General features: G+C 45.2%; 1 protein-coding gene across 1 annotated transcript; it reads left to right on the forward strand.

Annotated features, from left to right (window-relative positions):
* The first annotated feature begins 52,253 nt into the window (after positions 1-52,253).
* On the forward strand, positions 52,254-116,805 carry PPP1R26 (protein phosphatase 1 regulatory subunit 26). The gene is made up of 4 exons (XM_073599603.1): positions 52,254-52,396; positions 57,627-61,065; positions 86,170-86,278; positions 116,704-116,805. Exons 2-4 carry the CDS (start codon positions 57,683-57,685, stop codon positions 116,767-116,769), a joined length of 3,558 nt encoding a protein of 1,185 aa, XP_073455704.1. The 5' UTR covers positions 52,254-52,396; positions 57,627-57,682; the 3' UTR covers positions 116,770-116,805.
* The last annotated feature ends 5,171 nt before the right edge of the window (positions 116,806-121,976 follow it).

A 121,976-nucleotide genomic window follows, 5' to 3' on the forward strand; every position in this document is an offset into this window, starting at 1 on the left:
TAGATCCGTTCCTGTTATCTTCTTACTGACAGGCAGGTTTGTCTTGTTACAGTATTTACAGCTACCTGAAGAAAATTGCTGGTGTTCTTTTGATCCTATTAGTACCACAGTCAGGCAGATTAGACTATTTACAGTTAGTGCAGTGCTTCCTGTTCACAGTGTTCAGCTAAAACTACAAGTTAGTGGGGTACGTCCACCTCACAGTGTTCAGCTAAACCTAGAAGTTAGTGCGGTGCGTCCTGCTCACAGTGTTCAGCTAAAACTACAAGTTAGTGCTGTGCGTCCTGCTCACAGTGTTCAGCTAAACCTACAAGTTAGTGTAGTGAGACCTCTGCACAGTGTTCATCTAAAGCTACAAGTTAGTGCAGTGCGTCCTGCTCACAGTGTTCAGCTAGATCCGTTCCTGTTATCTTCTTACTGACAGGCAGGCTTGTCTTGTTACAGTATTTACAGCTACCTGAAGAAAATTGCTGGTGTTCTTTTGATCCTATTAGTACCACAGTCAGGCAGCTAGACTATTTACAGTTAGTGCAGTGTGTCCTGCTCACAGTGTTCAGCTAAAACTACAAGTTAGTGGTGTACGTCCACCTCACAGTGTTCAGCTAAACCTACAAGTTAGTGGGGTGCATCCTGCTCACAGTGTTCAGCTAGATCCGTTCCTGTTATCTTCTTACTGACAGGCAGGCTTGTCTTGTTACAGTATTTACAGCTACCTGAAGAAAATTGCTGGTGTTCTTTTGATCCTATTAGTACCACAGTCAGGCAGCTAGACTATTTACAGTTAGTGCAGTGCGTCCTGCTCACAGTGTTCAGCTAAAACGACAAGTTAGTGGGGTACGTCCACCTCACAGTGTTCAGCTAAACCTACAAGTTAGTGGGGTGCGTCCTGCTCACAGTGTTCAGCTAGATCCGTTCCTGTTATCTTCTTACTGACAGGCAGGCTTGTCTTGTTACAGTATTTACAGCTACCTGAAGAAAATTGCTGGTGTTCTTTTGATCCTATTAGTACCACAGTCAGGCAGCTAGACTATTTACAGTTAGTGCAGTGCGTCCTGCTCACAGTGTTCAGCTAAAACTACAAGTTAGTGGGGTACGTCCACCTCACAGTGTTCAGCTAAACCTAGAAGTTAGTGCGGTGCGTCCTGCTCACAGTGTTCAGCTAAAACTACAAGTTAGTGCTGTGCGTCCTGCTCACAGTGTTCAGCTAAACTTACAAGTTAGTGTAGTGAGACCTCTGCACAGTGTTCATCTAAAGCTACAAGTTAGTGCAGTCCATCCTGCTCACAGTGTTCAGCTAGATCCGTTCCTGTTATCTTCTTACTGACAGGCAGGCTTGTCTTGTTACAGTATTTACAGCTACCTGAAGAAAATTGCTGGTGTTCTTTTGATCCTATTAGTACCACAGTCAGGCAGCTAGACTATTTACAGTTAGTGCAGTGCGTCCTGCTCACAGTGTTCAGCTAAAACTACAAGTTAGTGGGGTACGTCCACCTCACAGTGTTCAGCTAAACCTAGAAGTTAGTGCGGTGCGTCCTGCTCACAGTGTTCAGCTAAAACTACAAGTTAGTGCTGTGCGTCCTGCTCACAGTGTTCAGCTAAACTTACAAGTTAGTGTAGTGAGACCTCTGCACAGTGTTCATCTAAAGCTACAAGTTAGTGCAGTGCATCCTGCTCACAGTGTTCAGCTAGATCCGTTCCTGTTATCTTCTTACTGACAGGCAGGCTTGTCTTGTTACAGTATTTACAGCTACCTGAAGAAAATTGCTGGTGTTCTTTTGATCCTATTAGTACCACAGTCAGGCAGCTAGACTATTTACAGTTAGTGCAGTGCGTCCTGCTCACAGTGTTCAGCTAAAACGACAAGTTAGTGGGGTACGTCCACCTCACAGTGTTCAGCTAAACCTACAAGTTAGTGGGGTGCGTCCTGCTCACAGTGTTCAGCTAGATCCGTTCCTGTTATCTTCTTACTGACAGGCAGGCTTGACTTGTTACAGTATTTACAGCTACCTGAAGAAAATTGCTGGTGTTCTTTTGATCCTATTAGTACCACAGTCAGGCAGCTAGACTATTTACAGTTAGTGCAGTGTGTCCTGCTCACAGTGTTCAGCTAAAACTACAAGTTAGTGGGGTACGTCCACCTCACAGTGTTCAGCTAAACCTAGAAGTTAGTGCGGTGCGTCCTGCTCACAGTGTTCAGCTAAAACTACAAGTTAGTGCTGTGCGTCCTGCTCACAGTGTTCAGCTAAACTTACAAGTTAGTGTAGTGAGACCTCTGCACAGTGTTCATCTAAAGCTACAAGTTAGTGCAGTCCATCCTGCTCACAGTGTTCAGCTAGATCCCTTCCTGTTATCTTCTTACTGACAGGCAGGCTTGTCTTGTTACAGTATTTACAGCTACCTGAAGAAAATTGCTGGTGTTCTTTTGATCCTATTAGTACCACAGTCAGGCAGCTAGACTATTTACAGTTAGTGCAGTGCGTCCTGCTCACAGTGTTCAGCTAAAACTACAAGTTAGTGGGGTACGTCCACCTCACAGTGTTCAGCTAAACCTAGAAGTTAGTGCGGTGCGTCCTGCTCACAGTGTTCAGCTAAAACGACAAGTTAGTGGGGTACGTCCACCTCACAGTGTTCAGCTAAACCTACAAGTTAGTGGGGTGCGTCCTGCTCACAGTGTTCAGCTAGATCCGTTCCTGTTATCTTCTTACTGACAGGCAGGCTTGTCTTGTTACAGTATTTACAGCTACCTGAAGAAAATTGCTGGTGTTCTTTTGATCCTATTAGTACCACAGTCAGGCAGCTAGACTATTTACAGTTAGTGCAGTGCGTCCTGCTCACAGTGTTCAGCTAAAACTACAAGTTAGTGGGGTACGTCCACCTCACAGTGTTCAGCTAAACCTAGAAGTTAGTGCGGTGCGTCCTGCTCACAGTGTTCAGCTAAAACTACAAGTTAGTGCTGTGCGTCCTGCTCACAGTGTTCAGCTAAACTTACAAGTTAGTGTAGTGAGACCTCTGCACAGTGTTCATCTAAAGCTACAAGTTAGTGCAGTGCATCCTGCTCACAGTGTTCAGCTAGATCCGTTCCTGTTATCTTCTTACTGACAGGCAGGCTTGTCTTGTTACAGTATTTACAGCTAGACTATTTACAGTTAGTGCAGTGCGTCCTGTTCACAGTGTTCAGCTAAACCTACAAGTTAGTGTGGTGCGTCCACCTCACAGTGTTCAGCTAAACCTACAAGTTAGTGGGGTGCGTCCTGCTCACAGTGTACAGCTAAACCTACAAGTTAGTGCTGTGCGTCCTGCTCACAGTGTTCAGCTAAAACTACAAGTTAGTGTGGTGTGTCCACCTCACAGTGTTCAGCTAAAACTACAAGTTAGTGCAGTGCGTCCACCTCACAGTGTTCAGCTAAACCTACAAGTTAGTGCTGTGCGTCCTGCTCACAGTGTTCAGCTAAAACTACAAGTTAGTGTGGTGCGTCCTCCTCACAGTGTCCAGCTAAACCTACAAGTTATTTTTTTGTGAGCTCTGCACAGTGTTCAGCTAAAGCTACCTGTAGAAGGTTGGTGGTGTTTTCCTGATCCTATCACTACCGCAGGCAGCTAAAAAAGCTACAAGTTAGTTTTTTGCGAGCTCTGCACAGTGTTCAGCTAAAGCTACCTGTAGAAGGTTGGTGGTGTTCTCATACTACAGGCAGGCAGTTGATTTTGCTAGCTGCAGTATCAGTACATATATATATATATATATATATATATATATATATATATATATATATATATCCCAGCTTAGTGCAGCTACAGGCCATTAGTATGTCTGGAAGGCCAAGAAGGAGAGGCAGACAGTCACAAGCCAATAAGAGAGGGCAAGCAGGCTCTGTGTCTAGTGCTGGTCGTGGAGACGGTGCATCCTCATCAGCACGTGGCCGTGGGACACGCTTGGCCTTTTTTTTGGCAGCTGGCCGTGTTGAGCCGCAACATGCGGAAGACTTGGTCGAGTGGATGACCAAGCCGTCATCATCCTCCTCATCCTCTCTCACCCATGCCCAGGGTACTTTGTCTGGCAAAGCAGCGGCCTCTTCCCTTGGCTCAATGTCATCAGTGACTCCTTCCCTAGCCCCACCATGTCCTCCTGAGGAGTCCCTCGAACTGTTTGACCACAGTGTTGGGTACATGCTCCAGGAGGATGCCCAGCGTTTGGAAGGCTCTGATGATGATACTGAGCTCGATGAAGGCAGTAACGTGAGCACGGACAGAGGGGGTGCCCAAGAAGGACAGCAATCTGGCAGTCATGCTCCCCCTGCTGCAGCATACTGCCAGGTTTGCTCCAGTGATGAGGAGGGAGGGGATGATGAGGTCACTGACTCAACGTGGGTGCCTGATAGGAGAGAGGAGGAGGAGGAGGCGGCACATCACCAACGAGGCAGGATGCCCTCCAGGGGGCAGCCTAAGGGCAGCACCTTGACTGCATCACACCCCAAAGCTCCACATGTGCAGGGCGCTGCAGTCTCTGCGCGTTATTCAAAAAGTTCTTTGGTGTGGGCCTTTTTTGAGACGAGTGCATCAGATCGCACCGCTGCTATTTGCAACATATGTCTCAAGCGTATCTCGCGTGGCCAAAACATCTCCCGCTTGGGTACCACATGCTTGACCAGACATATGTTGACCTGCCATGCAGTTCGTTGGCAAGCGTATCTAAAAGACCCACACCAAAGAACAAAGAGGACCTCTCCTTGCTCCTCATCAGCTGAGATCTCCAACCCCACTATACCTTCAGTCCTCTCTGAGACCTGCACTGAGAGGAATGAAGGTGTAGAATTAGGTGTGTCACAGCCAAGTACTTTTGGGCAATCTGCTTTTGGTACACCGACGTCAGATTGTACCAGGCAAATTTCCCTGCCCCAGCTGCTGCACCGCCGAAAGAAGTTTGCTCCCAGCCATCCACATGCCCAGCGGTTGAATGCTAGCTTGGCAAAATTGCTAGCACTTCAACTGCTGCCTTTTCAGTTGGTAGACTCTGCCCCCTTCCGTGAGTTTGTGGAATGTGCGGTTCCTCAGTGGCAGGTACCCAAACGCCACTTTTTCTCACGGAAGGCGATTCCGGCTCTCTACCGGCATGTGGAAGGCAATGTCCATGCCTCGCTGGACAGGGTGGTCAGCGGTAAGGTGCATATTACCGCTGACTCATGGTCCAGCAGGCATGGACAGGGACGTTACCTAAGTTTCACGGCGCATTGGGTGACTCTGCTGGCAGCTGGGAAGGATGCAGGACAAGGTGCAGTAGTGTTGGAGGTTGTTCCGCCACCACGCCTCCAAAAAGCTAATGATTGTGACACACCTCTCTCCTCCACCCCTCCTCTTCTTCTTCCTCCATGGCCTCTTCCTGTGCTTTGCCCTCGGAACCAGCGGTGCTCCGTAGCCGTTCAAGGGGCTACGCAAGTACGCAGGCCAAAAGATGCCATGCGGTGCTTGAGCTGGTGTGCTTGGGGGACAGGAGCCACACTGGGGCAGAGGTTCTGTCAGCTCTGCAGGGGCAGGTTCAGAGGTGGTTGACGCCACGCCAACTTAAGGCAGGAATGGTGGTTTGTGACAATGGCACCAACCTCCTCTCTGCCCTCCGACAGGGACAAATGACCCATGTGCCCTGTTTGGCTCACGTCCTTAACTTGGTGGTGCAGCGGTTCTTGAGCAGGTACCCGGGCTTACAGGATGTCCTGAGGCAGGCCAGGAAAGTCTGTGTGCATTTCCGCCGGTCATATAATGCCAGTACTCGGCTGACGGACCTCCAAAAGGAGTTTAACCTGCCCAAGAACCGCCTAATCTGTGACATGCCCACCAGGTGGAACTCAACGTTGGCCATGCTGCAGCAGCTGCACACGCAGCAGAGGGCCATCAATGAGTACCTGTGCGACTATGGCACCAGGACAGGGTCAGGGGAGCTTGTTTTTTTTACCCCACGCCAGTGGGCCATGATCAGGGATGCATGCACTGTCCTGTCACCATTTGAGGAGGCCACGAGGATGGTGAGCAGTGACAGTGCATACATCAGTGACACTGTCCACCTTGTCCACCTGTTGGAGCACACGCTGCGTGGAATAATGGACAGGGCACTTGAGGCAGAACAGAGGCGGGAAGAGGAGGACTTCCTTAGCTCTCAAGGCCCCCTTTATCCAGACAGTGTCCCTGCGTGCCCGCCGATCACACAGGAAGAGGAGGAGGAGGAGGAGGAGGAAGATTGTGTCAGTATGGAGGTGTAGCCTGGCACTCAGCATCAGCAGCAGTCTTTAAGGGATCAGTCCCAAGAAACACATGGACTTGTACGTGGCTGGGAGGAGGTGGCTGCGGACCATGTCGTCCTTAGTGACCCAGAGGACTCCGGACCGAATGCCTCAGCAAAGCTATGCTGCATGGCCTCCCTGATCCTGCAAAGCCTGCGTAAGGATCCTCGTATTCGTGGTATCAAGGAGAAGGACCAATACTGGCTGGCAACCCTCCTTGATCCACGTTACAAGGGTAAGGTTGCGGACCTTATCTTGCCATCGCAGAGGGAGCAGAGGATGAAACATCTTCGGGAGGCCTTGCAGAAAGGTCTGTGCAACGCGATCCCAGAGACTGGGAGGTTACAAACTCCTGTTTCTGGACAACGTGTTGCTAAGGCTTCGGTCAGTCAAGGTGGCCGTCTGACCGATGCGTTCAGACAATTTTTTGGTCCACAGCCCCAAGGTATGATCGGTTCCAGCAACCATTGCCAGCGTCTGTTTTACATGGTGCAGGAATACCTAGGGGCAAGATCTGACTTGGACACCTTTCCCACCCAAAATCCTCTTTGTTACTGGGCCTTGAGGATGGATCACTGGTCAGAGCTTGCACAGTATGCAATTGAGCTACTGGCCTGTCCTGCATCCAGCGTTCTTTCGGAACGCACATTCAGTGCTGCTGGAGGCTTTGTAACCGATCACAGGGTGCGTCTGTCCACTGACTCAGTCGATCGACTGACCTTCATAAAAATAAATCAGTCTTGGATCACCACCAGCTACCAACCACCTGATGCTGATGTAACCGAATAATTTTTTTTGAAATCTCAGATCCCTTCAAAGACTGCCTATGCTGATGCTGAGTGACTATCCCTGAGTAATTATCCTCTTCCTCCTCAATCATCACGCTAATAGCTTGTAAGAACATTTTTGGTTCTGGGCGCCACCACCAGTGCCTAAGGCCCAATTTTTCAGCCCCTGTTTAACAGGGGCGTGTAATTACAATTTTTGATGCAATACTTTGCAGCAGGGCTCATTTCTGCGTTCCAACTAGAGTATCTGTGAGAGGTTGCAGTGTTGTGGCACCAGCACCAGTGCCTTAGGCCCAATTTTTCTGCGCCTGTTTAACAGGGGCATGTAATTACAATTTTTGATGCAATACTTTGCAGCAGGGCTCATTTCTGCGTTCCAACTAGAGTATCTGTGAGGGGTTGCAGTGTTGTGGCACCAGCACCAGTACCTAAGGCCTAATTTTTCAGCCCCTGTTCAACAGGGGCATGTAATTACAATTCTTGATCTAATATTTCACAGCAGGGCCCATTTCTGCACCCACCAAGAGCGAGTGAGGACTTACAGTGTTGTGGCACCACCACCACCAAAGGCCCAATTTTTCTGCCCTTGTTCAACAGGGGCATGTAATTACAATTCTTGATCTAATATTTCACAGCAGGGCCCTGTGAGGGCTTACAGTCTTGTGGCCACAACAACACCTAAGGCCCAAATTTCTGCTGAGTATATAGGGCAGCCCCCTACTTTCAAACATCTAACTTACAAACGACTCCTACTTGCAAACGGAAGGAGACAACAGGAAGTGAGATGAAATCTACCCCTAGGAAGGGAAATTCTCTCCTGTAAGAGTTAATATGGGAAAAACATTTCTCCTTTTCACTGATGCTTTCTAATCCTTGTTCCACAAAAAACCCCAAATTTTCAAAAAGCATTTGTCACTGGGACAAAAAGTGAGGTGAAATCTTCTGAAGAGGAGGAAAGACAGCAAAACAAATGTCACAGGGGTGATAACCCTTCCCTATGTTTTCCAAAAAGCTTAAAAAAGATTTTTTGGCTGGAGCTAAACACATTAAAAATGTACCCGTTCAAAATTACAAACAGATTCTACTTAACAACAAACCTACAGTCCCTGTCTTGTTTGCACCGCCTGTATACTGCTGTTCAGAGTATATAGGGCCTGGTGGCCCCACACCTTTGCTTATTTTAATTTGGGTGCGGGGTTCCCCTTAATATCCATACAAGACCCAAAGGGCCTGGTAATGGTCTGGGGGATACCCATGCCGTTTGTCTCACTGATTTTCATCCATATTGCCAGGACCAGACATTACATTAAACCCGCAAGCAGTTTTAAATGAGATTTTTTCCTTTAAAAATGACATTTTGTGCAGGGACTGTTCTAAACACGGGAAACACGCGCCACTTTACAGGCATACTATAGACACAACCCAGGTACGATATTTAAAGGAATATTTCACTTTTTTTTTTTTTACTTTAAGCATCATTAAAATCACTGCTCTAGAAAAAACGGCCGTTTTTAAAAGTTGTTTTTGCATCGATACATGTCCCCTGGGGTAGGACCCGGGTCCCCAAACCCTTTTTAGGACAATACCATGCAAATTAGCCTTTAAAATGAGCACTTTTGATTTTGAACGTTCGAGTCCCATAGACGTCAATGGGGTTCTAACGTTCGTGCAAATTTTCGGTCCGTTCGCAGGTTCTGGTGCGAACCGAACCGGGGGGTGTTCAGCTCATCCCTAATCTCCACATACTCACCCTTCCAGATCTTCTCCTGGACCTCCATCTTCAGGTGAGCCCTAGCAGACCCTCAAAACACACATACAGTATCTCACAAAAGTGAGTACACCCCTCACATTTTTGTAAATATTTTTTTCTATATTTTCATGTGACAACACTGAAGAATTTACACTTTGCTATAATGTAAATTAGTGAGTGTACAGCTTGTGTAACAGTGTAAATTTGCTGTCCCCTCAAAAAATCAACACACGGCCATTAATGTCTAAACCGCTGGCCGCCCCGGAACAGCCAGGATGGCGACCCGCTGAGCACCGTCTATGAAGGGGATTCCTCCCGGGACCCCCACCCACGAGCAAGGCTGAACGCTTTGCAGGGGGGCCCGAAGGGGCCCAAGGGGGACTCCCTGGCTGATGCTGGGCTCTAGGGGAGGGGTCGGGTGAGAAGCGCTCTGGGGGCCGAGACCTCCGAGCTTGTGCGGACACCCTCACCCCTGTACCTGCCTCCACGGACTGACTAGCCAGCATTGGCCCCAGCGTCTCCTGCAGCCAACCCGGGCCCCATGTCGCCGCCTCCGCCCGCAGCTGGGCCAGATTTTTCTCCACCTCAGACATGGCTCTGTCTCCCTGAACTTTCCCTCACGCTGTAGTGACCTGGGGGACAGCACCTTTTCTTACTTTCTCCCCCTCCCACTAAACTTCTCTCCCAATCCTAATCCTTCTACCATCCTGTACCCTGTTTCCCCAGTCATGTCAGCCCTCCACTCATTTCTTTTCTCTCATTTTTGCTCTCTCATTTTTGCTCCGGGCTTTTTGTATAGGGGGGTGGCTGGAGAGAGGAGGTGGCGCCCGCCCCTTAATGGACGCACCGCCACTGACTACTTGCCCTCCAGAAGGTTTTACCTCCTTCATGATTAGGCCATTTGTTTTTCCTATTCAGCACTGCACTACTTTAACTGACTATTGCGCGGTCATGCAACGCTGTACTCAAATGAAATTTATAGAATTTTTTTCACACAAATAGAGCTTTCTTTTGGTGGTATTTAATCACCACTGTTTTTTTTTTTTTTTAAAGCTATAAATGAAAAAACAACGAAAATTTTGAAAAAAATTTTTTTTCTACTTTCTGCGATAAAACATATCCAATTAAAAAAAATTAAAATTGAAGTTCTTCATTAATTTAGGCCAAAATGTATTCTGCTACATGCCTTTGGTAAAAAAAAAATAATCTCAATAAGTGTATATTGTTTGGTTTGTATGAAAGCTACAAAGCGTCCACAAATGAATTTTTCTTTTTTATACTAGTAATAGCAGCAATCAGCAACTCATAGTGGGACTGCGATAGGGTAGCTGGCAATTTGACACTAACTGACACTGGGTAAGGGGTACACTAAGACCCCTTTCACACTGAGGCGTTTTTCATGCGCTTTTGGGCTCAAAATAGCGCCAGTAAAGCGCCTGAAAAACGTCTCCCCTGCAGTCTCAGTGTGAAAGCCCGAGTGCTTTCACACGGAGGCGATGCGCTGGCAGGATTTTAAAAAAAACTCCTGCAAGCAGCATCTTTGGAGCGTTGTATACACCGCTCCTTCACTGCACCTGCCCATTAAATGAATGGGCAGCACCACCGAACCGCCGGCAAAGTGATTTGCTGGTCGTTTTAACCCTTTTTTGGCCGCTAGCACGGGTTAAAAGATCTCCGCTAGTGGCCGAAAACCTCAGAAAAAACTAAGGTAAAGCGCCACTCCCATCAATGCCCGCCTGCTCCAGTGTGAAAGCCGTATGACTGACAATGACATCAATAGTGACTCTAACACAATGATCAGTGCTAATACTATACACTGTCACTGTACTAATGACACATGGCTGGGAAGGGATTAACATCTAGGGGCAATCAAGGGGTTTACTGTGTGCCTAACCATGTGTGTAATATGTGCTGCTTATACTAAGCGATCTTGTTATTTTCTCCCTACTTAGCAGGGAATAAAAAATCAGTAAAATCACTTGTCAGTGTAGAGAGCTCTGTATTGTTTAACAACACAGAGCTCTCTTCTGTGAATCACTGAGCCAATTAGCGGGTCTTGGCGATCAATCATTGGTCGGGACCCGTTGATCACAGCACAGCCAGGGCGGCAGGCGCGCACCCTTCCAGAAGCACTGATCAGGTAACAGATACTGTACGTGATCTAGCGCAGAGTGGCCACCCTGCAGCAGTATATCTGCGTGGGGTGGTCAGGAAGCGGTAAACTGTACACAGTCTACAGTCTTGCACCCACAATATACTACATAATTATTGTACTAGGGGGCAGGCAATGCTAGGTGGTGGTGGGAGGTGAGGTGGGGGAGTAGAGCTGGTGATGGCAGAGTGAATGATCGGGGGAAACAATCTAAGGTTTTCCATGATCACAAAGGTAGGGGCAGGACAATGTGGCCCTCCAGGGCCCCTGGGGGACTTTTACAACCATGTCCTCCAGGATCTAAAGTGCAGTCAAGTCCCTGTATGGACCCCTCAGAGCTGAGGACCGACCCCCCCCCCCCCCCCAACTAGTGAAGGACTACAAATCCCAGCATGAACCCCTGAGATCCAAGGGGTCACATCCCTAGATCTCAGAGGTTCATGCTGGGACTTGTCGTCCTTTACATTTGGGGATCACATCCTTTGATCTCAGGAGTTCATGTTTGGACTTACTTACTTACTAGTTGAGGAGGGGGGGTGTCATGTCCTCAGCTCTTAGGGGTTCATGCTGGGACTTGCAGTCTTTCACTTTAGTGAATCACACTTTAAAATCTCAGAGACTCATGTTGGGACTTGTAGTCCTCCACTAGTTGGGGGAGGGGTTACACATCCTCAGCTCAGAGGGGTTCATGCTGGGACTTGCAGTACTTCACTTTTGGGAGGGTCACATACCCAGCATGAACCCCTTAGATCTAAGGATGTGACACCCTTCAAAACTGAAGGACTGCAAGTCTCAGCATGAACCCCCGAGATCTAAGTATACGGCTCCTTAGATCTCACAGGTTCATGCTGTGACCTGTAGTCCTTCACTAGCTGGTGGGCCGGGGGGGTAACATCTTCAGCTCTGAGGAGTTCATGCTGGGACCTGTAGTCCTTCACTTTTTGGGGGTCACATACCCCAAAAGTGAAGGACTTCAAGTTCCAGCATGAACCTCTGTAGAGCTGAGGATGTGACCGTCTCCTCCCATCCCTCCCAGGGTGTCATCTGTCTTCTGCTGCCAGCTCATGTTCCCTCATGACACACACACATACACACACATGGTGTTTCAATCCAGCCACGCCCTCACCTCAGGAAGGTCGACTGTCTCAGTTGCTCTACAGTCGCTGGCAGTACCCTTCCCTCAGGCTCCGAACATGTTGCTGCACCTGTGAATATGGAGGGGGGAAGTGGGTGGGTGGGTGGAGCTAAAAAAACACTAGGTGCGGAGGAGGAGGAAGGTAAATCCTCCTCCGCTTTGAATGCTGAGGCCTCGTTCTGCCGGGACATGATGCCACTGGTTGCTAGATGCCAGGTGGCAGGTGGCCCTATCAACCAGTGCGGGCAGTAGCGGCCAGCAGTGGAACAAACGAGTCTCGGCCGACCAGGACAAAAATCCTCTCTAGAGCAGTACAAAATTTGTGACAAAAAAAATAACTTCAAAAAACTCACCATGCCTTGGACTGTCTACTTTCCAAAAAGTGGTAATTTGGGGGGTATTTGTACTGTCCTGACTCCTGGCATTTTAGGGCCTCAAGAAATGAGACAGGCCATCAGTAACATCAGGATTGACTCTGTGACTTTCACATAGACAAAATCATTCTTACCAAAGAATTGTTGCAGAACACATTTTGGTCTAAATTTATGAAGAAAGATTATTTAGTTATAAAATGTTATAACAGAAAAAAAACTATTTTTTTTTCAAAATGTTTGGTATTTTTTACGTTTATATAGTAAAACTTGAAAACCTAGTGGTGATTAAATACCACCAAAAGAAAGCTCTATCTGTCTAAAAAAAATATTCTTTTGGGTCTCAAAAATAATTAATTTGGGTATAGTTTTGCATGACTGAGTAATTCAATAAAGTCCAAATGCACAAAAGGCTAAGTTCACATATTCCAATGGCTATGGAAAATAGAAACTCCTCAAGTGATGCAAGAAAAGGAAATTGGAAAGATAAATCCTCCACCTTAATAGAGCCACCGACACACAGGTTAAGATGTACTCTAAGGCCCCATACACACTATTAGATTTTCTGCAGATTTTTGTCTTCAGATTTACCAAAACCATATAATATGAGGTCAAACCTTCAGAGTTTTAATTTGAATGCAATCAGGCAGGCCCTTGCACTACATGGTTTTGGTAAATCTGAAGACAAAAATCTGCAGAAAATCTAATAGTGTGTATGGGGCTTTACCTGAACACCGGGACCCTCTAATTGTGGAAGGGCAAATCAGCCTCAGTACATTCACCTTTGGCAAGGTCCAAGGAAAAGCAGCGGTGATGGTATATAACCTATATACGATTCCTACATACTTTGACTCTGGTTACCCGGACATTCCAGCCATGGCTCAAATAAAACAAAAAGGGCTCCAATAGTGTAAAATCTTCTTAAAGGAATTTATTGGGCTAAAAACTGTATTTGCACATTTCCAACTAAGTAAGGCAAAACAGCAACAAACAGCAGCAGATACAAGAGTGCGACGACAGGTAAGTATTCTGACCGGTTTCGTCACAAATGGACTTCTTCCGGGGCCCCATTAAAAATAGCAACTGTTGGGACAATGAACACCTTGGTCAGGACTATTTAACCACTTCAGCTCCAGAAGATTTTTCCCCCTTCTTGACCAGAGCACTTTTTACAATTTGGCACTGTCGCTTTAACTAACAATTGCGTGGTCGTACGATGCTGTACCTAAACAAAATTTGCGTCCTTTTTTCCCCACAAATAGAGCTTTCTTTTGGTGGTATTTGATCACCCCTGTGTTTTTTTTTTTTTGCGCTATAAACAAAAAAATTTAAAAACAATATTTTTTACTTTTTTCTATAATAAATATCCCCCAAGTTTTTAAAAAAAAAACACATTTCTTCATCAGTTTAGGCCAATATATATTCTTCTACATATTTTTGCTAAAAAAAATAAGCGTATATTGATTGGTTTCCGCAAAAGTTATAGTATCTACAAACTATGGGAAAGATTTATGCCATTTTTATGGCATTTTTATTATTTATTTATTTTTTTACTAGTAATTATTATTATTATTATACCAGATTTATATAGCGCCAACAGTTTACGCAGCGCTTTACAATATAGAGGGGGGACAGCACAATTACAGTACAGTTCAATACAGAAGGGACAGGAGGGCCCGGCTTCTAGAGCTTACATTCTAAAGGGAGGGGGTGGTGGTACAAAAGGTAATAGATGCGGGGAATGATTTGATGGGGGTGACTCGGGGACAGTTAGGTGGGTGTGGGATCGGCTTCCCTGAATAAGTGAGTTTTCAGGGATCTCCTAAAGATGGACAGGTTATGGGCTGATCGGATATACTGGGGCAGGGAGTTCCAAAGGATGGGAGAGGCTCTGGAGAAGTCCTGAAGACAAGCATGAGAGGATGTAACAAGGGAGCTAGAGAGCAGGAGGTCCTGGAAGGAGCAGAGGGGATGATTAGGGCGATATCTGCAGATGAGGTTGGTGATGTAGCTGGGGGCGATGTTGTGGATGGCCTTGTATGTTGTGGTTAGAATTTTGAATTTTATATGGTGGGGTAGGGAAAGCCAGGGAAGGGATTGGCAGAGAGGGGCAGCAGTCATGGATCGGTTAGTGAGGTGTATTAGTCTAGCAGCAGCATTCATAATAGACTGAAGTGGGGGTAGCCTACGTAAGGATAGGCCATTATGGAGAGAGTTGCAGTAGTCAAAGCGGGAAATAATCAAGGAGTGAGTAAGTTGCTTTGTGGTGTCATTAGTCAGGAAGGGTCGAATTCTGGAGATGTTGCGGAGGTTAGGGCGGCAGGATTTAACCAGTGATTGGATGTGGGGGGCTGAGGTCAGAGTCAAGGATTACACCCAGCATCCTGGCATGTGTGGAGGGACCAGTGGTTGTGCTGTTGATCTTAATGGTAAAGTCATGGGGGGGACAGGGGGGACAGGAAGGAGGAAATATAACAAGCTCAGTTTTAGAAAGATTGAGTTTGAGAAAATGGTGTCACATCCATACCGATATGTCATTCAGTAAGTTTGATATCCGTGAGATCGAGGGGGTGAGTTGAGGAGTGGAGAGATAGATCTGGGTGTCATCGGTGTAGAGGTGGTATTGGAAGCCATGGGAGGTTTTCAACTGGCCCAGGGAAGAGGTATAGAGCAAGAATAGGAGGAGCCCAAGGACGGAGCCTTGGTGTTCCCCCTACAGAGAGAGGAAGAGGAGCGGAGGAGATGGAGTTATAAGTGACACTGAAAGTGCTGTGAGATAGGTAGGAGGATAACCAGGATAAAGCAGAATCACAGAGGCCAAGGGAGTGTAGTTTGCCCCCTTATAACGTCACAGTCCCAACATGCCCAGGGACTGTGACGTTATAAGGGGGCGGGGTCACCGCCTATATAAGTCATTGCAGAGCGCTCAGAGAGCATTACAGCTGGAGAGAGCGTTGTGTCAACATCGGAAGAAGAGAAGAGGGAAGAAGACGACGCAGAAGTCCGGGCCACCGCTAGCAAAAGAGCAGCAGAAGATAGCGGAGGAGCCGGCAGAAGAACCGGACACCGGGAGAAGAGGACAAACACCGGGAGAAGAGGCCGGAGAGCGGTAGAAGAACCGGACAACGGGAGAAGAGGCCGGAGAGAGCGGCGAAGTCGGAAGAAGACCCCCCGAAGTAGGAAGAAGACCCCCGGAGCTGTCTGATAAATTACTTTAAAAACCTGTGTAGTGTGTTTTTTTATTGACACTTTTTCCCTAGGTGAATGGGTAGGGGTACCATGTACCCCATACTCATTCACATAGGGTAGGGGGCCGGTATCTGGGGGCCCCCTTATTAAAGGGGGCTCACGGATTCCGATAAGCCCCCTGCCCGCAGACCCCGACAACCAACGGCCAGGGTTGTCAGGAAGAGGCCCTTGTCCTCATCACCCTGGCTTTGGCCAATTATAGCTCAGGGGGTTTAGTACACAACCCACACTATATAAGGCTGCCTGCGTGGCGGCCTTGTGTAGTGGGTTGCGGCGGCGGAGAGATAGACAGAGAGACAGTGTCATTTGATTTAAGTTAGACAGAGTAGGCAGGCGAGTCAGTTAGCTGCACTTACAGTGTATTGCGTATATATATATATGCATCATAGGTGTTGTGTGTGTATATATATATATATATATATATATATATATATATATATATATACATTGTATTCAGTTTAGCTAAATCCGTTCCTGTTATTCTCTTCCTACTGACAGGCAGGCAGGTGTTTTTACAGAATTTACAGCTACCTGAAGAAAATTGCTGGTGTTCTTCTGATCCTATTAGTACCACAGGCAGGCAGCTACAGTATTTACAGTAATTGTAGTGCGTCTTCTGCACAGTGTGCACCTAAAGCTACCTGAAGAAAATTGGTGGTGTTCTTCTGATCCTATTAGTACCGCAGGCAGCTGCAGTATTTACAGTTAGTGTAGTGCGTCCTCTACACAGTGTGCACTTAAAGCTACCTGAAGAAAATTGGTGGTGTTCTTCTGATCCTATTAGTACCGCAGGCAGCTGCAGTATTTACAGTTATGCCACGTACACACGAGCGGACTTTCCGGCAGACTAGGTCCGACGGTCTTTCCGATGGACTTTCTGACTAGGTCCGATGGACTTTCCGAACCAACGGATTTGGCCACACACTATAGGACTAAGTCCATTCATAAGTCCGTTCGGTTTGAACGTGATGACGTAAACGGGACTAAAAAAGGAAGTTCAATAGCCAATAGCTTCCCTTGCGTCGTATTTGGTCCGTTGGACCAGCACACAGACGGACAGTTTTCCCAATTTGAGTCCGTCGGACAGATTTGAAACATGTTCTATTTCTAGGTCAGTCGGATTTTTATCCCGAAAAGCTATCGGACTAGCCCACACACTATCGAATTGTCTGCCAGACTAATCCTGTCAGACCTATTCCGCCGGCAAGTCCGCTCGTGTGTACGCGGCATTAGTGTAGTGCGTCCTCTGCACAGTGTGCACCTAAAGCTACCTGAAGAAAATTGGTGGTGTTCTTCTGATTCTATTAGTACTGCAGGCAACTGCAGTATTTACAGTTAGTGTAGTGCATCCTCTTCACAGTGTGCAACTAAAGCTACCTGAAGAAAATTGGTTGTGTTCTTCTGATCCTATTAGTACCACAGGCAGCTGCAGTATTTACAGTTAGTGTAGTGCGTCCTCTGCACAGTGTGCACCTAAAGCTACCTGAAGAAAATTGGTGGTGTTCTTCTGATCCTATTAGTACCACAGGCAGGCAGCTGCAGTATTTACAGCTAGTGTAGTGCGTCCTCTGCACAGTGTGCACCTAAAGCTACCTGAAGACAATTGCTGTTGTACTTATCCTATTAGTACCACAAACAAGCAGCTGCAGTATTTACAGTTAGTGTAGTGCGTCCTCTGCACAATGTGCACCTAAAGCTACCTGAAGACAATTGGTGTTGTTCTGATCCTACTAATACCACAAGCAGGCAGCTGCAGTATTTACAGTTAGTCTAGTGAGTCCTCTGCACAGTGTGCACCTAAAGCTACCTGAAGACAATTGCTGTTGTTCTGATCCTATTAATACCACAGGCAGGCAGCTGCAGTATTTACAGTTAGTGTAGTGCGTCCTCTGCACAGTGTGCACCTAAAGCTACCTGAATACAATTGCTGTTGTTCTGATCCTATTAATACCACAGGCAGGCAGCTGCAGAATTTACAGTTAGTGTACTGTGTCCTCTGCACAGTGTGCGCCTAAAGCTACCTGAAGAAAATTGGTGGTGTTCTTCTGATCATATTAGTACCACAGGGCACAGGCAGGCAGCTGCAGTATTTACAGTTAGTGTACTGCGTCCTCTGCACAGTGTGCACCTAAAACCACCTGAAGAAAATTGGTGGTGTTCTTCTGATCCTATTAGTACCGCAGGCAGCTGCAGTATTTACAGTTATTGTAGTGCGTCCTCTGCACAGTGTGCACCTAAAGCTACCTGAAGAAAATTGGTGGTGTTCTTCTGATCCTATTAGTACCACAGGCAGGCAGCTGCAGTATTTACAGCTAGTGTAGTGCATCCTCTGCACAGTGTGCACCTAAAGCTACCTGAAGACAATTGCTGTTGTTCTGATCCTATTAATACCACAGGCAGGCAGCTGCAGTATTTACAGTTAGTGTAGTGCGTCCTCTGCACAGTGTGCACCTAAAGCTACCTGAAGACAATTGCTGTTGTTCTGATCCTATTAGTACCACAGGCAAGCAGCTGCAGTATTTACAGTTAGTTTAGTGCATCCTCTGCACAGTATGTACCTAAAGCTACCTGAAGAAAATTGCTGTTGTTCTGATCCTATTAATTCTCACAGACAGGCAGCTGCAGTATTTACAGTTATGCCCCGTACACACAGTCAGATTTTCCGATGGAAAATGTTCGATCGGAGCGTGTTGTCGGAAATTCCGACCGTGTGTGGGCTCCATCGGACATTTTCCATCGGAAAATCCGACACACAAAGTTTGAGAGCAGGAGATAAAATGTTCTGATAACAAAATCTGATCGCGTCAGTTCCGACCGTGTGTGGCCTGTTCCGACGCACAAAGTGCCACGCATGCTCAGAAGAAATTCCGACACGGAACAGCTTGGTCAGGTAAAATGAACGTTCGCAATGGATACAGCACTTTCGTCACGCTGCAATGTTAAAAATGGTTTAATACAGCGCACTCTCTTCTTCTTCTTCTTTATAATGGAACAAGAATTAAGTAGTTTTGCTGCTCATATTCACACACACTTCTCACAAACTAATTTCTTTACTATTTATCGGGATTCCCTCAATATATTTTGATATATTTTGATTTGTCACATCTGATATCATTATTTTTTTTTTTTTTTTGGTTTTTAAGGCTGATTAATTTTTTTAGGGTTTGTATTTTTTTCTAGGCGTATTTTTGGTTTTTGGTATTTTTATTTGTACTCGTGAAAATGTTTGTGTGTGTTTTTTGGGTCAAGTTACCACAACACCATTAATATGTTGTTCTATTTAATCTGTAGGAGATTGTTTGGTGTTGTTGTCCCTTGTTAATTTCACATTTTATGTTAGAAATGTACCTGAATTGTCACCAACAAACTGTCCTTTTTTGATGAAAACACACAGGAGAGTATAATTTCCCAAATAAAAAACTTTTATTAAGGGGTCACAACTAAACAAAGAGGGAGGCAACGCTGGAGAAACAGCAGAATTGGGTGAAGCCTTGGACCCCCAGGGCAGACATCACTAATTTTCACGCAAAATTGGTGGCCTGAGGAGTCCTTATCTAAGGGAGTGCAGTCTGGTCCAGAAGTCCCAGAGATCCAGAAAGCAGCAGATGACATCTGTGTCCCCAGGCTGTGGTCATACAAGAGACTGCAGCTTTTGTCAGACCAGACTGAACCCAGGGTCATCACTCTCTGGTCTTCCTTCCATGCTTCCTTCCACGCGGTGGCTCTGGTGGTGGAGTTGTGGCAGCAGGAGGAGGAGGAGGATGGTCCAACTCAATCACGTCGGTCTTGGGTGTTAGTTCCCCACTCACCCCCTTACTTAGGACTTTATAAAGAAGGTCCTCACACAGCTTGCGTTGACCCTCCTGCATGCCCTGCAGTTTTGTGGCAGCCATGCAGGCAAAGGCCTCTTCAGGAGTGGGTAAGGCTCGGAGGGATGCCGAAGCCTCCTGAATGAGCCTGAGCGCAGAATCCTGCATGGGAGTCGTCTTCCTCGCTCTTTTATATGGAAGGCGGAGGGGAGGAACCTGCGATTCGGTCAGGCTGTGACTGGTCCCAGGCTTCTCTTGGCTGACACTTAGCCCTCCTCCTCCTGGCTGCCACTAATCACCGCCTCCTCCTGACTGCCACATTCCACAACCTCCTCCTGGCTGAGGTCTTCCTGTGTATGAAAAAGGGACATAGTTTTAGTATTTTATTCATCAATCACACTCAGTTTTCACCTTCTGACTGTTGCAACTTAAATGTTCACAAATATAACAGACTAGTATTCTGAGCCCAGCATTTTTCATTCTTGTCCCAATTATTTTTGCCCACTACTGTCTATTGATATTTAAAAAACTTTTTTCAATCAGCAATTAGTGATCAATACTAACATCTAATAAACATCATTTCTTTATTGTCCTGAAATCTGTAGAGGAATGCTATACCTGACTCCAGCTGGGCTCCTCCACTTCTTCCTGGCTGGAAGGCCCAGGTTGGACATCGGAAGCCTCAGCTGGGGTGGAAGGAAGAGTGGAAGGAAGGGTTGAGAGGGATTCCCTGACTTCAGTGTGGTCTGACAGAAATCGCAGTCTCTCATAGTACCACAGCCTGGGGACATAAACGTCATCTGCTGCAGCTCCGGACCTCTGGGAATCCGTGACCTTCTTGCGCTCCCTAAGATAAGTGCTCCTCAGGCCACCAATTTTGGTTTTTAAATAGGGAATGGTTGCTGTGGGGACCACCGGCTTCACCAACTCCAGCAGTTTCTCCAGCGCTGCCTGCCTCTTTTGTTTATTATTATAATGGGGATGTCTCACTTGCCACAGACAGGGCAGCTCCCTGTATTTGTCTATGAACAGGGGGAGGAAGTTGTGGTCATTGAAGCCATCCATTTTCTCTGCAAGAAACAACACAAGACAAACCCTAAGGTCAGGCCAAACTCTCCTAATCTTGTTAAAATATAGGCTTCAATTTCGAAGCAGTATAGGCCCAAGTTTAGATCTTACCTTCGTTATCACGCTCGGCGCTTTCGATGCTCCTTCCTCCGCTCACAGATCGTACGTAATACACACGCGTGTTACGCTTTATACACACTGCGCATGCGTGTAACTCCGCCCGCCCCTGACGTTCTTTCTAGTCTATTCCCCGCCCCTTTTCGTTCTGCGCAGTGGGGGAAGAGCACATGGCGGATACACAGCAGGATCGTGCTAATTATAGCAACAAGGAGGAGGAGGAAAGCCCAGAGCTGGAAACGTCCCGATCCAGAAGGAAATTTAAGGCCTCAAATATGTCCTTTGGGGAGATGTTGGAGATGGTGGACATCCTGAAGAAGGCCGACTATGACGGGAAGTATGGACCTTACCCCAACCCCAATGTCAGAAAGGCCAAGATAATTGCGAAAGTGGTCAAAAGTCTGCACCGGAAATTCAGGGTACGAAAGATCAGCTCAGGAAACGGTGGTCGGACCTCAAATTATGAGAACATGAGCAGTACAGAAAGATCTGGAGAGTGCTGCAAAAAAGTAAGTAGTTGTCCTGTGTTCCTATTTTTTATGTTTCTTACGTTAGTGCTGCTCCATGTGCTTTTCTTACAAGTGTACATTTGAAAATGGCAACTTTCATGTTCATGGGCACATTATTCGTTCGTATCCAAGATTTTTCTTTCGGCCTCTAAAACACCATTGTTTAGGCAATATGCATTTGGCCACAATTTTTACGCCCTACTTGTCAGAAACTATTTTGGTTGTGTAGATGGCTTTGTTACTAGACTGAAATGCAAACTAGATTCTGTGTAAGGAGAGGACACTCAGCAGCTGCTTTCACATCTGGACACTGGAGCACTAGTGTGGGACACAAGAACACAATTTTTATTAGGGGGCCACACAGGTGCTGCAGTGTATACTATGGGGGGTCTCCATCTGTGAAGCTTGTACCAAACAGGTAAAGTATTGAAGCCTGACAAAGGACACTGAAAACGCTACATTTTTTAACTCGGCCAAAATAGACAATTGTACCCCACTTCCAAGCAATGTTTCCTATTTATAGTTCTGCCATAAAATCACTGTGTGCTAAGTATAGCATTTGTGTTTTACATAGGGGAAAAAAGACTCGGAGGACACCCCTCATCCGAGGAGACCAGAGACCCCCCACCTCTGGAAGAAGGGGAAATTCCCCCAAACCAAGAAGTGCAGGAGGATGAAGAAGACGTGGTGGAACTAGTCACCACAACAGGTGAGTGTCTGCGACCACAGGCTCAGGTAAGAGACGGATGCCGGCATAATTTTGATACCTGTTTTTGTTTGGTTTATCTCTTTTTAGGTGATCGTGATGTTGTGGATCCTGATCCTTTCACATCAGAAAGTGTCCAGATCCTGATCGGGGAGATCATGGGGTGTAATTTACAATTGGAAAACATAAAGAAAAACATCAATGATGTTATTCTAAAAAATAAAAACATCATTGATGTTTTGGGGCGAGTTTAAAACCCCTCCTAATCCCATGGTTTTTTGGTGTGCTCCAATGTTCAAAATGTTTGCAAGATTTGTAGAAAAGCCTAATTTGTAAGACACAGTGTGCCAACATGTGCTATCTGCCATCACGGGAGATAAATGGACACGTTTTGGGGGTGCAACCCCTTCCTCAATAATAAAGTAGCTGAGAGGAAGGGGTTTCTACCCCAAAACACGTCCCTTGATCCCCTGTGATGGCAGGTCGCACATGTTGACATTGGTAAATTTGTGTGCATCTTCCAAATTTGCCTTTTCCTGGGGTGACTTCACCCCATCTGAACGCAATATCAAACACAGTTCATAAATACTCATGTCTGATATTGCCTTCAAGTTCTACCAAAGGTGAACTTTGTAAGTTCAAGATTTGTGTCTTTCTTGTTGGTTTTACACATGCCTGTTTTATCTTAAATAAATGGACCTTTATCTGGTTTATAATGCTACCCCAAAAATTGAAAAACAACAAACATGTGGGTTTGTTAGAAAAACCTTTTCGAAATGCACATGTGATTGTGCAGGTATTAAAGAGATTGTTAAGCAAGAATGTGTGGATTATTGTGTCAACGCTAATAAAACACTTTGTTGGTGATGTAATTGGTGTTTTCTGTGAAAATGGGGGTTATTTCCTAAGGGCAAATCCTCTTTGCACTACAAGTGCAGTTTCAGTGCAGTTGCAAGTGCGCTTGTAGTGAAAAGTGTCTTTGCCTTTAGTAAATAACACCCAACAGTGCTTTGTATAAGGTTACACAATCACGCCATTTTCTGGACTCAACACATTTCTGTCTGGGTCAGTTAAAACAAACACAAGCAGTAAATGTCCACAAAGAATTTCTTTTTTTTGCTTTTTTATTTGAAAAAGGCTTCACAAATTTGCAGGCATATTGATGGCCCCCCTACCCGCAAAGAACTCCAGGTATCGTAACCGGACATCACGGGCACTCAGGGAGGGCAAGCCAGGACAGCCGCTTTCAAGCGCCGTCAGTGTTGTTTCAGGTATCACTCCTGCCTCAGGCCCAACTGAGCCAGCATAGTTGGCCGAATGTTTCCGTAAAAAGTTATGGAGAATATAGCACGCCATGATTATATGATTAAGTTTATACTCCGCCATATGGATAGGTGCCAAAAATAGGCGGAACCGGCTGGCCAGGATTCCAAATGTGTTCTCCACCACTCTTCGGGCTCTGGCCAGCCGGTAATTAAAAACCCTCTGTTCCGGGGTGAGGGTCCTCATAGGGAATGGCCGCATAAGATGGTCCCCCAGCGCAAACGCTTCATCAGCAACGAACACGAATGGGAGTCCTTCCACATTGTCCTCTGGAGCTGGCAAGTCCAAGCTGCCATTCTGGAGACGCCTGTAGAACTCCGTCTGGGCGATGACTCCACCATCGGACATCTGGCCATTCTTCCCCACGTCCACATACAAGAAGTCGTAATTAGCCGACACCACCGCCACCATCACAATACTATTGAACCCCTTATAGTTGAAATAGTACGACCCCGAGTTGGGTGGTGGGATGATGTGGACGTGTTTCCCATCAATTGCCCCTCCGCAGTTAGGAAAGTCCCACCGCTGGGCAAAGTGGGAGGCCACAGTTTGCCATTCCTGTGGCGTGGAAGGAAACTGTTGAGGAAAAAAAAATTAATTTTTTTGCTCAGAAACATGGCAAGCAGATTAGGCACAAACATTCTGGGGCAACCTCCAGATAGCATTTATTAAGGGGAATTTAAAAACACCAAAGTATAAGGTACACCTATCATATTCCCCCCCCCCCCCCCCCCATGGGCCATTTCTAACATTATGGGGGGGGTGGAAATCTTGGACAGGTAACCCTCTTCACTTCATTGAGAGATAAATGCCTAAATACAGGGTATTACTTGGAACAGCCCCTCCTTAGTTACACTATTGGCAGCCCAATGGACAGGTAAGAAGTGTCAGAATACAAAGATATAAATACACGCTGTACACATTTGAGCACATTTGAACATTCTGCTATTACCTGTCTCAAGATAATAATAGGATCTAAAAACTTCAAACAGTACCATTTTTAAAGTATACAGGCAGGCCCTTGCACTACATGCTTTGGGGAATTCATCCATAAATCAGAGCACAAAAGAGATGGGTATAGTGTGTATGGGTTTGGCAAAGTCATCAGATAGATGATTGAGGATAGATAGAGAATTGGTATCAGCTCATGGGGGGCGTGACCGGATGGATGGGTGTGTGCGGCGCTGTGTGATGGAGTGAGCAGGGACGCTGTGTTGCTCTCCCCACCCCCTGCCTCGCTCCTCCGTATAGCTGTATAGCTTTGTGTTAGCCGTGTCGGTGCGTCCTGGCTTGGATGAAGACCGGCGGAGACCTCGGGCGCCCGGCTGTCTCCCTCTCCCTTCCTTAACTCTCCACACTGCTGGCGGGCGGTGCGGGGGGGGGACGTTTGTCCTCCGGTCGCAGGTGGAGAGCTTGGGACTACCTGGACTAACCGGAGCTGCGGAGCCACGCAAGTCATACCAGCTGATCATCACTCCAGATCAATATCCGGTGAATCACAGGTGGAGGGGTACAGTAAGTGGACTGGAATATATGAACATATGCTGCATAGCAGGTAACTTTTAGGCTAATAGGGGAAACCCGGAAGTAAATGCCAGCGGTACTGATTTATATTTTCCATACTACATTCTATATAAAGTTAAGAGGACGGTATTTTTATGTTTACAGGAGGGGAAAAGGACTCTGCACTAAGCTATATGGCCCAGTGAGGGGCTCGGCGGACTGTGAGGTTGCGGATATCCTTGGAGGGTGATTGGAGGGGTGTTCAGCAGTACCGGTACGCAAGTTGGCCCTGTCCATCAGGGTGAAAGTACCCCCCATTTAATATCCTGAGTCTAAGTTGATTGGGAAGCTCTGTATCCCTATAGACCCCCCTCAGGGGACTTATTTACATCAAATCTATAATGCTTAATGAAGGATCGGCAGACTGAGGGTCAGTGGATGGACACGGCGAGTTGCTTAGTGGTTTAGTATCAACAGTGTCAACAGGGCACCTTATCTATTAGGCAAAAGATACCTTTTCACTGCAATCCTCCAGTGTTTGTGTTAACTGGGGAGTAAACTGCTTGGTGGTACCTTTATTGGAGACACTGTCTCACTGAGCAGAGGGCATATTGTGTGTGTCCCCATCTGGTGTATATAGCGGAGCATATTGAGGAAACAACATATAACATATAATACATATAGCACGGGCATTTTTGTCTCTTATCTCCTTCTCTAAATAAGCGCGGGGTGGGTGCTTAGGCACACGGTTAAGGAACGCACAATGCAGAACCTGCGATCTGCCAAAGACGAAAACCCACAACTTTCAGCAGCAGCGTCAGCAGCTGCAAAGTTAGAGCAGTATGCTCATGCTTCAGCTGTGACCCCTCCAAAGAAGGGAGCACAATCGAAAACACACCAGGGGGGGATCCCCGATAGGAAAAGCCTGGGTCAGCAACCAGCTATGCCAACAGGTGGGTCGCAGGCGACCCAATCATCTAAAACCCATAATCCAAAAGGATCGGGGTCAAATGATCAAAATATAAATACGGAGTCTAGTACTGATGCAACCCTACCCTCAGAGAAAGAACCAACAATTAAGGATGTTTTTATGGCAGTAGGGGTGTGTAACTCCTCGCTTAAGGAACTCTGTGACCAGATGAGGGGAGTAAAAGCGGACCTATTATTGGTCAGGCAAGACCTTCAGAAAACCGCTGAGAGAACAACAGCCCTGGAAGAAAGAGTAGGCCTGCTGGAGGACGATGTACCCCCCATGATCAAAGAAATGAAATTACTGAAGGAGCAGTTATCCAGACAAGCTTTAAAAATTAGATGAAATGGAGAACAGGAGCCGGAGGGATAATGTGAGATTGGTGGGACTCCTGGAAAAAAGCGAGGGTTCTGACCCGCCTGAATTTATTGAAAGGTGGCTGGTGGATTTATTTGGGAGAGAATCATTTTCTGCTTCTTTTTCAGTTATAAGGGCCCATAGAGTGCCCTTCAGAGCTCCTCCGGCAGGGGGATTTCCCAGACCCCTGCTCATAAGGCTTCTTAACTATAGAGACAAAGTAGTGCTGCTCCGAAAAATTAGAGAGGCAGGGTCTGTTTTTTTCAAGGAGGCCAGAGTTTCTTTTTATGCCGACTTTTCACCGGACTTGCAGAAAAGAAGGGCAGAATTAATCCAAACAAAACGCACTTTACAAAAATTTAATCTCCCTTACGCTCTTCTGTAGCCGGCAAAACTACGTGTGTCAGCCTTGGGGGGGAACTTTATTTTTTTATTCCCCTCTTGGGGTGGAGAAGTGGCTGGAGGAGAATAGAGAAAAATTTATAAATCCAGTGTAAGGGTTTTGAGAGTCATAGATGGTTTAGGAAATTTCTCTGGTATGTGGGGGGGGGATGGGGGGAGGAGGGCTGCACAGGCGGTGGAGAGGAGAAGTGAATGGGGAAGGAGCATGGGATGAAGTGGATGGTAGTAGTTGGAGCTAGATGGGTAATGTCACGGTTAACCCCCAGGGGGTCCACCTAGGTAGGTGGTGGGGAGGTGGGAGGGGGGTCGGAGGAGGGAGGGGGATGGGGGGGTAGGGGGGATGGGGGGGTAGTTTGCTTGAAAAAATCTACACAAAAAATTTATACACTAGTGGTAAATACCCGGGCTGGAACCCCGGGTTAACATTTAGATATACACCTAGACACAATGACAGGAAACTGGCTCTTAAGAGTATCTACACATATGTTTAAAGTTCACGATTATATTAAGCTGGAATTATTAAGGTTTTTGTTTGCTTTTTGGTTTTTATACGTGGTACGCACGGTGCAAAACACACTTAAAAGTATTTAAGTTAAGTCCTGGCAGCAGGATTTGTATGGGTTACTTCCGGCTTCTCCACCATTTCTCCTTAAATAGTGTCGGATGCAGGCTGAAATGGTGAAAGTTGGTTTCTGGAATGTTAGAGGATTAGGGACCCCCCTTAAAAAATTGCTCTCTGTGCTGGAGAGCTATGGGGTGGACCTGGTTTGCCTGCAGGAAACCCACCTCACCAGAGATACAATACAATTTTTACAGATGCATACATTTCAACACCAATATCATGCGGTTCACTCTTCTTATAGTAGAGGGGTGAGTATTTTGGTGAGAACTGGGGTTAAATTCTCCTGCAGGCAAGTCAGGATTGATGAAATGGGTCGACACATATTTTTATTTTGCTCTATCAATAGCGTCATGTATGTACTGGCAAACATATATATTCCCCCCCTTTTAATTTAGATGTCATGCTTAAGTTGAATGAATTCCTGTCAGATAAAAAGGAAGTCCCTATCATAGTAATGGGAGACTTTAATGAGGTTCTAGACAGACAGTTGGACCGCTTCCTGATGAGAACCTTTTCGGAATATACCGCTAAGAGTCGTCTGAGTCAGTTCATAGACGAAGTGGGGCTGGTGGACCTATGGAGGGTGCGGAACCTGGGGGTGCTTCAATACTCATGTAGCTCGGCGTCACACTTAACCCTCTCAAGGATAGACATGGCCCTGGGGAATGATAGAACACTTCAGCTAATAAGTAAGATTTTGTATGGGCCAAGAGGGGTCTCAGACCATTCTCCCATGGTAATTTCACTGAAGGTAGGGGGACATAGTCCACGGAAGGAATGGAGAATAAGCCCGCATTGGTTTGAGGTAATTAGGAAGGGGAATGGAATCATATCTGCACTGAGGGAATTTGTAGGCTTCAACCAGGGAACAGCGACACCTGTTGTACTCTGGGATACTTGCAAGGCCTTCCTTAGGGGGGTTTTAATACAGCAGATGGCCAAATTTAACAAAGAAGAGAAGCGGGAGGTAGAGAACTCATTAAAGGATGCAATGGAGGCTAAAAATAACTTTATAAGAGATCCAACTCCTGAAAAGGAAAAGACTTGGCAAGAGAAACAACGGGGCTACAAACAGATCACTATGCAGAAGGCTGAGACCAGGCGGCTCCTCCAGTGTCAGGTATCCTTGGTGGAGGGTGAGAGAGTGGGAAGATTGTTAGCTCAGTTGGTGAAATCCAATAAGGCCCCATCAACGGTCTTCGCTATCAGAGCGCAAGATGGAGAGATCCTTTCAAGCTCCCCAAAAATAGTGCAAACTTTTAGAGACTACTACAAAAAGCTGTATACTTCTCAGAAAAAAGTAAAGAGATAGGGATGGAGGACTTCTTGGGGAAGCTATCAATTCCGACCCTATCGCAGGAGGAAAGGAATTGGTTGGAATCCCCAATAACAATTGCAGAATTACAACAAGCAATTAAAAGCATGGCGTGCCTTAAATCGCCAGGCCCCGATGGGATACCAACCGAGGCCTACAGGCACTTTGGGGAGGTGCTAGTCCCTGAATTGCTGAAGGCTCTGGGGGATGCGCAGGAGAGGGGGCGTCTGCCTGCATCAATGCTGGAAGCAACAATCATAGTCCTGCAAAAAGAGGGGAAGGACCCCCTCGACATGTCTGCTTATAGACCAATCTCCCTAATTTGTACAGATGCTAAAATCCTGGCCAAGGTCCTGGCTGCCAGATTGAGCAGAGTCATACACAAATTAATACATGAGGACCAGGCGGGATTCATGGCTAATAGATCTACAAGCCTAAATATTAGACGGGCCTTCTTGAACTTACAGTCTCCTATGGAGAATGAGAGTTCAAGAGCCTTGTTGACTCTAGATATTTCCAAACCTTTCGATAGTGTGGAGTGGGATTACATGTGGTATGCGTTGGGAAAGTTTGGTTTTGGTCCATCATTTATCAGATGGATTAAGATGCTTTATAACAGCCCTAAGGCAAGAGTAAAAATAAACAATGAGTTCTCAGAATGGTTTGTGTTAGAGAGGGGGACAAGACAGGGGTGTCCATTGTCCCCTTTGCTTTTTGCTCTGATAATGGAGCCCCTGGCTATGTCCATTAGAGTGAGCCATGAGATAAAGGGATTCCAGAGGGGGTCGACTGAGGAAAGAATTGCGCTGTACGCAGACGATATTCTGTTATTTTTAGATGATAGTAAGCAGGCGTAATGAAAATAGTGGAGGAATTTGGCAGCTTTTCCGGTTTGGAAATAAATTGGGAGAAATCCGAGTTTCTACCGCTAGACCCCTTAGGAGCACCAACTGTACCTGGACTACCCCAGGTGGCAATTGTGGAAACACTGAAGTACTTGGGAATTGTCCTAACGAAGGACCCCAACCAATATACTAGTAAGAATTCAGTACCTCTCCTGGCTAAATTTAAACAAAAGATAAGCATTTGGAGACGCCTCCCCTTATCAGTAGCAGGAAGATGCAGCCTGATAAAAATGATCTGGATGCCTCAACTGCTATACGTTCTGCAGAACTCCCCAGTTTGGATCAGTAAGAACTGGTTTAGGAAAATAGAGACTCTTTTTAGAGACTTGATATGGAAAGGTGGGCAGGCTAGGATACGGCTGCAAGTTCTTCAGCTTCCCACTAAAGAGGGGGGATTTGCTCTCCCCCATCCGGAGCGTTATTTCCTCGCATCCCAACTACAGCACTTAGAGCCGGTTCACACGGGGGCGACTTGTCAGGCGACCTAGCCGCCTGACAAGTCGCCTCCCGTTCTGTACAATGGAACCGTTCTAATAGGAGCGACGCAAGTCGCTCCGACTTAGAAGAAAGGTTCCTGTACTACTTTGGGGGCGACTTGCATAGACTTCTATACAGAAGTCGTCTTGCAAGTCGCCGCGGCAGTCGTGTGCAGGTCGCCTCGATGAGGCGACCTGCAAGTCGTGCCGCTTCTAATGTGAACCGGCACTTAATGGGTTGTGGAACCCCAAGGGGTGGCACTCCGAATGGCAGGTTAATCCTGTTAAGTGCTCGGCACAATACGCTTATTGAGGCATTGGAGGCGGATATGTTTCACCATGAATTCCTGACAATTAGGTTACTAGTCAAGCTTTGGAGGTCTGTTAAGAAATTAATGGGGTATGAGGGATTTACAGATAACACCCCTTTCTGGAATAATCGGAATCTACAGGAAATTCTAAAAATTGGAAAGAATAGAGGGTGGGAGGCCAGTGGTATTAAAAAGTTAAGACAGCTCTACTCAGGTAATACTCTTAAAAAATTTCCCGAGTTGATTAGGGAATTTGGGATTCCTCAGAGCTCCTTATTCATCTACCGACAGATAGAACATGCCCTTAGGGCTCAATTTGGTGATCACCCCCCGGGTTGGGTGGAAATGCCCTTCGTTCGTCAGTTACTACAAGTGGTACCCACTAGGGGGCTAATAACAAAAATTTATGATCAACTAAGCAACTCAGAGAATAGAATGGGGGTACTTCAGAAGGTAAGAGCTAAATGGGAAGAGGAACTGGGGGCAATTTCTGAGGAACAATGGAGGAGAATATTTGAGATGGCGCCCCTGGTGTCAGTATCCCCTTCGCAGAAGATATCTCACCTGATGTTACTTAATAGGGCTTATTATACCCCAAAACGGCTCTTTAGGTTCGGTAGAAGGCCTAATGACAGTTGCCCTAGGTGCCAGGAGTCTGGGGATCTCATCCACCTACTTTGGAGATGCACCAGGCTGTTCCGATACTGGGAGTTAGTGGCTAGCAGTCTGGGAGATATCTACTACACATCAGTTAAGAGGGAGGCGGTGGAATGTATATTGGGATTCAGAAGGGTAGAGGAGGAGAGGAGGTGTATCACTCAGGCAATCCTGAGAGGTTTATTTCAGGCTAGGAACATGATAATGCTAAGGTGGCAATCAAAGGACCCCCCGACAGTGAATGACTGGATAGGTACACTTGATGCCTCTATTGGCAGGGAGAGACTGGAGTATATAAAGAGGGGGAATCTTCAGGAATTCGACAAAATGTGGAAGCCATGGATAGATAAGGTGGCCTTCTTGAGGGGAAAGCTTGGAGTGTAAGGGATTAGGTTAATAGCCCAGATTTATATGCACTAGAGAAATATAGTTTCGGTTGACTACACGAAGGAATTTTAGGGTGGTTGGTGTATTGATTTAGGTAGGTAATAATAGAAAATATTAAATTCTGTGTGTGGGTAGGATTTCGCATAGAAAGGGTATGAGAAGGGAGGGGGGGAGGAGTAGGGGGATGGGAAGGGGGGGGTTAGTATAAATATCTAAGAGCTCACTATTGGCCCTAATAGGCGGCTATGGGTGTGGGGACCCCATTAGCCCAGCTTCTTATATGTGGTCTTCTCCTAGTTCTCTTCTTTGGGTTTCTTTTTTATTTTTTATATTTATGTGCCTCTTGTCTCTTCTATACGCAAGGCTGGGAATGTCAGTGCCACCCAGGGTATCCCGGGGTGGGAAAAAATAGGATTTATATAACCTGTTTAGCTCGAGAGGGGCTATTTAAGCAGCCGAGAATGTGTAGGATAAGAATGCTGTTAGTAGAATACTTAATAAAGCTGTATATAACTGCCCATCTTATATTTGATAAAAGTAAGTAAAAAGAAAAGAAAACCACAATGATGTGAATCTAAATTGGCGACAATAAATGATTATTACGCTGATTAAGCCAGTTGGTGGTGCTCGCTGATGTGGTAAAAAAAAAAAAGAATTGGTATCAGCTGACTTACCAGTTGGGGGTGGGAGGGTTAAGAAAAATGATTTGGGGACACCACAAAAAAGCCTCTGGCACTCTGCCTGAATTTAAAGCACAAATCACATTTCAAAACATTTTAGGGGGTGTTTGGGGTAAAGCACTACTATGGAGATGATAAAATACATTGTTAAGTGATTACATTAGGTGAATATAGGGCAGGAGAACATGCTGGGGAGGTTATTGAAGGACAATCTGTATGAAGGACTAAAAAAATAATTACATACAAATCCAGCATGCATGAGGACAAAGGGGACATTCACAGCATATTCCAATCATGGTAATTAGGGAATGAGGAAAGAAATATAATATATTATCAATCATTTAATACAATAAAATGTGATATTAAAGGATAAAAATCTTACCTTCATATGCTCCTTCTGCAGGACCTGGATGATGGCAGAACAGGTCTCTGGGATAATGATCCCCAGAGCCTGGGGGGAGATGCTTGTCGAGAACTTCAAGTCCTGCAGACTTCTCCCTGTCACCAGGTACCGCAGGGTAGCGACGAGCCTCTGCTCCGGAGTGATGGCTTGCCTCATGCAGGTATCCTGCCTGCTGATATAAGGGGTCAGCGAAGCCAACAGATGGTGAAATACGGGGTCCGTCATCCTGAGAAAGTTCCTGAAATCATCAGGATTATTCTCACGGATCTCACGGAGCAAAGGCATATGAGAGAACTGGTCACGCTGAAGCAACCAATTCTTGGTCCATGAACTCCTCCCCACCCTGTTCATGGACTGGACTTGTGTCAAGGTCAGGACCCCAACACCAAGCCCCCGCACAGCACGAACTCTACGAGGAGTATGCATACGCAACATGGCTAGAAAACGGTCGGCTGTTCAGAACGAAGTAACAGAACGCACTGAAGAACAGCAAGGCCTGTGAAGAGCGACCTGAAAAACAGTAACGAACGCACAAGAACACAATGACTACTTAAAGTCACGCGGAACTTGCTTGCACGCACTGAAGAGCAGATACAAACCCACAAGCACAAACTGAAGGGCAGAAAACGATCTGAAAACCACGAGTCTGAAAAAGCGCGAATCGTCTCTCACCAAACTTTTACTAACACGAGATTATCAAAAGGAGCCCAAAGGGTGTCGCGCTTGGTTCTGGTTTCTAGTCTCGTCGTACGTGCTTGACATCACCGTGTTCTTGGCGATCAGAAATTCCGACAACTTTGTGCGACCGTGTGTACGCAAAACAAGTTTGAGCCAACATCCATCGGAAAAAATCCTAGGATTTTGTTGTCGGAATGTCCGAACAAAGTCCGACCGTGTGTATGGGGCATTAGTGTACTGTGCCCTCTGCACAGAGTACACCTTAAGCTACCTGAAGAAAATTGGTGGTGTTCTTCTGATCATATTAGTGCAACAGGGCACAGGCAGGCAGCTGCAGTATTTACAGTTAGTGTACTGCGTCCTCTGCACAGTGTGCACCTAAAGCTATCTGAAGACAATTGCTGGTGTTCTTCTGATCCTATTAGTACCACAGGCAGGCAGCTACAGTATTTACAGTTAGTCTACTGCGTCCTCTGCACAGTGTGCACCTAAAGCTACCTGGAGAATATTGGTGGTGTTCTTCTGATCCTATTAGTACCACAGGCAGGCAGCTGCAGTATTTACAGTTAGTGTACTGTGTCCTCTGCACAGTGTGCACCTAAAGCTACCTGAAGACAATTGCTGTTGTTCTGATCCTATTAATACCACAGGCAGGCAGCTGCAGTATATACAGTTAGTGTACTGTGTCCTCTGCACAGTGTGCACTTAAAGCTACCTGAAGACAATTGCTGTTGTTCTGATCCTATTAATACCACAGGCAGGCAGCTGCAGTATTTACAGTTAGTGTACTGTGTCCTCTGCACAGTGTGCACCTAAAGCTACCTGAAGACAATTGCTGTTGTTCTGATCCTATTAATACCACAGGCAGGCAGCTGCAGTATATACAGTTAGTGTACTGTGTCCTCTGCACAGTGTGCACTTAAAGCTACCTGAAGACAATTGCTGTTGTTCTGATCCTATTAATACCACAGGCAGGCAGCTGCAGTATTTACAGTTAGTGTACTGTGTCCTCTGCACAGTGTGCACCTAAAGCTACCTGAAGACAATTGCTGTTGTTCTGATCCTATTAATACCACAGGCAGGCAGCTGCAGTATTTTTTTTTTTTTTTTTTTTTTTAGCAGCCAATTCACCTACAAGCATGTCTTTGGAGGGTGGGAGGAAACCGGAGCACCCGGAGGAAACCCACGCAAGCACAGGGAGAACATGCAAACTCCATGCATGGTCAGGATTTGAACCCATGACCTACTTACTGCAAGGCAGAAGTGCTAACCACTTAGCCACTGTGCCGCCCCAATCAGCTGCAGTATTTACAGTTAGTGTACTGTGTCCTCTGCACAGTGTGCACTTAAAGATACCTGAAGACAATTGCTGTTGTTCTGATCCTATTAATACCACAGGCAGCCAGCTGCAGTATTTACAGTTAGTGTACTGTGTCCTGTCAGGTCACCTTGAAGCTAGGTGACAGATGCACACCGTTGGGATCAGGAGTGCACCGCAAGGCAGTGGATCCTACGGCTGACTGCTGCGGATGGGAGTCCGGGTATAAGGAAGGCAGGGCCGCTGGAACACCAACACGGATCCCACCGGGGTTAGAGCATAGGATTCCCTGGGGCACGGAGTCTAAGAGCCAGCAGGTGTTCACCGGAGCCTCTAGTGGTGAGAATGGACTGGGCTGCAACTGACTCCAGGTTGCGACCCCCAGGGTCCCCCAGCTCACACCCACAGTAGGCAACGGAAGGATAGGGATAGTAAAGGAATAAGCCAAGGTCAGGGCCACAAGCAGACAAGGACAATAGAGTACACGCCAAGGTTCAGGGTCACAGGCAAACAGGGATAGTCAGGGACACGCCAAAGATCAGGGTCACGAGCAGACAGGAATAGTATAGAACACGTCAAGGTCAGTAACAGAAATAAACGTAGAGCACATGGCAGGCAGGAACAGGAAGCCAAACACACAGAGGTTGATCAGCAATGCTGGCCTGCAGTGCAGAGGTTAATAGAGAGTTCTCTGATAGGAGCTGGGGTGGAGCCATGCTAGAGGAGAGTTAATAAAAGCAGTCAGGTGAGAGACAGCTGGTCTTTGGAGATAGGTAAGCTGACAAACAAACTCTATTGCATAACCATGACATGTCCTCTGCACAGTGTGCACCTAAAGCTACCTGAAGACAATTGCTGGTGTTCTCATACTAATAATACCACAGGCAGGCAGTTGATTCTGCTAGCTGCAGTATCAGTATATATATATACATCCCAGCTTTGTGCAGCTACATCTCACTGCAGGCCATTAGTATGTCTGGAAGGCCAACAAGGAGAGGCAGACAGTCACAAGCCAATAAAAGAGGGCAAGCAGGCTCTGTCTCTAGAGGTAACAGTGCTGGTCGTGGAGACGGTGCATCCTCATCAGCGCGTGGCCGTGGGACACGCTTGTCTTTTTTTTCGGCAGCTGGCCGCGTTGAGCCGCAACATGCGGAAGACTTGGTAGAGTGGATGACCAAGCCGTCCTCATCCTCTCTCACCCAGGCTCAGAGTACTTTGTCTGGCAAAGCAGCTGCCAACGCGGCCTCTTCCCTCAGCTCAATGGTATCAGTCACTCCTTCCCTAGCCCCACCATGTCCTCCTGAGGAGTCCCCCAAACTGTTTGACGCCAGTGTTGGGTACATGCTCCAGGAGGATGCCCAGCGTTTTGAAGGCTCCGATGATGGTACCCAGCTAGAGGAAGGCAGTAACGTGAGCCCAGAGAGAGGGGGTTTTCAAGAAGGACAGCAATCTGGCAGTCATGTTCCCCCAGCTGCAGCATACTGCCAGCTTTGTTCCAGTGATGAGGAGGGAGGGGATGATGAGGTTACTGACTCCACGTGGGTGTCTGATAGGAGAGAGGAGGAGGAGGCACATCTCTAACGAGGCAGGATGCCCTCCAGGGGCCAGCTTAAGGGCAGCACACCGACTGCATCACACCGCAGAGCCCCGCATGTGCAGGGCGCTGCTGTCTCTGCGCATTATTCCAAAAGTTGTTTGGTGTGGGCCTTTTTTGAGATGAGTGCATCAGATCCCACCTTTCCTATCTGCAACATATGTCTCAAGCGTATCTCGCGTGGCCAAAACATCACCCGCTTGGGCGCTACATGCTTGACCAGACATATGTCGACCTGCCATGCAGTTTGTTGGCAAGCGTACCTAAAAGACCCACACCAAAGAACAAAGCGGACCTCTCCTTGCTCCTCATCAGCTGGGATCTCCAACCCCACTATACCTTCAGTCCTCTCTGAAACCTGCACTGAGAGGAATGAAGGTGTAGAATTAGGTGTGTCACTGCCAAGTACTTGCGGGCAATCTGCTATCGGTACACCAACGTCAGATTGTACCAGGTAAATTTCCCTGCCCCAGCTGCTGCACCGCCAAAAGAAGTTCGCTCCCAGCCATCCACATGCCCAGCAGTTGAATGCTAGATTGGCTAAATTGCTAGCACTTCAACTGCTGCCTTTTCAGTTGGTAGATTCTGCCCCCTTTCGTGAGTTTGTGGAATGTGCACTTCCTAAGTGGCAGGTTCCCAAACGCCATTTTTTCTCACGGAAGGCGATTCCGGCTCTCTACTGGCATGTGGAAGGCAATGTCTTGGCCTCGCTGGACAGGGCGGTCAGCGTTAAGGTGCATATTACCGTTGACTCATGATCCAGCAGGCTTGGACAGGGACGTTGCCTATCATTTACCGTGCACTGGGTGACTCTTCTGGCAGCTGGGAAGGATGCAGGATAGGGTGCAGTAGTGTTGGAGGTTGTTCCGCCACCACGCCTCCAAAATTCTACTAGTGGTGATTCTGCCACACCTCTCTCCTCCACCCTCTCCTCTTCTTCTTCCTCCATGGCCTCTTCCTGTGCTGATTTGTCCTCGGAACCAGCGGTGCTCCTTAGGCTTTCAAGAGGCTACGCAAGCACGCAGGCAAAAAGATGCCATGCGGTGCTTGAGCTGGTGTGCTTGGGGGACAGGAGCCACTGGGGCAGAGATTCTGTCAGTTCTGACATATTTTGGCTATAATAGCCTTTTGTAGTGTTTCAAGTTATTAGCGATTTTGTCAGTTCTGCAGGGGCAGGTTCAGAGGTGGTTGACGCCACGCCAGCTTAAGCCAGGTATGCGACAATGGCACCAATCTCCTCTCCGCCCTACGACAGGGACAACTGGCCCATGTGCCCTGTTTGGCTCACGTCCTTAAATTGGTGGTGCAGCGGTTCTTAGGCAGGTACCCGGTATCAGGTACAGGATGTCCTGAGGCAGGCCTGGAAAGTCTGTGTGCATTTCTGCAGGTCATATAATGCCAGTGCTCGGCTGGCTGACCTCCAAAAGGAATTTAATCTGCCCAAGAACCGCCTAATCTGTGACATGCCCACCAGGTGGAACTCAACGTTGGCCATGCACACGCAGCAGAGGGCCATCAATGAGTACCTATGCGACTATGGCACCAGGACAGGGTCGGGGGACCTTGGTTTTTTTCCCCATGCCAGTGGGCTATGATCAGGGATGCATGCACTGTCCTGTCACAATCTGAGGAGGCCACAAGGATGGTGAGCAGTGACAGTGCATGCATCAGTGACACTGTCCCTCTTGTCCACCTGTTGGAGCACATGCTGCGTGGAATAATGGACAGGGCACTTGAGGCAGAACAGAGGCAGGAAGAGGAGGACTTCCTTACCTCACACAGGAAGTGGACAGGGAGGAGGAGGAGGATTGTGTCAGCATGGAGGTGGAGCCTGGCACTCAGCATCAGCAGCAGTCTTCAAGGGATCATTTACAGTCTGAAGAAACCCATGGACTAGTATGTGGCTGGGAGGAGGTGGCTGCGGATCATTACGTTTTTAGTGACCCTGAGGACTCTTGACCGAATGCCTCAGCAAACCTACGCTGCATTGCCTCCGTGATCCTGCAAAGCCTGCGTAAGGATCCTCGTATTCGTGGTATCAAGGAGAGGTAGAGATTACTGGCTGGCAACCCTCCTTGATCCACATTACAAGGGTAAGGTTGCGGACCTTATCTTGCCGTCGCAGAGGGAGCAGGGGATGAAACATCTTCAGGAGGCCTTGCAGAAAGGTTTGTGCAACGCGTTTCCAGAGCCTGGGAAGTTACAATTTCCTGGTCCTCCTGGAAACGTGTTGCTGAGGCTTCGGTCAGTCACAGAAGGAGCGGTGGAGAAGGTGGCCATCTGACCGATGCGTTCAGACAATTTTTTAGTCCGCAGCCCCAAGGTCTGATCGGTTCCAGCAACCATCGCCAGCGTCTGATTCACATGGTGCAGGATTACCTAGGGGCAAGATCAGACTTGGACACCTTTCCCACCGAAAATCCTCTGGGTTACTGGGTCTTGAGGATGGATCACTGGCCAGAGCTTGCACAGTATGCACTTGAGCTACTGGCCTGTCCTGCATCCACCGTTCTTTCGGAACGCACATTCAGTGCTGCTGGAGGCTTTGTAACCGATCACAGGGTGCGCCTGTCCACTGAATCGGTCGATCGGCTGACCTTCATAAAAATGAATCAGTCTTGGATCACCAGCTACCAAGCACCTGATGCTGATGTAACTGATTGATTTTTTGTTAATGTGAGATCCCTTCAAGACTGCCTATGCTGATGCTTAGTGACTATCCTGTTATGCTGAGTGACAATCCTCTTTCTCCTCAATTTTCATGCTGATAGCTTGTAAGAACATTTTTGGTTCTGGGCACCGCCACCAGTGGCCAAGGCCCAATTTTTCTGCCCCTGTTCAACAAGGGAGTGTAATTACAATTTTTAATGCAATACTTTGCAGCAGGGCTCATTCCTGCTTTCCAACTATAGTATCTGTGAGGGGTTGCAGTGTTGTGGCACCGGTGCCTAAGGCCCAATTTTTCTGCCCCTGTTCAACAGGGACATGTAATTACAATTCTTGATCTAATATTTCACAGCAGGGCCCATTCCTGTGCCCACCAAGAGTAACTGCAAGGACTTATAGTGTTGTGGCACCAGCACCACCACCACCAAAGGCCCAATTTTTCTGCCCCTGTTCAACAGGTGCATGTAATTACAATTCTTGATATAATATTTCACAGTAGGGCCCGTTCCAGTGCCCACAAAGAGTAACTGTGAGGACTTACAGTGTTGTGGCACCAGCACCACCACCACCACCAAAGGCCCTATTGTTTTACCACTGTTCAACAATGGCATGTAATTACAACTCTTGATCTAATATTTCACAGCAGGGCCCGTTCCTGCACCCACCAAGAGTAACTGTGAGGGCTTACAGTGTTGTGGCAACACCAACACCTAAGGCCCCAATTTCTGCAGAGTATATAGGGCAGGCTACTACTTTCAAACATCCAACTTACAAACACTCCTACTTGCAAACGGAAGGCGACAACAGGAAGGAAGGGAAATTCTCTCCTGTAAGAGTTAATATGGGAAAAACGTGTCTCCTCTTCACTGATGCTTTATCACCAATCCTTGTTTCACTAAAAACCCCAAATTTTCAAAAAACATTTGTCATTGGGACAGAAAGTGAGGTGAAATCTTCTGAAGAGGTGCACAGACAGCAAAACAAATGTTACAGGGGTGATAACCCACTTTTGTCGTGATGCACGTAGTGCGCTGCCAGTCACTTCCTCCCGTAAGTGTCTCGCATTCTGAAGTTCAAAAGTTGGGACTCCGGTATGCTACATCTGTTTGATCTGCAACTGCCATGTGATCAGCTATGACACTTACTTCTGCCCCAACAGCCTTAAAGGGACTTTTTTTGTTGTTTTTTATTGCATTTAAATGTAAATGTGAGCTCTGGGGTCTTTTTGACCCCAGAGCTCACATTAAAGAGGTCCTGTCATGCTTTTTTTCTATTACAACTAGGGATGAGCCGAACACCCCCCGGTTCGGTTCACACCAGAACCTGCGAACGGACCGAAAATTCGCACGAACGTTAGAACCCCAGTGACGTCTATGGGACTTGAACGTTCAAAATCAAAAGTGCTCATTTTAAAGGCTAATTTGCATGGTATTGTCCTAAAAAGGGTTTGGGGACCCGGGTCCTGCCCCAGGGGACATGTATCAATGCAAAAAAAACTTTTAAAAACGGCCGTTTTTTCGGGAGCAGTGATTTTAATGATGCTTAAAGTAAAAAAAAAGTGAAATATTCCTTTAAATATCGTACCTGGGGGGTGTCTATAGTTTGCCTGTAAAGTGGCGCGTGTTTCCCGTGTTTAGAACAGTCCCTGCACAAAATGTAATTTTTAAAGGAAAAAATCTCATTTAAAACTGCTTGCGGGTTTAATGTAATGTCGGCTCCTGGCAATATGGATGAAAATCAGTGAGACAAACGGCATGGGTACCCCCCAGTCCATTACCAGGCCCTTTGGGTCTTGTATGGATATTAAGGGGAACCCAGCACCCAAATTAAAATAAGGAAAGGTGTGGGGCCACCAGGCCCTATATACTCTGAACTGTAGGTTTGTTGTTAAGTAGAATCTGTTTGTAATTTTGAACGGGTACATTTTTAACGTGTTTAGCTCCAGCATCAAAAAATCTTTTTTAAGCTTTTTGGAAAACAGGGAAGAGTTATCACCCCTGTGACATTTGTTTTGCTGTCTGTCCTCCTCTTCAGAAGATTTCACCTCACTTTTTTTCCCAATGACAAATGTTTTTTGAAAATTTGGGTTTTTTTGTGGAACAAGGATTGGAAAGCATCAGTGGAAAGGAGAAATGTTTTTCCCATATTAACTCTTACAGGAGAGAATTTCCCTTCCTAGGGGTAGATTTCATCTCACTTCCTGTTGTCTCCTTCCGTTTGCAAGTAGGAGTCGTTTGTAAGTTAGATGTTTGAAAGTAGGGGCCTGCCCTATATACTCAGCAGAAATTTGCGCCTTAGGTGTTGTTGTGGCCACAACACTGTAAGCCCTCACAGGGCCCTGCTGTGAAATATTAGATCAAGAATTGTAATTACATGCCCCTGCTGAACAAGGGCAGAAAAATTGGGCCTTTGGTGGTGGTGGTGGTGGTGCTGGTGCCACAACACTATAAGTCCTCACTCGCTCTTGGTGGGTGCAGAAATGGGCCCTGCTATGAAATATTAGATCAAGAATTGTAATTACATGCCCCTGTTGAACAAGGGCAGAAAAATTGGGCCTTTGGTGGTGGTGGTGGTGCTGGTGCCACAACACTGTAAGTCCTCACAGACACTCTAGTTCAGGGGTCTCAAACTGGTGGCCCTCCAGCTGTTACAGAACTACAAGTCCCATCATGCCTCTGCCTATGGGAGTCATGCTTGTAACTGTTAGTCTTGCAATGCTTAATGGGAATTGTAGTTCTGCAACAGCTGGAGGGCCACCAGTTTGAGACCCCTGCTCTAGTTGGAACGCAGGAACGAGCCCTGCTGCAAAGTATTGCATCAAAAATTGTAATTACACGCCCCTGTTAGACAGGGGCTGAAAAATTGGGCCTTAGGCACTGGTGCTGATGCCACAACACTGCAACCCCTCACAGATACTCTAGTTGGAACGCAGAAATGAGCCCTGCTGCAAAGTATTGCATCAAAAAATATAATTACACGCCCCTGTTAAACAGGGGCTGAAAAATTGGGCCTTAGGCACTGGTGCTGGTGCCACAACACTGAAACCCCTCACATACTCTAGTTGGAACGCAGAAACGAGCCCTGCTGCAAAGTATTGCATCAAAAATTGTAATTACATGCCCCTGTTAAACAGGGGCTGAAAAATTGGGCCTTAGGCACTGGTGTTGGTGCCACAACACTGCAACCCCTCACAGATACTCTAGTTGGAACGCAGAAACGAGCCCTGCTGCAAAGTATTGCATCAAAAATTGTAATTACACGCTCCTGTTAAACAGGGGCTAAAAAATTGGGCCTTAGGCACTGGTGGTAGCGCCCAGAACCAAAAATGTTCTTACAAACTATCAGCGTGATCATTGAGGAGGAAGAGGATAATTACTCAGGGATAGTCACTCAGCATCAGCATGGGCAGTCTTTGAAGGGATCTGAGATTTAAAAAAAAATTATTCGGTTACATCAGCATCAGGTGCTTGGTAGCTGGTGGTGATCCAAGACTGATTCATTTTTATGAAGGTCAGTCGATCGACCGAGTCGGTGGACAGACGCACCCTGTGATCGGTTACAAAGCCTCCAGCAGCACTGAATGTGCATTCCGAAAGAACACTGGATGCAGGACAGGCCAGTAGCTCAATTGCATACTGTGCAAGCTCTGGCCAGTGATCCATCCTCAAGACCCAGTAACCCAGAGGATTTTCGGTGGGAAAGGTGTCCAAGTCAGATCTTGCCCCTAGGTATTCCTGCACCATGTAAAACAGATGCTGGCGATGGTTGCTGGAACCGATCATACCTTGGGGCTGCGGACCAAAAAATTGTCTGAACGCATCGGTCAGACGGCCACCTTCTCCACCGCTCCTTCTTTGACTGACCGAAGCCTCAGCAACACGTTGTCCAGAAACAGGAGTTTGTAACCTCCCAGTCTCTGGGAACGCGTTGCACAGACCTTTCTGCAAGGCCTCCCGAAGATGTTTCATCCTCTGCTCCCTCTGCGATGGCAAGATAAGGTCCGCAACCTTACCCTTGTAACGTGGATCAAGGAGGGTTGCCAGCCAGTATTGGTCCTTCTCCGAATACGAGGATCCTTACGCAGGCATTGCAGGATCAGGGAGGCCATGCAGCGTAGGTTTGCTGAGGCATTCGGTCCGGAGTCCTCTGGGTCACTAAGGACGACATGGTCCGCAGCCACTTCCTCCCAGCCACGTACAAGTCCATGTGTTTCTTGGGACTGATCCCTTAAAGACTGCTGCTGATGCTGAGTGCCAGGCTACACCTCCATACTGACACAATCTTCCTCCTCCTCCTCCTCCTCCTCCTCCTCCTTGTCCTCTTCCTGTGTGATCGGCGGGCACGCAGGAACACTGTCTGGATAAAGGGAGCTTTGAGAGCTAAGGAAGTCCTCCTCTTCCTGCCTCTGTTCTGCCTCAAGTGCCCTGTCCATTATTCCACGCAGCGTGTGCTCCAACAGGTGGACAAGGGGGACAGTGTCACTGATGCATGCACTGTCACTGCTCACCATCCTCGTGGCCTCCTAAAATGGTGACAGGACAGTGCATGCATCCCTGATCATGGCCCACTGGCGTGGGGTAAAAAAAACAAGCTCCCCTGACCCTGTCCTGGTGCCATAGTCGCACAGGTACTCATTGATGGCCCTCTGCTGCGTGTGCAGCCGCTGCAGCATGGCCAACGTTGAGTTCCACCTGGTGGGCATGTCACAGATTAGGCGGTTCTTGGGCAGGTTAAACTCCTTTTGGAGATCCGCCAGCCGAGCACTGGCATTATATGACCGGCGGAAATGCACACAGACTTTCCTGGCCTGCCTCAGGACATCCTGTAAGCCCGGGTACCTGCCCAAGAAGCGTTGCACCACCAAGTTAAGGACGTGAGCCAAACAGGGCACATGGGTCATTTGTCCCTGTCGGAGGGCAGAGAGGAGGTTGGTGCCATTGTCGCAAACCACCATTCCTGCCTTAGGTTGGCGTGGCGTCAACCACCTCTAAACCTGCCTCTGCAGAGCTGACAGAACCTCTGCCCCAGTGTGGCTCCTGTCCCCCAAGCACACCAGCTCAAGCACCGCATGGCATCTTTTGGCCTGCGTACTTGCGTAGCCCCTTGAACGGCTACGGAGCACCGCTGGTTCTGAGGGCAAAGCACAGGAAGAGGCCATGGAGGAAGAAGAAGAGGAGGGGGTGGAGGAGAGAGGTGTGTCACAATCATTAGTAGTGGCATTTTCGAGGCGTGGTGGCGGAACAACCTCCAACACTACTGCACCTTGTCCTGCATCCTTGCAAAGCTGCCAGCAGAGTCACCCAATGCGCCGTGAAACTTAGGTAACATCCCTGTCCATGCCTGCTGGACCATGAGTCAATGGTAATATGCACCTTACCGCTGACCGCCCTGTCCAGCAAGGCCAAGACATTGCCTTCCACATGCCAGTAGAGACCCGGAATCGCCTTCCGTGAGAAAAAGTGGCGTTTGGGTACCTGCCACTGAGGAACCGCACATTCCACAAACTCACGGAAGGGGGCAGAGTCTACCAACTGAAAACGCAGCAGTTGAAGTGCCAGCAATTTTGTCAAGCTAGCATTCAACCGCTGGGCATGTGGATGGCTGGGAGCAAACTTCTTTCGGCGGTGCAGCAGCTGGGGCAGGGAAATTTGCCTGGTACAATCTGACGTCGGTGTACCAAAAGCAGATTGCCCACAAGTACTTGGCTAAGTACACACCTAATTCTACACCTTCATTCCTCTCAGTGCAGGTCTCAGAGAGGACTGAAGGTATAGTGGGGTTGGAGATCTCAGCTGATGAGGAGCAAGGGGAGGTCCTCTTTGTTCTTTGGTGTGGGTCTTTTAGGTACGCTTGCCAACGAACTGCATGGCAGGTCAACATATGTCTGGTCAAGCATGTGGTACCCAAGCGGGAGATGTTTTGGCCACGCGAGATACGCTTGAGACATATGTTGCAAATAGCAGCGGTGCGATCTGATGCACTCATCTCAAAAAAGGCCCACACCAAAGAACTTTTTGAATAACGCGCAGAGACTGCAGCGCCCTGCACATGTGGAGCTTTGGGGTGTGATACAGTCAATGTTCTGCCCTTAGGCTGGCCCCTGGAGGGCATCCTGCCTCGTTGGTGATGTGCCGCCTCCTCCTCCTCCTCTTCTCTCCTATCAGGCACCCACGTTGAGTCAGTGACCTCATCATCCCCTCCCTCCTCATCACTGGAGCAAACCTGGCAGTATGCTGCAGCAGGGGGAGCATGACTGCCAGATTGCTGTCGTTCTTGGGCACCCCCTCTGTCCGTGCTCATGTTACTGCCTTCATCGAGCTCAGTATCATCATCAGAGCCTTCCAAACGCTGGGCATCCTCCTGGAGCATGTACCCAACACTGTGGTCAAACAGTTCGAGGGACTCCTCAGGAGGACATGGTGGGGCTAAGGAAGGAGTCACTGATGACATTGAGCCGAGGGAAGAGGCCGCTGCTTTGCCAGACAAAGTACCCTGAGCATGGGTGAGAGAGGATGAGGAGGATGAGGACGGCTTGGTCATCCACTCGACCAAGTCTTCTGCATGTTGCGGCTCAACACGGCCAGCTGCCGAAAAAAAGGCCAAGCGTGTCCCACGGCCACGTGCTGATGAGGATGCACCGTCTCCATGACCAGCACTAGACACAGAGCCTGCTTGCCCTCTCTTATTGGCTTGTGACTGTCTGCCTCTCCTTCTTGGCCTTCCAGACATACTAATAGCCTGTAGCTGCAATAAGCTGGGATATATATATATATATATATATATGTACTGATACTGCAGCTAGCAAAATCAACTGCCTGCCTGTAGTATGAGAACACCACCAACCTTCTACAGGTAGCTTTAGCTGAACACTGTGCAGAGCTCGCAAAAAACTAACTTGTAGGTTTTTAGCTGCCTGCGGTAGTGATAGGATCAGGAAAACACCACCAACCTTCTACAGGTAGCTTTAGCTGAACACTGTGCAGAGCTCGCAAAAAATAACTTGTAGGTTTAGCTGAACACTGTGAGGAGGACGCACCACACTAACTTGTAGTTTTAGCTGAACACTGTGAGCAGGACGCACTACACTAACTTGTAGTTTTAGATGAACACTGTGAGCAGGACGCACTGCACTAACTTGTAGCTTTAGATGAACACTGTGCAGAGGTCTCACTACACTAACTTGTAGTTTTAGCTGAACACTGTGAGCAGGACGCACTGCACTAACTTGTAGCTTTAGATGAACACTGTGCAGAGGTCTCACTACACTACCTTGTAGTTTTAGCTGAACACTGTGAGCAGGACTCACCACACTAACTTGTAGTTTTAGCTGAACACTGTGAGCAGGACGCACTGCACTAACTGTAACTAGTCTAGCTGCCTGACTGTGGTACTAATAGGATCAAAAGAACACCAGCAATTTTCTTCAGGTAGCTGTAAATACTGTAACAAGACAAGCCTGCCTGTCAGTAAGAAGATAACAGGAACGGATCTAGCTAAACTGAATACAGTGTATATATATATGTATATATATATATATATGCAACACCTGGGATGCATATATATACACAATACACTGTAAGTGCAGCTAACTCACTGATTGTCCTGCCTAATCTATCTAATTCAAATGAAATGACACTGTCTCTCTGTCTATCTATCTCTCTTTCAACGCCGGAACACACACTACACAGGGCTGCCGTGCAGGCGGCCTTATATAGTGTGGGGCGTGTTCTAAACCCCCTGAGCCATAATTGGCCAAAGCCACCCTGGCTTTGGCCAATTACAGCTCTCTCTACCTACGGCGCTGTGATTGGCCAAGCATGCGGGTCATAGTGCATGCTTGGCCAATCATCAGCCAGCAATGCACTGCGATGCCGCAGTGAATTATGGGCCGTGACGCGCCACACGAATTTGGCGCGAACGGCCCATAACGTTGGGAATTCGGCGAACGACCGAACAGCCAATGTTCGAGTCGAACATGGTTTGACTCGAACACAAAGCTCATCCCTAATTACAACGGATGTTTACATTCTTTGTAATAGGAAGAAAAGTGATCAGAAAAAAATGTTTTTTTAAAGGGACAATGTAAAAATAAAGATTAAAAAGTAAAAAAAAATAAGAATTTTTTTAAAATTTAAAGCGCCACGTTCTTTCGTGCTCGCTCGCAGAAGTGAACGCATACGTAAGTCGCACCTGCATATGTAAACGGTATTCAAACCACACATGTGAGGTATCGTCACGATCGTTAGAGCAAAAGCAATAATTCCAACCCTAAACCTCCTCTGTAACTCAGAACTGGTAACCTGTAGAAATTTTTAAACGTCGCCTATGGAGATTTTTAACCACTTAAGCCCCGAACCATTTGGCTGGCCAAAGACAGAGCACTTTTTGCGATTCGGCACTGCATCGCTTTAACTGACAATTGCATGGTCGTGCGAAGTGGCTCCCAAACAAAATTGACGTCCTTTTTTTCCCACAAATAGAGCTTTCTTTTGGTGGTATTTGATCACCTCTGCGGTTTTTATTTTTTGCGCTATAAACAAAAAAAGAGCGACAATTTTGAAAAAAAAGCTATATTTTTTACTTTTTGCTATAATAAAAATCCCCAAAAAATATATATTAAAAAAAATGTTTTTCTTCAGTTTAGGCCGATACATATTCTTCCACATATTTTTGGTAAAAAAAATCGCAACAAGCATTTATTGATTGCTTTGCGCAAAAGTTATAGTGTCTACAAAATAGGGGATAGTTTTATGGCATTTTTATTAATAATTTTTTTTTTTTACTAGGAATGGCGGTGATCAGCAATTTTTATTGTGACTGCGTCATTATGGCGGACACATCGGACACTTTTGTAGAGATATAAAATGGGGTGATTGGCACTACCCTATTCAACAATATAAGTGCACAAGAAAATCATAAATAAGTGCCTTGTATACAGTAAAAGCAAAAGGTGCCTATTCTATAAGAGATAGATAATATATATATGTGCCTCTCTTGTGAGGACTAGGTGTATATATGTGTACCCTCCGGTGATGGATGTAACCGTACACACACAAATGTAGTGAACCAAATATCAGTACAAAAAAGGCAGTTACAAACAAGTAATGTGAATGATCAACAAAAGTAATATACACAGAAAATTAAAAAAAATTATATATGCATAAAAAAGTCCATCAGGTCAAAGAGTATATACATATAAATATATATACACTTAAAACCTAAAGCATATCGTGTTTACGTAAATGTAATTAACCAACTGTCCAACAGAAAAACAGAGTATATAAATAAAAAAATGATGAAATTAAAAACAAAATGCAAGTCCCAAGGAAGGATGGTGAAAATATATCATTCTTAAACAGCCAGAAATGTTGCTTGAGGTGACTTCAGTGCTCGGCAAATCAGGTGGCTGATAGTGCTCCCCCCGTCAGATCCCCACTCACCGAATGTAGTAACCCCTGCAGGGGTAATAGGCATATGTGGGTAACTGTGGATGAGGCTTCTCCTCAGCTCTCTCGGTGTCCCATCTGATGGTGTATTAGGCTCCCGCAGCTGGCTCCACACTGTCAGGTTTCCGAGGCTGTCTCCACATGGTCAGGGGTAAAGCGCTTTGGTCAGCATATGCCCAAAAAGTCGCTCCACAGTTCGATCCATATCAATGCTTCACAGATGTCTTGATGACAGCATTCAGTTTCACAAACACTGTCCCAACCAGCTGAAAGAGGGCAAAAGCAACATAGGCCACTGTGTCAAGGAATTTCATAGACCAGACTGTGTGGACCGTTATTAGATATGGTGGCTGCTTTAGTTTTCTTTTCTTTTGCTTCTTTCCTTCTGTTTTACACCTCCCTATGGATATAAAGCAGACATCTGTGAAGCATTGATATGGATCGAACTGTGGAGTGACTTTTTAGGCATATGCTGGCCAAAGTGCTTTACCCCTGACCATGTGGAGACAGCCTCGGAAACCTGACAGTGTGGAGCCAGCTGCGGGAGCCTAATACACCATCAGATGGGACACCGAGAGAGCTGAGGAGAAGCCTCATCCACAGTTACCCACATATGCCTATTACCCCTGCAGGGGTTACTACATTCAGTGAGTGGGGATCTGACGGGGGGAGCACTATCAGTCATCTGATTTGCCGAGCACTGAAGTCACCTCAAGCAACATTTCTGGCTGTTTAACCTCTAGAGATCCGCGCTATAGCCGAATGACGGCTACAGCGCGGATCTGCTTTGCCGGGACTACGTCCAATGACGTCGTCCCGTGCACGAGTGGCCTGCGCTCCCCCTGCAGGGCGCGCGCGGCGTGCTCTGTGATCAGCGAATCTATCAGACTCGCCTGATCACAGATCGGAGAAAGGGGTCGATCCCGACCCCTTACCAGATGATCAGCTGTTAGCCAATGACAGCTGATCATGTGATATCAACAGAGCCAGTAATCGGCTATTTTTTCTCCTCGTGCTGACAGCGTGAGGAGGAAAAAAAGGACGATCACTGGCGGCCGTGAGAGGGACATTAGTCCCTCTCACGGCAAGCGCCACCAGATCATCAATGCCCACCTGTGCCCTCTGCCAGTGCCACCTAGCAACAGGTAGCAGTACTGCCTACCAGTGCCCACCAGCGCCACCCATCAGTGCCCACAGTGCCACCCATCAGTGCCCATAATGCCACCCATCAGTGCCCACAGTACCACCCATCAGTGCCCACAGTGCCACCTATCAGTGCCCACAATAGGTGCCTCAACAACAGTGCTCCACATCAGTGCCACCTATCAGTGCCCATCAGTGTCACCTACCAGTGCCCATCAGTGCCGCCCATCAGTGCCACCTATCAGTGGTACCTATCAGTGCCACCCATCCGTGCCACCCATCCGTGCCACCCATCAGGGCCCATCAGTGGCCATAAGTGTCGCCTTATCTGTGCCTATCAGTGCCGCCCCTTCTGTCCCCATCAGTGCCGCCTTAACTGTGCCCATCAGTGCCGCCCATCAGTGCCACCTATCAGTGGTACCTATCAGTGCCCATCAGTGCCACCCATCCGTGCCACCCATCCGTGCCACCCAGCAGGGCCCATCAGTGGCCATAAGTGTCGCCTTATCTGTGCCCATCAGTGCCGCCCCTTCTGTCCCCATCAGTGCCGCCTTAACTGTGCCTATCAGTGCCGCCTTAAATGTGCCTATCCGTGCCCATCAGTGCAGCCTATCAGTGCCCGCCAGTGCTGCCTCATCAGGGCATATCAATGAAGGAGAAAAATTATCTGTTTGAAAAATTTTATAACCATCTGTGAAACATGATTTTTTTTTTTTCAAAATTTTTCCATCTTTTTTTGTTTGTTTAGCAAAAAAATAAAAATCCCAGCTGTGATTAAATACCACCAAAAGAAAGCTCTATTTGTGGGAAAAAAATGATAAAAATTTAATTTGGGTACAGTGTTGTGTGATTGCGCAATTGTCATTCAAAGTGCGACAGCGCTGAAAGCTGAAAATTGGTCTGGGCAGGAGGGGGGTTTAATTGCCCAGTAAGCAAGTGGTTAAGAATTATATATTTTCACCATCCTTCCTTGGGACTTGCATTTTGTTTTTCATTTCATCATTTTTTTATTTATATACTCTGGTTTTCTGTTGGACAGTTGGTTAATTACATTCAGGTAAACATGATATGCTTTAGGTTTTAAGTGTATATATATTTATATGTATACACTCTTTGACCTGATGGACTTTTTTATGCATATATAATTTTTTAAAATTTTCTGTGTATATTACTTTTGTTGATCATTCACATTACTTGTTTGTAACTGCCTTTTTTGCACTGATATTTGGTTCACTACATTTGTGTGTATACGGTTACATCCATCACTGGAGGGTACACATATATACACCTAGTCCTCACAAGAGAGGCACATATATATATATTATCTATCTCTTATAGAATAGGCACCTTTTGGTTTTACTGTATACAAGGCACTTATTTAACATTTTCTTGTGCACTTATATTGTTGAATAGGGTAGCGCCAGTCATCCCATTTTATATCTCTACTTATTGTAAGTTCTGCTTGGAACCTAATAGGGAGGCTGCAACCCGTTATCATCCTGAGCGCGGAGCATACCACATATTTTACATTGATTACTGTGTAAATGTGACTGGCAGTGAAGGGGTTAACCAGGAGGGGCGCTGCAGGGGTTAAGTGTGTCCTAGGGAGTGATTCTGAATGTGGGGGGGAGGGGCTACGTGTGACACGACACTGATCACAGCTCCCGATTACAGGGAGCTGTGATCAGTGTCAGTGTCATTAGGCTGAACGGGGAGATGCTTGTATACATCAGCATTTCCCTGTTCTTCCTCTCCGTGAGACGATCGCGGGTATCCCCGTGGACAAGTCCGCAGGACCCGCGATCACACTCATGGAGCTTGCGGCGGGCGGTGGCGCGCGCGTGCGTGCCCACTAGCTGCTTCCCATAGGGCATCGTAGAGGTATGTGATTCTGCCTGTACGTGCCCTTCTGACGCAGTAAATCTACGTGAAGCGGTCGGCAAGCGGTTAAGGGTCAAAATTTGACGCCATTCCACGAACGGGCGCAATTTTGAAGCATGGTATGTTCGGTATCAATTTACTCGGCGTAACATTACCTTTCACAATATAAAAAAAATTGGGATAACTTTACCATTTTCTTATTTGTTAATTGAAAAAAAGGGTATTTTTTCCAAAACAATTGAGTTTGTTAGACTGCTGCGCAAATACGGTGTGACAGAAAGTATTGCAACGACCACCATTTTATTCTCTAGGGTGTTAGAAAAAAAATATATAATATTTGGGGGTTCTAAGTAATTTTCTAGCAAAAAAAATTATTTTAACTTGTAAACAAGTTTGAAAAATAGGCTTGGTCCTTAAGTGGTTAAAGAGAACCTGTCATGGCCAGCTTAGGCAGCAATCTGAATACAGTGTTATTATAACTGTACATGCTTACTAAAACTAGGCCCTGAAAAGACCTGTCTTCCATTATATAGCCTGACTCGGCCCGAGCCTTCAGCTTGTATCAGAAATGAGAAGTCACATAGTGACCTCCGGGTGGCGGCAGACAGCATGTGAGCTCTGCCATACCTCTCAACTTTCTGAGATTGGAATGAGGAACACTTATTAGCAAATATATGCAGGCATAGGACACACCCCCTGCCACGCCCCCTTAAAGGAGAATTGTACAAAAAAATGATTAGTTAAACTCACAAGTGCTTTTATACCATTAATATTCCTTTATGTTGGCTTTAGAAATTTACAAATGCAGCCATTTAGAAACTGGATGAAAGATTTAGCACTGGGAAACGATTTTTTCAAGATAAATAATGCATTTTATATATATTTCAATATAGATCTGACCAAAATGAGGAGGGAAGTGGGACATTGCTCCAAATCAGGAAGAGTTGGGAAGTTGGGAGCTCTGGCTCAGCAGGTCCATAGACCTCCTGTGATCGTCATACGTCTGTCCTCATAGATTTCTTTGTGGGTCAGGGAAAGGCAGATAGATGGGGGGGGGCATTCTGTGTTATATTTATACATCAAGGATGGGCTGGTGACAAGCCGGGACTCGTCTCCATGGTAACCGGAGTAGGTAAAGGAGGCGGGGCTAAATGTACGTAAAAACTGATTGGGGGTGCGACAGTAGGGGGGGCGGTCTTTGGTGACCAGTAGTAAAGGTATAGGGGGAGGGGCTGGGGTGACGCGTTGTGAGCTGGGGGCGGGATTGAAACGGCGCGCAATTGGTTAGTGTGGAGTGGTTACGCGCAGTACGTACACGACTGGACGTGCTCGCTCCCGTGCAGCGTGTTGGTGAGGGGAAAGAACGCTGCCGGGTTCTCCGTTGTAACAGGCCGTGGAAAGGACGAAGATGGGAACCGGTCGGATGGTGAGGCAGGTGAGTGAACGGAGAAGGCTTATGTAGAAGGCCGGAGTGGAGAGGGCTGAGGAGCCGGGAGATCGGAGGGTGAGCGTCCTCTCCGGCCTGTGTGCGTGAGACAGAGCGGAGCTGTGCGGCGGCCCCGAGCCTCCTGTGTGAGACCAGCTCCACCTCCACACTGCGCGGCCAGAGCTGGCCTAGTGTACACCCCGCTCCACCGCCTCCTCCAGCCTGCAGGGGGATCTGCTGTGCACTCTCAGCTCTGTCCTCTCCGCTCTCTACACCCGACACTCTCTGTCTACACTCCTCGTACTCTCTGCTCTCTACACCCAACTCTTCACACTGCTCTGTACTAATCTGTACACTCCATACTCTGCTCTCCGTGCGGACTGTACCGCTCTGTACACCATACACTTCATATTCTACACACTGCGCCGCTTCCTACTCAGCTGTACACCCCGTACTACTTTATACACTGCATACTGACTCTACTCCTTCTTGATGCTCTGTACGCCTTAAACCCCCCATACTGTGTGCACACTGACCACTACATACTGTACACACTGCACTCCATACTGATCACTGCATACTGTACACACTGCACTCTATACTGACCAGATCACTGCATACTGTACATACTGCACTCCATACTGACCAGATCACTGCATACTGTACACACTGCACTCCATACTGACCTGATCACTGCATACTGTACACACTGCACTCTATACTGATCACTGCATACTGTGCACACTGCACTCTATACTCACCAGATCACTGCATACTGTACATACTGCACTCCATACTGATCACTGCATACTGTACATACTGCACTCCATACTGATCACTGCATACTGTACATACTGCACTCCATACTGATCACTGCATACTGTACATACTGCACTCCATACTGATCACTGCATACTGTACATACTGCACTCCATACTGATCACTGCATACTGTACATACTGCACTCCATACTGATCACTGCATACTGTACACACTGCACTCTATACTCACCAGATCACTGCATACTGTACACACTGCACTCTATACTCACCAGATCACTGCATACTGTACATACTGCACTCCATACTGACCTGATCACTGCATACTGCACTCCATACTGACCAGATCACTGCATACTGTACACACTGCACTCCATACTGACCTGATCACTGCATACTGTACACACTGCACTCCATACTGATCACTGCATACTGTACACACTGCACTCTATACTCACCAGATCACTGCATACTGTACATACTGCACTCCATACTGACCAGATCACTGCATACTGTACATACTGCACTCCATACTGAGCACTGCATACTGTACATACTGCACTCCATACTGAGCACTGCATACTGTACATACTGCACTCCATACTGAGCACTGCATACTGTACATACTGCACTCCATACTGATCACTGCATACTGTACATACTGCACTCCATACTGACCAGATCACTGCATACTGTACACACTGCACTCCATACTGACCTGATCACTGCATACTGTACACACTGCACTCTATACTGATCACTGCATACTGTGCACACTGCACGCTATACTCACCAGATCACTGCATACTGTACATACTGCACTCCATACTGATCACTGCATACTGTACATACTGCACTCCATACTGATCACTGCATACTGTACATACTGCACTCCATACTGATCACTGCATACTGTACACACTGCACTCTATACTCACCAGATCACTGCATACTGTACACACTGCACTCTATACTCACCAGATCACTGCATACTGTACACACTGCACTCTATACTCACCAGATCACTGCATACTGTACACACTGCACTCCATACTGACCTGATCACTGCATACTGCACTCCATACTGACCAGATCACTGCATACTGTACACACTGCACTCCATACTGACCTGATCACTGCATACTGTACACACTGCACTCCATACTGATCACTGCATACTGTACACACTGCACTCTATACTCACCAGATCACTGCATACTGTACATACTGCACTCCATACTGACCAGATCACTGCATACTGTACATACTGCACTCCATACTGACCAGATCACTGCATACTGTACATACTGCACTCCATACTGAGCACTGCATACTGTACATACTGCACTCCATACTGATCACTGCATACTGTACATACTGCACTCCATACTGATCACTGCATACTGTACACACTGCACTCTATACTCACCAGAACACTGCATACTGTACATACTGCACTCCATACTGAACACTGCATACTGTACATACTGCACTCCATACTGATCACTGCATACTGTACATACTGCACTCCATACTGATCACTGCATACTGTACATACTGCACTCCATACTGATCACTGCATACTGTACATACTGCACTCCATACTGATCACTGCATACTGTACATACTGCACTCCATACTGATCACTGCATACTGTACATACTGCACTCCATACTGATCACTGCATACTGTACATACTGCACTCCATACTGATCACTGCATACTGTACATACTGCACTCCATACTGATCACTGCATACTGTACATACTGCACTCCATACTGACCAGATCACTGCATACTGTACATACTGCACTCCATACTGACCAGATCACTGCATACTGTACATACTGCACTCCATACTGACCTGATCACTGTATACTGTACATACTGCACTCCATACTGACCTGATCACTGCATACTGTATATACTGCACTCCATACTGACCTGATCACTGCATACTGTATATACTGCACTCCATACTGACCAGATCACTGCATACTGTGCACACTGCACTCCATACTGTACACACTGCATACTGTACACACTGCACTCCATACTGACCAGATCACTGCATACTGTACACACTGCCACTTACTGCACACTAACACAAAGCTGCTTATTGCGTTATACACTCCATAATGTACACTTCCCACTGCTCTGTACAATGCATACTATGCTGTACACATCGCTTCTCGCTGCTCTATACACTCCATACTGTACACATTGCTTCTCGCTGTTCTGTACGCATTGCTTCTCGCTGTTCTGTACACTCCATACTGCTGTACACTCCATACTGTACACATCACTTCTCGCTATACTTTACACATCGCTTCTCGTTCTGTATCTGTACACTCCATACTGTACACATCGCTTCCCGCTGTTCTGTACACTCCATACTGTACGCTTCCCGCTGTTCTGTACACTCCATACTGTACGCTTCCCGCTGTTCTGTACACTCCATACTGTACGCTTCCCGCTGTTCTGTACACTCCATACTGTACGCTTCCCGCTGTTCTGTACACTCCATACTGTACGCTTCCCGCTGTTCTGTACACTCCATACTGTACGCTTCCCGCTGTTCTGTACACTCCATACTGTACGCTTCCAGCTGTTCTGTACACTCCATACTGTACACATTGCTTCTCGCTGCTCTGTACACTCCATACTGTACGGTTCCCGCTGTTCTGTACACTCCATACTGCTGTACACTCCACACTGTACACATTGCTTCTTGCTATACTTTACACATCGCTTCTTGCTGTTCTGTACACGCCATACTGCTGTACACTCCACACTGTACACATCGCTTCTCGCTGCTCTGTACACATCGCTTCTCGCTGCTCTGTACACATCGCTTCTCGCTGCTCTGTACACATCGCTTCTCGCTGCTCTGTATGCATTGCTTTTCCCTACACACTGTGCCGCTCGGTGCCCCACACGCTGCATACCATCCACACTGCTTCTTCCTGTTCTGTACACTATACACACTGCTTCTTGCTGCTTTGTACACTCCATACTGCACACAATGCCACTCAGTGCCTGCACACTCATTTCTTTGTGCACTTCATACCATATTGTACACACTACCACTCATTGCTCTGTACACCTTACACACTGTATACTGTGCACACTGCCACTTGAAGCTTTTTACAGCCCATACTTGACATAGTCACGCAGTGCTGTATACTGCTCTGCTCACTGCACAGTGGATGCACTGCTCTGTACAATCTATACTGGATGTACTGCCACTAAATGCTCTGTACACAGTGCACACTGTACTACATGCACTGCCACTCACTGCTCTGTATACACACACTACCACTGTACTAAACATCAGAGACCAGCATACTACAGGCTGCTGATCACCTGTGTCAGGTATCCATGTCTGCAAGTGTGGTGCAACAGAAAGCTCCTGTCAGCTCCAACACATGTAAATGAATATAGCTGTCGCCCGCTGTAGCTCTTGTGATACTTTATTTACTTGAAGGAATACGGCATGCAATCCTGCAGGCTCACACATGTTAACCCTCAGTAGGTCTTAATCATCAACACCAGAGACATGCTATTATTTTATGTACTGTACATGCTGTGCTGTACACGGGATACCCACTACCACTGCGCTGCTGCTGTATGGTGCGGTCAATACGGTGTGCTCCCAGTACTACTGACACTTGCCAAGTGGTACTTGCAGCCTCCTATGCTGTCTTTGCAGTACTGTATTGTGCACACTGTACTACGCGCTTCCGGGCATGCTGAACTTTGCCTTCTCCGACTTTTGTTGCAAAATTTGAAATACGAGTGAGGTTCTCAGCTTTTCTTCCTCTTTGCAATGTGAGACCATTTCAGCAACCTCCTATTGGTAGCCACAAGCCATTGTACTAATACTTCCCTCTTTAATGGTGGTGCTGCGAGCAGAGTACACATGCAGAAAATGATAAGATATGCTATAAAATTTACATGGGGGTGGGTGCTGTTTCCTGGGCTAGGTTCCGAGGGCACAGGTTTGAAAAGAAAGTACTGGTAAAGAAGACCTGACATGGGAATTTACCCACCCTGTACATAGCACCTGCCCTGATGCAAGAAAATTGAATGTATTTCAGTGTGCCTTGTGGTGCTTTCATGTGCATTAAAAAAAAAAAAAAAGTCCAGCTTGCTTTTTTTTGTTTGTTTGCATGTAACTGTACTGGAATGCGCTGTAAATGCAATTCTGTGTAAAAAAAAAAAAAAAAAAAAAAAAAAAGAGAGAGAGAAAAAAAAACACTCTGAAAATGCATGTAAATGCATATGCGGGGATTGTGGCGTCTATGAGCCCTTAGTGGGTTGCCCCAGTAGTCATTTTGCTGCAGAGGTGGACAAAAACACAGTCTAGTAAGAAATTTAAATGAATAATTTTGCAACAATATCTAGTGTCTCTTGTTCTGGTTACCTAACTAATTTTATTTTAATTTTTTTGATCGTAGGATGTGAAAGCTTCCTGAGCTGCTGATGATTACGGACTTCTCCCCCTTCTGCTAGAATGTTCTTAGTGAATTCCCCTCCAGTGGTAGCTTTTCCGACACAATGGATGCCGTTTGGACCCAAAACTACCCATAAAGTGCCCCTGTCTGTAGTTCACTCTGAACAGATCCACAAGACACCAAACCACCTGGGCATTCTAGACAGTCAGCAGAGTAATGAATCTTCTTGTGCAGTGAAAGTTGAATATGAGCGTATTATGCAGAAGAACAGAAAGGGGGAATTAAGTAATGACCGGGGACTAAAAGCTAGTGCCACACCGTTTAAGGGGCACACAAGGGAACAGGCTTCTTCCACAATTCCCACACAGTTCAAAGTCAAAAAAGAGGAAAGTTCTCCCGCACTGGATTCAGACAGTGATGATTCTGTTGACAGAGACATTGAAGAAGCTATTCAGGAATATCTAAAAAACAGAAGCACTGCAGATGCTTCATCTACCACTGCTGCCACAAAGAACCCAAGCCCCAGTGATAATCATTCTGACCAGCTAAAAACAGCTTCTAGTAATGCACCTGCACGCAAATCTCCTGTTAAAATGGTCACTTCAACTGCCACCTGCAATGCTTTTTCCACTCGAGACTGTTCCCGTTGCTCTTCTCCAGAAAGTGTGGGCAGTGACGATTCCTTTGAGCAAAGCATCAAGGATGAAATTGAGGAGTTTCTGATTCAGAAGAAGCTGCAAAATACTGTGAGTGACACTAGCGCTGCTAAGAAGGCTGCCCAAAGCAACATAACTGCTAAACCAAAGCAAAAGCCATTCAAGGCTGCTGAGAAGCAAGGCCCCAAGCAAGGGATCAAGGGACTTCCTGACAAGCTGTCTTCTGAAAGTCTGCAGCCTAAAAGTCCCAAGCAGAAGGGTGACCATTTTAAAACCAGTATCTATCCTAAAGCTTTGTCTAGCTCGGTTAAGCCAAGGGAACAGAAGAATGAAGCTGCTTCAAGGCAATGTGAAGAGTTATCGGACTCCAGTAGTGATGACGGTATAGAGGAAGCAATTCAACTCTACCAGTTAGAAAAGAGCAGGCTAGAAGGAAATCCTGTTGTGGCTCATAAGTGCTCTTTAGAGAAGGAGGCAAATAGCACTACTACGTATTCTGGAACTTTCTCTCACTGCCAAGAAAAAAAATCCTCTCCAGAATGGCATACAAACACAGACTACAAAAAAAGGAAACTTCCTTCCAGCAGTCATGCAGCATCTCAAGATGCTGCAATCGATCACCCCCCCACTACTAAAAGGACATTTTATTTTGGAGATGATACTAATGCAAAATGTGAGGTTGCGACATGCAGAGCTGAGACAGCAGCCGAACTAATGTGCGCTGAAGCAATACTTGACATTTCTAAAGCAATTTTGCCTTCTCAGCCAGAAACTGCTTGTGTAATTTTGCAAGAAAAACCACCTACCCAACCAAAATCCCCTTGTGTTAGTGACAGCTCAGTTGACAGCGATGACAGCATTGAGCAGGAGATACGAACATTTCTTGCCCGTAAGGCGCAAGAAGAAAGCCTTGCTATGTCTCCTGTCAAACAGTCCTCTCCAAATCCACAAAGACTTGATCAACGTAAGCTACACCCCCTTTCCAACAATAAAACCTTGTCCCAGAAGGGAAAAGTAATGGAGAGCAAAGCTGTACAGAAGGACATGGTTGGGAAGGGTGAAAAGAGAAATGCAGATGTTATCGGTATAGCAAGTACAGTGTCTCTTTCTCCAGAAATCTTGCAGACCAAAAACACAGATGTTGGCCTGAAGGAGCACTCCAAGGCATCTTACAAATCAGAAGAAGTCAAACAGATTGTTCAGGAGGCAGCGGAAAGTCTTGTGTCACCCCCTCGAATAACAGGAGGAAAAAGGAAGACATACACTAAAATGAGGAGTAACTGTAGCGTTGATACAAGCAGTTCTTTGGACAGTGATGAGGATTTGGATTCTGCTATAAAGGATCTCCTTAGATCCAAGAGAAAATGCAAAAAAAGACCAAAGGATGGAAGACCACAGTATAAGAAAAGGGTCAGGTTTGGGGAAACCACTACCAGGGCCCTAGAATCACTTGGCAGTGGAGGTGATTTAAAGGATTGCTTGCTGAAACCTGCTGTTAAAAGCTGCCTTGTAAATTCCAGCAACTCCCAAGAAAATACTTTAAAGCCGAATTTCAACGTGAACGAGGAAAAGAGGAGCACGACAAGCAATTTAGATGCATCACCAAATAAACCTGAGTGCAAACCAGCCAATGCCTCAGACAAGCCTTTGGGTTTGAGTAGTGCCTTGCCTGAAGCACAAGACAGTAGTTCTGTGGACAGTGATGATAGCATTGAGCAAGAGATAAGGAAATTTTTGGCGGAGCGTGCACGGGAGTCTGCAGAACTTTGCGCAGTGCAAAAGGCACCTCAATCTGTCACCAGCTTAAGTGTTTTCACACAGACTCCAGCCAGTCTAAGCAATCCTCCTCCTCCAATAAAACAAGAACCCAGGGTTTTGTCCATTTCAGAGACTGAGACCATCCTTCAAAAAGTCATGGAAAAGGACCGCTCATCTGCACCTGTTCCCCAGCCAACGTTAATACAGCGCGTGCAGGACTATAAAGATGTTGTACCACAGGTCAGACTGATTCAGCGACCGCCTGCAGAAGTGCCCAAGATATCTGCTCCTGTACATAGTGTCATTGTAAAGAGAGAATGTTTTCTAGGCAAAAACCGAGTGGTGAGACCAGCTGAAAAGGTCCTCCAAACCACTCCTGAAAGAGTTATTGTAAAAACTGGAATCAATGTATCACAAGGCAGTTCTCCTGTTTCTGGAAACTTTGTTGCCGGTCTTAAGTACATTTCAGGGACAGACCAGCAGCTCCTCCTAAACATGGGAAAGGCCAGCTCTACAAGAATGGCAACAGAACTCTACAGTCCTGGGGGAAATATCACTAGATTGGGAACTTGTCAGCCAGTCCAGAAAAAGACACTGATTTTGGAACAGCCTAAAATTGTCCAAGCTCCTACTTTCTCTCTCAATACCCCTGTGGTTCGTCCTGCATTGTATGTCGTGACTACGAAGGTGGTTAAGGATTCACCTACTGCACTATGTCTGCCGATAAATACAGCTGCTTATGATGCTGGACTTAATTTAATGAGTATACAGTACTGTCAAGGTCAGGTAGCTGCTCGTACCCCTGTGTGTACCACACCTTTCCCTTTTCAGCAAAATAGAGGCAGTGAGATTGTGGTGAATATTCCAGGCACGCCAGGAGAGGCATTGCCTCTCGGTACCAAAGCGAGTCAGTCAGTGACAGAAATAGCCAGCAGATCTTATCTTAAAGAAAAATTGGCAGAGGATGCAGGGGCAGACTCTGATGTCAGTTTGAACAGCAGTGGAAGCTCAGCTAAGAAAGAGAACATGTAAGTACTTTAGTCAATTAGAGCTGTATAGGACCACTGTAAATAGTTTGAGCGTTGAAGCAAGTCCTGCCACTGCATTAGTGGTATAAATTAGGGTACAAGATTGGCCAAACTGTTGCCCTCTTGTGGGGGAATTGCATGACTTGGTATGCCCAGCAAGCTAGCCTTGTCATTCCTCCAACATTCAAAAGGTCACAGCTTGTCATCCTCTGGCATAGAAAAACAGCCCCCCTTTTTTTTTTTTTTAAATCAGGCTTGTCTAACCTAGTCCCTAAGTCAGTCGCATAAAATGCACCATTACTCATTGCTCATTTTTAAAGCAATATGTGATATTAATGTTTTGTTTCCTTTTAGTTTTGCGTTAGGCTGTTCAGCGCACATTAATGTCACATGCATCATGTAATAGCTGTGCTCTGTTTTTTAACTTGCATGTTAATGAAGGAACATTTTTGCATATTTTTACTTTTTTTTTTTTTTTTCTATTTCATAAAATGGTAGAATAATTAAACATTTCAAAGGAGAGAACTTGTGCCACTTAAAGTGGACTTGTTTAAACCACTGACGTTGAGCAATGGTACCAATTAATTTGCAGATATGTGGTATTGTCTGCAGGCCAATGTCCAAAGTGAATCTGGGGTGGGCCAGTTGGTTATAGGCTAAAAGATGGCTGCCTTTCTGGTGTGTCAGCAGCACATTGCAGATTGATTGATTTTAAAAGCTTTATATTGGTCTCTTTGCTTTTCCTCTCTGATACTTCTTGTACCTGCATGTAGTCTTCCCGAACATTGCAAGACTTTGTTGTTTCTGGTCTGCTGACTCCACTCTACCATGGCGGGGCTCAAGTGTGGCTAGTGGAGAATTTTTGCAAGTGTGCAATTTTTTCCAATACCCATTCATACTATTGCTGGGCAGCATGGATTCAGCAGCTTTGCTACTACGAGAGTTAAATAGTTCTCATATTGGCAGGTAAGCTGTTGACATCAGAAAGGGGGCCATTTTTAATTATTTTTAGCAAATTAATAAACTAGCGCTATAAAAAAAAAAAAAAATTGTGTAATATTTTAAAATTGTACTTTGTACTTTTATCATATAAATTCAGCTTTGTAATAGGGTATGAAAATTCCTTTTATATTCAGTTGCCAAGCCTGACCTGCCCCCCTAATTGGCTAAAATCCTCAATCTAGTAAAATATTTTCAATTTACTTTAAATTGTATTCTGTAAGTGAATCTTTTCATACAGCAGATGCAGACATAATGCTTGGGCTTTCACGGTCTTTCCTGAGAACATGTCTGGATCTCTGGCAAACGGTAAGCCCCGGTCATTGGGATTATCACTTTTATCCTGCCGCATGTTTGCCTTTGCTAGTTGTATGTGAAGTAAATCATTTCAGGTTGCTCAGTTTCACGGTGAGTTGTTCCATGGCAGTTTCTTGAAAGCTTCTGACAGTGAACATTCCATAACTAAAAAATGTTTGTAAATTTTAAGTAACGTGTAAATAGAGCAGTTTGGTATTTTTTAATTCTGTGCGTGGGTTTTTTTTTTTTTTTTTGCCTCTTTGCAACTTGAAGGTTTTATTTTGCACTCATTTTAATCATTTTTGGTTTTAGAGGGTTACATTAAAGGTTCCCAATTCTGTCAGATTTATTTTTTTTATGTTTATATTTGCAGCACTTCTGAAGCCCAAAGTACAAATATGAACTGGGAAAAGTGGCTGTTGCTGCTGGCCTTTAGATAACTTTAAAGGCTGGTTCGTTCACATTGTAATGCACATCAAGGCAGCATATCCAGTTTTAAATTGTCTCTCAGGGCAAGAAAAATCCCACCTGCCCCATTTATGGCAGCACATGGGGCATTCACATATGAGCTCTGTAAGCAACCGGGTTGCAGTTATGCATAAACGGCACATACAGCGCATTTCCATGAGTTTTGCGAATGTGCATTAAAACAAGTTGTAACACATGTTATCACATGCACTATAATGTGAATGAGCCCTTCACTTTTCTGAATTTCTGAGCTACACGGCCCCTTTTCATCCCAAAAGTGTGTGGCAAAATCTATTGAGGTTTTTTAAACCACATACTTTGCCAGCACAGGAAAAGGATTCATTTAAAGGGGTTGTAAACCTTCATGGTTTTTCACCTCAATGCATTCTATGCATTGAGGTGAAAAACCTCTTGCAGTGCAGCAGCCCCCCAGTGCCCCCTCTTTTTCTCGTGCCGGGGGATGAGCACACCAGCTCCAGCCGGTGTCTCGTGTCCTGATTGGCTAGATTTGATAGCAGCACAGCCATTGGCTCCCGCTGCTGTCAATCAAATCCAATGACCGGGGGGGGGGGGGGGGTGAGTCATACATTCGGCGGCTATGGACGCCGAGTGCTGGACTCGGGAGCACGCCTGCAAGGTAACCCCCTCGGGGAAAGCGCTTCCCCCAGGGGGGTTATCTGATGAGGAGAGGAGCCGGTTCGGGGCCACTGTGCAAAATGAGCTGCACAGTGGAGGTAAGTATGATGGTTTTTTTTAATTAAAAAAAAAACAAAAACGAACCCTTACAATGACTTTGAGGCTGAGAGGGGGCTGATGACATAATTCATGTGGTTATTAACAGGATCTCTGCTGTGTGTAAGAATCTTTCTCTTACAATATAATTTTAACAAGTGTTTACCTATATATTTGTTTAAAAGCCCTTTAAATCGCCTTACATTTTAAGGTTCGCTGCTCCTGTAGATTGATTTATAAGTTAAACCCAAAATCAGATATTGAAGTAGTAATAGACTGGACTATCTTTATGGATTCTAGAACTTTTAATGTTAAGTTACCTTTAGCGGGCAATGCTGTTTTCCAGAAATATTTTTCAAGTATTCTTTTGTTGCTGACTCAAGTCATTGTATCACACATTTTTTTTTTTTTTTGCTTATTATTTAATTGTCTACACTTCATTCTATATATTATTAGACAATCTGAGTAAATGGGCCACACGTCTTTTATAATCTGTACAATTTCCTCCTAGATTTATCAGAAATGGTGTAGTTGAAGGCCTACTTGATTGCATATCTATTGAATGAATTATTTAAAGTGGAACTTTACCCATAATTTAATAAAAATAATGCTCTTTAGCAAGGAACATACATTCCACAGTAATTATGCTACCAAAATTAGTTTGTGCTGTAAATTGCCTCCAGCATTGTTCCTGTTTATTATTGCTGGAAGCTACCATTTTGCTGAAGCCCAGAGCCCCCAATTCGGCACAGTACCTTTCTAAAATGGAGAGCAATTGAGCATGTGCAAAGCATGGTGTATTACTGGATTTTAAACAGTATAGACGCTTACCTGCAAAAGGGCCAGCCTGAAAAGATCTAGCAGGACTTTTTGAGTTCCACTTTAAGTAGGCAGTCACACCACATTGCGATAGGTAAATCTAAATGAGAATATACAGACACTGCACAATCTGATTTTAATTGGTGTGGTTGGCTAAGTGCATGGTTCCTTGATATTGTTAATAGCAAGTCATAACCCATGCCTTGTTTGTCATCTTTGTCATCCGCCACTTCGGAAAGGGTCCAATCTATGCAATATAGCAGTAAGGTATCGTGTGCTACATTGGACCTCTATAGAATGAATACATGTAAAATATTACACCACTACAGGATAAGCTTTTTCAAGTCTATTGCTTTTACTTGAGGGAGTTTTATTGCCCTAAATGGTCGCCATAGACCACATGAATTATTTTCTATTTCAATGGCTGATATGACAATCGGGCCACACAGGGCTTCTCTGGGGTTAAGTAAAGCATGCTTACAATCGTTGAAGGTGCTTGTTATCCCCCTCCAGGAGAGCTGTTTACGTTATAATACACAGGAATTCTCCAACTGTGTAGGACAGACACTCAATGCAATGTGTTTTACCATGTACTGCCTCCACCGCTCCACTAATGCCGGCCATACACGGTTCAAATTTCGAAAGCATTTTCTTTCGAAAATCGTATCAAAGAATTTTCATACGAATTTCACACCATTAGTGGGCTGCAGGAACGGCCAATTTTCGTGAGGCAATCAAATTTGAGGAATCGGACATGTTGGAAATTTTTAGAAAAACAAACGATTTTCTAATCGATGGGAGAATCATGTGAGAAATGTAATAAGAAAATAATTTACGGAGAGAAAAGAAGATTCCCAGCCACGAAAATTCTGTTCTGTAGCAACATGAGGTGAAATTGAAGGCTTGGTCCTTCAAAATTCGACCAGGTATGGCCTGCTTAAGTCAAGAGTGTCAGTTAAGCAATCTTCAGCAAGTTGAGAGTAGATGTCTCCTGCCCATAGTGTCAGGGAGATCTCTACCTGTTAATAGCCAACCTTAATAAGAGCTAAGATTAACCTCTACCAGCATATTTCTTGCATAGCCTTTGTGTGTACAAATACGTGGTTTTGTCCCATTATTTTGTTTAAATTATGTTTTTTTTTTTTTTAAGGCTAGGTCTGTCCAGCAATAATATTTCAACTTATATATTCAGTTTAATGGACTGAAAAACGTGATGTCTGACTTTTCATCTCATGTGTATTTTCTGTAATGTAAAATCAATAGCAATTTCCACCTTTGTAGCCTACCTGGGATAACACCTACTTTATATCTGTGTTCCTATTCATGTAGCATAACTTTAAAAAATATTTTTTTTTAATTACTCATTTCTGAGAACTCCCAAACTGAAAAAAATTCCACTTCGTTCTCCCCTTCCATGCAATGTTAAGGTGACTTTGGGGAAGTGTGTTTACCATAATAAAGCTTGTCTGTACTGTGCTTACAGATCATCATGATCAGTTGTCAAATAGCTATGTGCACTATCTGTCTGCCCTAAAGGGTAAAATTTATATCAGGGTTTGGGTTGTGCATTGCAGTGTTAGAGTGGTTTGGAAAAGGCTCTTGACCTTCATGTATTCTATGCACCTCTGTGCAGAAGCCCCCCTAATACTTACCCGATCCACATCTCAATCTGGTGCTGTGCACCAGAGCCTTTACACCCCCCCCCCCCCCGGGGACTCTGCCAGGCCAATATTGCCTGCTGCTGTCAACAGCCAATGAAGGGGTGGGGCTGAATCGTGGCCGTGGCTGCCCCATTGCAAGCTGCTTGCTGTGGGGGCAGGAGGGAGGGCCCAAGCGTGCCACCGGGGGAACTGGGAAGTGGAGGATGGGGGCTGCTCTGTGCAAAACCACTGCACAGAGCAAGTACATATAACATCACCTGGTGTTTTATTTATTTTTTTTATATAGCCCTTAATATAATTTTGGTGTGCATTCATTCCAGTTTCTCCCTGAAGTGTCCCCTAAATAGCACATTACAAGTTATTCTGAACAATATAAGCTGCCTGTATTTATTCATGATCCAAAGAAAAGAATAAATATTTGTTTTTAATTCTTCTTGAGTATGCTGTGAATGAGAACACATGAACATGGAGTGGGGTTTTTTTTTTTTGCAGGTTTGGCTGCAAATGTGGAGGTGCTTTGAGACCCCCTTGATTACAGTTGAGTATTTCTGGTAAGCGGAGCTGGGAATCTAAAGTGGTTGTAAACCTCCACCGTGAAGTATGAACAAAACATATACCTCTGTAATGTGTACTTGTTTCAGGCCAGAGCAATAAGTGTCAGTTCTGTTTGCTGCTTCATTCCGCTTCTATCTGCTGAGTCACGTCTGACTAGTGTCCCTGATTCCAAAAGGAAAAAAAAATATGACGGGAGGGATATCTAGCAGATTGTCAGCCTCCGCTCTGTTCCTTTTGTGTTTGTGTCTGGCTGGCTGTGTTCCTTTTCTCCAATCAACTCTCAGAGCGTTATAGATTCTGGACTTTGAACAACAGATGAAGAGAAGACTGCAGATAAACAAGTACAACCTATGTAGAAGGATTTGTTGCATCTATGTATCACCTGAGGCCAGTCATTTCACTGGGTTTATGGAAGGGTTTACAACCAATTTGAAACAGCTTGAGACCCCTTGAAATTTAGTTTTTTGTCTGAACTTATTCTTAAAGCCCAGCTCCAGGAAGCTTGCCCGCACTGCAAAGATTAACTGCTCGTTTTAGGTCTAGGGGGCATGGCAAAGTAGATGTACTTACCCGAATGTCTTCTCCCTCATTCTCCAGAGGTGTAGGATCCTGATGACCTCAAGCCCAATGCAAGGGTATTTGGTATCATTGTATGCAATGACACCAAAGGGCACTCCACCACCAGAGCATGATTGAGTGCTGTCTGCTGGAGAGTGTGGAGGGATTAGGTAAGTGTACTCTCCCTTAGACATAAACTGTTAAACCTTGCAGTGCAGGTACAGCCCCACTTTAAGTTTTTTATTTTTTATTTCCTCTGGAGTTGGGCTTAAAATAAACATTGCAGTTTGTGCATGATGGTACCTCCTAGACATTACATTGACCCCATTTTTTGTAAATTTAAGATAGTACTATAAATTGGTCCAAAAACCGACTAGTTTGTTCTAAACCATTTAAGCAGTTTGCTGATTGTATTTGCTGCTTCAATGTCATACTTTAGTAATGATTGATATTGGTGCAATGATATCAGTGTTAGTTGACTTGCTGTAGCCAAAGTGTAGGCAGGTAGCGGGGCTTCTGTAGAGAGCTGCCAGTATCTATTAGGTAAAGAGGGGAAAAAAAAAAAAATCTTTCAGCAATCATGCTGTCCCTTCACTGACTTCCTGATGTCATGAGGGATCACATGTGGCTGAAAATCTGCCAGTTCACCAACTTTTGTGTTAATCCTCAGTTCCTTCAGCTTTTGATGAACTGGAAGCCCCAGCACACCTTAGCGTTGACTAAGGACTTTATCTTGAAGGCTAGTGACCAAGTCTGCCATCTTTTGTGTCCCGTAAACTTTGCCCTCCAAACACAGAGATCCGAGAAGTCAAATGCCTTGCCTGTTCCAATTTCTCCGTAACTCTTTCCTGTTTTGCAATGGAAATTGGAAAATGAAGCCCTTTCATCAGAAGGATTGTAACTTATTGTGTACATATGTACTGACTATGCTGTGCATCGCCAGTTCCCAGAACTTTTTTTTTTTTCAGATGTTTGTTAACGAACAGATAAAATTACAATTGTGTGCAGCCTGTACACCTAATAAACCTTTCAGATTTGTGTCTGTCTCTTAAATTTTCTTCCTAAAGTGTGTCTAAACCCAAGAACAAAAATGTAATATGTTGCAGCTTACCTGTGTTTAGGTGTGGTGACTGCGTTAACTTTCTTCTCCAGCCCCAACTTTGATTTTTCCTGCCAATAACACACCTTTTAGGGTAACAACACTCACAAAGCTGTATCTAGGGATGAGCAATGTTGTCACCCTATGACAGGAAGTGTTCAGATTACATAAGACCTTTCCCTTCTCTCCTTGGCCGTAATTTAGGACAGAGGTATTTATCTTTCACAGAGAGCTGAGATCAATGTTACCTGATGAATGCAGAAAATTTAACATCATGCTTTCAATGGCTTTTTTACAGGACCAAAAGGGAGCAGGTAATAGCTATTCATTAGTAAGGTTTGCATGCCCTTTGCTTCTGGCTGGACTCCAGGCAGACGCAAAAGCAGTTTAGTCCAGTTTTGTGTTGGGGGGGGGGGGGTGATATTGAACTAAAACTACTTGTACTCAAGTGGTTGTAAATTCTATTTAGGCCTTTCTTCAGTTTGGCCTTAAATACCCTTAAGATACAGGTTTCTACCATATCCATTTTATTTCTGAAGCCTCTTGCCTTGCAATCCCTTAGCAGGAGACTTTTTAAAGGAATTGCTGCTATAAATTCACAAATTTGTCCTCCTTTGTCACCGTGGGATCTCAACCTGGTGCTGTCTGTACTTAAGTGACCTCCCTTTGAACCAATTGGAGATAGTTTGATGGAAGTTGGTTTGCTCATAGCCATTACATCTGTTCTGACTTCAGTTTCTTCCTGTAAAGAACACTTTCTTGTTTTTGCACAAGGACAAAGTGGTTAACCACAAGACCAAAACTTTTTTTCCTAGCCAAGGTGGTGTCTTCTTTAGGCTGGGTTCACACTAGCTTTGGCCACGGCTTACAGCAGGGGGTTTCAGGTGCGAATCAGGACTGAGTTTTTTGCTGAATTTGCGCCTATAATGGACCAGAAGACCATACAGGACTCTTCTGCAATTTGGACTGTGGCACTCTGGAGGTGTGTGAACCGGCTCTATTGAGAGCCGGTCACACATTCCTGTTATGTGAATTGGATACAGGGAAACCCCACATCCAATTCACATCAGTGTGAACCCAGCCTTGCACCTCAATGAGGACATTGTTCTTCCTTACCTTTTGTCCTGCCCCAACCCATGATAAGGACATTGCCTAGATGTGGTTAAGGTCTACCAGGCAGCCACAGCCTTTATTTGCAAGGCTTGGGTCCCTCTTTGTCCTGCCTGTGGGCCCGCGTAGAGAGTATGCTGCTTCCCGTTCCACCTTTACCAGGTGGATCAGGCAATTTATATCCAGGGCCTATGCCCTAAGAGACAAAGGCCCTCTTTTACGTATCAGAGCCTATTCCACCAGGGTTAATGGTGTCACTTGGGCTTTTCAGCATTAAGCAGCTGCTTCCCCTAATTGTAAGACCACCACCTGGCTCCCTGTTCACACATTCTCCAAGTTCTACCAAGTGGATGTTCAGGCCTTGGCTAATGCGAGCTTCGGCTGCATTCATCTGAACTTAAAAAAGGGGGTAAAAGGGCAAAACTGCCCCAAGGTCAGACTTTAAAGGCACTTTGGACAACAGATGGAATATAAAAATATATTTTATTTATAACCATTTATAAGGCAAAAAAGATTTAAAAAGTTAAAAATACCTATTACATAATGGACGAAAGTACATGTAACAAATGAATATATGCACCGCGTAAACAACAGTGAGCACCTGTGCGTCAAAGCGTTTCGCTGTTTTGCTTCGTCGGGACACATTCAGGGGATGTTGGAAAGAATGGGTCTCACTAGCTAAAATAAAACACATGGGTAAGACTTTGTGTAATAATCACATATAAAGAAGTATATAAAAACATGAAACTTCAACATGTCCGGGTGACATGCATCGTACACATATAGCTACCTTATCAGCAGAGTTCACTGAAGAATCCACTAAGCATCAAGTGACACCATATATAATGTTCAAATATATGTGACCACTGGTAAGCTGGAATGATTTGTATAACAGTGCATATTACCATCACATATTTCATATAATGATATTTTAGTAAAAAGTGAAAACCATATGAACATACTACCCAACAGTACCACTCCGAGCATATATTAGTACAATAATATTCCTCCAAAATAGGTAAGGGGAGAAAAAAAACACCAAAAACAAGAGAGAAGGGGGTGGTATGGACACAACCATAACAGGCTACCATTCAGCCATAATGCTAATGGTGTTCATATATTACAGTATCTCACAAAAGTGAGTACACCCCTCACATTTTTGTAAATATTTTATATCTTTCCATGTGAAAACACTGAAGAAATTACACTTTGCTACAATGTAAAGTAATGAGTGTGCAGCTTGTATAACAGTGTAATTTTGCTGTCCCCTCAAAATAACTCAACACACAGCCATTAATGTCTAAACCGCTGGCAACAAAAGTGAGTATACCCCTAAGTGAAAATTTCCAAATTGGGCCCAACTAGCTATTTTCCCTCCCCGGTGTCATGTGACTCGTTAGTTTTACAAGGTCTCAAGTGTGAATGGGGAGCAGGAGTGTTAAATTTGGTGTTGTCGCTCTCACTCTCTCATTCTGGTTACTGGAAGTTCAACATGACACCTCATGTCAAAGAACTCTCTGAGGATCTGAAAAAAAGAATTGTTGCTCTATATAAAGATGGCCCAGGCTATAAGAAGACTGCCAATACCCTGAAACTGAGCTGCAGCACGGTGGCCAAGGCCATACAGCGGTTTAACAGGACAGGTTCCACTCAGAACAGAACAGCATTGCTGCAGAGGTTGAAGGGGTGGGGGGGTCAGCCTGTCAGTGCTCAGACCATACGCTGCACACTGCATCAAATTTGTTTGCATGGCTGTCATCCCAAAAGGAAGCCTCTTCTAAAGATGATGCACAAGAGAGCCCACAAACAGCTTGCTGAAGACAAGCAGACTAAGGATATGGATTACTGGAACCATGTCCTGTGGTCTGATGAGACCAAGATAAACTTAGGGCTCTTTCACACGGGGCAGATCAGTGATGATCCGCCCTGTGAACACCCGCTTGCTCAGCGGGGATCACTCCGCCGATCCTCGCTGAGCAGGAAGATGACAGTGTGCAGCGACGGACCTGTCAGAGCGCCGCTCTCCCCTATGGGGGATCGGATGATGACGGACCGTGGAGTCCGTCGTCACCCAATCCGATCCGAAAAGGGATGGAAAAGTAGGGTTTTCCTCCGTTACACTTTTCGGATCGGAGCGGGTCTGATGTCAGCAGACATGTCACCACTGACATCTGATGCTCCATAGGGATACATGTATGTCCGTTTTTCATCCGAAAACGGAAGGATGAAAAACAGACATACGGATCCTCCGTGTGACAGAGCCCTTATTTGGTTCAGATGGTGTCAAGTGTGTGCGGCAGATACCAGGTGAGGAGTACAAAGACAAGTGTGTCTTGCCTACAGTCAAGCATGGTGGTGGGAGTGTCATGGTCTGGGGCTGCATGAGTGCTGTCAGCACTGTGGAGCTACAGTTCATTGAGGGAACATGTACTGTGACATACTGAAGCAGAGCATGATCCCCTCCCTTCAGAGACTGGGCCGCAGGGCAGTATTCCAACATGATAACGACCCCAAACATACCTCCAAGATGACCACTGCCTTGCTATAGAAGCTGAGGTCAAAGGTGATGGACTGGCCAAGTATGTCTCCAGACCTAAACCCTATTGAGAATCTGTGGGACATCCTCAAACGGAAGGTGGGGGAGCGCAAGGTCTCTAACATCCACAAGCTCTGTGATGTTGTCATGGAGTAGTGGAAGACGACTCCAGTGGCAACCTATGAAGCTCTGGGGAACTCCATGCCCAAGAGGGTTAAGTCAGTGCTGGAAAATAATGGTGGCCACACAAAATATTCACACTTTAGGCCCAATTTGGACATTTTCACTTAGGGGTGTACTCACTTTTGTTGCCAGCAGTTTAGACATTAGGCACTTAAGGACCAGCCTCGTTTTGGGTTTTAGGTGTTTAAAACATTTTTTTTTGCTAGAAAATTACTTGGAACCCCCAAACATTATATATGTTTTTTTTTCTAAAACACCTTAGAGAATAAAATGGCTGTTGTTGCAATACTTTTTTTTGCACCGTATTTGCACAGCGGTCTTATAAGCGCACTAATTTTGGAAAAAAATCACTTTTTCAAATAAAAAAATAAGACAACAGTAAAGTTAGCCCAATTTTTTTTATATTGTGAAATATAATGTTGCGCCAAGTAAATTGATACCCAACATGTCACGCTTCAAAATTGCGCCCGCTCGTGGAATGGCATCAAACTTTTACCCTCAAAAATCTCCATAGGCGACGTTTAAAAAATTCTACAGTTTGTATGTTTTGCGTTACAGAGGAGGTCTAGGGTTAGAATTATTGCTCTCGCTCTACCGGTCGCGGTGATACCTCACGTGTGGTTTGACCACCGTTTTCATATGCGGGCGCTACTCGCGTATGCACGTGAGCTCGTCAGGACGGGAGTTTTTTAAAAAAAATATATTTTATTTTTATTATTTATTTTACATTTTTTATTTATTTTTACACTGTTTTAAAAAAAAATTGTGTCACTTTTATTCCTATTACAAGGGATGTAAACATCCCTTGTAATAGAAAAAAGCATGACAGGACCTCTTAAATATGAGATCTGGGGTCAAAAAGACCTCAGATCTCATAGTTACACTAAAATGCAATAAAATAAAAAAAAAAGTCATTTAAAAAAATGACATTGAAAAAAATATGCCTTTAAGAGGCGTGGGCGGAAGTGACGTTTTGACATCGCTTCTGCCCAGCAGTGTCATGGAGACAAGTGGGCGCCACCTTAGCCTCACTCGTCTCCAGGCACAGCTATAGGACAGACGCGCTCGCCTCCGCCGCTACTGACGGCTCCGGTAATCGGCGGAGGGCACCGGATCGTGGCGGGAGGGCCCTCTCCCGCCACCGATAAAAATGATCTCGCGGCGAGTCCGCCGCAGGGACCACTTTTATCAGAAAGCCGACAGCCGCACGAAAACAGGGATACCGGATTTATGGCAGCTAGCTGCTGGCAAAGTTTGGACGTACATCGGCGTGCGGCGGTCGGCAAGTGGTTAATGGCTGTGTGTTGAGTTATTTGAGGGGACAGCAAATTCACACTGTTATACAAGCTGCACACTCACGACTTTACATTGTAGCAAAGTGTCATTTCTTCAGTGTTGTCACATAAAAAGATATAATAAAATATTTACAAAAATGTGAGGGGTGTACTCACTTTTGTGAGATACTGTATATATAGCTGTTCGTTGGCAGAACCACATTTTTTATAAGCAATGAACAACCTGACCTGCAATTGGTAAGTATCATAGAATTTACGGAGAGTGACTAACTCCTTAAAGCCATCTGAAAAAAGGAGAAGAGGGAAAAGAAAACAACAGAATGTTTGTATGAAGCTAAGGAGTCTAGCAATATCTATGTCTGTTAGGTATAGCTGATAGAGATTACCATAGCTAATGTTGTGTCCAGTCTGCCCCCCTCACACATAAAGCACGTCCACCACACTGAGAGAGATAGAAAAAACTACATTTTTGAGGTCTACTAATGCTAACCTAAGTCCTCCTCAGAGGACTGCACTGAACAAACTTAGTAACAACCCCGTAATAGTGATTAAGCCCTCATACAAGGGCGGGAATGTGGTTATTATGAGCAAAATACAATATAGAAATATCTGCTGGGACATTCTAAAAAACAGATCATGGTACAAACCTATATCTGAGGAGATTATAACTAGATTCAATCAAGAATACGACATCATACATTCTGCCCATGCTGATGACATAATCACTAAAGAGATCTTCGAAGGCATACAAGTTCCACTCCCAAAGTTCCAACACTCTATGCTCTTCCGAAAACACATAAAAACCTTATTAGTCCTCCAGGACGACCAATAATTTTTGGAATAGGATATAAAACCGAAAGAGCAAGTAGATTTGTAGATGAATATTTACGCCCACACCAGTGTTAATTTTGGCAGCAAATTTCGATTTAGTTTTAGTCTTAGTCTTAGGACTAAAATGGCATTTTAGTTTTAGTCCCATTTTTTTAGTCAATTGTTTTAGTTTTAGTCGTATTTAGTCGACTAAATCTCCACTACATTTTAGTCAACTAAAATGTCCTACGTTTTAGTCGACTAAAATCTCCAGTGTTAATTTTGAAGTCAAATTTCAATTTAGTTTTAGTCTTAAACTGTGTAAACACGGGCGGACTTTTCGACTGGACTGGTCCGACAGACTGAATCCGGCGGACAATCCGACCGTGTGGGCTCCATCGGACCTGCAGCGAACTATTTCGGTCAAAAATCTGATGGACTTTAGATTTGGAACATGTTTCAAATTTGACCGACGGACTCGAGTCCGGTCGAAAAATCCGCTTGTCTGTTTGCTAGTCCGACGGACGAAAACCCACGCTAGGGCAGCTATTGACTACCGGCTATCAACTTCCTTATTTTAGTCCGGTCGTACGAATCCGTCCGACTTTGGTGTGATCGTGTGTAGGCAAGTCCGTTCGTTCAAAAGTTTGTTGGACCAGTCTGGTCGAAAAGTCCACCCGTGTGTACGCGCCATTAGTCTTTTGACTAAAATAGCATTTTAGTTTTAGTCCCATTTTAGTCTTTTGACTAAAATTACATTTTAGTTTTAGTCGTATTTTAGTCATCTCAGTTGTTTTCGTTTTAGTCATATTTTAGTCGACTAAAATGTTTTAGGCGACGAAATTAACACTGGCCCACACGTAGTTTTACCCTCGTATATAACACTGGCCCACACGTAGTTTTACCCTCGTATATATTTGTCCGCTCTTGTGTGCAGGACGCTGTCGGTCTGAGCTGATGCCAAACAAACCTACACGAAAACTACTCAAGATACATAACTTACACCAGTCACCTTCATCACTCTCTTTTGTATCCCTTACAATAGCTGGACCAGGACCCGCATCTGGCCTCAGTGGAATCTCAGATCCAAAACTTCTTTATGCCCCACATATGTGGGCTCTTTTTCCTCTGATTTATGAGGAATCAAACTATCTACTCACACTTATACCTAGTCATCTTTACTTGCTACGCATGAAATACTAAGTTTTTGGGTATGATAATCAACCCGTATCATTCACAATCGGAAAACATGCTGGATGGGCAGACAGTGTCAGCGCCTTTGCTTTTAAACTGCTTTTTTGGAATGCGAAGTTAGTCTACATATTACCAATAAACCCTTGCTATAACTTACATCCACCCCTGAAGAAGGAGGCTAAACACTCCGAAACGTGTCGGGTGCAAATATATTGGTACCAATATCCAACATATGTATAAATGCATAAATCGCATTCCTTTTCATTGATTCACTATATCTATATTGTTATTGATGTTTTTAAGATGTTTCTGAAATGAATAAATGACTTTTTTATATACTATACTTTTTCTCCTATATTTATATATATATGTGCCTTTAAAGTCCACCATTAGGGGAACTTTCTTCTTTTTGCTCGAATACCCTCGTATATATAAAAGACACCTTGGACCTCCTCAAAAATCTTGATGGTCTACATGTACCACAAGGATGCCTCTTGGTTGCAATTAACATTGAGGCTTTATACTCATCTATTCCTCACCAATGTGGCAAAGAGATAATATCCAGGTTCATCAATGAAAGGGGCCCTACATCCGACAGACTTAACAAATTTATTTTACAACTCCTCTCTCATATTCTTACAAAAAACATATTTTTGTTTGATGGTTCCCACTTCCTCCAGGTAGAGGGTGTGGCCATGGGCACATGCTGTGCACCATCATATGTCAACTTGTACCTGGGGGGGTGGGATCTTTTTTTTAATGATGCATAAATTGACCTTTCTGATGTACTGTTGGTTTAGATATATCGACAATGTATTTATGTCGTGGGCAGGATCAACTGAAGCCCTGCAACAATTTATGTTGATGCTAGACATCAATAATTATAATCTGAAGTTCATCATGGAGTTCAATAAGAGCAGTATTGCTTTCCTTGATGTCACCTTGAGCATTGACTCAAATGTCACAATTAATACGTCTTTATATTGTAAGCCCACGGCAGGAACACAATTCTGCACGCCTCGAGTACACATCGGCACTCGTTAGTGCAGAGTATCCCTTTCAGTCAGTATTTGTGCCTGAAGAGGAACTGTTCAAGTGAAGAGTCTTTTAAGTATAAGGCTAATCTCCTCTTTGGTCGTGTAATGGAAATTTGTAAGTTCTGTATATAATTGTATTCTATTTTGTATGTATTGCACACTGCCCTCACTGTGCACACAGCACTAAATGTTTTCAGTAAACGTACAATTGTAATATTAATGTGATACCTACGTAATCATGTGCATAAAAACCTTCAATTGCGTCATAATAAAGCAGAACAGTTATTTGGAAAGATGCTGAGCGTATCTTTTGTGTCTGTTCCCTACTGCAGTAGTTATTATTAATTTGGAACCACTAATTAATATGAGGATAGGAGTTGCCTATCATCAATTTAACCGAGTCAGATTACTAGCCAGGGGGTATAGTAAATCCTGACTTAAAAAAGCCTACAAAAAAGCCCAGAGCAAATCCAGGGATACACTCTTTTTTTTGAGACCCAAACCTAAGAATTCCACAACGGTGACGTTCATAACAACCTATTCAGATCAACATAGACATATACGGCAAATCGTGCAAAAACATTGGCATTTACTTCTGGGGGACCCAACACTCCAAAAATATTTGGGTACTTACCCGGAAATTACTTTCAGATGTGCAGGATCAATCAGGGACCGTTTGGTGCAGTCAATACACTAGATCTTCTAACAAACAGCAACATAGACCAGGCCTATTTCAATGTGGATCATGTAACTATTGTCACCTGCTTATGGAAGACTCCTCAATCATACTCCCCAATGGACGAACTCATAGAATTCGCCTTCATATCTCTTGTCAAACCAAGGGTATTATATATATTATTCTATGCCAATGTGGAGCATTCTACATTGGCAAGACCATCAGACCTCTCTGGAAAAGAATGAAGGACCACATGTACTATTCTACATATGGCCTTCTCAATACTGCTATAGGCCACCACCTGGCATAAATACAATCCCCATGTGTTCAAGTTTGCCGCCCTCAAGAGGGTCTATGAGGACCCATGGGGAGGGGCAATTTTGACCAAAAGGTTCTACAAAAAGAAACCAAATGGGTATATGAGTTACACGCTACATCATTCCCAGGTTTGAACGATGTTCTGAGTTTCAAACCATTTTTGTAGGTTCCAGTTGGGGATAGTGTATGTATATATATGTATATATATATATATATATATATATATATATATATATATATATATTTCAATCTATATACACTGGCTTTCCCTTGTATATGAACTATAGGGACCAGTCCCATGCTTTACTTCTGCTCATAGCCCTTCCTGTTTTTTGTTTGATATGTTTGAGTTTGTGCAATTGCATTGGATTATACCAACATTATTGCTATGTATAAAATTAAAGTGTTGACAATATAAACAAATATCTAGCGTATCAATTATTTGATATGTCATTATACATACTTTAGGACGATGATCTGTATCAAGTTACAACAAATTAATGATGGCGATGAGCAAACATATCTGGTTGACATGTGGGGCATGCTGTACTGCCTAGATTCATGATTTTCACTGATTATATTAATTTCTGGATACCATGCTAGCCAATTTTGTTCTATTAGCTAATTGCATCAATAGCCTCTGATTTCTTTTTTGTTGTCTTTTAGCTTTGTTTATCTATGACTTGTGTGCTCTTCGATGCAGCTGGGCTGTTTTCTATTCTTGCATTTGTCTACGTTGGCTGATTGTGTCCGCCCCCCCCTCCACCCTTTTCTCTATTGTGTTCTGATAGGGTGGTGTAGGATGGTGAACTTTTTCCTCCCTCCCCCCTTTTTCTTGATACAGCCATCCCATCCATACTGGCAGCCTGGAGCCTGGAGGGGGCGTGTCAGCCGCTGTATGGACATGTGACGTCACTCGGTGGTGCCGCTGACAGGGCGTGTGATCCGAGCCACGTGCAGAGGGATCTGCTCATAGCCATAATTCACACGAGGGGCTATAAATAGCTCCCCGTGTGATACTCTCAGTGTGGTGGACGTGCTTTATGTGTGAGGGGGGCAGACTGGACACAACATTAGCTATGGTAAGCTATATCAGCTATACAGCTAAACAGTCTGCTGTTATCTTTTCCCTCTTCTCCTTTTTTTCTTTTTTTTTTTTTTTTGTCACATGGCTTTAAGGAGTTAGTCACTCTCCGTAAATTCTATGATACTTACGAATTGCAGGTCAGGTTGTTCATTGCTTATAAAAATGTGGGTCTGCCGAGCCAACGAATAGATATATATTATATGAACACCATTAGCATTATGGCTGAATGGTAGCCTGTTATGGTTGTGTCCATACCACTCCCTCCTCTCTTTTGTTTTTGGTGTGTTTTTTTTTTTTCCCTTGCCTATTTTGGAGGAATATTGTTGCACTAATATATGCTTGGAGTGATACTGTTGGCTAGTGAGTATGTTCATATGGTTTTCACTTTTTACTAAAATATCATTATATGAAATATGTGATGGTAATATGCACTGTTATACAAATCATTCCAGCTTACCAGTGATCACATATATTTGAACATTATATAGGGTGTCGCTTGATGCTTAGTGGATTCTTCAGTGAACTCTGCTGATAAGGTAGCTATATGTGTGCGATGCATGTTACCCAGATATGTTGATGTTTCATGTTTTTATATACTTTTCATATGTGATTATTACACAAAGTCTTACCCATGTGTTCTATTTTAGATAGTGAGACCCGTTCTTTCCAACAACCCCTGAATGTTTCCTGACAAAGTGAAACGCGTTGCTGCATAGGGGCTCACTGTTGTTTACGTGGTGCATATATTCATTTGTGCCATGTACTTTCGTCCATTATGTGATATGTATTTTTAACTCTATCTTTTTTGCTCTATTTTTGCCTAATGAATTGTTATCAATAAAATATATTTTTATATTCCATCTATTGTCCAAAGCGCCTTTAAAGTCCAGCCTTGGGGCAGTCTTTGCCCTTTTCCCCCATTTTTTAAGTACAAATTTTCAAAACGAATGTGGCCATAGGTGTGCTCTCTTTCTATATTTACTGCATTCATCTGAGTGTTTGTTTTTGTTTGGGTTTTGTTTTTTTTTTAACCTTTGTATCCTAAATGTACAGTAAAAGATACAAACTGGATACTTGTAGACCCTTGGTTATAGGCTGCTACTTTCCAGTGAATGGACACTGGCAGAAGCTTTGCTGGGCATGCCCCATAAGTATACACCTATAAACCCACCCATGTAATGAGTTTTTTGCTAGTGTCTATAGGTGATGGTCCTCTGCTTCCTTTATGGAGACATTTTCTAGCCTAATTAGCTTGTTCGTTATTTTCTTTGGGATTCTTCAATCAACTCTTCACCACCTTCTCCTATTAAAATAGAAGCAGTACATTTGGATCGGTGTAACCTCCGTACTAATACCTTGGGAACTATACCTGGACCCCCATGCTGTGGAGATGGCCTGTAATGTTGCTTTGAGCAGTAGATCCTGCTTGGTCATTCACCCTATTTCTGAGTGGACATATTGTAGTTAGCCTCAAGGTACTATACATGAATATGGTCCATTCCTATGGTGCCCAGACCCTGGAGATCCCTCTGGGGATTTGCCCACCACTATGACCAAAGCCTAGACCCATATAGTGACCAGCAACATGAAAATGTAATACAGGTTTGTCTTGTTACCGGTCAAATGCTGTAGCTTTACAGCAAGTATGAGAATCTTTATCTCCATTACTTGCAGTACTCTCAAGTGTGCACCAAATAAAATTTTGGTCTACGGAAAACTATAAACAAGCTGGGAATGTACTGTATTTTGAGTGTTTAAACTTTCAAACTAGATGATAAAAATTCCACCATTCAGGTGGATGACTAGCTGTTACATCACACTATATATTTTACCATTAGACAATTTCCACCCAAACCCCTTTAAAGTACTCAGGCACTTCCTCCTGTCCATTGCCACAAGGACTTTACTACAGAACAGTTGACACCTGAGTGTTAACATATAGTTGTGCTCAAAAGTTTGCATACCCCCGGAGAATAGGTAATAGTATAATTTTTAAAGAAAACATGAGTGAGCAAGCAAAACATTTATTTCTTAGGAATTTATATTCAACTGCAGGTCATAACAGAATGGCACAGTTATAAAACAAAACAGGGCAACGAATAAACAAATAAAATGGCCAATGTTCAAAAGTCTACATACCCTTAGTTCTTAAAACTGTGTATTGCCCCCTCTAGCATCAATGACAGCATGCAGTATTTTGTAATAGTTGTCTATGAGGTGCCGAATTCTCCCCAGAGTGGCTCGATGATATTAAGGAGACCTTGGCCACTCCAGAACCTTCAGCTTTTTCTGCTGTAACCACCGGAGGGTCAACATTGCCTTGTGTTTAGGGTCATTATCATGCTGGAAAGTCCAAGAGTGTTTCATGCGCAGCTTTCGTGCAGAAGAATGCAAATTGTCTGTTAGTATTTTCTGATAACATGCTGCATTCATCTTGCCAGCAACTTTCACAAGTATCCAGATGCCTCACACCCCCAAAACATCAGTGAGCCACCACCATGCTTTACAGTGGGGATGTTTTTCTTGTCGCCATTGACCTCTCTCCAAATATAGCGCTTAGGGCCCTTTCACACTGGGGCGAAGGTGGCGTCGGCGGTAAAGCGCCGCTATTGTAAGTGGCGCTTTACCGTCGGTATTCGGCCGCTAGCGGGGCGGTTTTACCCCAGCTAGCGGCCGAGAAAGAGTTAAAAACCACAGCTAAGCACCTCTGCAGAGGCACTTTGCCAGCGGTATAGCCGCGCTGTCCCATTGATTTCAATGGGCAGGATCGGTGACGAAGCGGTATACACTCCGCTCCTTCACCGCTCCGAAGATGCTGCTAGGAGGACTTTTTTTCCCGTCCTGCTAGAGCTCCGCTCCAGTGTGAAAGCCCTCGGGGCTTTCACACTGGAATCAAAGCAGCGGCACTTTCGGGTCAGTTTGCAGGCGCTATTATTAGCGCAATAGCGCCTGCAAACCACCCCAATGTGAAAGGGCCCTTATGGTTGTGACCATAAAGCTCTATTTTGGTCTCGTCACTCCAGATTACAGTGTGCCAGAAGCTGTGAGGCGTGTCAAGGTGTTGTCGGCTTATTGTACCCAGGCTTTTTTGTGGCATTAGCACAGTAAATGCTTTTTTCTGGCAACTCAACCATGCAGCTCATTTTTGTTCAAGTACCGCTCTTTGAAACAATCACACCGTCTTTTTCCAGAGCAGCCTGTATTTCTCCTAAGGTTACCTGTGGGTTTTTTTTTGTTTCCTGAACAATTCTTCTGGTAGTTGTGGCTGAAATCTTTCTTGGTATACCAGACATTGGCTTGGTATAAAGAGATCCCTGAATTTTCCGCTTCCTAATAACTGATTGAACAGTTATTGGCATATTCAAGGCTTTGGATATCTTTTTTATATCCTTTTCATCCATTACCTTGTTACACAGATCTTTTACAGTTATTTCCTGCTCCCCGTGGCTCAGTATCTAGTCTGCTCAGTGCATCTACGTGAGCACTAACAAACTCATAGATTTTTTAGCCCTGGTTCACTACTTCAACGCAATTTCAAAGCCACAGATCATTACGATTTGGACCACCAATTTCATTGCGGCTTGCGACTTCATTGACGTCGCAATGAAATTGCAAAAAAAGTAGTGCAGGAATCTTTTTCAAGGTCGCTGCAACTTGAGTTGCAGTGATTTGAACAGTTTCGTTGTCGGTTTTCGGTTTCAAATCGCCCCCCAAATTCGCCAAAAGTAGTGCAGGAACTACTTTTGGGAATCGGTGTGGCATTGGACAGTGCCATTGACGACAATAGCCGCCAGTTTGGCATGCGATTTGACATGCCAAATCGGCCCAATGTGAACGTGGGCTTAAACACATACACTAATTGCAAATTAAAAAGTCACAGATGTGGGAAATTAACCTTTAATTGCCATTTTACCCTGTGTGTGTCACCTTGCGTGTCTGTACCAGGGCCAAACATTTCAGGGTATGTAAACTTTTGATCAGGGTCATTTGGGTAATTTCTGTTATCATTATGATATAAAAAGGAGCCAAACAACTATGTAATAATAATGCAGTGCAGTGCTTTTTTTTTGCATCAAAAAAGCATGGAAAGTAGGTTATATGGGTTTCAGTGGCATAGTTCACACCAGCGCAGTACATTCCAGTGCTTTTCAGTTCCAGAAAAAAGTACAACATGCTGCTTTTTTCCTGCACAGAACTGTACTGGTATGCAGTAAAAAGCACTGGACCTGAGTACAGTGACAAAAAAAAAAAAGCATCTGGAATGCATCCGGAAATGCATCAAAAATGTGTTAAAGGAGGACTTTTTTGTGGTGTGAACTGGCCCTCACAGGTTATCAGTTTAGAGTTAACCAATTGCCGACCATACTATAGCCAAATGACGGCTAGAGCGTGGCTGGCTTTTTCTGGGAGGGCGTCTTTTGACGTCCTCCTGTGCTCGTACTTCTCTTGCGTCGGGAGTGTCGTGACCGCTCCATCCAATGACTGAGTGATCACGTTGGCAACAAACCGGCGTCATATTCAGTTCAGGTCTCTCCTCTCCACACATCGATCGATACAGCATGTGAGGAGAGGAGGAAGAGAGTGCAGCAGTGTGTGGGCTTTATTTGGAGTGCCCACAGTGCTGATCCGTGCCACATCAGTGCCATCACAGTTCTTATCCGTGCCACATCATTTCCATCATATTACTCATCAGTGCCATCACAGTGCTCATCCGTGCCACATCAGTGCCATCACAGTGCTCATCCATGCCACATCAGTGCCATCACAGTGCTCATCCATACCACATCAGTGCCATTACAGTGCTCATCAGTGCCATCACAGTGCTCATCCGTGCCACATCAGTGCCTTTAGCGCCTCACAAAAGTGTAATAGGTAGTCAAGAAATGAAATGTGTAATTTATGTTCCAAGAACACCTGACAATGCTCCCTGCATGTTGGGCCTCTGTATGTGGCCAGGCTATGTAAAAGTCTCACACATGTGGTATCGCCGTACTCAGGAGTAGCAGAATGTATTTTAGGGTGTCATTTTTGCTATGCACATGCTATGTGTTAGAAATATCCTCTAAATTGACAATGTTGTGTAAAAAAAAAATGCATTTTCGTTTTCTTTCCACATTTTCCAAAAACTTGTGGAAAAAAATTACATGTTTAAAAGACTCATTATGCCTCCTAGATTATGTGTTGGGGTGTTTGCTTTCCAAAATGGGGTCATTTTGTGAGCGTTTCTAATGTCCTGGTGCTGCAGGGCCTTCAAAAGTGTTATAGTCAAGAAATTAGATGTATCATTTATGTCCCTAGAACACCTGATGGTGCTCCCTGAATGTTGGGGCTCTGTATGTGACTAGGCTGTGAAAAAGTCACACACATGTGGTTTTGCAATACTCAGGAGTAGCAGAATGTGTTTTGGGGTGTAGTTGCAAGTATGCATATGCCATGTGAGAGAAATAAACTGTTAATATGACTTTTTTGTGAAAAAAAATAAATCTTAATTTTCAAAGAATTGTGGGAAAAAATTACAACTTCAAAAAACTCTCCATGCCTCTTACTAAATACCTTGGAATGTCTACTTTCCAAAAAGGGGTCATTTGGGGGTATTTGTTTGTACTGTCCTGGCTTGTTAGTGTCTCAAGTAATGAGACACTTTTGTTAGTACATCAGGTGTAATCAATTTTTAACGATTGGCACTATAGCTTGTAGACTCTATAACCTTCACAAAGACCAAAAAATATACACTGATTTGGGTTATTTTTACCAAAGATATGTAGTAGCAGTATAACTTTTGGCCAAAATGTATGACTAAAAATTAAAATTTTGCTAAATTTATAACAGAAACAAAGAAAAATGCATTTTTTAAACAAAATCTTCTGTCTTTTTTATTTATAGCGCAAAAATTAAAAAATCCCAGTGCTGATTAAATACCACCAAAAAAAGCTCTATTTGTGTGGAAAAAATGGACACTAATTTTTTATGGGTACACTGTTGCATGACTGAGTAATTGCCATTCAAAATGTGAGAGCACTGAAAGCTGAAAATTGGCCTGGTTAGGAAGGGGGGGGTATAAGTGCCTAGTGGGCAAATGGTTAAATATGAGCTCATTTTTTGCGTTTGCAGCAATATCTCACATGTGGGGTGCAATCACCGTGTACATATGCATGTGGGACCTACTGTGAACAAGCCCCTTGTAATAGCTTTGGGCAAGTGACATGTAGTGTGGCTGTGTCACTGAGCCCGTGTGTTGTCTCCGCCGCTAATGTCATCCTATCGGCAGAGCAGGAGGAGCTGGAAATCTGCTCTGGAGAGCAGGAGTCTTTCCTATTAACAAGTGGTTAACATGATAAGTTCTGGCAGCTCCCACCCTCCGTCCAGATCTGCAACTCCTCCTGCTGCTTGCCCTGCTGACAGGTTGACATTGGTGGTGAGGGGAGACCTGGGAGAAGACACATGGATGAAAACTGCTTCTACCCTTCCACAGGCACGACTGTGCAGGGGAGGCAGAGACTGAATTGGGGCAGTGAGAGAGGAAAGGGGGAGGGAGGCATGACTGCAAGGGGCACTGTGATATAAAGGGGACTGCACTATAAAGGGATCCTGTAATCATTACAGTGCAGTCCCCTTTATATCACAGTACTCCCTTTACAGTGCAGCCCTTCTTTACATCACAGTGCAGTCCTGTTACATCACCATGCCTCTTTACAGTGCAGCACTGTTACATCACCATGCCCTTTTACAGTGCAACCCCAGTAACATTAATGTAAAGGAGACTGAACTGTAAAGGGGGGCTGTGATGTGAAAGGAAATGGAGGACACTGAGACTGCCTTAAAGGGGGAACTGTGATGTAAAGAGGGACTGTGGACACTGTAAAGGGGGGTTGTGGTGTGAAGGGGGCTAAGGACAGACTCTGTGAATATTCAGTCCACCTCCCCGGTCCCTGGAAAAATTGCTACGAAACTGGTCCCTTGCACCAAAAAGGTTGGGGACTGCTGTATTAGACCCTTGATATCTCCCCTGCCTTAACATCTGCTCAAACACAGATTGGTTTGACCAGATGCTTCCTGCTTCCCTGGTTGTATCAGCCAGGGAAACACAGCACTAAAACGGTAAGTCGGTAAGTGAGAAAATACTTGTTGCTTCTTGTTCATTAGTCACAGAGGAGATCAGGGAGTGGATGTTCCCTTTTCTCCTCTGTGCACATCTGACCCAAATGTTTACATATGTTCTGTCTCTCCTGAGCATTGTAAAAAGTGATCGGGTAGCTGTAAAGCCACTTGATCACTTTTACTAGAAAGCCAATTGCTGGTATAACCACTTGCAGCTGAGACTGTATATATACGACCTCTGGGAAGAAAGCAGTTCATATTTGTCAGTTTTCAGATTTATTAATCACTGGACTCAAAATGACCCTCCAATCAATATGCTTGCATGTTGGGAAAATTGTGGCCCTGGAACATTATTGTAAGGCCTTTACTAAGGAAAATATGTTTGATCACTTGATTGTTTTTATAGCAAGATACTGACTCTCTTATTTGGATACTGCTTTGTTTGCAAGATTTTGAAATCAATCTTTTGTAAAAATGTGTATCTACCATTACCTTCTATTCAGTCTCTCTGGGTCTCAAGGCCCTGATGTACTTTTCAGCTCACTTATGACCTTCCGCTTTGTTCTTTGCAGTTGCAGGTCACCCATTGATCCAGGTTGGAAACTGGAACCTTATATTATGCTGTCCCCTGAGGAAATTTGTAGAAATGCCGGCAGAACATTTTGTAAGAGGATGTCTCAGGTACTTTCCGGGTTGTGATAGTCATGTGTCTTTTGCCTCCTTATGGGCTTGGGGTAGGAAACATGCTAACAAGTACTTTTTTTGTTGCTTGTAGCAAGCAGCTTCCAGATATTTTTATTTACAATCAAGGTTAAAAAATAAAATAAGGTATATAATTAGGTGGGTATCATCATAAATTGTGCTTATTTTCGGATGATATTTTTCTATTCTTATCCTCCCCATAAATCTCTATCCCCAATCTTATGAACATCCTAAACAGGTTTTCAGCTATTTCAGGTCTTAAAGTTAATATGTAGAAATCAACAGCATTGAACATTTCATTATCTGACAAGGAAATTTGTACTGTTAAGGAGGCATTTTAAAATGGGCTACACACAGTCTGCCTTACTTAAGTAGCCAGCTCACTGCAGATCACAAAGATCTATTTTCCGCCAATTATCCAGCCTTATTGAAACAAACCACGAGTTTATTGTCAAAATGATCATCGATTCCACTTTCCTGGTTCAGGAAAATCAATCTAATTAACCCCTTCCCGCCGACCGTACGCACATATGCGTACTCGGCTTTCCGGGGTTATACCGGGATGATGCCCGCAGCTGCAGGCATCATCCCGGTACCGTTGTTTTCAGCGGGCGATCGGCTACCCGAGTATAACAATCGATGCGGCTAAAAGCCGCTCGGCTGTTATACCGGAGGAGCGGGAGAGGACATCCCCCCCTCCCGCCGCTGTTACCGGGCCTCCCGATCCAATCGGGAATCTTCGGCGGCTGGGGGCGGGCTGGAACGAAGCTGTGAGCGGCTTCGTTCCAGCCTCCTTGTTGTAAACGCGGAAGCGACGTCATGACGTCACTTCCCGTTTACTCGGCTGCCAATGGCGCCGAATTTAAAAAAGTACACAGTATTCAGAATCGCCGTTTTCGGCGATCTGAATACTTTGAAGTGTAAAGGAGGGATGGGGGGTCTTTTAGACCCCCCATCCCTCCATAAAGAGTACCTGTCACCACCTATTACTGTCACAAGGGATGTTTAAAAAAAAAATTTTAAACACAATTTATAAAAGTACAAAAATAAATAAAATAAATAAAAAAAAAAAAAAAAATTTTTTTAAAGTGCCCCTGTCCCCGCGAGCTCGCGCAGCGAAGAAAACGCATACGGAAGTCGCGCCCGCATATGTAAATGGTGTTCAAACCACACATGTGAGGTATCGCCACGATCGTCAGAGCGAGAGCAATAATTCTAGCCCTAGACCTCCTCTGTAGCTCAAACCTGGTAACCGTAAAAAAAATTTAAAGCGTCGCCTATGGAAATTCATAGGTACCGTAGTTCGTCGCCATTCCACGAGTGCGTGCAATTATAAAGGGTGACATGTTTGGTATCTATTTACTCGGCGTAACATCATCTTTCACATTATACAAAAAAATTGGGGTAACTTTACTGTTTGGATTTTTTAAAATTCATGAAAGTGTCACTTTTCCAAAAATTTGCGTTTAAAACACCGCTGCACAAATACCGTGTGATAAAAAATATTGCAACAATCGCCATTTTATTCTCTAGATTCTCTTCTAAAAAAATATATATAATGTTTGGGGGTTCTAAGTAATTTTCTAGCAAAAAAAACGGATTTTAACTTGTAAACACCAAATTTCAAAAATAGGCTAATGCCGCGTACACACTGTCGGACTTTCCGGCGGACCAGAGTGTGCCGGACAATCCGCCCGTGTGTAGGCGCCAGCGGACTTTTCCGGCGGACTTTTTCCCCAAAGTCCGCCGGACCAAGATTTGAAACCTGTTTTAAATTTATCCGCCGGACTCAGTTTCGGGCGGAAAGTCCGCTCGTCTGTGTGCTGGTCCGACGGAAAGCCGCTCGTGTGTATGCTGGTCCGACGGACCAGATACGACGCAAGGGCAGGGTATTGCATCTCACGCTCGCTGCAATAGGAAAAACTGATTTTCCTATTGCGGTGAGCGCGGGGCATACCAGGCCCTTAGGTCTGGTATGGATTATGAAGGGGAACCCCCTACGCCGAAAAAAACGGCGTAGGGTTCCCCCAAAGATCTATACCAGACCCCGATCCGAGCATGCAGCCCGGCCGGTCAGGAAAGGGGGTGGGGACGAGCGAGCGCCCCCCCCTCCTAAACCGTACCAGGCCGCATGCCCTCAACATGGGGGGGGTGCTTTGGGGGAGGGGGGCGCCCTGCGGGGCCCCCAACCCCAAAGCACCTTGTCCCCATGTTGATGAGGACAAGGGCCTCTTCCCGACAACCCTGGCCGTTGGTTGTCGGGGTCTGCGGGCAGGGGGCTTATCGGAATCCGGGAGCCCCCTTTGATAAGAGGGCCCCCAGATCCCGCCCCCCCACCCTATGTGAATGAGTATGGGGTACATGGTACCCCTACCCATTCACCTAGGGAAAAAGTGTCAATAATAAAACACACTACACAGGTTTTTAAAATAATTTATTAAACAGCTCCGGGGGGGTCTTCCTCCGGCTTCGGGGGTTCCTCCGGTTCCTCTTCTCCCGGCGTCCGGTTGGTTCTTCTCCGCTCTCTTCTCCCGGTGTTCCAGTTCTTCGGCCGGCTCCTCTGCTGTCTTCAGATAGCTCTCTTGCCAGCAGAGGTCCGGGCTTCTGGGCTTCTTGGCTTCTTCCCTCTTCTCTTCTCCAGATGTTGACACGACGCTCTCCGGCTGGACTGCTCTCTGAGGGCTCCGTTGTGACTTATATAGGCGGAGACCCCGCCCCCTAATGATGTCACAGTCCCTGGGCATGCTGGGACTGTGACGTTTTAGGGGGCGTGGTCACCGGGCGATGTTGACCACGCCCCCTAAAACGTCACAGTCCCAGCATGCCCAGGGACTGTGACATCATTAGGGGGGGGGTCTCCGCCTATATAAGTCACAACGGAGCCCTCAGAGAGCAGTCCAGCCGGAGAGAGCGTCGTGTCAACATCTGGAGAAGAGAAGAAGCCCAGAAGCCCGGACCTCTGCTGGCAAGAGAGCTACCTGAAGACAGCAGAGGAGCCGGCCAAAGAACTGGAACACCGGGAGAAGAGAACGGAGAAGAACCAACCGGACGCCGGGAGAAGAGGAACCGGAGGAACCCCCGAAGCCGGAGGAAGACCCCCCCGGAGCTGTTTAATAAATTATTTTAAAAACCTGTGTAGTGTGTTTTATTATTGACACTATTTCCCTAGGTGAATGGGTAGGGGTACCATGTACCCCATACTCATTCACATACTGTGGGGGGGCGGGATCTGGGGGCCCTCTTATCAAAGGGGGCTCCCGGATTCCGATAAGCCCCCCGCCCGCAGACCCCGACAACCAACGGCCAGGGTTGTCGGGAAGAGGTCCTTGTCCTCATCAACATGGGGACAAGGTGCTTTGGGGTGGGGGGCCCCGCAGGGCGCCCCCCTCCCCCAAAGCACCCCCCCATGTTGAGGGCATGCGGCCTGGTACGGTTTAGGAGGGGGGGGGGCGCTCGCTCGTCCCCACCCCCTTTCCTGACCGGCCGGGCTGCATGCTCGGATCGGGGTCTGGTATGGATCTTTGGGGGAACCCCACGCCGTTTTTTTCGGCGTAGGGGGTTCCCCTTTATAATCTATACCAGACCTAAGGGCCTGGTATGCCCCGCGACGGGGCTCGCAAGGTGTCAATCTTGCCGATAAAAGCGGCAAGATTGATTTCCTTTTCTAGTCCCGTCGCACCTGAGTCACGTTCAAAATGAACGGACTTGTCCGTGTGTGGGCAAGTCCGTTCATTCTGAAAGTCCGCCGTACCTCCGGCGAAAGTCTGTCGGAAAGACGGGCGGACTTAGCCCGCCGGAAAAGTCCGGTCGTGTGTGGGCAAGTCCGTCCGTTTTAAAGTCCGGCGCACCTGGCGGACAAAGTCCGTCAGAAAGTGTGCCGGACCAAGTCCGCCGGAAAGTCCGATCGTGTGTACGTAGCATTAGTCATTTAAAATGACCATTCTTCCAAAATTTTTATATTTATTTAGAGTTCTCCCAGTACATATCCTGGCAGATTAAACCAAGATTGCCTAAAGAAACTCTTTATCTCCCAAAATTGCAGGCTGGCTTGGGTTTTCCTAATTGTATGACATATAAGGCTGCTCAAATGGCACAACTTTCAAAATATCAAACTACTACTGAAACCCCTCTCTGGGTTGCTATAGAAGCAGTGAACTGTGACCCTTTCCCAATATCGATCATATAATGGTTGCATCCAAGGGTCCGTAAGAACCTTTTGAACCCGATCACTAAACATTCTTTATCATTATGAGATAGACACAGAACTATGCACCGTTTACAATCTTTACATAACCCACTCCTTTCATTTCACAAAAATCCGGCCTTCTATCCAGCATGAACTTCCCCCATGACCTTCCGAGCCTGGTCAAAGGCTGGTATTTCATGCTTACACAATTTGGTTTCAGGTTCATTAATTTTACAATTTCCAGATGTATGTGAATCCTATGGGCTTCCCCAATCTGAATTATTTCAATATTTATAAATTAAAAAATTTCTACACCCCATTTCTAAATACAAAGATTGCTATGACAAAACTGTAATTTTTTTTAAAAAGTTGCTTAAAAGATCCACATTGTAGGGGAAGGATTTCATCACTCTATTCTCAATTGGTCACTAAACCTGATGCATCCCCACCTTCATATGTGGCCAAATGGGAAAATGATCTGGGTCGAACTATTGATGCAGCAGAATGGTCAGAGATATGGTCGATATCAAAATCTAATTCACCAAATGTAACAACATTTGAGACTGCATACAAAGTACTCACACCATGGTACTTGGTTCCAGCTAGAATATATAAATATGTTCTGGATCACTCGGATATGTTCCACCACACATATGGTGGAAATGTCCAGTAATACGAGAATTTTGGAAATCTACTTTCATGGTTGTCTCAGCAATGTTCGAAAGCACTATTGCACCTGACCCGGCATTAGCCCTTCTGAACTTAAGACCGGAATTTCTAAAACTAAAACAGTTTAAATTAATAATACAGCTCTTAACAGCTGCTATACAGACTATAGCTAAAGCTAGGAAAACACCTACTCTGAATTTAACTGAAACCAAACATAGAATGAACCAAACTGTGTTACATGCAAAGATGGAAGCTTTAGATAAAAACAGTCAAAAAAGTTTAATAATCTATGGAAACCATGGATTAAACATTGCTTACCACCAGACTTCGAAGACCAAGTACTTTTAAAATGGTAGTTGAGGATTTAATGTGTATTTTTGGTCGTGGCCCTAAGACCGAGACAGATGTAGATCACATAAACACGCGACAAGACTTACAACATAAATTGACCTGAGGTGTGGCTTTTGGTCTTCTGGTAGGTAAGCCAAGAAAAGGGGCCATACCCAAGATAAGTAATGGATGATTGTGGAGGAGTATGTGCTGAGAAATGCTGTAAAAAGGGGAATGGGATGGAGGGTATCGCGCACTGGAACCGACAGAGAGCAAGGACGAGCGGCCAGCTTAAATATCCCCCAGGCTCCTCCCATAAATTCAGGCCACCATACTGGCCTTCTAATTTATTGTTGTGGCCCTAAGACCAAGACAGATGTGGATCACTTAAACACGCGACAAGACTTACAACATAAATAGACCTGAGGTGTGGCTTTTGATCGTCTGGTAGGTAAGCCAAGAAAAGGGGCCAAAAATAAGCAGGTAGGGAGTATATCTTAATTGGTTCTAAGCTCATTGAGCAAGCTTGGAGAAGGCTAGGGCCATCTCCACTTGAGGGTTCAGAATATATCTGGCGAAGCAGGCGGACTTCCATCTGCCTAGCTTCTTGATCACATGGTCTGGTACTCCATGCTGAGATGCTGCTGAGGCTGCGCCGATCTGGAAGGAATGTCCAGAATACCGCCCGGGGTCTAGGCCTAAGTAAGCAGCGTTGCTGGTCCTTAAGAAGTTGATATCTACTCCGGGTCTGGTTTGTTGCGTTTTGGAGACCGTAAGTTGAAGGACATAATGGTTTGAGAAGCGATTCAGCAGGTGTCTGTACAGTACCTGACTACTGGTACTACCAGAGGTGAACTCGCTAGGTCGTAGAAAGGCCAGGTAGATGGCCGCCTGGATGACCAAGCTGGGCAAGAGCCCAAAGGGGGAACATGTGAGGATTTCGGGCATGCCCCTTAAGATAGCACTTGTGATGGGTAAGTATTTGCCGTTGGTAGCGGGCTGCTGCTTCTGAATTCCGCGCAGCAGGGCTTTCACTGTATGGGATGTGGACACAGGGATTGGACACATGGCTCTCAGGGATTCTGTAAGGACAGGAAATGCTGAATACCGGCTAAGTACAGCCTGATAGTGTTATGAGTGAGAACCAGCTGTGTATGGCAATAAGAATTGAAGGCTAGGGCGTGAGTGACGTAGTCTGCTGTGGTTCCGGGACTAGCGGCTAGGAACCTGCAGTAGGTGTTCCAAGCCGTGCGGTAAGCCTTAAGTGTGTTGCTAGGCAGCGAGTGGTTGATGAGCCGGGTTGCATTGGCAAGATGTGGCTTCAATCCATTGTTAGTTGAGACCAAGGTGAGATAGGAGTGGATGATGGGTCGGCTCCGTATTCCTGCTGGAAGAATGAGACAAAATAGAAGCGAGCTGCGGCATTGCACTTACCAGGGATATGCTCACAGTAAACGTTAAATTGGTGATATAGTCATAATTGCACCGGCCTGCGCAGGAAGGACATGATGGGGAACGACTTGGATCTACCCTTATTAATGATGTCAGCCGTAGCCTGGTTGTCTGTGGTGAAGAGTACTGGCTGACCTGTCCACTTGTGGCCCCAGACTTGGGCTGCTGCCACGATGGGGTACAGTTCGAACAAAGACGAAGATCGAGCAAAACCAGGAATCAAGCAGATTTCTGGGGGCCAGGGACCGGCGAACCAGTGGTGGCCAAAAATAGCTGCAAAGCCTGTGGAGGCTGCAGCATCTGTGACTACTTGTGACGACTGAGCTGATACTGAGAGAAAAAACCTGGATATGCCGTTCCAGTTGGTGAAGAACTCGTCCCACATAGTCCGCTATGGCTGCTGGGTCTAGTCTGAGGACTTGGTCGGGATCCTGTACTTGGGCAAGAAAAACCAAGAGCCGTGAGATAAGCGACCGCCCCTGCGGAATAATCCTGATTGCAAAATTGAGCATCCCTATCAAGGACTGCAGCTGTCTTTTAGTGCAGCCCTGCGGGCGGGTAAAATCTTGAATCACCGACCTAACACGGGCTAGTTTGTCAGCAGGCAGGCTAGCCTGCATAGCCTGCGTGTCCAGGACAATGCCTAAGAAGGTGATGGAATGTGCTGGGCCTTCCACTTTGTGTTCGGCTATAGGCACATTGAGATTGTTGAAGACCACTTTTAGCTTGTCTAGATCTACCGGGGGTATGTCTATTAGAAAGTCGTCGAGATAATGGATAACCCTGTGGCACTGGGCCTGGTGTAATAGGATCCAATTGAGGGATTGGGCGAAAACCCTGTCGTGGATATTACACTATACTCTTGCACTAATAAGCGCCCTTCCACCATAATGGTATAATGCAGCCTTAACCACTTCAGCCCTGGAAGAATTTACCCCCTTCCTGACCAGAGCACTTTTTGCGATTCGGCGCTGCATCGCTTTAACTGACAATTGCGCGGTCGTGCAACGTGGCTCCCAAACAAAATTGACGTCCTTTTTTTCTCACAAATAGAGCTTTCTTTTGGTGGTATTTGATCACCTCTGCGGTTTTTATTTTTTGCGCTATAAACAAAAAAAAAAATGACAATTTTGAAAAAAAACGCATTATTCTTTGCTATAATAAATATCCCCAAAAAATATATAAAAAAACAATTTTTTTCCTCAGTTTAGGCCGATACGTATTCTACATATTTTTGGTAAAAAAATCGCAATAAGCGTTTATTGATTGGTTTGCGCACAAGTTATAACGTCTACAAAATAGGGGATAGTTTTATGGCATTTTTATTGATATTTTTTTTTTTTACTAGTAATGGCGACGATCAACGATTTTTATTGTGACTGCGACATTATGGCGGACACATCGGACAATTTTGACACATTTTCGGGACCATTGACATTAATACAGCGATCAATGCTAAAAAATTGCATTGATTACTGTAAAAATGTCACTGGCAGTGAAGGGGTTAACTACTAGGTGGTGATTCTAACTGTGGGGGGAGGGGCTGTGTGTGACACGTCATTGATCACCGCTCCCGATTACAGGCGGTGATCAGTGATGTTCTTCCTCACCGTGAGACGATTGCGGGTATCCCCGCGGACATCGAGTCCGCAGGACCCGCGGTCACGGAGCTCCGTGAGTGAGCTGCCTCTTAAAGGGCAACGTACAGGTACGTTAATCTGTCTGTACGTGCCCTTCTGCCGGAGTATATCTGCATGAGGTGGTCGGGAAGTGGTTAAATAACCCATATCTCCCCCTTTCCCCAGTAATCAGACATCACCATAGCTTACGTTCTCAGCTCCATCAGCATGACTGCCTTGCCGAGCAGTCCAATTGCTTTTTATTTACACACACAAAGGGTCACAAGCTGGAGGGTTTGTCTCCAACACAGTATGTGACCTCACAGGAAATGACCAAATAAGGATGTAACACAGGATGTGAATGTTAACCCCTTCCCGCCGACCGTACGCAGATATGCGTACTCAGCTTTCCGGGGTTATACTGGGATGATGCCCGCAGCTGCAGGCATCATCCCGGTACCGATGTTTACAGCGGGCGATCGGCTACCCGAGTATAACAACCGATGCGGCTAAAAGCCGCTCGGTTGTTATACCGGAGGAGCGGGAGGGGACATCCCCCCCTCCCGCCGCTGTTACCGGGCCTCCCGTGCGATCGGGAGGCCCGGTGTCTGATCGTGTGCCTTCGGCGGCTGGGGGCGGGCTGGAACGAAGCTGTGGGCGGCTTCGTTCCAGCCTTCTCATTGTAAATGCGGAAGCGATGTCATGACGTCACTTCCCGTTTACTCGGCTGCCAATGGCGCAGAATTTAAAAAAGTACACAGTATTCAGAATCGCCGTTTTTGGCGATCTGAATACTTTGAAGTGCAGAGGAGGGATCGGGGATCTTTTAGACCCCCGATCCCTCCATAAAGAGTACCTGTCACAACCTATTACTGTCACAAGGGATGTTTACATTCCTTGTGACAGCAATAAAAGTAAAAAAAAAATTTTTTTTTTAAAACACAATTTATAAAGTAAAAAAATAAATAAAATAAATAAAAAAAAAATAATGTTTTTAAAGTGCCCCTTGCCCCGTGAGCTCGCGCAGCGAAGAAAACGCATACGGAAGTCGCGCCCGCATATGTAAACGGTGTTCATCCCCCCTCCCGCCGCTGTTACCGGGCCTCCCGTGCGATCGGGAGGCCCGGTGTCTGATCGTGTGCCTTCGGCGGCTGGGGGCGGGCTGGAACGAAGCTGTGGGCGGCTTCGTTCCAGCCTTCTCATTGTAAATGCGGAAGCGACGTCATGACGTCACTTCCCGTTTACTCGGCTGCCAATGGCGCCGAATTTAAAAAAGTACACAGTATTCAGAATCGCCGTTTTCGGCAATCTGAATACTTTGAAGTGCAGAGGAGGGATCGGGGGTCTTTTAGACCCCCGATCCCTCCATAAAGAGTACCTGTCACAACCTATTACTGTCACAAGGGATGTTTACATTCCTTGTGACAGCAATAAAAGTAAAAAAAAAATTTTTTTTTTAAAACACAATTTATAAAGTAAAAAAATAAATAAAATAAATAAAAAAAAAAAAATGTTTTTAAAGTGCCCCTTGCCCCGCGAGCTCGCGCAGCGAAGAAAACGCATACGGAAGTCGCGCCCGCATATGTAAACGGTGTTCAAATCACACATGTGAGGTATCGCCGCGATCGTCAGAGCGAGAGCAATAATTCTAGCCCTAGACCTCCTCTGTAACTCAAACCTGGTAACCGTAAAAAAATTTTAAAGCGTCGCCTATGAAAATTCATAGGTACCGTAGTTTGTCGCCATTTCACGAGTGCTTGCAATTATAAAGGGTGACATGTTTGGTATCTATTTACTCGGCGTAACATCATCTTTCACATTATACAAAAAAATTGGGGTAACTTTACTGTTTGGATTTTTTAAAATTCATGAAAGTGTCCCTTTTCCAAAAATTTGCGTTTAAAACACCGCTGCACAAATACCGTGTGATAAAAAATATTGCAACAATCGCCATTTTATTCTCTAGATTCTCTGCTAAAAAATATATATAATGTTTGGGAACTCTAAGTAATTTTCTAGCAAAAAATACGGATTTTAACTTGTAAACACCAAATTTCAAAAATAGGCTTATGCCGCGTACACACGGTCGGACTTTACGGCGGACTTTGCCCGGCGGATTTTTCAACGTACTTTCCGACGGACTTTGTGAATGAACGGACTTGCCTACACACAATCCACCAAAGTCCGTCGAATTCGTACGTGATGACGTACGACCGGACTAAAACAAGGAAGTTCATAGCCAGTAGCCAATAGCTGCCCTAGCGTGCCTTTTTGTCCGTCGAACTAGCATACAGACGAGCGGACTTTTCGACCGGACTCGATTTCAACGGATAAATTTTAAACAAGTTTAAAATCTAAGTCCGTCCAACTTTTGAGAAAACAAAGTCCGCTGGAGCCCACACACATCGAATTGTCCGACGAAATCCAGTCCGCCGGGCAAAGTCCGCCGTAAAGTCCGCTCGTGTGTACGCGGCATTAGTCATGAAAGGGTTAACACAGGAAATATAACAATGACTAGGGGAGTCTCATGGGCGTGTCTGGGCGGGGGCAGCGTGTACAATCTCCAGCCCCTTTCTCTGATCACAGGAAGCCTGAGACTATGAACACTTCCCCTGACCACAACGATTCAAAGAATCCCGTTCTTATTGTTTGTAAATCCTTATTCTGCGCTGTTCAGAGAACAAGGCATACCCAGACTATACTACTGTCTTTGTGGACGAGAGATTATCTGCAGGTGTATGCTCATGGGGCCACAAATATGTTGATCAGGCACACAGGGGCGACACGAGCGCACACTCGTTAAACCGATAATGTCTTTGCAGAGCGAACACACCCCCACCAGACAATCGTTCTGTGCATCGCACAGGGGCCCTTAGCTGGCGAACATGTCCCCACTCTGCAAACGCTTCTCTACGTCCCCAAGAAGCTTTTCACTACCAAACGGATCTCAACCAGCGTCAGTCTGCCTCAGTCAGCTCTTTAGAGCGGGCTGCAGGAGCACTAACACTGGGAGACACTTATTACATTACATAAGATACATCTTCATAAAATTTCCACAACAACGCCAAACTGCCGTGGGCTGTCTTTAGACCCAAAGGTCAGTTTGGTGAAAAATAGGAATCCATCCGCTTCATGCTGTGCCACCGCCAGAGGGGTGGCTCAATCGGCGAGAGCTAGAATGTGTCTGCGATATCCGCTTTGCATAGCCCTAGTTCTGCCACAACAGAACACTGTTGCCTATCTTAATGATGGCCTGGGTGGCCAGGTCCACTGATGCGTATTTGAGAGAAAATTCCTCGGAAGGGGTCAGGGACTTCAGACTATGTCAGGGACTTCAGATTAGGGATATGTGAGAAATGAGGCGCAGACAAGTCGTAGACTATGAAGGGGCGTCTTGTGGCTGCCTGAGAGTACCAATTTGTCGTGTGGTCAGAAGATTGGCAAATCGCACATAGTGGGGAACGAAGACCAGCAAAGTGGCAACAAAACAGTTGCGTGTCTGTGACGCTTCAGTCAGTACTGATCTGGAACTGGGTGAGTCTTGCCGCTGCTTAGGCTGAGAACGACCGATGGTAGTTGTAGAAGATAAAAGCACCATATTTGTAAGCAAGATGTAACACTGCATGAAGTTATAAGTCCAGCTCCTCCCTCCTGCTGGGGGGAGGCTGAACAAAAGGACGTCTCTGAACATCCCGAAGGTCAGGGCGAACGCAGTGGCTGACGGCTTCCGACTGAGCCTGGGGTCTTTCAACTTGACAAGCACTGAGACGTCCCCCTGGTGTACCTGCAGAAGGAGAAGCTGTCATCGGACCAAGACCGGGTCAGGGAGGGTCGAGGGTGGGCGAACTTTCCAAAGTGTGACTGGTCTGGATGTCCGAACTGTTGCGGTTAAGGAGGAGACCCAAGAATGCAGTTGGGAAATGGCCCAGAGAGATGGATTGCAGGGATGTCTGCTGGTACTGGGTCAGAACAGCTCTGCCTTCCTGGCCATAGTGGGAAAGTGAATATCCCTGCTTCTCAGCTCAGAAATGCATTTGGGGATGGTCCATCCCATAAGGGACTGTACGCTGCCGAACTCTGAGCCAGCGGAGGGTGACAGAGGGGCAGGTGTGAAGTGCTCGCTGCTGGCCTGTGGCATTGTTCCGGCTAGGCGGGGGTGCTCATGTTAAGAGGAGTCATAGCTGTAGGATAGAGAGCGGAGTAGTAAAGAGAAGACTCAGACAGGAGAGGAAAAGAGGAGAAGAATAGGAAAAGGAATAATAGGCGTAGACAGGAGCTGACAGTGTTTCTGTTGTGGCAGAACTATGTAGAGTGAGAATTTTGAAAACTCAGAAGAGTGCGAGACAACCGAGGTAGGCCAGGAGGTGACTGGCCACATAACCGATAGCTCGGGTGCCTGTTTGTGGCGAGCACAAATCTGAAGACCAGAACCCCAGGGAGTACTGGAGCATGAAATTGAAGTCTGGTACGGCCTACGTAGGAATGTTGCGGTCTGTAGTGGGTGACGTATTCTCGGCCTGCTAACACTTGCACTGCCAGCAAGCCTAATGTTAAGCAACCTTGTCTGCGAGGTGAAGGGTGGCCCTTCGAAAAGAGAGTGTCATGTATAGACGTATGTGACAGAAACTAAGTCTAATGATGTATGTGAAGTAACGCTATAGTAAAAGGGTGCTGCAGAATAATCTGATAGAGAAACCCGTGAACTATGCACCTGACTGACGCTCTAGTAGTGAGGTCCTGGTTAGGATCGAACTCGGTCGACCAAGAACACCTGCATTAGGGGTGACATAAGTGCAACAAGACTCCTTATTTCCCTTTTTTCTTTATCGTTCATAACGGGACACAGAGCCATAGTAGTTCATATGTGGGTTATAGAGAAAAAGGAGTTAAGGTCTGGAGACCACTCTGACACCTCCATCCCTAATATTGCGCAAAAAGAGAGAAAGATAGCCCTGGGACTTTGAATGAGGTGGGAGAGATTTGGCACACGTTCACAATAAATGCAATAAAATTAATTTATTGATTACAGAGTGCTGTATAAACGAGTGGGAACAGCAATAATTGTGCGTTACCCGGCATAGTGGCCTAGTTTTACAGCATGGGTAAAAAACAAATACAAATTCATTACAAATAATTTATACATCCATAAAAAAGCAGCAATATACATAATAAGTTGCTAAAACCAATAGATACACATACATCATCTGGAGTGTAAAAGTACACATGCATGAATTGAAGCAGTATGTAAACATGATATGACCTACTACGGATACCCAACAATATGAGCCTACAAAATAGCATTGATGGTGCCATACGCGTTTCACGAGTCTCTTCTCGCTCTTCAGGGGCGGATGCATGATTGGTGTATCTATAACAGAAGTAATCGAAATAGTGAGTGGGTGTAGATGACTAAATGGATCAGGGAAAAGGGGATGGTTGGCAAGAGAGGTCAATGGAAAAAAGACCTCATAGTTACCACTCCACTGGGCTGGGTCACAGAACACTGGGTGTCAAGATGGCGGCAATGAGCAAATTCCGGTTCGGGAGCTGAGTGGACGTAGGCAACCGGAGACCGCAGCAGGAGAGAGTCAGGACGGACAGCGCAGGCTGCAAGGAGGCGTTTGGTCTGTGGTCTGGATGTGTCCATAGTCATATCTAAAAAATATGTGTAGAGATGCATAAGTCTCAAAAGGTGTAATGAAAACAGACTAAGCATCAAGTGGTGAATTGTAACGATTGGAATTGACCAAAGGGGGTTTTGTATGAAATGATGGGTTAATATAGAATTATAGAATTAACTTCTGATGTCGAATGGTAAGTAATATATGTAAACCATCATAACAACAGGTAGGTATAAGCAGGAAAGCTGGAGGGGAGTGCAATTACAAAATAATATATAAGCAAACCTAAAATATGTATGGGTAAGTATTTAAAACAGCAATAATGGGTAAGCTCTGTTGTGTGTGGTGAGATGAGGTCACCTACACAGCAGGTGTGGAATGGATGGGAAAAGATGTAAAGTGTTACCTAAATAAATTGAACCAGTGCCAGACATGTATGGTGCACTCCCAGACCTATGACCGTAGCACCAGACCATCAGAGCACAAATGCAAGCCGCAGCCGCGCCGAACATCCGGATATACCCACGACGGGTCCCGAAGCTCCGCCCCCAGCATCATGTACGAATGGTGACGGACAGGCGTCAAGACGCCAGTCAGCACGGGGTGTGCGGTTGCAACAACCACCCGTCCATCTGGGATGTTCCACACAGCCCACAATGATGTGAAGTCAGAAGACATCACAGTGTGGGCGTGGAAAACATGATGCCGACGTGCAGGTGGCCACACCCGCCGGTGGGGACAGGTGAGGACAGCAGGAGGCCAGAAGTACCTCCCCTGTGCACGTCGCAGCCCCCGATCCGGATAGTGCAAGGCCACCATCAGAGAGAACACAGCGAGAGGGAACCAAAACAGCCCAGAAGTAAGCCTTGATGTTACACTGGATGTAAGGGTGAACATGAACCAGCAGTCAGAACAGACCAGATTGTGGGCTGATGGGTGTCTGCCACCCGGGTAAATGTGAGAAAAAGGAGTTAAGGTCTGGAGAGACCACTCTGATACCTAGATCCCTAATATTGCGCAAAAAGAGAGAAAGATAGCCCTGGGACTTTGAATGAGGTGGGAGAGATTTGGCACACGTTCACAATAAATGCAATAAAATTAATTTATTGATTACAGAGTGCTGTATAAATGAGTGGGAACAGCAATAATTGTGCGTTACCCGGCATAGTGGCCTAGTTATACAGCATGGGTAAAAAACAAATACAAATTCATTACAAATAATTTGTACATCCATAAAAAAGCAGCAATATACATAATACGTTGCTAAAATCAATAGATACACATGCATCATCTGGAGTGTAAAAGTACACATGCATGAGTTGAAGCAGTATGTAAACATGATATGACCAACTACGGATACCCAACAATATGAGCATACAAAATAGCATTGATGGTGCCGTACGCGTTTTGCGAGTCTCTTCTCGCTCTTCAGGGGCGGATGCATCTTGACACCCAGTGTTTTGTGACCCAGCCCAGTGGAGTGGTAAGTATGAGGTCTTTTTTCCATTGACCTCTCTTGCCAACCATCCCCTTTGCCCCGATCCATTTAGTCATCTACACACACTCACTATTTCGATTACTTCTGTTATAGATACACCAATCATGCATCTGCCCCTGAAGAGCGAGAAGAGACTTGCGAAACGCGTAGGGCATCATCGATGCTATTTTGTATGCTCATATTGTTGGGTATCCGTAGTTGGTCACATCATGTTTACATACTGCTTCAATTCATGCATGTGTACTTTTACACTCCAGATGATGTATGTGTATCTATTGGTTTTAGCAACTTATTATGTATATTGCTGCTTTTTTATAGATGTACAAATTATTTGTAATGAATTTGTATTTGTTTTTTACCCATGCTGTAAAACTAGGCCACTATGCCGGGTAACGCACAATTATTGCTGTTCCCACTCGTTTATACAGCACTCTGTAATCAATAAATTAAATTTATTGCATTTATTGTGAACGTGTGCCAAATCTCTCCCACCTCATTCAAGTCCCAGGGCTATCTTTCTCTATGTGGGTTATAGCCCACTTTCAGGTGATGGACACTGGCACACCCTAAGACAGGAAGTCCACTCCCTATATAACCCCTCACTACTGGGATTACCTCAGTTTTTTCGCCAGTGTCTTAGGTGTTGGTCACGAGTAAAGATGTGCTATGCTAAGCTCCACTGGAATATTCCTTGCTGGGGCAGGCTATGCAACCGGATCCATTCAAAGTGTGTTTTTAGGCCGAATTGAATGGTACCCGGGCCTCGTGGCAGGAGAAACGAGGTTTAGCCCATAACGCTTCTCTTTTTAGAGAGCTGGACCTTGGGATCCAGTGCTTTGGTTTTTTCAGCCATAAAGTTTCCTTTCAGGGTGCTTTATAAGTCCAGGGGCGTGGATCCCCCGGTAAAAAGGGGCCCCGGTCCCTGAAGGTTTTTTAACGGAGCCAACGTGAGGGGTGAAGATTGGGTCTCTTGGTTTCGCCACAGAATCCCTGCGGTGGGAAAGGTAAGTGGAGATTCCTGAGGAATTTTAAATTTTCTTATGAATGTCTCCTTTAAAAGTAAATGTTGTCATGACTAAAAGTCACCACTGGGGGCTGTATAGAGCACGTACCTTGTCATGCTTTCCTTAGATCGCTCGGCGTCAGCAGAAGCTGCAGACTTCCCTCCGGCTAGCAGTCCCAGGCCTCCGGTAAGATGTTGAGGAGGGATTTTTTACTAAAAACACCCCCCCACACCTGGCTCTCCTCCTCTCCCTGGATAGGGGGAAGCCAGAACGAGTGAGCCATCAGGGCCGTCAAATGTTGTAACTGTTTCCAACACTGCAGCCCCTATCTATATTACTGAAGAGGTTTTTTCCTCAGCCATGATAGGATTGGAGCAAAGGTTAGTGACTTTAATCACATCCCAGAGTGGGACAAAACGCGACAGGTCCCCTTCCATTACCCAGGACCCTCATACTGAGGAACTGGGGGTGGGAGATGATGAATTTCCCTCAGGAGACCATGAAGAGGCTGATGACTCCTCTTCTGAGGGGTCAAATGCAGAAGGATCAGCTTCACAATCTGAAAAATTGATGGTGCGATCTCTTACTGAATTGGTCCGCTCCACATTTATGCTACCCTTAACTGAGTCGTTGATAAGCCCACTTCTTGTTTGGATTCGCTAAAGCCTCCTCAAGCTGTGCATGTCTTTCCTGTCCATTCATTGCTGGAAAAGCTTATGTATTCTGAGTGGGATCACCCAGATAAGCATTTTTTTTCCTCCTAAAAAGTTTTCAACACTATCCTATGGAGAAAAAGTTTAATAAAAAATGGGAGATACCAGCAATTGACGCTGCTATATCATCTGTGAATAAAAGTTTGACTTGCACAAAATATAAAAAGAAAGAATTGCGCTAGGTGCATAAACAATATGTGAGTATTAAGCAAAATTATTAAAATAGTATGATTAACCGTGAAGGATGTCCTGCAGCTGAAAACTATAACCCTGATATAAGGGCACAAGGAATATAGATAAGAGAAAGAAGTGCAGCGCTGGAAAAATACCACAAAATGTGATGAGTCAATAAATCTATAACAAACAATAGTGATTAGTAACCAAAAAATACTGATGTTGACATCAAATGAATTAAATGAATCGATGAATATTAAATAAATAGAATGCTAATAAAAATTATCATAGAAACATGAATAAAAATAGATGTTGTGAAAAATAGTTCATATAAAAAAAATGAAGGTGAAATAAAGTCCAAAAAAAATTATTTTGTGATGTTCAATGCAAGACCCTGGATCAGTATTCCACCATTAGTGCTGCCCACCACCTAGTGATATAGAAATGGAGGCTTACCAAAAAGCCTGCGACCACCCTTATGTCACAGAGATCCAACGAACGGTGAACCGTTGTGACCCTACGGCCATTTTTCTGATGACGTCAGTTGTGACGAAACGGCCGTAGGGTCACAACGTTGACACGCATTGCGCATGTGCAGCTTTGTTTTCAGCAGCAATGGAGTTTCCATCACTTTGTCCCTGCTGGGATTTTTTGTATCTGTTTTAAAATTTTTAAATAAATCAGCCATAGATTCTCTACACTATTGGAGTCTCTTTTTCTTTTTGAAAATCCATGGTTCACCGTTCGTTGGATCTCTGTGCAGTTTATATCGATTGCTCTATGGTGATTGTCTCCCGGAAACACATCATCCAAGGTGTCCCCTGTTTCCACTCATCGGCTGCTCAGCAAGGAGGATGGCGAGATTCCAGCAGTATCCCCTGTGGTTCTGAGATCTCTACTTGGCCTGTTTTGACCCCCCTGAATAAGGGTGGTCGCAGGCTTTCTGGTAAGCCTCCATTTCTATATCACTAGGTGATGGGCAGCACTAACGGTGGAATACTGATCCAGGGTCTTGCATTGAACATCGCAAAATATTTTTTTTTGGACTTTATTTCACCTTCATTTTTTTTATATGAACTATTTTTTACAACATCTATTTTTATTCATGTTTCTGTGATCATTTTTATTAGCATTCTATTTATTTAATATTCAATAATATTCATTAATTCATTTGATGTCAACATCAGTATTTTTTGGTTACTAATCGCTATTGTTTGTTATAGATTTATTGACTCATCACATTCACATTTTGTGGTATTTTTCCAGCGCTGCACCTTTTTCTCTTATAAAAGTTTGACTTGTCCGGTAGACAATGCTCAAATGCTTAAGGATCCAACAGGTAAGAAGTTGGAATTCCTATTAAAAAACACATTTTCTCTGGCAGGTTCGGTGACTCAGCCTGCGCTGGCAGCAATTGGTGTATGTCAATCCTTGAGAGACCAGTTTAAACAGGTGCTCAAGGTTTTTCCTGATCAGCAGGCCCAGGATTTGGCTGAGCTACCAGTGGCAGTATGTTTTGCAATAGACGCCATGAGAGATTCTATTCTTCAGGCCTCACGCCTTATGCTTGGGCTGGTGCATATGCGTAGAATACTTTGGTTGAAAAATTGGTCAGCCGCAGCGCCATGCAAAAAGCTCCTGGCTAGTTTTCCTTTTCAGGGTGAACGGCTGTTTGGGGATGATCTGGATAAATACATCCAAAGAATTTCTAATGGGAAAAAGTACCCTTTTGTCAGTTAGGAAAAGGAGTAAACCTATTTCATTTAAACAAACTCCTTCTCCAGTGCCAAGGGCATCAGCCTCCAGGCAGTCATGACGGCCTCTGCTGTCAAGTTCAAGAGGTAAACCTCAGGGTCAACCCCAGGGACAAAAGAAGTCCTGGGGGAGGAAACAAACAAAATACTAAACCCTCCTTATGAAAGGGCGCCCCCGCTCGCTCGAGTGGGGGGAAGACTTCTGCAGTTCTCTGCAGTTCAGGGTCTGGCAGGAAGAGTGTCGAGGCAGATGGGTGACTTCCTCAATAACTCTAGGGTACAAACTAGAGTTCTGGGAGTTCCCGTCTCCTCGTTTTCTCATATCACACGTTCCCAGGGATCCAGAGAAAAAGAAGTCTCCTTTCAAGCATTGGACCATCTCTTATCTCAAAAAGTGATCTCAGTGGTCCCCATGGAAAAGCAGGGATTGGGGTTTTATTCAAACCTTTTCACGGTACCAAAACCATATGGAGATGTCAGACCCATTCTAGATCTTAAAGATCTAAACGGTTTCTGAATATCCGCTCTTTTCGCATGGAGTCAATCTGATCAGTGGTCTCCATCCTACAACGTGGAGAACTTCTGGCGTCAATCGACATCAAGGATGCATACCTCCATGTGCCTATTTTTCCCGCTCACCAGAAATATCTATATTTTGAGGTAGAAAATCTTCATTTTCAGTTTGTAGCTCTGCCTTTCAGTCTAGCTACTGCACCTCAAGTATTTACAAAGGTCCTGGCCCCTCCTCCAGCCAGATTAGGGGCCAAAGATAATATAATGATTATAGCTTACCTAGACAATCTGCTCTTGATAGACCAGTCGGTAGCCCGCTTAGACCAAAGTATGGTCACCACAGTCAACTATCTGGAATACCTAGGTTGGATTCTCAACCTAGAGAAATCTTCCCTAAAACCATCAAGAAGATTAGAATACTTGGGTCTGATCATAGATAGAGCCCAGAAAAGGGTATTCTTGCCCCAGGCGAAGATCAGTGCCATAAGGGAACTGATTCAGGTGGTCAAGGCAAAGAAAAATTCTTTTATTCGACTTTGCATGAGGTTGTTGGGAAAGATGGTGGCTTCATTCGAGGCCGTTCCTTATGCTCAGTTTCATTCCAGACTGCTGCAAAACAGTATCCTATCGGCTTGGAACAAGAAGGTCCAAGCTCTAGATTTCCCAATGTGTCTGTCTCCAAGGGTGCGCCGGAGCCTCAGTTGGTGGTTGATAACCAAGAATCTGCAGAAGGGAAAATCCTTCCTACCAGTTACCTAGAAGGTGGTAACAACAGATGCCAGTCTTTTGGGTTGGCAAGCAGTCCTGGAAGCGGCGACTGTCCAAGGGAAATGGTCCAGATCAGAAATCAACGTTCTAGAGATTCGAGCAGCGCGCTTGGCCCTGAGGGCCTGGACATTCAGGTTATGGAATTGTCCTGTCAGGATCCAATCCGACAATGTCACAGCAGTGGCCTATATTAATCACCAAGGGGGCACGAGAAGTGCGGCCCAGAGAGAGGTGAATCATATCCTAACTTGGGCAGAAAACAATGTACCTTGCCTATCGCCAGTCTTCATTCCAGGAGTCGAGTTTACCTGAATTAAAAAGGTAATATGAAAAATGAGGAGGGGAAGGGGTTCACAACAAGGAAAGGAAAGAAAGCAAGTAGGAAAAGGGAGGGATAGGAGGTCCCCGAAGGTATGTTACTCCCAGAGGGTAATGATATATATTAGAAGGCCAGTATGGTGGCTGAATTTATGGGAAGAGCCCAGTAGGTATTTAAGCTGGCCTCTCGCCCTTGCTCTCTGTCGGTTCCAGTGCGCGATACTACACATCGCTGGGCCGGCTCTTCCCAGCTCACCTCGTGTTCGTTAGTCTGTTCGTTCTATTACATGTCTTGCAGCTTCCTCATACGTGCTCTTCATCGGCGGTTCTCGCTCACTGTTGCATTTAGGGTTCGTACCTTTCGTAAATACGCAATGTTACGATTCGTTATGTTTCCTATCCTGCATCCCTTTCGTTCTTAGCTGCCTTCGAGTTGTTGTCGGTCGTGTCCTGACATCATTCAGCACAGGTGTAGTAGATTTGTATGTCCCCTCGGCCTTGCTTGTCGTCCCATGCCACAAAAATAAGTTTCATTTGTAGATCCAAGCCTCCGAGCCACCGTGGGTCGTTGTCCAATTTCACTCGATACAGGCTTTGTTGCTCATAGGATTCAGTCTATGGGGTTGCTATCATATCCATTTGGAGATGAGCATGTATTGTTCGCATGGATTCTGAGGCTGAGGTGGTAATTAGACCCACCTGGTGTCTTGTCTGCACTTAATTAGCCTGGGGGGTTGGGTGGTTGGTATGGGTGCGGTTTAGAGTAAGGGGTGGCATACACTCTGCAACCAATTCGTATCACTTTCACTTCATGCTTTTCAACCAATTTCATTTACCCTACTACCGATTCGTATCAGATACATTGCATACCTACCACAGTCCGAACCTAGTCGTGTCAGTCGCACAAAGGTTCACATCAGACACGACCTGCACCGATTCATACCGCTCACTCTCATACCCTACAAAAGATTCGCTGTTATGTCATTTTACTCACCGAGGCATAACACAAAAGATTCGCTGTTATGTCATCTTACTCACCGAGGCATATCACTTTCATGCCATACGCATCACTCCTATTCAAGCCTAGTCGCCTTTGGTGGCACAACGCTTCGCATCAGCCGCATCCCACACCGCGGTTCGTAGCAGTTCGTACCATACCCTACGATTCGTTAATTATAGAATTTTTCTGACCGATTCTTATCGCTCACCCCCATACCCTACTAACGATTTTTTGGTTCACTTACTGGTTCATATCACTTTTTGACACACGCATCATACCTATTCGAGCCTAGTCGCCTTGGCGGCACAACGCTTTGCACCGATTCTTAACAGGTCGTACCATACCTTACGATTTGTTATTCATATCATTGCTCTGACCGATTCGGATCGTGTCAGCAGCTTTGTGCATTACACTCCAAACCGAACCTAGTCGCACCGGCGGCACAATGGTTCACATCACTCACATCACACGCACTGATTCGTAGCGGTTCGTACCATACTCTACGATTTGTTACTCATATCATTGCTCTGACCCATTCGAATCACATGTAAGCGGCACTACGGTTCGCATTGGATACATCCCACACCGAGTCATACCGCTCACCCTCATACCCTACATACGATTCGTTGTGTCATCTATCACTTTCGTGCCACACACATCTCTCCGATTCAAGCCTAGTCGCCCTGGTGGCACAGCGCTGCACATCAGTCGCATCCCACACACCGATTCGTAACGGTTCATACCATACCCTACGATTCATTATTCATATCATTTTCCTGACCAATTCGGATCATGTCAGCAGCTACATGCATCACACTCCAAACTGAACCTAGTCGCATCGGCGGCACAACGGTTCGCATCACGAGTATTCCACACTCAATTAGTTACACTCCCTATCATGAATCTACGATTCGTTACGTATGCCATTTTCACAGTTCGTTCCTACACATATAATTTCCGCTATCCTTTTCTTTTCGCCTATCAGTAGGTTACCTTTCTTGCAAAAATACGCTGCAAAAATACGCATCTTGCAATCGCTGCCAAAACACACATCTCAGCATATACCCATTGCATTCGCTACAAACATGCATCTCGACATAAACTCCTTGCAATCACTGCAAATACACGCATCCCAGCAGTTGCCCAATTTGCAATCGCTGCAAACATGCATCTCAGCCTAAACTCCTTGCAATCGCTGCAAGTACACGCATCTCAGCATTACCCATTTGCAATTGCTGCAAATACACGCATCTCAGCATAAACTCCTTGCTATTGCTGCAAGCACGCTCAGTGGCACTCACACAACCACACTTAATTTTAGTGGCACTTAATCGGCCGCTCGTCTCCAGTGGCATTCATACGAGCCACTCATTATTTTCCATCTGTCTTTCTCTCTCAGGTCAGTCGAGTTCAGGTTCCATCCTGTACCAGGTTGGACGTATTTCCCCAAAAAAAACCAATGCAATGATTGCATCTTCACCAGGGCCAGTCGCATACAAGGGGGACAAACAAATTTTTAAAAAATAGGATTTTTATAACAGCTTACCTGTAAAATCCTTTTCTTGGAGTACATCACGGGACACAGAACCATAGTAGTTACTATGTGGGTTATAGGCCACCTTCAGGTGATGGCACTGGCACACCCTAAGACAGGAAGTCCTCTCCCTATATAACCCCTCCCACTACTGGGAGTACCTCAGTTTTTGTAGCAAAGCAATGTACATGTATTAGAAGAGGGGAGGGACCTCTGTGTCCCGTGATGTACTCCAAGAAAAGGATTTTACAGGTAAGCTGTTATAAAAATCCTATTTTCTTTATCGTACATCACGGGACACAGAGCCATAGTAGTTACTATGTGGGATGTCCCAGAGCAATGCCAGCTAAGGGAAGGGAGACACAACAAAAGTAGGGCACCATGAGACTAGAGAACTTATACTGCTGCCTGCAGCACACTACACCCAAAGGTGATATCCTCATGCCTTTTTACATCCACCTGATAGAATCTGGTGAATGTATGGATTGAAGACCAAGTTGCAGCCTTGCAGATTTGAGCCATGGAAGCTTGGTGATGCACTGCCCACGAGGGGATTTGAGAGGGTGGAATCTTCCTCTTCAAACCATAGGCTTGAACAATTACTTGCTGAATCCTCTTTTAGGACCTTCAGGCAACACAAACAAAACGCCTTCAAGTAGACTTTGACTGCTCTCACCACATTAAGAGAATGTAGTGATTTCTCTTCCAAAGAACAGGGTTCTGAGAAAAATGAAGGTAGAACAATATCATGGTTTAGATGAAAACCAGACACTACCTTTGGTAGAAAGTTAGGATGAGGACGCAATACTACCTTATCCTTGTGAATAATTAAATATGGCTCTTTACAAGAAAGAACGGCCAACTCTGATACTCTTCTTGCAAAAGATATGGCTACCAGAAAAAACAGTTTCCTTGTCAAAAGAACAAAGGGAATATGCCGTATTGGCTCAAAAGGCTGTTTTTGCAATGCCGACAGAACTAAATTCAAGTCCCAAGGGTTCAGGGGTGACCTAACCGGAGGATTAAGCCGCGTTACCCCCTGAATAAAGCTACGAACCAAAGAATGAGAAGCAAGTGGTTGTTGAAATAATACCGAAAAGGCCGAGACCTTGCCTTTGATAGTACTCAAGGCTAGCTTCATTTCTAACCCCATCTGCAGAAAGTCAAGAATTCTACCTATGACCTACTTCCTGGGGTGCCAACCCCTGGATTCACACCAGGAGACATATGCCTTCCAGAGTCTATAATATATGATTCTGGAGGCCGGCTTCCTTGCATTAACCAAGGTAGATACCACTGACCCTGACAGCCCATGCTTCTTCAGAATGTGGGACTCAATAGCCAAACCGCTAAATTTAGCGTTTGCAAGGTAAGATGGAATACCGGAAATTTGCATGAGAAGGTCTGGACGTGATGGTAGGGTCCATGGGTCCCCTACCACCATCCTTATGATCTCTGCATACCAAGATCTTCTGGGCCACAAGAATCACCGACTTCCCTTCCTGCTTGATCCTGCAAAGAAGTTGTGGAAGTAGCAGAATAAGAGGGAATGCATAAATCAGTGAGAACGACACACCACACTAAGGCATCTGTTCCACATGCTAGCGGATCCTTTGTTCTTGACACAAAGTTGTCAATTTCCTTGTGAAACCTGGACGCAAACAGATCTACGTCTGGGATCCCCCATCTTTGGCATATTGCCAGGAAGATATCGGGGTGAAGGGACCATTCTCCTGGGAATAACTGCTGGCGACTCAAGTAGTCCGCCTGCCAATTTTCTATTCCTGGAATGAAGACTGCCGATAGGCAAGGTACATTGTTTTCTGCCCAAGTTAGGATATGATTCACCTCTCTCTGGGCCGCACTTCTCGTGCCCCCTTGGTGATTGATATAGGCCACTGCTGTGACATTGTCAGATTGGATCCTGACAGAACAATTCCGTAACCTGAACGTCCAGGCCCTCTGGGCCAAGCGCGCTGCCTGAATCTCTAGAATGTTGATGGGCAAGGTCATTTCTGATCTGGACCATTTCCCTTGGACAGTCACTGCTTCCAGGACTGCTCCCCAACCCAAAAGGCTGGCATCTGTTGTTACCACCTTTTAGGTAACTGGTAGGAAGGATTTTCCCTTCTGCAGATTCTTGGTTATCAACCACCAACTGAGGCTCCGGCGCACCCTTGGAGACAGACACATTGGGAAATCTAGAGCTTGGACCTTCTTGTTCCAAGCCGATAGGGTACCGTTTTGAAGCAGTCTCAAATGAAACTGAGCATAAGGAACGGCCGCGAATGAAGCCACCATCTTTCCCAACAACCTCATGTAAAGTCGAATAGAAGGATTTTTCTTTGCCTTGACCACCTGAATCAGTCCCTTTATGGCCCTGATCTTCGCCCGGGGCAAGAATACCCTTTTCTGGGCTGTATCTATGATCAGACCCAAGTATTCTAATCTTCTTGATGGTTTTAGGGAAGATTTCTCTAGGTTGAGGATCTAGAATATAGTTGATTAACATACCATATTAATATTTTCCCACACTACCTCAACCCTCTTGGGCATGGAGTCCACCAGAGCTTCACAGGTTGCTACTGGAGTCCTCTTCCACTCCTCCATGACAACATCACGGAGCTGGTGGGTTTTAGAGACCTTGCACTCCTCCACCTTCCGTTTGAGGATGCCCCACAGACGCTCAATAGGGTTTAGGTCTGGAGACATACTTGGCCAGTCCATCACCTTTACATTCAGCTTCTTTAGCAAGGCAGTGGTCGTCTTGGAGGTGTGTTTGGGGTCGTTATCATGTTGGAATACTGCCCTGCGGCTCAGTCTCCGAGGGGAGGGGATCATGCTCTGCTTCAGTATGTCACAGTATATGCTGGCATTCATGGTTCCCTCAATGAACTGTAGCTCCCTAGTGCCGGCAGCACTCATGCAGCCCCAGATCATGACACTCCCACCGCCATGCTTGACTGTAGGCAAGACACACTTGTCTTTGTACTCCTCACCTGGTTTCCGCCATACAAGCTTGGCACCATCTGAACCAAAAAAGTTTATCTTGGTCTCATCAGACCACAGGACATGGATCCAGTAATCCATGTCTTTAGTTTGCTTGTCTCCAGCAAACTGCAGGCTTTCTTGTGTTTTATCTTTAGAAGAGGCTTCCTTCTGGGACGACAGCCATGCAGACCAATTTAATGCAAGTGTGCGGCGTATGGTCTGAGCACTGACAGGCTGACCCCCCCACCCCTTAAACCTCTGTAGCAATGCTGGCAGCACTCATATGTCTATTTCCTAAAGATAACCTCTGGATATGATGCTGAACACGTGCACTCAACTTCTTTGGTCGACCATAGCGAGGCCTGTTCTGAGTGGAACCTGTCCTGTTAAACCACTGTGTGGTCTTGGCCACCATGCTGCAGCTCAGTTTCAGGGTCTTGGCAATCTTCTTATAGCCTAGGCCATCTTTATGTAGAGCAACAATTCTTTTTTTCAGATCCTCAGAGAGTTCTTTGCCATGAGGTGCCATGTTGAACCTCCAGTGACCAGTATGAGAAAGCGAGAGCAATAACACCAAATTTAGCACACCTGCTCCCCATTGACACCTGAGACCTTGTAACACTAACGAGTCACATGACATCCGGAGGGAAAATGGCTAATTGAGCCCAATTTGGACATTTTCACTTAGGGGTGTATTTTGAGGGGATAGCAATATTACACTGTTATACAAGCTGTACACTCACTACTTTACATTGTCACATGAAAAGAAAGAATAAAACATTTACAAAAATGTGAGGGGTGTACTCACTTTTGTGAGATACTGTATATACCGTATTTATCGGCGTATAACACGCATCCTAATTTTAAGAGGAAAGTTTAAGGAAAAAAATGTTTTCACAGCCCACTTTACAGTACACAGTCCCCCTCCCCCTGCACAGTACACAGCCCCCCCCCCCCCCCATCCAGTATACAGCCCCCTCCCCAGTATACAGCCCCCCATCCAGTATAGTAAAAAACAAAAAAAAACTGCGCTATATGATAAATTTGTGAAAAGAACAGTATATGTAATAAACACACACATATAGATCAATGATATCAAAAAAGTGATGCAAAAAAAGAAAACAAGGTGTAAAGAAAACAAGAGGAGTCCCTTGGCAGTTCTCAGTGAGATTCCAGTGAGAAATGGAAAACCAAAACACCTTACGCAGTGAACCTCCACCACCAAACATATGCGCTTACCAGATGGAAAGCACAAATAAGCACATCTCAGGGCAACATCCGGATAGGGCTGCTAAACAGTGGAGACAATCCTCTGGAAACCACAATGGATGGTGAGCATGTATGCTGGAACCCGGTGTACTATCTGCGATCTCCCTATGTGGCTCCAACCAACCAACAACCCGAGTTAGGAACATAAGGATGGAAGAAGGGCAGCCATAGTGTAAATCCAAAACGGAGATTTATTATAAAAATAGTAAAACACTTACAGAATAACAGTAATAAAAGGAGCAATCGCCGGCAAGCGAGTGCCCGTTCGTAGTGAATTGCGATGACGTCAGAGCGTCACCCTCCCGACATACGTTTCGTCTGTCACTGAAGTCTGGTTCCCCAGACGATCGCAGATAGTACACCGGGTTCCAGCATACATGCTCACCATCCATTGTGGTTTCCAGAGGATTGTCTCCACTGTTTAGCAGCCCTATCCAGATGTTGCCCTGAGATGTGCTTATTTGTGCTTTCCATCTGGTAAGCGCATATGTTTGGTGGTAGAGGTTCACTGCGTAAGGTATTTTGGTTTTCCATTTCTCACTGGAAACTCACGGAGAACTGCCAAGGGACTCCTCTTGTTTTCTTTACACCATTTGTTGTGAATATTTCACGGTTGAACTGCTGCATTTATTTTGGGTTTCTTATGATAGCGCGGTAATTTTCTTGTTTGTTTTGTCCGCTCCATCCAGTATACAGCCCCCCATCCAGTGAACAGCCCCCCTCCCCAGTATACAGCCCCCCATACAGTACACAGCCCCGCATGCAGTATACAGCCTCTTCCCCAGTACACAGCCCCCCTCCACAGTACACAGCCCCCATCCAGTATACAGCCCCCCTCCCCAGTACACAGCCCTCCATCCAGTATACATCTCCCCTGCACTCCCAGGAGACCCCCAGTCTCCTGGGACAGCGTTGCCAGCATTCTTTATAGTTAAGAAAAAAATCACTGCCAGCCCCTTCCACACTGCTCCTCCTGTGTCACTCCTATTGTAAAATGAAGCTTCCAAATACCTCAATAGCTCAGTTTTTTCCACTGACTGGTCACATGACTGCTCTCTCTGGCGTTACATAGATGGTCATGTGACAGCTCTCCTCCTCCAATCTAAAACTAGGAGAAGGTGGAGAGCAGCCAGAAAAAACTGAGCTATTGAGATATTTACAAGCTTTGTTTTATAATGACACTCACACAAGAGGAGCGGTGTAGGAGAAGGGGCTGGCAAGTGATTTGATTTTTTTTATCAACTTTAGACTATACAGGCAGCGCTGTCCCAGGGCAAGGAGAGGTGGGGCGGCCGGCCTGACACCCCCCAGTGGGTGGCTCCCGGGGCAAAACACCCCCCTGTTGGTTTACCAACACCCCCCTGTTGGTAAAACATAGTATCGGCGTATAACATGCAGGCCCTGTTTGTCCTCTGTTTTCAGGGGTAAAAAGTGTGTGTTATACGCCAATAAATACGGTATATTTATGGTGTTATATGTGACTAGAAATATACTTTCCTGTAATAAGATTATCTTAATGTTACGATGTAAAATTTTTCTCTTTACACATTACATTCAATGTTCGCTGATAATCTTTAACTAAAATACTTGAACAGAAAAAAATAAAATAAGGCACGCATGAGTACTCATCAGTATGACCCTATTGACACTTCATTGTTTTTCAACTCGAAGCACTTGTAGTAAAATGGTCATACAATAGAACCTGCATGTTCTGAATCTTCCACTCCAAGTTATGATTAATGACCCATTTGTTTTAAACTATACATGAGTGGATTAGACACTGGAGTTTACAAACAACAGATTTTTCCAGGTTCGGTACTTGGGATCAGAACTTTAGTACTGTGTGAGATAACTTTTAAAGGTACTATTTGAGTTCTGCTGAAGGCCAAACTTGCTTAGCAATTCTCTTGCATCACTGATGTTGGATTAGCATTATATATGATTAATATCTACATTATGTTTAAAAATAACCATTACCTCTATGTTAACAATATATAATGCCTTGTAAAAAGTATTCACCTACCAGCTATAAGCTCCACCCGCTACTCCACCCTTTGTCCCACCCCATTCTCAGGCCCAATGATTTTCAGAAGTTCCCAGATATGACGGGTGTATAACTGTTGACTTGTTTTATGACACAGTCAGTGGTACAGGTTGTATATGGACATGTTTCTGCAGCGTGAGCACAGTACTGATCTTGGAGGGAGTACAATTTATGGATTTGGGCTTTCAAGGGGTGGAAAGTTTGGGGATCACTGATGTAAACAGAGGGAGAGAGTGTGCTGTCTTTTTAGTGCAACTCTGCAGCATTAGGGGTGTCAGTCTCTTGTCCTGTGGTGTACAGTAAAACCAGGCCAAAAAAAAATGTTATTAAAGAGGAGCCCCCCCCCCCCCCCCCCAAAAAAAAAAAATGTCAGCAGCTACAAATACAAGTAACTGTTGACTTTTAATATAAGGACCGTACCTATCCAGGGATCTAGTGCTGTCCTTACCCGAGCCGATTCTTCAGTTGGCTTCGGGTCCAGGCACCGGCATCTTAACTAAGGGAAACCGGCAGTGAAGCTTCACAGTCGGCTTCCCACTGCTTATACGCAAACCATGCTAAGCTTTGGGAATGGTCCCTCAGTCTTCTGGGACCTGTGATGTATCCCAGAAGGCTGCAGGGAGAAGGGGGTGTCAAACTTCTGCTTGGATCACTGGAAGTGGGAGCAGGTATCTGTCAAAACCATGTACCTCCCCCCCAAGCGCCAATTGGTAATAAATTGAAATTAATTAATGAATAAAACTAATCAGATTGACTGTTATTGTTTCTTTAAATGTCTTGTTGTTCTCTGCCCAGTTTAGAAGTTGGTATACAGTAATAAATGCTGCAGCTGGAACACCCTTGTGACTCGTTAGCCAGACATGTACAGGAAAGAATTACACCTGTGACAGTTATGTGAACGGTCCACTGGGCGTGTGATTATAGATTTGAATATTTTCTATTGTTAGGATAAGAAAGCAGATTCCATACACAAGAAGACCGCAGAGCTGCTGGTGAAGACACTACGATTCTAAATTATGCTGTAAGTGCAGAAGCTTCCTTCAGGCAGGTGAGACTATAAGCAGTCTTTGCAACACTAAGGAGTGCCAGTATAGACCGCTTATTTTTCAGAACTACAGAAATGTCTAAATGCGCCTTAGTACGCCCCAGGTGAACAAGGCCTTCCCCTAATTATTATGTACATTTAGACATTTACTGCCTGCATCATGTGATAAATAACTAACATGTTTTTACTGGATTGATTTTAATGATTTATCTCAGTGTTTTAGCAGTATCTACCTCACATATTTACCAAATTTACAGTATTTATCTCAAATTTAATATCGTACTTTGATGAATTTACTTTTTTATTGCATGCAATTTGTCTAAAAATACCCAAATATTGCATTTGATAATTGTTATTGAACTGCCCCATAGTCCCAGAAGGATCTCTGAAACAACTAGGTAATATTGCTGCAGGAGATATGGTAAACAAAAAAGCTGTTAACAATCCCATAATGCTTCGGTTTCTTGCTAGTGTTGTGTTAGAATGGACATCTTTTCTCCTCAGAAAAAAGCAAACCAAATTTACTAGACATTGTTTTTTTTTTTTTTTTTTCATTTTTGTCAAGATTTTTCTTTCAATGAAGATTCTTTGTTAACTGCAGAGCCACCAGAGATCCTTTTGCAGTTTTCTGGATCAGCTGATCTGTGGCATAGCCTAGGAGGCTGTACCTTAACCCTGTAATAATGAAGATGCAGGGCCTGCCTGTAATGTGACCTTCAGGTATTGGGATCTGCTTGCTCTGCCAACTCTTTACACATAAGGGTGGATTTACTAAAGGCAAATAGACTGCATTTTGCAGGTGTAGTTGCTCCAGGATGATGGATCCAGCCCTGAGGATAGTTCTGCGTCCTGAAGTGGCTAGGGTTTAAATGGACCAACCAGTTCGGAGATAGGATTTCCAAAATTGGCACGTCATTCTGATTTCAACAAGTCCAGTCACAGCACATGGCTGCCATGATCAAGCTCCATACAACCATTTTGTTTTATAACTGAGGAATTCTGTACAACCAACATATACCATTTTATATGTGCGCCTAACCCAAACTTTGTATTATCAAAAGGAATTATTGTATCCCTCTGCAACTAATATTTTATTTTATGAGAGAAAAAATATATTCCTGTGATCTCTGACATAAAGTCAATTGTTGGTAGATGGTTCGGAATCTTTTATGTGTATAGGCCTTTTGCCCTGCTGGGTTTGTAGACAAAACAGCAAGAGCTATCAACTAAAACTCAATGAAGGTAACAGTTAATTTATGTATAGCTACAAGGATATCAGAATGTCATTGACATCTAGGTGTCATTTTTGGCCTACAGGCCTGGTCTTCCCTTTCAAATCCTAATTTGGGAACATCTGTCTTCTATTGATTACTGGAATTAAAAATAGTGGAGCTCACTCCTTTAAAATATAGAAGTGAGCTGATACCACAGCTATTTGTAATATCACCCCATTTCTATGTTCTTAATGTAATCTCACTTCTTGGTATTATCCCCTACTATTACATTTGGGACACAGCAGATCTCTTGTGTAAGATGCCCTTGCTCATTCTTCACAATGACAAGTTAGTCTTACATGACCAGGTTGGTGGGAGTTTCCTGGGCATTCTGGCACCAGCCAAGTCCTCTGTTCATATCTATTCAAAGTCCTACCAAGTGGACGTCCAGTTTTATGCAGATTCATCTTTTGGTCGCAAGGTTCTTGCAGCGGCACTCTGACTTTGGGTCTGTTGATCCTTGTTGTTGCCTATTTTTTGCCCGCCCTTCTCATTTATTGCTTGGGAATGTCCCATGGTCTATGCAGCATGTCCTCCAAAAGCTTGCCAGTGTCCAGTCACCCAAAGGTACGAGCCTAAAACCCAGGGTCTATAAATAATCAGCCTGCGTCCTGTACTGTACTCCAAGATATGAAATTTAAAGGTAGATCAAGATCAGGCTTTTTACCAAGGCATGATGTAGTATGCAGGCTTTGTTTTATCAGGTTTGTACTGTGCTAACAGGGTCACTTTCGTCCAAAGCCCTGCAGTCTTCCTTGCTAAGGGTTCTGATTGCGTCGACTGATCCTCTAAAGCTGCTCTTGCCACCTCCCCTCTTACCAACTTTCTTCATGTACACGAACAGCAGCCACTGTGTGCTCTGCATTGTATGTGATGATGTAGAAGTATCCGCTTACATTCTGGCGCTGGAGAGTGGATTAACGGGCTATGGCTGGACTGTAGATTAAGGTATGTAATACTTGTATTACATTATCGCCTAGTTAAACGAACATTCTCTGCTGCAGCTGGGGGGCTTTTTGATATTTATTTCATGTATGCTTAGAGTTAGGATTTAAGTATGTTTTATTTTCTTAGAGGCCACGAATCCTTTAACATTTCAGTGTTGTCGATGGAGCTTAACCTGTATTCCTTTGAATCTAGCAGTCATGTTAAGAATATATTGGGAAATACCTCTGGAAACAGCAGATGAAACTGCATTATATTATATTTCATATTATATTTAAGGCTAAACAATTATTTTTTGCCTTAGATTATCTGTCCTAACTCATCTACCACATGGTGATCTGAGAGTTACGTGTTGCTATTATTACTTTAGCATCCGTCTATTAGATTACTCAAAACTGTTTATTTTTATTTAATTTTTTGGTGCGGTTCCCAGCTGTCTGCCAGTGGACCACGTGACAATACCAAGATTTGCCATCTGATGACAGCTGTGTACTGTGGCTTATGGGAAGACGGCGCAGCTAGGGTCTGGAAAACATTATGGATACAACTCTCCCAAGGGTTTTACAAATTTCCTGCTCTGTCAAAAAAAAGGTTTGGTTAAAGTTGGCTTTTCCTGGCTTCCTCTGTGTGTGTGTTTGGAGCATAAATATAATATTCGCTAGCATCATTTTTTTTTTTTTATCCAACAAACTTTTATTCAGTTTACAGAGGTACATTACATACATGTTTCTTATTGTCATAAGCATTGCATTATATTACAAACAGTTTCATCAAATCATTACTGAGATCAACCAGAAAAACACCTATTTGTGAAGCCTACCGGTCTAATATCGCTCATTCCACTTTATTTCTTCACATATCACCTTCGTCATCCAACATTTATTCCCAGTAATCTGTCTGCTACTAAGTCTAACAGGGCTAGTCCTGGTACATCTAACCACAACGCCCACAACTTCTCAAACTTATGTGTACTGCCTCTATGTTGGCATACCAGTTTTTCCATTCTCAGTACTACACCTATATTCTCAATCCATTCCTTGGTAGTGGGGGGAGCCTCTGATCTCCAATGTACCATAATTAATTTTCTTGCCTGGAATAAAACTCTATGTATGGCCTCTCTGCAATGTTCTTCCCACTCATATTCCTCCAGAGCACCCAAGAGACAAGCTCTGGGATCCTGTGGAAGGGAGACTTTAAATACCGAGTTGACCATGGTCACTACATTTGCCCAGTAGGTGTGTAGTTTAGGGCATCGCCACAGCATATGAATAAGACTTCCGTGGTCTCTTTTACACCTAGTACAGGTAGGGTCCAGCTGAAGATTCATTAAGTGAAGCCTATGAGGCGTGTAATACGTTCTTAAAAGAGTGTATAGTTGGGTCAATCTTTGTGATATATTTAATGAACATTTTCCCACTGCCTGAAATATTTCCTCCCACTGCTCTCCATCTAACTGTCCGGCATCTGCCTGCCACCTCTCCCTCACCCTCAGAGGATGCCGCCTCATCATGGACTGCAACAGGATAGCATAGCATTGGGAGATGAATCCTTTGGATGAGGCCGCATCCTCCAGAAGGCCAAATACAGGAGTCGGGGACAGGCACCAATCAGATGAACGGCCCTGCACTGCCACCGCATGGCCAAGCTGCAGATATAGAAAATACATTGAGGATGGAAGACCATAGGCTACCTTCAAATCTTCAAAGGGACGTAACACACCATTACGGAATATATGTTTGAGATGAGTAATTCCAAACTGTTTCCACTTAGCTCCAGCCTGCAGCTTGGCCAATTCAGTGTATGTTCCATTCAACCATATGGGACTGTATTCAGTATAACCCTCTACACTCTGAATGTACCTGGCTTTGTTCCATATCTTTTGTATTAAGTTGAAAGTTGGGTATTTCTTATGAGGTTTATCAAATGCCTCCAATGCCATGGGAACAGGTCCCCTATGCACAGTGTGTAGGAGTAATTGTTGTGCAGAACTCTGCAACCGAATCTCTGTCCCCCCCCGCTGGTGGAAACATGCCAATGAGGTGCTGCAGCTGGGCTGCTAAGTAGTACAACCATGGGTTCGGCAACCTCTGTAAATGTTCAATTTTAATCCTAGGGTTTTTATCTTTCCATATAAGACTTCGGAAGATGGCATTGACAGTATGAAACACTTTCAGTGGTATAACCATAGGGGCGTTATGAAGGAAATATAATAATTGGGGCATAAGTATCATCTTAATTAGGTTTACTCTACCCGCCACAGAGAGGGAGAGTGATTTCCAAGTTTTAACCTTATCTCTGAACCTCAACAGCAGGGGAGAGACATTCAGACGCAGAAAGTCCCTTGGGTTAGCTGTAATGTGAATTCCCAGGTATTTAAAGGACGTGGCTAAGGGTATAGGGCAAGCTGGATTAACTATCTGCGTTTCGTCCCCGTCCAGCAGGAGTAAAGCAGATTTTGACCAATTAATAAGTAGGCCTGAGAATCCTCCGAATCTGGATATGGTGGACATGGCCTCTTTTCGGGAGGTATCCGTGTCCCCTAGCAGAAGCAGAGTGTCGTCCGCATAGAGCATGACCTTTTCTTGCATACCGCCATAGCAGAAGCCTGTAATATGTTGATTTGCCCTAATCTCAATCGCCAACAGCTCACTTGCCAGGGCGAAGAGGAGGGGGGACAGAGGACAACCCTGTCTCGTTCCCCTCCTCGATGTAAAGTTCCATGACAAGGAGCCGAAGCTCCTAATGGCCGCCTGCGGTTGACTGTACAAAAGCCTCACCCAGGTGATATAGTTAGGACCGAACCCAAATCGCAACAAAATAGACCAGAGGTAGTTCCAGTCTATGCTGTCGAACGCCTTTGTGGCGTCCAATGACAGCAGCGCTCTATTACCTATATTATCTGCCCGGGATTGGATATTAAGGAACAATCTCCTCAGATTGACTGCGGTAGATTTAT

The sequence above is a fragment of the Aquarana catesbeiana genome, linkage group LG09 (genome assembly GCF_042186555.1).
Source record: "Aquarana catesbeiana isolate 2022-GZ linkage group LG09, ASM4218655v1, whole genome shotgun sequence".
NCBI lineage: Eukaryota > Metazoa > Chordata > Amphibia > Anura > Ranidae > Aquarana > Aquarana catesbeiana.

Excerpts from the sequence above, each read along its gene's own strand:
- PPP1R26 (XM_073599603.1), top strand. The coding sequence starts at position 57,683 with ATGTTCTTAGTGAATTCCCCTCCAGTGGTAGCTTTTCCGACACAATGG. Across the intron at positions 61,066-86,169 it reads TCAGCTAAGAAAGAGAACAT|TTGCAGGTCACCCATTGATC; the intron begins GTAAGTACTTTA and ends TGTTCTTTGCAG. Across the intron at positions 86,279-116,703 it reads TTTGTAAGAGGATGTCTCAG|GATAAGAAAGCAGATTCCAT; the intron begins GTACTTTCCGGG and ends TTCTATTGTTAG.